General features: G+C 52.3%; 7 protein-coding genes across 16 annotated transcripts; 5 read left to right on the top strand and 2 right to left on the bottom strand.

The window, feature by feature from the left end:
- The first annotated feature begins 5,148 nt into the window (after positions 1–5,148).
- Positions 5,149–15,202, top strand: ABCG4 (ATP binding cassette subfamily G member 4). The gene is made up of 15 exons (XM_074561064.1): positions 5,149–5,392; positions 7,008–7,245; positions 9,710–9,827; positions 9,912–10,044; positions 10,288–10,338; positions 10,531–10,676; positions 10,966–11,089; positions 11,337–11,451; positions 11,752–11,891; positions 12,216–12,314; positions 12,512–12,680; positions 13,254–13,354; positions 13,535–13,693; positions 13,864–13,982; positions 14,094–15,202. The coding sequence occupies exons 2-15, from the start codon at positions 7,017–7,019 to the stop codon at positions 14,317–14,319; spliced, it is 1,929 nt and encodes a 642-aa protein (XP_074417165.1). The 5' UTR covers positions 5,149–5,392; positions 7,008–7,016; the 3' UTR covers positions 14,320–15,202.
- Positions 15,203–20,810: 5,608 nt separating this feature from the next.
- NLRX1 (NLR family member X1) lies at positions 20,811–27,224 on the top strand. The gene is made up of 9 exons (XM_074561063.1): positions 20,811–20,939; positions 21,443–21,570; positions 21,788–21,848; positions 22,271–22,368; positions 22,579–23,195; positions 23,658–25,072; positions 25,923–26,009; positions 26,120–26,371; positions 26,526–27,224. The coding sequence occupies exons 2-9, from the start codon at positions 21,450–21,452 to the stop codon at positions 26,842–26,844; spliced, it is 2,970 nt and encodes a 989-aa protein (XP_074417164.1). The 5' UTR covers positions 20,811–20,939; positions 21,443–21,449; the 3' UTR covers positions 26,845–27,224.
- Positions 27,225–28,284: 1,060 nt separating this feature from the next.
- NHERF4 (NHERF family PDZ scaffold protein 4) lies at positions 28,285–31,530 on the top strand. 2 transcript variants are annotated; one of them, XM_074561067.1, is made up of 8 exons: positions 28,285–28,627; positions 28,825–29,036; positions 29,192–29,378; positions 29,466–29,602; positions 29,678–29,882; positions 30,057–30,253; positions 30,432–30,602; positions 30,829–31,530. In XM_074561067.1, exons 1-8 carry the CDS (start codon positions 28,285–28,287, stop codon positions 30,871–30,873), a joined length of 1,497 nt encoding a protein of 498 aa, XP_074417168.1. In that variant the 3' UTR covers positions 30,874–31,530. The 2 variants fall into 2 exon arrangements, with proteins under 2 accessions (XP_074417168.1, XP_074417167.1); XM_074561066.1 differs by having other exon boundaries at positions 30,346–30,602.
- Positions 31,531–31,721: 191 nt separating this feature from the next.
- DRC12 (dynein regulatory complex subunit 12 homolog) lies at positions 31,722–35,909 on the bottom strand. Its single transcript, XM_074561518.1, is given in 7 exon segments — positions 31,722–31,854; positions 31,930–32,056; positions 32,437–32,453; positions 34,677–34,758; positions 35,406–35,454; positions 35,456–35,549; positions 35,851–35,909. Coding segments are annotated over 7 exon segments (561 nt in total).
- A 3,308-nt stretch (positions 35,910–39,217) lies between these two features.
- Positions 39,218–80,029, top strand: CBL (Cbl proto-oncogene). Its single transcript, XM_074561163.1, has 16 exons — positions 39,218–39,574; positions 47,317–47,564; positions 63,813–63,959; positions 65,191–65,347; positions 66,897–67,018; positions 68,037–68,174; positions 68,991–69,078; positions 69,622–69,753; positions 70,132–70,335; positions 71,847–71,978; positions 73,072–73,449; positions 74,330–74,424; positions 74,948–75,103; positions 75,596–75,699; positions 76,161–76,343; positions 78,982–80,029. The coding sequence occupies exons 1-16, from the start codon at positions 39,428–39,430 to the stop codon at positions 79,260–79,262; spliced, it is 2,712 nt and encodes a 903-aa protein (XP_074417264.1). The 5' UTR covers positions 39,218–39,427; the 3' UTR covers positions 79,263–80,029.
- An 8,622-nt stretch (positions 80,030–88,651) lies between these two features.
- Positions 88,652–100,239, bottom strand: MCAM (melanoma cell adhesion molecule). 9 transcript variants are annotated; one of them, XM_074561208.1, is made up of 16 exons: positions 100,105–100,239; positions 95,208–95,335; positions 94,884–95,097; positions 94,651–94,721; positions 94,475–94,562; positions 94,090–94,269; positions 93,875–94,002; positions 93,554–93,716; positions 93,344–93,465; positions 92,892–93,030; positions 92,659–92,780; positions 92,422–92,557; positions 92,270–92,287; positions 91,547–91,688; positions 90,980–91,097; positions 88,652–90,096 (listed from the first exon to the last, which is right to left on the bottom strand). In XM_074561208.1, the coding sequence occupies exons 1-16, from the start codon at positions 100,169–100,171 to the stop codon at positions 90,067–90,069; spliced, it is 1,866 nt and encodes a 621-aa protein (XP_074417309.1). In that variant the 5' UTR covers positions 100,172–100,239; the 3' UTR covers positions 88,652–90,066. The 9 variants fall into 9 exon arrangements, 7 of the variants coding, with proteins under 7 accessions (XP_074417309.1, XP_074417310.1, XP_074417313.1 ...); XM_074561209.1 differs by having other exon boundaries at positions 95,208–95,329; positions 100,105–100,207; XR_012584079.1 differs by lacking the exon at positions 92,270–92,287 and having other exon boundaries at positions 92,411–92,557.
- Positions 100,240–109,175: 8,936 nt separating this feature from the next.
- On the top strand, positions 109,176–113,425 carry RNF26 (ring finger protein 26). The gene has a single exon (XM_074561357.1). It carries the CDS (start codon positions 109,469–109,471, stop codon positions 110,894–110,896), a length of 1,428 nt encoding a protein of 475 aa, XP_074417458.1. The 5' UTR covers positions 109,176–109,468; the 3' UTR covers positions 110,897–113,425.
- Positions 113,426–118,335: the final 4,910 nt, after the last annotated feature.

Raw genomic sequence — 118,335 nt, 5'->3', positions numbered from 1 at the left:
TGCCTTCTTCAGGGCGTGAATGTCAGCTGACTGCAATGTTATTTTTTGAATATAAGCAGTAGCCTGAGCTTGTGAGCAGAGCCAGCTTGGCCTTTGTCGAGTGATTTGGATGAGGATAGCGTGAGGCTGGTGTCCCTGGAACGACACTCAGGCCCTCACCGCCCTGTGTGTGGAGATGATGGGCCCAGATGGAGGCAAGGAGGCTGCTGATCTCCTAGGCTGGACAAGGACTTTTTCCCCTCGCTTCCTTTCTCAAGCAGTTCAGCAAGAGCTGTTGGAATTCCAGGTTAATGAAGGAAATCACTTTATGCTAAATCCTTAGCCATCTGCTCGCTTTCTAATTACAAACACTGTGGGTGTGATTCGTGGCTGTGCCCTTGGGTTGGGGTGATGAGAGCAACCCCTATGCCCTGGGTGAGGGGCTGGAATGAAGGGTGCAGAGCTGCCTGCTGCAGGCTGTGTGGGAAGGTTTCCTGGGGCTTGATCCATGTGTGAAGGCCAATGTGCACCCCTGCCCTCCAAAACTGCTTTCACCAAGGGCATGCATGCAGAGTGCCTCCCATGGGCCAGTGAAACGCATTTAGGGCCATGCACTGGGCGCATTGTTGTTGGGCTGAGGCAGGGTGGGAGGCAGCTGGCTGTCCTAGCAGTCCTGCAAGCATCTGCAGGAGGATGCTTGTGGCCCTGGGGAGGGTATCCCTGGGCTGCCAGCATACAATGTGGCCAGGCCTTGCCCAGCCTTCCCTGCCCATGCCTGGCCCTCGCTCCCTGGTACTTGGCAGAGCTGGGCTGAGGATACCTTCGAGAGAAGGGCCTCCTGCCAGGTTTGCATTCGCAGCACTTCCAGCTTGGCCCTCTTTCCAACAGGCGGGCCTTGGGGGTCTGCTGCCGGAGCCACGGCTGCACCTGCATAATCTCACACTACAGCACTCCTGCACTACAGGAGTGCTAGGTGCTGGGAGCAGAGGTGAGGCTGTGGTGTCTGGGAGGAGTTGTCCCTTTAAACACTGGGTCTAGGGAGGGTAATCTGCCAGAGATTATCTGCTAGGGAGAGGATTGGCATTAAAGGGAACGTCTCCTCCCTTCCCCCATGTCCTACAGCATCCCCTGTCCTGTGTGTATGGAAACCAAGTTCACTTTCTCCTGGGCAAGCAGAGAGGGGGCCTTTGATTTGAGGGGCAAAGGGAGGAGGGCAGTGAGCGCTATGGGAGTGGGCCTCCTCTTCCTCGCCGTGCTGGCCACGCTGGTCTCCTGTGAGAACCTAGAAGGTAACAGAGTGCTTGGGGGAAGAGGGGCTTACAGGATCCCTCAGAACTGCTGGCACCTGGCTGGACCGGTCTTCCCCAGTACCTTTGTCATGTCCCTGTGCCGAGGCTTGGCACAAGGGAAGTGGGAGCTGGTTTGCAGAAGAGCTTGGGGCCACAAGTGGATGTGCTCCTCATGACAGCAGGGGTTGGGGGGTGGGCTGAGACGAGCCTTCGCTGGGGCTTGTACCACCTCTATGTGGGTGTCTGAGGGCTGGGGAGGTGGTGGGAAGGGTGATCCTTGGCCCCCTGCCCCAGCCCTGCTCTGTCTTGCTCCCTGCAACACCAGGAGACCTGGATACTTACTGGTCTGGCACAGCGCCCATCTGCTTGGGGGGCTGCAAGGGGAAGCACAAGGAGCTGAAGAGGAGCCAGTGTGGGAATGGCAGCTGCTGCTGGCTGGGCTACAAGTCCTTCTGCCGAGGTACAGCCGGAGGGGGAAGTTTGCGGAGGGGTGCCCTGGGGATGGCTGCAGGGCTTGGTGCTGCCAGTCTGGGGAGGGCAGGTTTTGTGCCATGCACAAGAGCATGGAGTCTCTCCAGCAGCCTGGTCCTTGGGCCACAAGGGGAAGCAGCCTGGGGTACCCACAGAGCCTGCCCAGCACCCTGGTCCTTGCCCAGGACCCACAACTTGTCTGAGTGCCTCCCTTTGGGCTGCCGTTCTGTCGAGCAGGCTGCACAGAGCAGAGCACTAGCCCCATGTAAACCTCCCTGTCCCCAGTGAACTGCGGGCGACCCGAAGCAGACTTCAACTCGGTGGTGCATGGCAACGACTGGTGGGTTGGCTCAGTGGTGCGGTACAGCTGTCGGCCTGGATTCCTGCTGCTGGGGGACCCGGCCAGTGCCTGCCAGTCCGACGGCCGCTGGACGCCCAAGCCCACCTGCCTCCGTGAGTACTGCTGGGTGTCACGCTGAGCTCGAGGGGACACCCTGCCTGCATGGGGAGCAGGTGGGAGGGCTACAGGCATGCCTCCAATCCCTCTTTGCCCCCAGCCTGCCGCAGGAGGGCTCTAGGGCTGGTGGGCACCCTGTTAAGTGCTCTGGTCCTGCTCTTGCAGGGATCTGCCTGCGAGGTCGGATTGAAATCAGCCAGCGGGATATTACCGGGAGGTGTTCCTCATCTTGCAGCACCCAGGCCCACCTGGGAGCCTTCCTCAACCATGGCTGCATCAAGATCTCAGCCTGTGTCACCAAGCGCTCGGGCTGGGCCCGCTGGTTCCTGCGCTGCGACATCTGCGAGTGCGACTGCCATGTCCCATGTGGTGAGTCCCAGTGGTGGCTGCCCACCTTTTGTGAAGGCCTGCCTCGCTGGTGGGAGGGGCTGGCGCAGAGAGCTGGGGGTTGCCAAAAAGCTTAAAATCTGCTGCTCTTGCTTTCCTTATAGCTTCCTCTGCGTAGAGCTGGGCTGTCCAGGATTGTGGCCGCTGGCCCCAGACCAAGGGAGGCTTCCACCCTGGATGTCTGCTTCCCTTTGCCACATGTTTCCATCACTGTGCTCCTTCCATAAGCTCTGTCCATCCTAAGGCTGTCATCGAAGAGGAGAGGAGATGTTCTGGACTCACTCTCTCACAGGGCTGCCTTCCTGCCTGGCTCCATCCTGTGACTCTCCAGGGGCAGGGGATGCTCTGTGGGCAGTAGGCACTGGGGAGCTGCGTGTGTTTCCTGCAGCTGGGCTTGGGGATGTTGGTGTCTTGGCCTCAGTTTGCCCGGCTGTTTCCTAGAGGAGGCTCGTATCCCCTTTTAGTGGGGGAGGTAGCATTTGTGCCTGCGCCCGTTACAGAAGTATTATCCCATCTGTGCTGCAGGTTGTGATTCCTCCCTGCCAGGTATTTCCTGCAAACAGGCCAGGCTCTGGCCTGAGAGGTAGATCTGCCCTATGTGCTTGCTGCAGCTGTCAGGCAGAGCTGGAGCAATCTTCAGTGGGGTGCGTTCATGCTGATGCTGGTACCCGGCTTCAGCCGGGAAGAGCCTTGCGCTTCCTGAGGACAGCCCTGGCTCCCTCTGAAGCAGCAATGGAAAAAGACAGTGTTTTTATTCCCCCAGGGAAGCAGAAGGTGATCTGAGCACGTGTGATGGGATTGCCAGGGGAGCTGGAGGACCAGCAGTACTGCTGTGGGTAATTAAAAATATGTTTACAGGAAATCACACAGGTTTTCCAGTTATGCAAAGAGATTCTGCTGCCTGCTCTGTCCCCAGAGCCCTGGACATACGTGACAGAGCCAAGATGGGTTCCTTCTGCCACTGATACTGTCCTGGACACATGAGCCACCATAGGAACACTGTTATGGTCAAGGCCACTGTAGGAAGGTCCTAGCTGGGGACCAAATGGATGCCGAATGTGCCCATGGCACTGGCCACTAAGCCTTTCTGGGCACTGGACTCCCATCCCTGCTGGCCTTCCACCTTGAAACAACTCCACAGCAGGGTGCTGCAGCAGCTGCTGATTGCTGTATGGCCACCAACTTGGTCTCGGGAGCTCCCAACCCAGCCTCGAGCAGTTGAGAAGGGAGGGGCTTTAGCATCAAGGTGTTTGACTCCCAGACCCTGCTTGTGCCCACCTGCAGGGAAGCAGGACTAGGCTGAGACCTGCTAACGGTGAGTACCCTGGGGACGGGAGTCAGCATGCTGAACACAGAGCAAACTGGATGGGTCCAGCATGCCTTTTGCTCCACGAGGAGATGGCTTAAGACCTCCATATGGACTTTGTCTCCACAACTACCTCCTTGTGCCCTTCCCCTGCCCAGCCTGTGGGCTGCCCTGCCCCACAGTCTCTCCTGTGGCTGTATCGCACTCTGCCAAGGAACTTCATCACTGCCCTAAGCTCTGTCCCAGCCCAAGGCTGGCTGTGGGAGGGGAAGGCTTTCCTTGGCTCAACAGATGGTTTTTTAATTAATACTCTTGTTAGTGCCACTCATTTCCATATGTCTTTCATGTTTAAGTGCTGTGGTGGGTGAGAGGTGTGAATAACAGCGAGGATGGAGCCAGGCGCGGTGCTGCGGAGGGCGGAGGTGCAGGGGGATGGCAGGTCTCCCACGATGAGCTGCACAGGGGAGTGTGTGCTGGGGGCAAAGCCCTAGGGAGGGAGGGGGCACCCTCCTATCAAGGCCCTTTGTGGTCAGCTTTTACCGCACCAGCCCTAGCTCTTGATGCCTCGTGTGGGCTTCCCAGGCAGTCTGCTGCATTGCAGCCCGAGTTTCACCCAGCTTGTGCCCCCATTGGGGTGTCTGCGTGGTGGGTGGCACCTGTCCCAGGTCAGTGCAGGGCTGAGCGGGAAGCAGGACCCTGGGATGTGCGGCCACTGGGTTGCAGGAGTCCTGGGATGCCCAGGACTCAGGGGCAACCAGATGAGGGAACCCCGGGATGCGGGGGCATTGGGATACAGGAGCCCTGGGATGCGCAGGGGTGCGGCCAGAAGCTTCCCGGTCAGGAGCGGACTTCAGGAGTGTTGTGCCCACAGGGTTTTGGGCTAAGATGGCAACAGAGGGAGCTGCAGCAGGCTCTGCCCCACACGGAACAGCAGCGGGGCGGGGTGCTGGGGGGCTGCGGCAACAGGGCTAGCAAACCCCAGGCTTCTGCGCTGAGGACGCTCAGGGCCTTCTGGCTTGCTGGGCGAGGAAATCGGGCCGGTCCCTTTAAGAGGATTTTTCGCTGCCTGGCACTGCTGCCTGCCTGGGCAGCCCATCCTGCCGCCCCGACAGGCAGAAGCAGCAGCAGGGACAAAGCTGGCGGAGAGGGGCACAGCCGGGCCCGGGGGGCTGCTAGCCACTGCTGGGCTAGGGGTTTAGAGCAACCCTCCCGCCCTGCCCTGCCCAGCCCAGCCCAGCCTAGCCCAGCCCAGCCCTGCGGAGCGATGGGGAGGAGACCCCGGCTGGGGACCCGCGGGGGCAGCGCCCAGCCTGGGTCCCGGCGCTGAGGACCGTCCGGCTGCCGCCGAGCCGCTCCCTGCCCGGCCCGGCCCGGCGCCGGCCCCCGGCCCCCGCCGCGGGCATCGCCCCTTTGTCTGCGGAGGAGGGAGAGGCGGAGGGCGCTGCGGCGGAGGCACGGCCGCAGCCGGCGGGGAGAGGAGCTGCCGCGCCCGCAGCCTGCCAGGTGAGCCTGCGGGAGCCCCTTCCCCGGAGGAGCCCCCTCCCCTGCCCGGGGTGGGGGGGCGCCGGGGGCGGCCGGGGATGGAGGGGGCCGGCGGGGAGCCGGGATGAAGGAAGAACATCCTCGGCAAAGCTGCCTTCCCCGCTCCTCGCCGCGGGGACGGGCTAAGCCGCGGAGAGCGGCTTGTGGGATTTAGCGCTCCTTGTAACGCCCAGCCGAAGGAGTCAAGGTGAGCCCGAGGGCGCTTTGTGCCCGGTGCCCCCCCCCGTTCCCGTGGCCCCGCACCCTGGGGCTGGGTGCCACGGTGTGTCCCAGAGCTCGCGGCTGCTGAGAGGGGGATCTGAGTGCCGGGATCCCGCAGCCCTCCTTCCCACCTCTTCTTCCCCAGGGCTGGGGCTGGCTGCCCTCCAGCCCTGAAAGGGATCTGTCTGCAACGGGGAGAGGGGCTGGGAAGATCTCGGCGCAGCTCCTCGCGAAGCCGGCTTCCCGTTTCAGGGGACTGTGTGTGCATTGCAGCTGTAGCGAGGAGCTGCCTGCAGCCTGCACCTCAGCAAAATGTAGGTTAGCGAAGCATTAGGACCCTAGCCTTGGAGGTGAGATGGCTGCTGGGCCCAGCCTGCTCATGCACAGCTCAGGCTCCTTTTGCTGGTGCTGTGGGGATCCCCAACCTTCTGCCAGTCTGTGGTGCCGCAGGGCGATCTGGGGTTAGGATGCTCCGCACCCTGCTTGGCTCAACATCCCCCCAGCACCGCAGAGTCTTCAAGCCAAGTTGGGGATGCGGGGAGCTTGGCCGTGCTGCAGCAGGCTGTGGGGAGGACTGCAGGCAGAAGACACTGCCTAGCAGGAGAGCATTTGGGTAGATGTCTGTATTAGCATCGTGCAATGGCCCCAGTTAAGTTCTGGCCTGGTCTCTGAGGCTGTGCTGGTAAGAGCCAGGAAGGTGAAACGAGCCAAGGGAGGCAGAGAAGGACTGGCACTAGCGGGGCCCCATCCCTGCTCTATTAAGTCATAGAATCATAGAATCATTTAGGTTGGAAAAGACCCTTGGGATCATCAAGTCCAACCATCAAAGTCTTTCCCAGCGAGCCCATGGGGACTCAGCAGAGGGTCCAATCTAGCCAGGACTGCTCTGCCCCTGGAGCCTGGGTGAAGCACAGCATGCTTTGTCCAAGGAACTGTCTGGGAAGAGTCTGCTTACTTGGCACCCCATACCTGTGTCCCCCGAGCCCTGGCCAGGCCAGGCGGGGGTAATTCCTGGTGAGCCCTTAAGGACATCCAGGTGCAGCTGAGTGTCCCCCACCCCATGAGGGCAAAACATCAGCTCTCTCACCTCTCATCCTGTGCCCACTATGGTGGACAGGAGCAGGGCAGGGAGCCCAGCAGCAGTGGGACTATGGGAGCTGAACAGCCTGACAGCTCTGCTGCCAGAGCTAGACCCAGCCGCAGGAGGTGCATGAATTATTGACTGTGGAGCTGATCAGCTCCTCCTTGCTGTGAGCCCCTTGGTACCGGCTGAGCTGCCCTGGCCAGGTCTATCCTTCCATCCCGGCTGTGGGTGCCAGACCCTGGGCTTGAGAGAGGGGCCCACTGTGAGTCAATCCCCGTGTGTTTCCTACAGAGCAGCAGGATGGCAGAGAAGGGTATGGATCCTGCATGTGTCTCCATTGCCCTGGAGGACACAGTGTGCCACGCCAGCCCCCCAGATGCCCCGCTCCTCACCACCCATTTGAAGAAGGTGGAGAACCACATCACAGAGGCCCAGAGGTTTTCCCACCTCCCGAAGCGCTCGGCTGTCAACATTGAGTTCATCGACCTGTCCTACTCTGTGCGGGAAGGCTCCTGGTGGAGGAAGAGAGGTAGGAGCTGCCAGCTGAGGAAGGGCAGGGGAGGGGACCTGGCAGGGCTACCGCACCCCTCTCCTGTTCCGCATGCCTTGATCTCACCCAGGTCTTCAATGTCTCATTCTGTGCTGGATTCATCACTTCTCTGCCAATTCCTGCTCCAGGCATTCCCAGCCTCTGCAAGCACAGAGTGCCTCAGCTCCCTGCCTGCCGGCAGGAGCTTGCCTCAGTGTGTGGCAGCGGGGCTGCACACCGGGAGCCACAGCAGGAGATGCTGGAGCTGCTTACCCTGCTGTCCCCTGTGGCAGTGGGGGCTGTCTGGGTGGTCGAGCTGTCCAGCTCCGTGGTCTGTCTGAGCGGCAGATCCTGTTTGCAGCCATGCTATGGCTGCCTGCCCTTGCTGGGTGCCCATGGGTGGAGGGCAGGCTTGTGTCCCGCAGAAGCTGCTGCATGCCTCTGCTGTGCAATGCCAGAAGAAAGTAGACCGCATCCCAGGGAAGCCTCTGTCCAGGAACGCACAGGGGAAATGGGGCAGATTTCCTGGTTCGGGGCAGCCAGGAGGGATTAGTTTCCCCAGCACTGTTGATTGGGGTATGATGCCTGTGTGTGACGTGCCAGCAGCAGGAGACCCCAAGGGGTGCCCCAGTTCAGAGCTTGGCAAGGAGAATATGTGTGATTTGCAGGGGATTTCCTCTCTAGCAGCTCCCTGTGCAGCTGAGGCCACAGTTCCCTTTCCTGTCTGTGACTCTGGCCGAGAGCTCAGGGAGGGGAGAGGGGAGGCAGATGGTGGCTGGTGGGTGGTAGTCTGCTTTAATTAGCTCTCTTAGTTAATGGGATACCAATCAGGCAGCCCCATGAGATGGAGGGGGAGCTGATCTGCAGAAGCTGAAGGCAGGCAGGGATAAGCAGGGGCCTGGGGTGAGCAGAGCGAGGGCATGGGGCTGCTCAGTGGGGTGCCCTGCCAGTCAGGAGCACTGTCCCCAGGCAGGCTCTGCAGCTAGGGAAACTGAAGGACTGAAAGACAGTGGGACCAGCCCCTACATCCCCCTGGATGAGGTCTGCCTGTTTGTCTGGGATGCTGAGGAAGCATCCCAGGAGGAGCCATGGTGCAACCATGGGTTCCCCAGGGCAGAGTGTGCTGGACCGGCTGCTTGCTAGGGGGGCAGTGCCCTGTGGGGAGGAAGGGGGAAAGGCTCGGACAGCTGGACCGGAGAGGAGCAAGCCGAGGGGTGCTGGGATCCTGGGGGGGCAATGGGAGGGACTCTCCTCTCCCCCAGGCCAGGTGCAGGTGGAGGAGCAGGTGGGGAGCTCCCGGTGCCTTTGACCGCAGCCCCCAGGATCCGCCGCGCTCTGCTGAAGCAGGAGGTTACTGGCAGTCAATGAACGCAAGTAACCGCTGCGCAAGCTGCAGTGGCGCCGACGTGAGCAGCATGCGCGGTGCCGGAGCTGTGTGCGTGGTGCCAGGATGCGCTGGGGGGGCTGCTGGGCATGCTGGCTCTGCTGATGTCATGCACAGCCCCCTGTCCTCCTCCCCTCCCTGCCCTTGCTGCCCCTCTGCCAGCGGGGCCCACTCCTGGGTGCAGGGTGCCTGGCTCTGAGGGATGCAGAGGAGGAACAGGGAGCTTGCTGTGCCGGACCCCCTGTCCTGGGGATGGACAAAGCCAGAGGGGTCCCTTGTACCCCTAGAGTGGTATGAGGACCATGAACTGGTCTGGCTCTGGGACTCGCCCCAGCCTGTGGGCAGGGGATGGACATGTTGTCCTTGCCCAACACCACCTGCCACCACAGGGCACACGGGGGGCATGTTTCCAGCAGGGACACGCTCAGACGTGGTCCATGGTTCAGCATGGTCTTAGCACCCTGTATACCATTGCTCTCCTGACAGGGCTGTGTTTTGGGGGCAGCTCCTGAGAGCCTGAGGCTGTGCCTGTTCCCTACTCTGAACACATCATGTTCCTTCTGCCAGAAAATGCTAATCAGCTGCATTTAAAGCAGAGATAATTCCAGGTCTGATTAGCAGTGGCTGCTGATGGGTATCACAGCATGAATGCCAATGAAGGCAACAGCCGGGCATCCAGCAGGCTTGGGGACTTTGCCTGCCCTATGCTATCCTGTTTCTTGCTGTCCCTCTCCACTGGCCCTTGGGACTGGGATCTGACAACATGCTCAGGACCAATGTCACAGCCTGGTAATCTGCCTCAGCAGCTACGTGCCCTGACCCAGGGATTTCCATGGTCTTTGCCGTGATCCAGGGCATGTGCCTCTTCTGTGCTGGAAATCAGTGGGGCCAGCCAAGGACTGGGGTCAGGTATCATTCTGGAAATGACAGTTGCTGTGGCTATAGCCCTGGTGATGCTGATGGAGACAGTCTCCAGACACATGCAGGCCCTGGCAGAATGCATGGAGGTCCTGAGGTCCCCCAGGTGCCCCAGTAGCACTGCTGCTCTTGAAAGCTGAACCTGTGCTGCTCTCTCTCCAGGGTACAAGACTCTCCTCAAATGCCTGTCAGGGAAGTTCTGCCAGCGGGAGCTCATTGGGATCATGGGGCCCTCAGGTGCTGGGAAGTCCACACTCATGAACATCCTGGCTGGCTACAGGTGAGGCTGGGGGGGAAGCCAGCAGGTCTGGGGGTGCAGTACTAGGGGTCCTGTGCTACACCCGCACACGCCTCTTTCTTGCAGGGAGACTGGCATGAAGGGGCAGATCCTGGTGAATGGCCGGCCACGGGATCTGCGTACCTTCCGCAAGATGTCCTGCTACATCATGCAGGATGACATGCTCCTGCCGCACCTCACTGTGCTGGAGGCTATGATGGTGAGCGATCCGGGAGCCAGGCAGCATGCTGGGCTCTGTGGGGCATCCTGTGGACTGTGTCCTTGGGCACTGAGCCCACGCTGACATCAGGCATTTCCAAGGGCTCTGGGACACGGGAACAAAATCCTGCTGTTCTTGCTCCCTTCATCCTGAGCCACCACTCCCAGCCCTCACGTGGGCAGGGACGGTGCCATGGTGCAGCTGATTGTGTTCCCTACATCTGACAGTTGTCTCTCCCTGCAGGTCTCCGCTAACCTGAAGCTGAGTGAGAAGCAGGAGGTGAAGAAGGAGCTGGTGAGTGCAGAGGAAGGTGGGCCCAGGCCCCCTTATCTCTCCCCAAGAGAGATACTAGGGGACACTAGGGAAGGGAGTGCCCTGAGGGGACCAGATGATGCCAGGGGCTCCCAGTGGTGGAGGTCTGAAGGGAGGTGGCAGGGATGGGGTGAGGGTCTGTGGGAACCTGTGGTGAATGAGGCTGTCTCACAGGTGAACGAGATCCTGACGGCTCTGGGGCTGCTGGAGTGCTCCTACACCCGCACCATCTCGCTGTCAGGGGGGCAGCGCAAGCGCCTGGCTATTGCCCTGGAGCTGGTGAACAACCCTCCGGTCATGTTCTTCGATGAGCCCACGAGGTGAGGCTGCACGGGCTGGGGGACACCAGGGTGACCAGCACCCTCTGGAGCACAGCTGGGCTGCGAGACCTGAGGGTGGGATGTGACTGTGCCCAGCAGGGGTTCAAGAGGGCTGGGGCGTGGCAGAGCTGGGGCTGCAAAGGGATGCTTTCCTCCATTGACCTGGGAAGAGGGTGCTCACAAGGGGAGACAACTGGGGGCATCTTTAGGATATACTTCTCCCGCTCTCAACTCTCCCCTTCTCTCTCTGCTATCTCTTTCTCCTCCACCCCATCCTGTGTGGCCACAGCGGTCTGGACAGTGCCTCCTGCTTCCAAGTGGTTTCCCTGATGCGGTCCCTGGCACAGGGTGGGCGCACCATCATTTGCACCATCCATCAGCCCAGCGCCAAGCTTTTTGAGATGTTCGACAAGGTTTGAACTGGGCTAGGACACAGGACTCTTTGGGGGCACAGGGTCCCTCTGGCCCCAAGACCCAGGCGAGAGTCTGGGAGGGATGGGCTGCAGGCATTTGACCTGGGGCTTGTGTGGCACACAGCCCTGATGGCCGGGGTCTGGTAAGGGTGCCCTGTGTGTCACCCTAGGACAGGGAGGTGGGTAGGAGCAGGCAACAGTGCTCTTGGCTGCTCTGCACCTGACGTATCCTGGCCTTTTCTTGCAGCTGTACATCCTGAGCCAGGGCCAGTGCATCTTCAAAGGCGTCGTGACCAACCTCATCCCCTACCTGAAGGGTCTCGGCCTCCACTGCCCCACGTACCACAACCCTGCTGATTTCAGTGAGTGCCCCTACCCCAGCTGGGGCTCTGGTGAGGAGCAGAGGGTGACAAGGTCCAAACCCACTGCCAAGCCCTAGGGGCTGCCCAGCATTCCCCTGGGTTGCCCAGGGAGAAGGGCTGCCTGTGCCCTTCCTGTTAAGTGCTGTCTGGGCAGTGCTGCTGTGTGGTGTAGCATTGTGGGTTGGAGGTTGTGCTGGGCTGCCATCTCCCTGCCCCATGGGGTCATGGTCTGGGCAGGCCAAGCAAAGTAATGGCAAGGGCTGGCTCAGCACCTCTCAGGGGTCCTGTCCTCCTCCACAGTTATCGAGGTGGCCTCAGGAGAGTATGGGGACCTCAACCCCGTCCTGTTCCGTGCTGTCCAGAATGGCATGTGCACCATGGCCGAGAAGAAGAGCAGCCCCAACAAGGCAGATCCATCATGCCCGGCACACTGTGTGACGGTGAGTGGGGATGAGAGGAGCCTCCTATGGTGACAGGGAGTGGCAGGTAATGGGGTGCCCACCCAGCGACACCTCTGTTCCCCCTGCCCTACAGTGCACAGATATCCTGTGATGCCTAGAGCCCCTTGGACATGGTGGGGAGCATGGAGGTGTTCAGCCAGCCTCTGCTTGTCTTGAGCAACAGCTCTGTGCTTGCAGCTGTCAGTGCCTCTTTTCACCATGGGTGCTCACAAGGGGCACCCCGGGAGCATTTGGGTGCTATCCTAGTAGGGAGCCCATGTTGTGAACTTGACCCATGTCCCTGACTTGTCTGTGATCTTGCAGGACGTGGACCACATCGAGAGCCACACGTTTGCCACCAGCACTTCAACCCAGTTCTGCATCCTCTTCAAGAGAACCTTTATCTGCATCCTAAGGGACACGGTGAGAGCAGGGAAGGCTGGGCCAGGGCTGAGGGGATGGGGGCCTGTTGGTTGCTAGGGACAGGCGGAGACTGGAATCGAACGGGGAATGGAGTGGGGCTCACCCTTGAGGAACAGGCAGGCTGTCCTCTGCTCCCCTGGGATGCTCATGGGATGCAGCTCTGCCTCTCTGAGTCCCTATACCCTCTCTATCTGCAGGTGCTGACCCACCTGCGGTTCATGTCCCACATCTGCATTGGGGTGCTGATTGGGCTGCTCTATCTGCACATTGGCAACGATGCGGGCAAAGTCTTCAACAACACCGGCTTTCTCTTCTTCTCCATGCTCTTCCTCATGTTTGCTGCGCTGATGCCCACCATCCTCACCTGTAAGGAGCTCCTTCCCCCAACACCCATTCGCTTCTCCCAACCCCTGGGGCAGAGGGAGGTGCCCCAGCTGTGTGGGAGTGTGTCTGCTGGGTGGTGTATGGTGGAGCCAGATGAATTGGGCAAAAGGGGTGAAATAAGAGAGGAGAGGAAAAACATTCAAACAAAAAGGAGGGGGGGAAGTTCTCTTTGGGTATATTGCAGTTTTGCCCTTTATTTAATGCTTGGCTATAATGTACTCACTGGCTTAAAGCAGAATGCTGGCAATATTTTTTTGCTGAGAAAATGTCTGTAAAACTGCATTTTCAACTGCTTCACCTCTCTTTCACTTCCTCAGAAAGTTTGCATAAAAACCCCCAGCCAAGCTGACTTTTCCATGCAGAAAATTCCCACATCGAGCACTGATTTTTTCCCTGGTGAAGATTTGAGCACCTGCTCATGGCACAGGCAGGAGACTGCCTGGTGCTCTGTGCCAGGGCAGCATCACATCTGCCTGCACCAGGGCAGGTGGGAATGGGGGCTGGAGCAGCCCAGGCCAGGGCACTGCTGGCTGCTAACTCCTTGTTTCCATGCAGTCCCCCAGGAGATGTCTGTATTCCTGCGGGAGCACTTGAACTACTGGTACAGCCTGAAAGCCTATTATCTGGCAAAGACCATGGCGGATGTGCCCTTCCAGGTGAGCTTTTGACTGGACTAAAGTGTGGCCCTGATGCTGATGTGCCTTCCTTGGCACAGCCCGGCTACCCCAATGCCATGGCTGGCCTTTGGGGGGTCCCTGTGGCTCTCCATCCCCCAGGGAGGGTCTGTGGGGTGAGGATGGCCATGCGGAGCAGTCTCTTTGCTTGCCTTTCTTCAGGTGATCTGCCCCATTGCGTACTGCAGCATTGTGTACTGGATGACGGGCCAGCCACCCGAAGCCACGCGCTTCCTCCTCTTCTCTGCCCTGGCCACTGCCACAGCCCTGGTGGCCCAGTCCCTCGGGCTTCTCATCGGAGCTGCATCTACTTCCCTACAGGTCAGACAGGACCCTGGCTTTGCCTGTTATGTGGAGACAGGGGGAGAGTTGCAGGGGGTCCCACGACAAGGAGGCGTGGCGGGAAGTGTTGCCCATAGGTGTGCATGTGAGTGCCATAGGTAGTGCGTGCAGGGACAGGGACGTGACACCCAGTGGCCTCTGCTCCCCAGGTGGCCACCTTTGTGGGACCCGTCACTGCTATCCCTGTCCTGCTCTTCTCGGGCTTCTTCGTCAGCTTCAAGACCATCCCCACCTACCTGCAGTGGAGCTCCTACGTCTCCTATGTCAGGTGGGACCCTGTGCTCTGGCTAGAAGCTCCCTGTCCTGAGCTCCCATGGGCTGGGGAGAGAATGGGGCTGCCTGGGGCATGTGGTGACTCTCGTGGTGTGCTCTGCCCTAGGTATGGCTTTGAGGGAGTCATTCTCACCATCTATGCTATGGAGCGTGAGGACCTGGAGTGCCTCGAGGACTTCTGCCCTTTCCAAAAACCCATCAAGATCCTGCAGGAGCTGGATGTGGAGGAGGCTAAACTGTACCTGGACTTCCTCATCCTGGGCATCTTCTTCATCATCCTGCGGCTCCTGGCTTACCTGGTCCTCAGGTACAAAGTCAAGTCAGAGAGATAAAGGGGATGCGGTGCCATTCCTGGGCCTGGCCTGCTGTGAGAGACAGTTCTGCAGATGGACAGAGAGCAGGTCATGGACTGTGCCGGAGGTGTCAGTAGGTGCCAGCCAGGCCTGGCTCAGTCAAGAAGGGTTTGAGACATCTCGGAACTGTTTTAACCTTTCCACACACTCTTCATTGCAAAAGTTTTTTACAGCCCTGGCATGTGCCACCCTCTCCCCCAGGACTGCCAAACCCCACAGAGCCTGGACTCCCTCTTGTCACCCCTGCCCGGCACTGCCCTTCTCCGCCAAACACATTGGGACACCAAGGACAGTCCCGTGGAGGCAGCTGTCTGCTGATCAAGGCCGACAGGAGCCCGCTCTGGGCAGGAGGCCAGCAGCGCCATGGAGCTGATCCTAGGGCTGAAGGTGGGAGGAGACGCCTGCAGAGCATGGATCAGTAGCACAGCACACATAGCCCCATTGCTCGCTCTGGCCAGCAGCGTGTGTGTCAGTGCGAAGAAGAGCCCAGAGATGCAATAGGTCAAGTTGCACAAGGCTTTAGTGTTTCCTGTTCCTATAGCCACAGAAATTGCTGCATCCCCTTTTTCTTTCTGCGTAAATCCCCTCTCTTTCTTTTTTTTTCTTTCTTTTTTTTTTTATAAACCCCACTGCTTCCCAGTCTGCATAGAGGGGAAAGGGAGCCAGCAGGCAGAGAAGGACTTGGGGCTCTGTCTCAGCTTTCTGCTCAGATGCCATGCTCAGAGATGAGATCCTCAAAGCTGGGGATGTGGAAGGGTCTGTGGGAATGGGACAGTATTCTCAGACCTTAGGGAGTTTCACGTTCAGTCCCTGTTGTCTTTGGGGTTTGAGCCAAGAGGATAAAATCAACCCATGTGGAGAGAAGTGACTGGTCCCTTCAAGTGCCACATGGAATGGGGAGGATTTAACGTTCCCACACCCTGCCAGCACCAGGCAGCTGAAAAACAGGGCTGTGCTCAGCTGTGCCACTGCTAGAGCCTCTACTGCAGGAGAAGAGCTGGCCCTGAGCCCTCCCCTTGCACCGTCTTGCTTCTCACTCCTCTTCCTCCGGCAGAGCTGTGGCTGTCTCAGCAGAACAGGGAGGACGAGCCTCGCTCAGCACTGGCTGTGCAAGGCGGGGAATGCCAGCACCAGGGACGCCCGGCCTCAACACAGTGCAAACCTCCCACGGTAACACTGTGCAGAAGGGGGTCCCAGCAGTGCCAGAAATGGAAAGCAGGTGAGATCTCGGAGCGGTTTGTTTGCATTGCGTGACCCTGACACTGGGAAGGGCTTTGCACTTTGTGACTGGTATCAGGAAAAGGTCTCTTTTGACAAGTGTCTCTGGTGGCTCCTCCAAAGTCACCTGCCTCTCCACACACCTTGCAGAGGGAAGGCGTTTTGACACCTTGCTGGCTTTCTAAAGGAACAGAGCTGACACCAGAGCTCGCAGGGCATCTGCACACGCTGTATGTTGTTCCCGGCACAGCATGCTGCTTAGCCACATAGCACAGGCCTGTCTCTGTGGGTGTGCTGGCACTGGTGTCACCAGGCTGCACTGGTCACCCACCCATGTGGGAACCCATTGCTTTTTAGTGAGCATGGACATGGGGAAGGCAGCTCTACCCCATCCTGGCATGCTGGGACCTGGTTCAAGAGCAGTCTGTGAGATGCTGCTGCCGGCACTCTGAGCAGCAGGGGATTGCAATGCAAATGCCAGATTTCAGCACAATCCTTGAGACTGTTCTTTGCTTTTACTGGCTCATGTTGGGACTGCTCCACACAGCAGGATCTGGCTGGCCTGCAGATGGATGGCAGACGTGTGGCAGCACTGATGCTGGGTGCTCAGCAAGGTCAGGTTTCCCCTGCTTGGACAGCATTGCTGAGAGGAACTTGTAGCCATGGGGCTCTCCTGCACAGAGGGTTTGGAAAGAGGGCACGCCCTGATGCCCTTTCCATGTTGAGCACTGGGGTTTTCCCAGGGGCTCTTGTCTGACTTACCGCTGTCCCTCACAAAAATCCCCTCCTCTCCTGGATCTTTGTTCACTGACAGCCCTGTGCCATGCCCTGCGATGGACTCATGCTGGCTTGGGGGGCTGCAGTCTCCTGGGCGTGACACTGCCAACTGCAGAGTGGGGAGTGGTCCCCATGTCTGCTCCGTCACCAGGTGTATGGAGGGGCAGGGAGCCAGGGGAGTGGTGGAGCTGCAGCCTCTCACCCTTCTCCATCTCACTCTCTGTGGGGCTGATGGGACCGGTGCCCCACTTCTCTCCTGCTCTTGGGCTGTGGCTAGTTAAGCCTTGTCCAGCGCAGGGTGCGCACTGCTGGGCTGACAGTTTTCCCCTGGATGGATACCAAGTCAGCAGGAGATGCCAGTGGTGCAGCTTTGCACAGTTCCTGCCTCCCACCTGATGATACCTAGCAGCGGGGGCTCTCGTGGTGGGTCCTGCCTCCTGCACGCTGGAGGCACTGCTGTCCCCAGCACTGTGTCCTGCTGCTGTCTGCACCCAGCACATCGTGCCTCCTGGGACACCCCTGTGCCATCCTAGCCGGCGCCACCACCACTCCCAGAAGGACCAGGATGAGAAGAATTAGCGATGGCCCATGTGTGGAGCAGAGGGGGGTACCAGCAGGTGCCTGTGACTGCCACTGCCCATGTCCCCTACGCAACAGAAGCCTTCACTGGCCAGTCTCTGCTGATTGTGGAGAAACCCCATGGGACAGGCTGCCTGAGTTCAGTGTGGCCAGAAGGAGACTGCCGGGGCAGGCAGCTCCACAGGTGGCTGCTCAGACCAGCCTGCCCAGGATGGGGCAGTTGGCAGCACCCCCAGGATCTCCAGGACAATTCAGCACAGTCCAGGCCTCCTGTGCTGGTGAGTGCACTGGTTGCAGAGTCACAGCTGACCAGATATGTGGCCACTGCAGGGCAGAGGGCCAGGACGAACTCTGGAGATGGGCAAGGGTGCTGGGGAGTGTGGGTCATGGGGGAGGCACCCCTCATCCCTAGGGCTGCTAGGGCAGCAGGAGGCCTGAGGTGCCCTGCAGAAGGGCACTGGCATTCCCAGCAGAGCTGGCAAGTAAACATGTTGGTACAAAGGGGCTGTGATGAGCAAGGGATTTGGGCACCCCATGGCGCAGAGGCAAATGGTGCCCAAGGAGTGAACTGAGCTGAGGCGCCAGAGGGGGCCATCCATTGCCCCTTCCCTCCCAGTGAGGACAATCCCAGAGGCGGTGGAATGCCCAGAGAAATGCAAAGGGACCGAGCTTGTTTGCACTGAGCCCCGCAGGCTGGCATGGCTGGGCCAAGCACTCTGGATTTATTGCCCCTCTGCTGCCTGGGTGGCTGCCTGTCCTGCAGGACAAAGGGGTTGTCTCTGCTCTGGCATGGCAGAGGGATGGGGTGCAGCTGCCCTGCTCTGGGGGGGCCTTAGTGGAGGAACGCTGGACCGCTCCAGCCCACTGTCTAGCAAGCATCTCTCCGGGATGGTCTTTTCAGGGCAAGATAGGCACCGAGCCGGGCTATGGCTGGACCCCTTGGCAATAACACTGGTCGTTTTGTGGTGTGGGGCTGGGCGTGCACAGGCTGGGTCTTGCCTTGTCCTGAGTAGGTGGGAAGCACCGACGTGCTGGGCTGGCATGCAGCAGCGAGGATGCACTTTATCAAAGCAGGGGAGCGGGGCTGTGGGTGCTTCTGTCTGCCAGAATCCCACCAGGGAACGTGTCTGGATAATCATGAGGAGTGTGATGGAGGAGAGCAGGCTTCTTCCCCCACACCTCCTCTCCCCTCCGGCACGCTGCCTTCCCTTCCAATGCACTTTGAATGGATGACGACGTAGTTCAGGCCATGGCTCCAGCTCCCTGGGAGCACCGGTTGAACCTTAACCCATCTAAAACTGCTTCAGCCCCTTAGCCTGTCTCCTTCAGCCCACAGGCATGGCTGTATCAGGTACTGCCTCTCCCACATGTGTGCTGTGAATGCAGGCAGGCAAGCAGGGTTATGGGCTCTCACCTCCACGCATGTCCAGGCCACCCTTTGTCACATGCACAAGAAGAGCCAAATGCATCATCACCCGGCTGGTGCTAGGGTTTGCTGGAGGGGAGACTGGGCGAGTGCACGGAGTGGATGGGGCTTCTCCCAGGATTTCACCTCTCTCAAATTGGGCAATAAAACAGTGTTTCATCCACACCAATTGTCCTGTCCCTCTGCCACGGGAGCTCCTGGTGCCATAGGCAGCTTTGCGTGTGTCCCTGCCACGCTGGACCCGGTGGTTTTTCAGCCTTTGCCTTGTCTGCATGTGCAGAAGAGGTTGTACAGTGGGCTGCACGTGTGATACAGCGTGGGGGTGGACCATGCAGAGAGTTGCATGTGTTGAAACCTGTGCTCCCACACAACCAGAGGTGAGCTGCTTTTTTCCTGGGACCATTTGCCAAAATAAGATGCAGATAGCAGCTCAAAGGGAGTCTGCTCTCGCAGCCGTAGCTCTGCTGTGGTAGCCATGTGTGGGTGGCATTTGCCTGGGTCCTTCTGCCTTGCTGGGGGAAGGATGCAAGTGGGGCCAGGGCACCACTGCCTGCAGCTGCAGCCTGGCAGGAACCAGGCAGGGTAGAGGTGAGCCCCTGGGTTCTGGGGGGAGCACGGGGCTGCTGGCAGGGCCCTGCTGTCTCTACAGGCTGTGCCACACATGCAGGTAAGTGGCTCACAGGGACAGGGTGTCCAGGTCCCTGCTTGCTGCTGGTGCTCCGGAGGGCCTCAGGAGCTGTTGAGCAGGTGAAGATGTTGCGGCTTATTTCAGTCTTTCTGAGATGCCAGCTGTACTTGTTGGATTTCACACATCAATAAAACTTATATTTATAGTGTACTGCCTGCATGCCTCCCCTCCCTGAGCGGCCAGAGGGCATGCACGCGAGGGGAGATGTGCGTGCCTGGGTACACCAACGGGCATCCCTGCATCGGGGTGTGGAGGGTGGGTGCCGGGTGGCAGCACGCAGACAGGTGGCTGCACACATTGCTGGGGACAGGCACCAAGTGTGTGCAAAGGTGTGCAGGGACATGCGTGTTCGTGTGAGCGTGGCCTCCGGGGTTAGCTAGGTGTGAACCCTTGGCCCCAGCACCCCTGGCTCAGCACTGCCTGTGGCTGGCTGGGGTGGGCTGGCGCTTGCCGGGACAGCACCCAGGGACTGAGCAGGGTGCGCACAGCCCTGCAGACACACTGCTGGGCTCTGGTTTCAGCACCACCTTACTGGGTTTCCCGAGCAGATCTGCAAGCGGGGAGAGGGTAGGTATGTATGTCTGTGTGTGTGTGCATGTCCATGAACGTGTGTTACACAGCCAGGGAACACCAGGCAGTGCTGGGCTGTCCGGCCAGCACAGCTTACTCTGGGCTCTTTTCCCTGTTGGGCTGCTGTTGTCCTGCTCCCTGCACCACGCTCTGTGAGGTGGCGGCAGCTGGGCACAGGGGGATTTCACTCCAGAGCAGGGCTTGTCCTTGCGGGATCCTGTTGTACAGCCGGGCACCAGCTGGGCATGCAGAGCCACCAGATGTGTCCGGAGGAAACCCCCCCTTGCAGCACTGCTGGGAAGACCCCAAGACCACCCCCACACCGTGTGTGTCCCTGTGTTTGGGGGTACAGGTGTTGTTCCCTGCCATTGTGCCTGCTGGCCTCTCTGCCACGTCCCTGAAGCGGGGCTGTGGCTGCGCTCCTCACCACGCTCGGCGGAGCTGGCAGCCGCTGTGCGCGGGGCAGGACGGGACAGGACAGCGTTGCAGGAAGTTACGGCTGCAAAACAGCCACCTCCGGAGAGGAGCCTCTTCCCGGGACAGGGATGGAAGGAGGTGGCTGAGCAGCACCGGGCTCTTCTCCGCCGGCCCCACAGGCTCAGCGCCTGGCAGCACGACCACAGGGAGCTGTGGGCTCAGCCTCCCTGGCAAGGACTCCTGCTGGAGGTAACCTGCCACTTATGGCGTGGCCATCACCCTCTCCTTGCTTAGTGCCTGCCTCACCATTGCCCTGGGCTCCAAGTCCCTGCACCGCCAGTGCCTCCGCCACTCTGTCCCTCCGGATACAGAAGCAGGGAGGCGGGAGGCCGCAGTAATGAGAGAGTGAGGACGTGCGTGCCAGGCATGCGGCAGGGCTCCCTGAAGGGGGACTGCAGCAGGCGGGCGGCATGGGGGCCTCCACTCGGCAGCATGCCCTGAGCGGCAGAGGGGGCTGGGAAGGGACCGGGAGCTGGGCATGGGGTGCATCGGGGTTCACTTGCTGCAAAGGCATCAAGATCAGGACACCAAGGTTCAAGGTCAACTCCACTGCCCCCACCCTTGTGCCTCAGTTTCTCCGTTGGGATAATATGATGAGGGACTGCAAAAAGCCCAGGCTCTGGGAGCTGTGGGCAAGCTGTCACTCTGCTCGTCCTCCCCTAGCTAAACGCAGAGAGATTTGCACACTGCTCCTTCCTATCTGTGGGGTTTGCTGACACCCTCCCCCTGTGCCTCAGTTTCTTAGGATGTTGGGAACCATGAACACAATCCGTGCTCCTGAAGGATCACCCTGCTGAGCTGGGGTGGGAACTTGAGTCAGTGCCGGCATAGCCGGTTCTGCCGGACCGGACCATATCAGGGCAGGTAAGGCTGGGCAGGGTGCTGTTGTGCCACATCCCTGGGGAGCAGAGCTGCTCACCTCATCCTGCTCTGCCCCACAGAGCCAAGCCTATGCAGGACAGCTTCTTGGGCACCCCAGACCTGCTAAGCCCCTCATCTACTGCTGTAGATGGGTGCTTTGCCTTGGAAAAATCACACAGTGCAGCCCGGAGGGACCAGCCCCCACAGCCCCCTGACCGCTTGTGTCCTGGCTACCGCTGGCTGCAGCCTTCCTGGCTGCTTAAAATGGGAGGCAGCTGTGCTCAGCATCTCTCCGTGTTGCAGGACGTGGCAAAAGGGCTCAGTGGCTGCTAAGGACATGGCAAGGGCTGCCCGCTGGGGGACAGTGCTGCTCAGCAGGGCAGGCCACCACAGGGCAACCCTGGGGCACACCTGGGGCTTATGTGGGTGTAGGTACAGCCTCAGGCTGCAAAGCTGGGCTGGTACAGGCACCCAGCTTGCCTCGTGGGCTGTCCCCTCTCTTTCAGACAGAGGATGTCACGGGCCATGCAATGCCAGAGCTGCCTGCCCTGGGGCAGCTGGACGCAGCTGCGTCGATCCCTGCCTGGGAGCAGTGGGACCCGGAGTGTGTATCTGTGTGCTGCTTCAGTGCCAGGTGAGCTGGGCTCTGTGCTTGGGGGTCTGTGACCCTGAATCTGTCCTGCGCCCAGGGAAGCCCTGTCCCTAGTGGACATCCCTCCCCAGCTGCACAGTGGAGCCTGTGCAGCCTGTGAATCACCCCAGCAAGATGTCAAGCCAATGAGCTTGGTGGTGTTAGCTTTGCTGGGCTGGAGAAGGCCATCTCTGACCATGTGCATTCTTCTTCCCGCCAGGCACTGCAGGCAGCACCTTCCTCAGGAAGATCCTTCATGCTAGCAGCATCTCCCTCCCCAGGTACAGTGCCACACAGCTGGGGCCTGGTCCATTCTGCCCTGTGGCTGTTCTCCATGGCACCTGGGTGGCTGAGCTGGCTGCCTTGGGACCATCGGGACTCTGCGGGCAGAGACACTGCTTTGCCTCCACCTAGAAAACAACCCAGACCCAACTCCCTGCCCGCTCTGAATTCTACCCAACTTCTCTGCCTTGCCACGGGTTTGCTGGGGATGCACAGCACATGGCTTGCTGACCTATCTTCATTTCCTAGCCGTGTCCTTGCCCTAGCCCTGTGCCCTCCCTTGGTGCAGAGGACAGAAGGGGTGAGCTGGCTCTACTCAGCACTTCCCACAGCACTCACTTGTGATCTGCTTACCCTGCCCAGGCAGGGCTTGGAGCTGCTGGCCCCTGCCCTCCTCCTGACACTCTCCCATCTCTTGCAGGGGCTCTGTTCGCTACCAGGGAGGGTCCCATGAGCGCTCCATCCAGCCCAGATCCTCTGGCCACGGCCTGTCCCAGCTGAGGAATGTGGCCTCTTCTGGTAAGCTTGCAGCCCTGTGCTGAAGAGGATGGACAGTTTTACACAGCAGACTGGGGGCAACTGCAGTCCCGGGCAGTGTGAGGGTCAGCAAGATCTGGGTTCTGTCCTCCTCTCTGCAGCCACCTTGCTGCAGTGGCTTGGGGCAGGCAGCTTTCCCAGTCCCCTGATAATGAGAAGCCCTTGCTTTGTCAAACACCTCTCTCTTCCTAGATGCCATCAAGAAACACCAGAAGAGCCTGTCTGCATGGTTCAGCCACCAGCCCAATGAGGAAAGGCAGTTCGGCCCTTCCTTCTCGCTGGACGCAGTCCATGTGGACCCAGTGATCCGGGAGAGCTCCCTGGAGGAGATTCTGAAGCCCTCGCCTGACCTAACCATCCAGAACCAGCTCCAGCAGCCCTGCAGTCAGGTTATCAGCCTCCAGAACCTTTTTGATGTGGATGCCTGTGGGCGGCAGGTGAAGAACGTGGTGCTGTACGGCACTGTGGGCACAGGAAAGAGCACCCTCATCAAGAAGATGGTGGTGGACTGGTGCCATGGTCTCCTACCCCGCTTCGAACTGGTCATCCCCTTCTCCTGCGAGGACCTGTCCCATAGTCATGCCCCCATCTCCCTGCGACGCCTCATAACCAAGAAGTATCAGCACCTCCGGGATGTGATGCCAATGCTGGGCACTTCCAACCTCAAGGTGCTTTTCATCCTCAATGGCCTGGAGCGCCTCAACTTGGACTTCCGTCTGGCTGGCACAGAGCTGTGCTGTGACCCTAATGAGCCTGTGCCTCCCTCTGCCATTGTGGTCAACTTGCTGCGAAAATACCTCCTGCCAGAGGTCAGTGTTTCTCTCCAGCTCCTTCACGCTGGAGAAAGGCTGGGGGTGAGCCCTGGGGCTTTGCAGGCATGGCCATTGTGCTAATTGTTTGTAGTCCAGCTTGGCAGTGAGCAGACAGGCAGCCTCCCTTCCTGGAGGGACTCACCAAGGTCACCTCATGTCACTGTTACTGATTTGTCTCTGTGAGAGACAAGTCCTGGTAAGGCAAAGAAGGAAGTCTGCTGGTCTGTGGTCTTCCAGACATGATATATGTCTAGCAGGGGATGGGGAAAGCTCTTCTGTACCCTCTGACTGGGCCAGATTTGAACCAACACCCTTTGCATAGCAGCTTCTTGAACCCCAGCCCCTGGGTGGTGTGATCCTTGCGTACGTGTATGTGGGTTACACTCCTGGGACCCTGCTGAGCTTAGATGAGTGCCACAGAGGGAGCAACTCCAAACTCACCTAGCCCTCTGCTTCCAGGCCAGCATCATTGTCACCACGCGCCCATCGGCAGTGCGCCGGATCCCCGGCAAGTATGTGGGCCGCTACGCCGAGATCTGTGGCTTCTCCGACACCAACCTGCAGAAGATGTACTTCCAGATGCGTCTCAGCCAGCCTGGCTGCAGTGGAGAGAACAGTGTTAGTAGCAGCTCAGGTGAGCAGGAAAACTTGGTGGAGATGTTGTCGAGGAACTTGGAGCGCCACAACCAAATAGCTGCTGCCTGCTTCTTGCCTTCTTACTGCTGGCTGGTGTGCACCACGCTGCACTTCCTCTACTTCACCAGGACAGTGCCTCCCAGCCAGACCCTGACTGGCATCTACACCAGCTTCCTGAGGCTCAATTTCAGTGGGGAGGTGCTGGACAGCACTGACCCCACCAACATCTCCATGATGAAGTACGTGGCCAAGATGGTGGGTAAGCTGGCCTACGAAGGGGTGATGTCCCGCAAGACCTGCTTCTCAGAGGATGACCTGCAGCAGTGCTTTGAGGTGGAGATGAAGACTGAAAGTGAGCTCAACCTCCTGGAGGTCTTCCGTAGCGATGTCTTCCGCTTCTTCCTCACTCCATGTGTGCAGCCAGGCAAAGAGCACACCTTTGTCTTTACCATACCTGCTATGCAGGAGTACCTGGCAGCCCTGTATGTGGTACTGGGTGAGAAGAAGACCCTGGCACAGAGGGTGGGGAAGGAGCTGTCAGAGGTCATTGGGAAGGTGAGTGAAGATGTTGCCGTTGTCATGAGTATCATCTCCAAGGTACTGCCCTTGCGCTTTCTGCCAGTGCTCTTCAACCTGCTCAAAATCTTCCCTCGCTACTTCTCCCGGCTGAGCAGTAAGGACCGGGATGCTATTGCCCACACCATGGCAGAGGAGCTGTTCAAAGAGGAGGACTACTACAACGATGATGTCTTGGACCAGATCAATTCCAGCATCCTGGGCATGGAGGGCCCCATGCACCACCCTGATGAGGCTCATGATGACGAGGTCTTTGAGCTCTTCCCCATTTTCATGGGTGGGATACTGTCCCGCCGTAATCGCGCCATCCTGGAGCAGCTGGGCTGCTCCATCAAGAACTTGGCAGCCTTTGAAATCGCCAAGGCCATGAAGAAGACAGTCATCAGGAACAGCCGCAAGGGGCTTCCCCCCTCCGAGCTGATGGACTACCTCTTCTTCCTGCATGAGTTCCAGAATGAGCGTTTCACAGCTGAGGCCATCCGCTCCCTCCGGACAGTCAACCTCTCATCCGTCAGGATGACCCCTCTCAAGTGCTCTGTCCTGGCGTCTGTCATGGGCACCACGTGCCATGAGGTGGAGGAGCTGAACCTGACCTCTTGCAACCTTGACACAAGCAGCTTGAGGATCCTCTTCCCTGTCCTTCTGCGATGCAAAGCTCTCCAGTGAGTACCACCTTCTTCTGCCCTTGGGCAGTGCTCAAAAATTGGGCTCTCCCTCACCTCTGCCCATCACAGGAACACACTAGGAGCCCAAGCATGGCAAAGGCAGGGAAGGGCATGCGTGCCCCTGTTTATCCTCAGTGCAGACATAGGGGACTACAGCTTCCAACATGCAACACTCCTTGAGCAACCCAGCACTGCATGCTGGGATTTGCAGTCCCAACACACCCTCCCGTAGGACTCTGTGGCAGCTCTCTGCATCTGGTACCACAAGCTGGACTGCCAGCTCCCCTGGCTGACCCAGGTCCCTCCCATTGCTTGCCCCACCGGAGCCACCCAGTATTCCCCTGTAGCTAGCTCTGCTGCTGCTAGCTCTGGGCAGGAGATACGCAGCGCAAGGGTGGGAGTCTGGGCTGCGCAAAGGGGTGGGCTGTGTTCCAGTCCATTTGTGGAACTGCAGTCTTCCTGGCGCCCAGGGGGTGGCGAGCCGTGCTCAGCACAGATGGACTCGGCTGTGCAGCGGGGCTGTGCAGCATTTCCTTCCTCCAGATGCTCAGGAGGGCTTGGTGGGGTCCTGATCCCCCCTCAGACCTTCACCCATCCCCTGCAGACCCTGCACCCCCTTCCCCTGCCTTGCTCCTGCTGGCACTGGCTCTGCTGGCTGATGCTACCCAAGCTCTGGTGCAGTTTCAGTATGCATTCTTTTGGAGAGGAAGCCTTGTGTGGCCTTGTCTGGGGAGCCCGGGTAGGATGGTGATAGGGAGGCCCAGGGGAAATGGAGAGAGCAGGGTTGGCAGCCCCACAGGTAACAGCCATTTCGGTCCTGCCACCTCCATGTCTTGCTCTGCATCAGTTTGCAGCTCAACAGCCTGGGCTCTGACGCCTGCAAGGAAATCCGTGACCTGCTCCTGCATGACAAGTGTGTGGTGAGCAAACTGCGGTGAGTACTGCCTCTGTCTTTGCATGCAACTGTTTCTGCTGCTCACCATGTGCCCTGGCCCTGGGCCCCCTGCCTGGCCTCGGCATTGCTGTGAGCTCCTGTGTCCACAGGCTGGCAAATAACCCCGTGGGTGAGCAGGGGGCACAATACCTGGCCGAGGCACTGGCAGGCAACCACTCACTGACCCATTTGTCCCTGCTGCATACCACGCTTGGGGATCGGGGCGCCGAGGTCATTGCTCAGCACCTGGCTGAGAACCAACACCTCCAGGAGCTCAACCTGGGCTACAACTCCCTGACGGACGCAGCTGCTCTGCACGTGGTGGAGGTGGCCAAAAAGCACGCGACGCTGGACAAAGTGCAGTGAGTTCACTGTGCCCCATCTCTTCCATTTTACAGGCAATGCCTCTGAGCCAGCGTCCCTCCCTGTGGCAGTGCACAGGGAGCCCCTGTCTGCCTCTGTGTCTTGCCTCCCAGCCCTCACAGTGTTTCCTACTCCTTTTCTCTCAACCCACAGTCTGTATTTCAATGACATCAGTGAAGACGGCAAGCAGGCTCTCCACAGCCTGCGCATGGACCGGGATGGCGTCAGGGCACTGGTCTTCCTTACAGCAGGCACTGATGTCTCCGACTACTGGTCCCATATCCTGAACGTGGTGCAGAGGAACCTGCCTTTCTGGGACCGCGAGCGGGTTCGGCAGCACCTTGCCCTCATCCTGCAGGACCTGGAGAGCAGCCGGAGACAGACTGCCAACCCCTGGAGGAAAGCGAAGTTCCTACGAGTCGAGAGTGAAGTCAAGAAGATGCTGGGGAAACTGCAGCATGGGACCCTCTGACCTGCTGAGCATCCACCCGGCCAGGGAGGGAGCAGTGCTGCTGGGGAGGAAATATCAGAGTGTGCCCCGGCAGCACACCCCCTGTGCCCTTATCCGCATGGAGATGCCTAGCGGTCGGGTGCTACCAAGGCTGTCAAAGGTGCTGGGTATGTGGGGCTCAGCCCTCACCTGCAGGCAAAGCTGAAGTGTGGGAGAACTGTACAGAGACCAGGCCAGGAGCAAATGTGACTTCTTGTTCTGGGCTTGCAGAGACCCAGCTCCTGCACTCTGGCCACTGCTGGCCTGGCCATGAGCCACAGCAGTGGCAGAGGGGCAGGACTCAGGCTTGCTTGTGAAACCTTTGGTAGCATTAAAGTGCACTTCTTTGTTCCCACTAAAGCACACTAGTGCCAAGACTCAATCTCCTCTGCGGGCCCTTCCTGGGGGCGGAGAGCGGAGGTGCTGCTGCAGCCATCCCTGCAGCAGTTGGAGTGGAGGGCTCTGGCCCTTCCCCATCTCACAGGGCTAGGATGGGGCCCTTGGTGGCAGCTGGAAACTGGGATGCCAGGATCTGTTCCCAAGCTGGGTGTCCCAGGGTGCTGATCCCTGCTCCCAGCTCTGCTGGGCAAGGGCTGGCAGTGCCCCAGGGCTGGGAGGGCAGGGGAGACGTCTGGGCTGTTTAACCATTAAACCTGGGGCGTCTTGGAAGAGGCGGGGACACTTCCCTGCCACTTCATCCTGTACCTTGCTCCCTCCCGCATACCCTGCAGCCATGAAGCAAACAAAAGGTATGTGCCGGGGCAGCGGGGCTTGCAGAGACCCTTCGCCACACGCATGTCTCCAGGCCCTGTTTCCGCAAGGAGCAAGGCAATGTCAGAGCCCAGGCAGGCTATGGAAAGGAGCTAGAGGCATCCAGGAAAATGGGGGTGCTTGGCAGGAATCTCCTCTCCTTGGGCTTGGGGGTCCTTGTGCTGGAAGAGGTGGGGAGGAGTTTTATGGGGAGGTGCACAGGGGAAGGACTCTGTCTCCATCTCCTTGCTCCAGCCAGCTCTCTGGGACCCTGGTGACCCTTCTTATCCCTCACTCAGAAGCTCTGTAAACCCCTAGGACTAAACTCCATCTGCATACTGCTGCCTGGGCCTACTTTGCCCCCAGTGCTGCAGGACCCCGCTGGGCTGAGTGGGTGCCCATTGGACCCCAGCAGCAGGTGTCCTACTGCTTTGAAATGCAATGCAGGCAGAGGGGCTGGTGGGGCTGCGTGGACTTGGCAAACCCACCTCACCTGGTGTGGCATACTCAGCCTGCAAACGGACAAGCCCTGAGTGATCAAGAGCGTGGGGTCTGCTCCTGGCCCACCACCTCCAGCACTGACCTCTCCTCTCCCTCTGCAGGGCTCGAGGGTGACAAGAAGTCCATCATGTAAGTGCTGAGCTCCCTCTGGCCAGGGGCTTCCTGGGGCTCATGGCCACACAACCGGGCTATGCTGGGGTGCATCCTCAGCTGAGGTGGTGTGGGTCACGGCTGCCAATCCCAGCTGCCTGTCCCAAGAAGGTCTTCTCTGAGTTGTTAACTCAGGAGAGATGTGGGGACAGTCCAAGAGGGATATCCCCTCCTGGCTTTCCGCAAGGAAGAGGAGGGACTGGAGCTGTGGCCTCAGCTGGCCCTTTCTGGGAGGAACGGGGCTCCCCACAGCCATGCTACTGCACTAATGCAGCCTCTCCCACCCTTTATCATTGCAGAAAATTTGAATTTAACCCCAAAGATGGGATCGACAACCCTGCCTTGTCGCTGGCTGAGGACACGGGTAAATACCCTCGTCTCTGTCAGCATGGGTTCTGGCAGCTGGGCATCACTGGGGTCCTGGGCTCTCTAACACCACGGAGCTGTGGGGAGGTTAACGTGTAAGACAGCAGAGAAGCGGGGATCCCAGCCTGGGGTGGGGTAGAGAACCTGTGTTAGGATCCTTGCAGGGCCCAGCTCATGGACTGTGCCCTGATGCAGATGGTGAAGGCGTGGGGGAGCCCCGCTTCTACCTCCTGAGCAAGGACAGCACGGAGACCTTTGGCTTCTGCCTCCATGAGGAGCTGGGCTGCCAGGGCCACGTCATCCGGCAGGTTGAGCTGGGGGGGCTGGCCCAGCGCAGGGGACTGCAGGATGGTGACCGGCTCCTCCAGGTCAACGGCCACTTTGTAGACCACATGGACCACCGCACGGTAAGCTGGGAGCACGCGGGGTTGTGGGAACGCCCAGGTCCTCTCTGGCTAGTGTCACAGAGGGTGCGGGACCCTGCTGCCCTCCAGGGCCCTGATCCCATAGGCTGTGGCTGGAGGGGTGCCCTGCCCAGAGTTCACAGCCTGGGTCCTTCCAGGTGGTGCAGAAGATCAAGGCCAGCGGGAACCAGGTCCTACTGGCGGTGCTGGATGGTGGCTCCTATGAAGCAGCCAAAGTCCTGGGCAGGGACCTGTCCCAGATGCTGCCGGCTGACATCCGCCCGCGCCTCTGCCACATCACGCGGGACAGAAGCGGTTTTGGCTTCAGTGTGTCAGGTCCAGAAGGTAAAGCAGGCAGCAGGATGCTGGTGCCGTGAGCCTCCCTGATGCAGCACCCTGGTCACCCCAGACCGCCTCTTCTCCTTCCTGCAGGCGTGAAGGGCACCTTCCAGCTGTCGGTGCGGCAGGATGGGCCAGCGGAGAGGGCAGGGGTGCCACCAGGCTCCTGGCTCCTGGAGCTGAACGGAGCCAGCGTGAGGAGCTACTCACACGCACAGCTCGCCAGAAAGGTATGTGGTCCTGGTGCGGGTGGGTGGGGGAGTGGGGCCAGCAATGTCACTGAGCACCCTGCGTTTCCCATCCAGCTTAAGCAGAGTGGCAACAAGGTGACACTGCTGGTGGCATCCAGTGCCGTGGAGGAGTTTTACCGCCTGCGGGGTCTGCAGATCACAGCTGCCTTGGCGGACACCTCCTGGCTCCCCTTCAAGGTCCGGGAGCTGCACATGGTGAAGGGTCCAGCTGGCTACGGGTTTCTGCTCAAGGAAGATGATTGCATCTCAGGGGCCATAGGTGAGGGGGTTGAGGGGTCTGTACCTGAGCAAGACATGTCAGAGGGTCGGGAATAGCTGCAAGCCTTCTGCCCATGGCAGGACCCTGTCCCCACCTGCACAGGGGGTCTGCAGTAGCAGTTCCCCTCTGGCTGAATGCCTCTGTGAGCATCTCTCCACCCTCCCTCTGTGGCAGGCCAGTTCCTGTGGGATGTGGATGCGGGGCTGCCAGCTGAGCAGGCAGGGATGAAGGAGGGGGACCGTCTCCTGGCTGTGAATGGTGAGAGCATTGAGGGGTTGGACCACCAGCAGACAGTGCTCAGGATCCGTGCCCGTGATGACCAGGTGACGCTGCTGGTCATCGACCCTGCTGGTGATGAGTTCTACCAGTCGGTAGGTTTTGGGGACCCAGCGTGGTCCCACCCTGGTTGGGGACCCATGGGATGCTGCAAAGCTGGATGGTGGGATGCATATCTTGTCCCCAGGCCTGCGCAGTGAGGTCCTCTCTGGGGGATCTGGCTTGCCCTGAAGCACCAGGAGCTGTATGGCAATCACTCTTCTGCTCTTCCAGATTGGGCTGTCCCCTCTGCTGTTCTTTGTGGATGGTGACCCTGCCTCAGGCTCCCGCAGGCCCTCCCTGCCCTCTCCCAGTGTGTCCCCTGGACTCTGTCATGTTGAGGTGGGACAAAAGGGACCTGGGTCCTGGCTGGTGGCTGCTGCCAACAGTATAGAGATCACACAGGTAACCTCTCTTGCCAGTGCTGTTCACAGCCTGGCACTGCTCTGAGTCCTGGCACACTCCTGCCCTGCCTGTCCTAGGATTTCCCTGGCAGGGAGGGGGCTGTGTGGTCCCCTGGCCACAGGGGAAAGGCAGAAAGATCCCTCCAACCTGCCCATGGGGCAAGGGTGGAGTGGGGTGGGGTGGGTGGATGTGTGCTGCCCACAATACTCCCGCTGTGTCTCCACAGAGCCTGCGCCAGGAGGAGCACAGGAGGCTGCACGAGGCATTCTAGCGGCTCAGGACCACCCTGCCTCCGGACAGGCTCTCCCATACAGTGCCTCGACTCAGGCCACATCCAGCCCCATGGTGCCTCCTGCCCGGCTCCCCAGAAAGCACGGTGCTGCTCAGCATGGCTGTTGCTTGCATAGCTGCTGTGTCTCCATGCCCATGATGGGGCTTACAGCTCCCAGAGATTCATCTCCACTGACCAAGGCTGGCTCCAAGCTTTTATTAACCATGGCGATGGCTTCTTGTAACCTGAAGACAGATATGTGTGTCTTTGCCTGCCCAGCTACCTCCAGGGGTATCTAGGGACATTGCACCGAAGCCCTTGCCCATCTCTAGGCTCTGGGAGCTACCAGGAGAGCTGAGGCACTGCCCTCCATGCCATGACCCAGCGGACTGGGTAGCATGAGGCTTGGCTCAGCCCAGGGCTGGCCTTCAGGCCATTGTGTGAAGGGGAAAGGGAGCAGCAGAGGCTGATGGGGCGCTGGAGTAACCCCCCACCTCTCAGCCTGTTGGCTCAGGTCTGCCCCTGCATGAACATCTCTCATGTGTTCCTCCTCTCATTCTCCCTGTGAACCTATGGGCAGTGAGTGCCCACCACCCATCACAGCACTGTTCCTGCATTACCCATTTGGGGTGTGATTAAAGGACAAGTCCACACTGCTGTTCATGTGCTGATGTTATGGAGAGAAATGTGACTTAGCAGTACATCCTAGGGCCAGACAGGACCCATCTTCTCCTACCTAGCCTGGGGACAGCTGGGGAGTTGGGCAGTGGATGTGGGAACCTGACAGGGGGTGTGCTGATGGGGAGGTAGGGGCTGCGAGCCTGTCCTGTCCTGGAAGCCCCAGGGTGCTACATCTCCAGGGGGCTGAGACTGAACTCCTGTAAGCATTCCTTGTGCTCTACAGTGATGGTTGTTCCTACCTCTTCCCAGTCCTGGCTGGCCTCTTCCGTCTTGGCCAGCACAAGGTCCAGGCTACCATGGGAGAAAGTGGATAGTGAGGAGGGGGGACTGTGCTGCCAGGGGGAGTGACCCACAGCCATGTCCCCACTCACATGGAGGATCTTCTCATACTCCCTCTCCATGGCATAGAGCTTGCCCTGCAGCTGGGCGATGGTCCTGTCCCTCTCTGCTAGTGCCTGGCTGGCAGTCTCCTGGGCCTTCTGGCTCACCTGGAGCCTGGTGGCTGTGTGGCACAGGGACAGAAGCAGGGGACACTGAGCATGTCGGCACAGGAGCCTGGCACTGCTGACCAGTGCACAGAGGGTGCGGGCAGTGTGCGGCACAGCCCCTGCCCAATCCCCCTCATCCCCAGGGTGGCAGAAGGCTCCTGGACAGAGGTGGGATCACAGCATCCCCTTTGCAGTCAGCATCTCCCAAGGTTAGGGATGCACTGGGAACAGGGTCAGGCTTTGCCTTCAGCTGCTGCGGTGCTGACAGCACAAGGTGAATGACTCCCATCTCCTCTTGCCCTCCCCCCGCCCCCGCTCCAAGTGCATTTTGCTGCGCTGGAACAAACACCATCCACACCCACCAGTGAGGGGTGGGCATGTCAGGGGACCATACTGAGCTGCTCCTGCAGGCTCTTTACAGAATCACAGAATCTTCATGGTTGGAAGGACCCTTAAGATCATTGAGTCCAACCAAACAACCTACAATCTCTGCCACTAGAGCATGCCCTGAAGCACCACATCTAGCCGTTTCTTAAACACCTCTAGGGATGGTGACTCAGCCACCTCCCTGGGCAGGCTGTTCCAGTGCCTGGCCACTCTTTCAGTAAAGTAATGCTTCCTAATATCTAACCTAAACCTCCGCTGCCGCAACTTCAGACCATTTCCTCTGGTCCTGTCATTATTCACCTGGGAGAAGAGGCCAACCCCCACCTCTCTGCACCCTCCTTTCAGGGAGTTGTAGAGGGCAATGAGGTCTCCCCTCAGCCTCCTCTTCTCCAAGCTGAACATGCCCAGCTCCCGCAGCCTCTCCTCACATGCCCTGGTCTCCAGACCCCTCACCAGCCTGGTAGCTCTCCTCTGGACACGCTCCAGCACTTCCATGTCCCTCTTGTACAGAGGGGCCCAGAACTGAACACAGCGCTCGAGGTCAGGCCTCACCAGTGCCGAGTACAGAGGCACCATCCCTTCCCTGCTCCTGCTGGCCACGCTATTCCTGATACAAGCCAGAATGCTGTTGGCCTTCTTGGCCACCTGGGCACACTGCTGGCTCATGTTAAGCTGGCTGTCCACTGGCACCCCCAGGTCCTTTTCTGCCAGGCAGCTTTCCAGCCACTCTCCCCCAAGCCTGTAGCGTTGCTTGGGGTGGTTATGATCGAAATGCAGGACCCGGCACTTGGCCTTATTAAACCTCACACCATTGGCCTTGGCCCATCGATCCAGCCTGTCCCGGTCCCTCTGTAGAGCCTTCCTACCCTCAAGCAGATCACCTGTCCCACCTAGTTTGGTGTTGTCTGCAAACTTACTGAGGGTGCACTCAATCCCCTCATCCACATCATTGATAAAGATATTAAACAAAACTGGCCCCAAGACTGAGCCCTGAGGGACACCACTGGTGACCGGCTGCCAAGAGGATCTCACCCCATTAATCACAACTCTCTGGGCATGGCCATCCAGCCAGTTTTTAACCCAGCGAAGAGTACACTTGTCTATGTCATGATTCGCCAGCTTCTCCAGGAGAATGCTGTGGGGGATGGTGTCAAAGGCCTTACCAAAGTCCACATAGACAATGTCCACCACCTTCCCTGCATCCAGAAGGCGGGTCACGTGGTCACAGAAAGAGATCAGGTTGGTTAAGCAGGACCTCCCTTTCCTAAACCCATGCTGGCTGGCCCTGATCCCTTGGCTGCCCTGCACTTGCCGTGAGAGCTCACTCAAGATGATCCTCTCCATGATCTTTCCTGGTACCGAGGTCAGGCTGATGGGCCTGTAGTTCGCTGGATTCTCCTTCTGACCCTTCTTGTAGATGGGCGTCACATTAGCCACCCTCCAGTCATCTGGCACCTGCCCTGTTGACGAGGATAGTTGATAAATGATGGAGAGAGGCTTGGTGAGCTCTCCTGCCAGCTCCCTGAGTACTCTTGGGTGAATCCCACACGGCCCCATAGGCTTATGTACGTCTTGGCGCAGAAGCAGATCATTGACTACTTCCTCCTGGATTATGGGTGGGTTGTTCTGCTCTCCATCCTTATCTTCCAGCTCAGGAGGCTGAGCACCCTGGGGATAGCTGGTCTGTCTATTGAAGACTGAAGCAAAGTAGGCATTAAGTATCTCAGCCTTCTCCTCGTCATTGGTTGCAACTTTACCCCCCGCATCCAGTAAGGGATGGAGATTCTCCCTGGCTTTCTTTTTGTTGATGTATTTATAAAAACTTTTTTTGTTGTCCTTAATGTTAGTGGCCAAGTTGAGCTCCAGCTGGGCTTTTGCCTTCCTAATTTTCTCTCTGTATAACCTAACGAGATCTCTGTACTCCCCCTGAGTTGCCTGTCCCTTGTTCCAAAGGTGATAAACACTCCTTTTATTCCTAAGTCCCATGCAAAGTTCCTTATTCATCCAGACTGGCCATTTTCCCCGCCTTTTAGACTTGCAACACTTGGGGACAGCCTGCACTTGGGCCTTTAAGATTTCCTTCTTGAAGAGCGTCCAGCCTTCCTGGACCCCTTTGCCCTTCAGGACTGTCTCCCAAGGGACTCTCTCAACCAGTGTCCTGAACAAGCCAAAGTCTGCCCTCTGGAAGTCCAAGGTGGAGGTTTTGCTAACCCCCCTCCTTACATCGCTACAAATTGAAAACTTGACCATTTCATGATCACCTTCGCCTCCAAGCAGTGGCTGTGGGCTGCTGTCTGCTTCTGCAGCTCCTGGTATTGCCGGGTCATTTCTGGGAGCCAGGGACGGGAGAAGGGAACAAATATGGTGACTATAGGAGGGACAAACAGGTGATGCCTGTGCTTGGATCCCAGCACCTGTGACCAGGCAAGGGCTCCAGGAAGGCCTGACCTGAGGGTTCCCCTTGCAGAGTGATGCATCAGAAGCAGCCGTGTGTGCACCCTCTCCCTGCCAGGCAGGGCTGTGACAGTGCCGGGGTGGGGGGGGCAGGAGGGAGCCCTGGAGGGAAAGTTTTACGTCTCTGTTGAGCGTGGGAGAGTGAAAATGAGCACAGAGTTTGGCATGTGGCAAAGACCGCAAACCTCTGGCTGAGGTTTTACCTCTGCTAAAATCAGCCCCTTCTTGAGCACTAACGGAAATGGCAAGGCAATGGCTGTTGCAGGCTGGGAAGTCTCTGCCTCTGTGGTCTCCTCTGCCTGTGCTGAGTACAGGCATCCGGGGTGCAACAAGTCTATGTCCAGATCCTTTGCATGCTGACAGCACAGGAGGGAACAGGGCTAGCCAACAGCAGGGTGCTGTGGGGCTGAGCAGTCAAGGCCAAAGGGAGAGGTGGGGTAAGCTTGGATGGCTTTCCCCAGCAGCACCAAGGTGCGGCGTCCCTGCATCTGTCCCACTGCCCCCTCCCATCTCTGCCCTCACCTTCACGAAAGTCTCGCTTTTCTTTCCGTGCCTGCTCCAGTGCCTTCTCTCCAGGCCCACAGCCTCCGCTGGAGCACTTCATTGTCAGCTTTTGCCTGCCAGGTCACGTACCTCCAGGAAACTGCAAGCTGGAGACGCACAGGACTGCAATGGGAACAACGTGCTTCCTGGCAGGTGACCCACAACATGAGTACCAGCAAAGGGCACCATCCAAACCATTCTGGGTGGCTATTCCCTGCCCAGTATCTCCTTGGTACATTGACTCAGCAGTGACTTATCCCTAGCCTTTCTCTGCTCCCAAAGCCAGGGGGATGTGGACATTTCCTCAAGCCCATGCCTGGCCCCAAGCCCTGCCTGAACCATAGTGAACGTCATAGCAAGAAACCTCCCCTTCGTTTCCGCCCGGCACTGTGCTAGGGAAGCATTTCCAGGGGGGGTGCCTCACCGCAGCATCCCTACCACCTCCCATCTGCTTTCATCATTATTCCTCTCTTTCTCTGCCATCTTTGCAGGATTGCTGGCTTCTGTAAGCAGCTGCTGCACTGCACACCAGGGACTTTTGTGACAGCTCTGGCTCTCCCCTCCAGCACACCACTCCCCTCAGTGCTGTGAGTCTTGCCCTGGGGACTGTGGCTGGATTTGGATCTTCTTTATAAAATAGGAGAGGAAGGAAGGGAGAGGATTTTAAACTGCTTTTTCTGCTCAGGATGCTATTAACCCCAAATACCTGTGAGTGAGCAGGTGATTCCTGGGTGCCCTGCAGTTCTTCAGCAGCACACAGACCTCATTGTGTGGGCAGGGCAGCGGGAGCAGGGAGCAGGTGTGTGGGGAGGCTGCAGGGCCATCCACTGCCAGGGCAACCCAGGGAGGCCTGGCAGGGACACATGGTCCTGCCGGCGGAGCTGGCAGGGCAGCAGGCTGGGTGTGGAAAGCCAGGCGAGGTGGGCCTGGGCCAGGGACAATGGTGGGAGCCATTCCCCTGTGCAGACATAGAAGCTGGCATGCACCTTGTGCACACCAATGCACAGGCATCTGAAATCTGCAGCCCAGCCATGCAGAGCTGAGCAATCAGGGAGGCATCAGTGTGTGTGTGGGCCTGGCAGCTGGCTGGCAGGCAGTGTGGGGCACACAGAAGGGAAGGGCAACACACACTTATGCCCAGCTATGGCTGGAGCAACCAGCAAGGTACCTAGATGCTGCTCTCACCCACAACCACACATGAGATGCACACAGGCACCTCTCAGCTGCCAGCTGCCAGGCTGGAGGGAAGCGATTTCAAAAGAACCAGCATGATGTGGCTTTCTGGCGCAGCAGTGGTGAGTGGCCACTGTGCTGAGCACGTCCCTGAACCTGGCAGGGTCCTGACGGAGAGAAACACATGGGAGCCCTGCAGAGGGGTGCCGGACTCCTCGTTCCTGCAGGGAGGGAACAGTCCCAAGCAAAAGGTACCTTTGCTTGAAGTCTCACATGTAAATACAGCCACGACTTGGAGTGAATCATGCCCAGAGAAGCAGATAGTTAGGAATGCAATTGCTCAAGCATGTTCCCTGATCTCTTTGGACTGGGGCCATGGTGATTTTTATATTTGGCTCTACAAAGCTGGTGTAACCCTCCCCAGCCCTCTCCCCAGGTACTTGTGGTATCCCAGAGCTGGCCAGGGCACCCTCCAGTGGTCAATCCGGCTTGACTATTAGCCAGAATCCATTAGCATCTAATGGGAAAAGCCTCAGGAACACAGCCTCAATAAATGTTGACATATTTGAGGTCAATATAATCCTTAGGAAAATTTGCCCAGGTAATTAAAGCCAGACAAGGAGCTGCCTGTCCCAGAAATATTTACCAAGCTTTACCAAAGGCAGTAAAATCAAGACAGAGAGTTTTATAACAAATCTATGCAGGGCTCCCTTGCTATATCCAGTGCAGCATGCTGCTTCCTGCTGTCCTGCTCATCTGACACCTCAGCAAGCCATGTACTATGTAGGTACTCATCATGAGCCCTGGTCCCAAGCAGAGACTCGTGGAAGAAAGCAGCGCTGGAGCCAGGGTGGTGTAGAGCAGCACTGTGCTTTGCTGTGGCACAAGCAGGTTGATGTACGATGTCCGTGCGCAGCCAGGGCAGGGATGGGAGGAGAGGGACGGCATGCACAGCCTCGTTGTTGGCAGGACCGCAGCCTGAGCAGAGAGCCCTGCGGCCATGCCCCGGGCTGGCAGGGGCTGAGCAGCAGCAGCAGTGTGGCACATACCTCCTGTGGCAGATCATGTACCAAGGCAGGGGCTTTTCCGCGCTGCTGTGGCTTTGCACACCTGGCACCCCAGGGATCCCAGCTCCCATGCAAGAGTGCCGCACCTGTTGGGTGCTGCAGGGGAAGCAAAGAGGTGAGCTCTCTCATGGGGTTCATCTCCAGTGTGGACGCCAGCTCCCCAGAGGCTGAGGCTGTGCTGTCCAATTTCCAGGTCTGAGCTCTGGGCGATCACGCTCCCCAAAGTGAGACTGGACAAACTGCGGCATTTGCTGGTGGTTTTGTCTTTCCTCCTTGAAGCCTGTGTTGTGAAACTGACTGACCTGTGTACCGGCCTCAGCTGCCTTTTGTGAAAAGGAAGTATTCTGCCTGGGAAAAGAGGCTGAAAAGAGGATCTGAAGGCAGTGAAGAAACAGAACTTACTTTTGAGCCCATGTTGGGCTTCTGAGGGTTTGGTGTTGTCAGCTCTGCCAAAAGACTGACCTGCTCCCTGATCTCCTTTTCTCTCCCTGTTCTTCTGTCTGCTCTCACCCTGTCTGTGTGACCCCCGGGGATCTGTTGGAGCCGGGCTACAAGTAACGCAGACAGCAGCTCCAGTGGGCTTTTCCTTCCCCTGCCTTTGCAGAGGGAGATGCCTCTCCCTCTGCAGCCAGGTGCCTTCCAAATGCACCACAGTGCTACTAGCTGTTCCCATTTTCATCCCTCCGAAGGAGATGTTGGTTCAGCTCCCTGCGGCTGGCTTTGCTCCTGCCTGGCATCTGCCACTGAGCACAGTCCCAGCAGCAGGACCAGTGCCCGGGATGTTCCTGCATCCTCCATCCTGCATCCTGCACCCTTCACCCTGCACCCTGCGTCGCGGGAGTGTGGTCCCGGTGGCTGCGGAGTGGGGTCGGTTTCTCCGCCGCGGGGGCTGGCAGCGCTGCTGCCGGGGGCTCACGTTTGGGGTGCTGTCCCCGCTCCGGGCCGGGCTCAGCCCCCGTCCTGCCGCGGCCCGAGCGGGCGGAGGGCCCGCTTCTGGCTTCCCACGGCCGGGGCGAGGAGGTTTCGCCAGGCCGGTGGGGAGGGCGGAGGAGCCCGCCGGCGGCAGCAGCCGCGGGGGACGGGGCGGAGGCAGAGTCGGCCCGGCAGCCGCGCAGAGCCGTTCCCGGGCCCGCTTCCCCGTTTTCGGGCCGAAAGAAGAAAAGGGAACCCGGCTGCTAGAAAGGGGAAACGATCCTGTTTCGCAACCTGCGAGACCGTGGCCGCGGGGAAGGGCACGGCGAGCGAACCGCCGCCGGGGCCCGGCTCCATCCCTGGAGGGGAGCGGCGGGAGCCGGGCAGCGCGGCCCGGGCACCGCCCTCGCCGTTCCCATGGTGACCCCGCCCCGCCCGCCCGCACCAAACATGGCCGCCGCGCCGCCCTCGCCACCTCCCTGCGCCTGTCCCACGGCGACGGGGCGGGGCCTCCCGGCAGGGCCGCCGCTCGCCCTTCTCCCTCCCCCGCCGACCAATCGGCGCCGGCTCCTCCCCGGCGGAGGGGGCGGTCTCGGGCGTCGCCAGCCAATCGGCGCGCGGCGTGGCCGGGGCGGAAGGCGGAGCGGCGATAGAACCGGGCTCCCCCGCCGCCGCCACCGCCCGCGGCTCCCGCTGCCGCCGCCAGCCCGGCCCTGCCCTGCCCTGCCCGCGGGAGCGCCCCCGCGCCCGGTTGCCCTGCAGGGCTGCGGCCCGGTGCCGGACGGGGGCGACGGGTCGGGCGCGGGTGTGGGCGCGCTCGCGGCTGCCCCCCGCCCCCGCGCCGCCCTCATGTCGGCGCCGCTGAAGAAGGGCCCTGGGGGGCTGATCGGGCTCATGAAGGACGCCTTCCAGCCGCACCATCACCACCTCGGCCCGCACCAGCCCGGCGCCGTGGACAAGAAGATGGTGGAGAAGTGCTGGAAGCTGATGGACAAGGTGGGCCGGCCTGGGCGGGCGGGGAGGGCTGTGGGGCGGCTCCGGGGGGTCGGGCTGGGACGAGAGCAGGCCCTGTGGGTTGGGGTAGGGCCTTAGGCCGGGTAGGGGGCTGGGAGGGGCCGGGGGTTAGGGTAGGGCAGTGAGGGCTAGGGCAGGCAGGGCTGTGCAGGGCTGGGGTAAGGCTGGGCTGAGGAGTTTGGGGCGGTGGGGTGGCTCTGGGGGCAGAGGGGGCTCTGGGGTGGGGTAAGCTTGGAGCTGCAGGGCTTTACAGTGTTGGCTGGCGGGGGAGAGAGCTGTGTGGCTTGGGGTGAAATGTTTGGGTGGGGGCGAGAACTGCGCGGGCGCAGGATAGGGTGGCACAGTTTTTGCGGGGGGAGGACGTGGGAGTCGGTGGAGAGGTGTGCGGTGGAGGAGAGGCCAGAGGCGGGGTAGGATGTGAAGCCTGGAAGGTGTGAGGGGAGAGCAGCAGCTCTGCAAGGGATGAGCTGCGTGCAGGGCTGTGGGGCAAACAGGTTGGAGAAAGAGGGGAAGACTTGGGGCAGAAGGTGCAGACCTGCTCAAGAGGATCCGGAATTTGTACGGTTGTATTCTTGTAGAGGCTGGGGTGGGCAGTGGTGGTGCTGGTGGGGGGAGAGAGGCTGGGTACGGGTAGGGCCTGGTTGGGAGCTGCAGGTGCATCCTGGTGGTGTCAGCAATAAGTCCTACCTGTGTATAACTGCATGAGGGAAGAATTTGGGATTTGTTTGTCTGAAGGTGAGCCTCAGCCTGTGATAGAGACTGGTGTGTGGGTACTGGACGGTGAGCCTGAGCATTTCTATTGTGGCAGTTCAGGTTATTCTTTTCTGAATTAATAGGGACATGTTACCGAGGTCAGCACAAAACCTTTTCCTTAAAACTGGGAGCTAGATAAAGACTGTAAAAGTCTGAATAAAGCCTTCTGCAATAAATGCATGTAGTTACACAAAGATAAGGCATGTGAAATCTAATGTTAAACAATGAAAACCTGTGATGCTGGAGTTGGAAAGGCTATCTTCCAGTCCCACGCCTTTATGCGGGGCACTGCACTCTGGGGTCATTAAGACTCTCTCCCCTCCTCCACCTTCTAAAATGCCAGGAAATAGCTGTTGCCGGGGGCAGACACCAGAAACTTTGGCCTGATGGTGTGTTGGGGTACGGCAGTTGATTTAGTAGCCTGGCTAGGTGTGTTGGTAAATCCATTGTTTTAAGAAATCCTGGTGAGTTGTTAGTGGATGCTAGCATTATTTATAGAATGACCTAGTAAGTGAGCGTAGGCATTCAGAAGTGGGCATAAAATAAAAATCTTCTAACACTTTTCATGGTATTTTGATTGATCCTCTGATGTTATTACTGTTCACCCCTGAGAACTGAGGCTAGGCTTGACGTGTTGGGAGTCTAAAACGTGCAGTGCATTTTATAATGCTGGGTTCAGGGCCCTGAAAGTAGTGCAGAGTAAGAGCATTGCCAAAGTTGCCTGCAGTCCTTGGGGAGTGTCACCTCTTCCCCTCTGGGAGCAGAAGCAGGGCTGATGGGCATACCTCATCCAATTGCCCTGTAGGCTTATGCATTTCAACTTTTCTTTCTCTTTTCCCTGCGTTGTTTATGCATGCAGTGTCTGAGTCTCCTGCAGTAAGTGCTAAAGCAGGCAGAGTAGATGACTTTTTTAAAGACATATTAAATTATGTTCATGCCAAGAAATCACTTTGTGTTGGCTGGCTCGACAAAAGGCATGCTTTATAGTTGTGCCTTGCTGTGCTTGTGATGAGCTTTGATCACTTTCTACAGAGAGAGATTGGGATAAAGAAAAAAGTCTTTTGAGAAGTGCCAATGGCTCTCTTATAAACATTGAGGGCAAGCCTAAGTGCTAATGTGGGAAAAGTAGTTTGAGCATGGAAATGCGATCCTCTTAGAAATAAGTTTAACTTGCAGATACAGCTTGTGAGAATGCACATCTTCATTCATATACATGTGATATAGTTGTGAATGTCAACCTGTGTTTGACCTCATAGCCTGGTCTGTTCAAAGGAAAAGGTTAGCCTGATTACCTTAGCTTTTTGAATTGCAGTGGGATGGGTTTGGGGGGGGGGGTGGGGGGGCATATTTTTGGTTTCAGATCTACATAGCCAGTCTTTGGCGGTATACCCTCTCCACCATAATACCACTTACAGAAAAAACAAGGCTGCTGTTGTATTTGTCACAAGTTAAAGTAACCTCTTTTAAATGTGCACTGACTTCATAGTTTTGCTTGTAGGCAGCATCCAAAAAGCTCATAGGTGTAGGCTTAATTTTTAAAGTCTTAAAGAATTAGTTGGTCAGTCTGAGTTGTACAGGAGGAGAAGCTTGGCTGCGAAAAGCCTTTCAGATTTCGGTTAGACTTTAGTTGTACTTATGCACACTTATGAAAGCATATCTGAATTAAAAAATCTTTTTAGTTGTGTAGCAAATTGCCAGTGCTCGTGAAACTAGTGGTGAGACGGGTTAAGTGGATGGGAGGTATTGAAAATGGGTTAGTCTTCTGGGCCAAGTAAATGAAATTGCAGGTGCAGATAAAAAAAACACCAAAACACTTGTGTGCATGTTTAATAGATTATGTGTTTGCCTTTTAGAAATGTGTGCTCTATCTGTGCATACAGTACATTCACAACCTGATTTGTTACTCTGCTTTGACAACACCAGCTAATTATTTATTCGTGCATCTCTGTTTTCAGATGTGACTGATGAATTTCCTATGCAAGTTGATTCTTGTCCAAATATTTTCCCCATAATGTTCTCCATAAGCTGCCTGATGTATTTCTGTTTTTCAGATTCTTTTGCTTAAAGTTCTGATTTTTCTGTCAGTACTAACTGTTCCTCCTGCAGTTGCATGTGGTCACATATAGTAGGGATGTAAAACAGCCCTTTTCATCAATGTGCAGCAGGATGTTCACCTTCAGCTGAATTAGGTGACGTTTATGCATTTATCTATGGAATAGAAGTTGAATGTGTGTTTGGAAGCTGAATGTGTTGTCAGGCGTCTGGTGAGCCTGCAAGCTTGCAGTGACAAATAGCACAGTAGGCAACATAGCAATTACCTTGCAGTGTCTTGAACCCAGTAAAGTGCATAGATTGGTTCAAGAGGGGGGAACTGCTCTTAATTTGTTTTTATTATGCTTGCTCATCTTATCACTGTCTAGCAAATAAGGCATTGCTTAGTATAAGAAAATGTATGATGTATTGACTGGTGAAAACAGTTTGTACTTCTTCACGCAAAAGGATAAGATTAGGATTCAGTTCTTGCAAATGCGATCTGGGCAGCAGATAATGCAGACCACTTGAGTTCATTGCTGTGGATGGTATAAGTGGTATAGTCACGAACTGCTTGGGATGAGGTATAAGGGATGTAGCAGAAGAATGGTACAGTACATGTAGTAAGACATGAAGGAGGAAGACGAACTTTGAGATAAAGCTTATCTCTAAACAGCAAACTGACGTCATTCAGTTCCCAAAGATCATATAGAGAAATGCCACTGTAGGTCACCTTCGTTGTAAGTAGAAGAGAGGCCAAATCCAAATTCAGTGGGAGGTAAGATGCATTTGAGTAGATTTTCTTTTGTTGCTGTCTCAAGATGAAATGAAATGTGATTTCAATAAGAAGTTAGCTATTAAGCTCTTAAAGGAAGGAAGGAACTATGGCTTTTCAGAACTGAGCTGAAAGGAAAAACTGTTATCTGGCAGAGAAGCACCTTGGGGGCTTGTCAGGCCTGGAATGCTGTGACACTGTCCCTTGTCTTAGGCAAGCAGGTGGGTGCTGTCTGTGCTGGGGACCTTCTGCCAGAACAAGAAATGGGGTGTCGTATCAATGGCTGCAGCAAACAGGCTGGCACTAGCTTTTTTGTGGGTAGGACTGGGGATGAGCAAAATGGGGAAAATAATGAACCAAGAGGATGGGTTGAGAAGCTGAGGGAGGGCGATTCAGGGAGGAAACAGCCTGCTAGTGTTGCAGCTGGTGAGTCTCCCTTGAGGGGCCACAATTTGTGTAGGTTTGTGCCCTCTGTTAAGAGCACACTCCACCCTTCCTAACAAATACTGTGTATTGTTAAATGAGTGCATTTGCTTAGGTATCTCATTTTTCCTGAATGCTTATTCCTTGCTTCTACTAACATGTACCTAATCCAACTATGTAACCTGACTGCAGTATTTAAAAAAGCTCATGGTTCTTGCTCTATTTCTCAGGTTATCCATACATTGTGCCTGTGACAGTGCTCTGTATATAGTGTTGCTGTTTTCCTATGATAGTTACCCAGTTCCTTTATTTGTGCAAGTCTAATGAAGCAGTGCTGAGGAAGAGATATTTGAAAACCAGAGATCAGTCAAGGCAAGCTGCAGAATCTTGAGGGGAAAGACTTAATTCCAGGCCTAGAAAATCTAGATGAGATTTCTTTTTTCCTTGAACAAATAGATAACAGATTCTTTCGTCAAAAGTGAGAGGGGAAACTATTTTTTATTATTTTTCTTCTCTTGAGTTTGGAAAATGAAAATCAGTGAACTCAATTTTAGGGCCCTTCACAGGCCTCTTAGAATCTTTGTGCTAAGCTTAAAATGCTTTACTGGTATTTCTAAAAACCCCAGAATGTCTCTGGAAAAGGCTTGTTCCTGAGAGAACAAAGCATAAGCCAGGGAAACTTGGATGAGTTTGGGTGATAGTTTAAAAACACGGACTGGTTATGTTTGTTGCCATCACACCTAATTGAAAATATTTGCTGCGTTTTGCTCAATTTCCTTCCATGTTGCTGATCCTTGTGGTAGGCAGGGTAGCTTGCTGAGGGGTGGCTGTTCCCAGGGCTGGGAACATTCCTTTTGACGTCGTCACGATGCTGCAAGTGCACACGTAGAGAAACAAGCAAAATGCAACTGGTTTTGTTGCTGCTGTGTTATAAAACGACCAGATTTGCTCAAGAGGCAGCAGTTCCTACTTACGTAGCTTTGTTTGAATGCTTATCTTAGCTAATTTTGGTCTACTTGGTAAATAAAGAAACTCATTTGATAATAAAATTACAGCAGTTTGGGCCTTTCTGTTAACTATTTGAGATATCCTTGCAAGTCACTTCTTGGGAAATGTTCTTATAGAGACAATGAGAATGAGTGGTTTGCAGAGCTTGCTTCTGCTCTGGGGAAATCTTTCTAATTTATATTGAAGTTTGTTACATTACTGAAACACAGTGGGTCTGCTGCTTCTATAGCTGGATATTTTCAAGGGGTAACAGCCAAACTTTTCTGTTACAGATGACTGAGAAAAGTGCATACTCTGACTTGTATGCGTGCTTAATGTTGCTTCCTCATAAGAGCTGACTGTGGTTTTATTAAGGTTTTAAACTCACTGTGTACTAAACGATTTCTGTTGAAGAAAAGATTTTGCTCTCCATAGCACGGTTCAGCTGTGTCTGAGGAGCACATTTAGAACCTATGCATGCTGCGTAGTGAAACTAGTCTTATTCAGGGGATAAATGTGTTGACTCAATTCATTGATATGGTTCATTGTACAATGTTCACAGGCTCCACGGAAGCAGCAGTTGAGGCATCAGAATCAATTGGATAAGTCAGTCGTCTGGCCATCCATCTCATTATCTAGACCTCCTAATCCTTGGCAGCCTCTTCAAAATGGAGGGAAAATTTTGCTAGGTTTTTTCAGTGTATTCTTGCAGAGGCTTTTTCAATGGCAGTCAGGTTTTTCTGTTTAAGTATTGATACACTGGGTGCTTTTTGCTGAAATTGAGTCTTTCTCAGTCAGCTCTTATTAGAGGCACTACTGCAAGTCGGATAAAATCAGAGATGTCAGTTAACTCAACAAGGTTGCTTTTTGCATGTACCCTGAATGGCAAACTTAAATGCTGAAGCACTGTTTCAGAACAAATTACTTTGTTTAAGGGAAGTAGGTATTTAACTATGCATTGTAGGGAACTAGTCAATTCCCCTTGAAGGTTTCACAAGATTTTATGGAAGTGATGTACTGCAAAAGTTTGTTAGATTGTTCTTTTACCTTTTCCTACCCATTACCCTTAAGCTTTGCATTCTGCAGTGCTACATTGCTTGATACCTGTAATACCCCTACACCTGGCAGTGTGATTAGTTTGGACCTTATTCATGTGCTTGGTATTAAGCAGTCAGATAACATTCATTTTGGTGAAGAACTTCAGGAAACTGTATCTACATTTTGTACCAGCCTTCCTCTCAAGTTTGATGTAAATCACAGAAGCTAGAAGCTGTTAGCCAGCAGGACAGCAGTAAGACTATACCAGCTGCTGGTTCTTAGCTTGTAAACTTCATCTGATACTGACCATGCAACTCTAGAGTTTCAGCCCTCTTTATAACTGAAAGTGCACCACTAATTTTTCAAATTGCTGCTTTGCCATTACCTCTCTCTATCATTCCCTGTCTAGATAATGGAAAATTTTGGCTAGCACATAAACTTATCCTGAGCTTTTGGCATGTAAGCTCTATGTTCCTGTAGGTTAAAGACCTATATTAAGCTCAGTTTGCATCCCGAGTTGTTTGTGTACAGATACAACTGTTGTCTTGCCTGTGAGTTCTGAACAGGAATATTCTACTTGTAGTTAAGGCACAAGTAACATAATGGAAAAGTAAGCACCTAAAATTATTTTATTGATGATCCAATAAATTCACTGTAGATAGCAAAAATTTGGGTTGATAGATTCAAGCTCTTAGCTTTGAGAATATGTGATTTTGCTGCTAAAAAAAAAAATAGAGAACATATGGCTTGGAAGGAAGAAAAATGAGTTTTTTAGTTGTATACCAAGCAGAAGACAGGTTGAGGTAATCTAATAACTCTTTAATCTAATTACTAGTATCACTGTGGATGTGTTTTTATTAAAAAAAGGCAAAAAAAAAACCAAACAAAAAAGAAACCCACAGCAATTATTGTGAAGAATCTAGTTTTGCTATGAGATTCATCTAACAGAATTTAGAAGCAAAATTGATGCATAAGTCAGGACACAAGTTCTTGGGAGCTAAACTTTTACCCAGACTCCTCATACCATATCTATTATGCTACAGCTTATTTCTCATTCTTGCACAGAAAAATTCCTCTGCATTCATTCTTTCTTGGTGGTTGTCATTATTCATAAAAGCTGTTGTTCCTCTTAGTCCTTGTATGTATTCAAGGAGGAAGAAAAGGAGATTCTTCTAGCACTGTTGCCTTCCAAAGACTTTCACTTTGGGAACACTTACTGGCATCAGTGATATCTGTAGCAGTGGAGCTTCCTCTGTGGGTACATTTGTCCCGAAAATATGAATCGGTGTGAAAAGTCGCTTTTGCAGCCAAAATCAGGGCAGATAGACAGGTAAAGTTCTGCCTATGGGCATGTTCAGAGTCTGAAATGTGGCAGGAAGTACTAGACACATGTATGGTAAGTTACATCCTTGCTGTTTACAAACTCCAAATGAATTTTCTTGAATTTCATTTTTGAAAATGCACTTGGCAGTGAAATGCAACCTAATGAAATATAATCACATGTATGTTGGGAGTTTTGTCAGTCCATGTGCACTTTGTCCATAAACTCAATTCTTTTATGGTAGCTGGGCTCCCTATCTGGACTTGAGTAAAAGGTGTGGCTTGTTGAGAGGGAGTGTTTCAGTGTACTGTCTTTGTAAGTAATGCTGAATTGTGTAACTAATCATGACTTGCTATTTTTAAGTTTTCAAAATGGTATTTTCTTCATTAACCGTAGGTGGTGCGTTTGTGTCAGAACCCAAAATTGGCTTTGAAGAATAGCCCGCCCTATATCCTAGATCTGCTGCCTGATACCTACCAGCATCTACGAACCATCCTCTCACGCTACGAGGGGAAGATGGAGACCCTAGGAGAAAATGAGTATTTCCGCGTGTTCATGGAGAACTTGATGAAGAAAACCAAGCAGACCATCAGCCTCTTCAAGGAAGGGAAGGAGAGGATGTATGAAGAGAACTCTCAGCCTAGGTAATGTGTAGGAATGTTTTCAAATCTTTGATATAAATTTGCTTTAGTGAATAAGAGCTTGAACAAATGTCTGCTGGTTGGTACATTATCTGTACATGAAAACAGACTTTGAAGAGATATAAGTCTAAGTGTAGAGTTTTAAGTAAACTGTACTTGGGTATATTGAAATCTGAGAGTGGAGTAAGTGTTCAGAGCCTATATAGCCTTAGTTGTTGTGTAGTTCAGGTGTGCTAGGTTAATATAAACAGTGAAGTCTTCTATGAAAAGGTTTTGCAGTCCTAGGCAAAGAGCATAGAGTCCTGGCAAAGAGCAAGTCCAAGGCATAGAGAATGCCTTGTGAGAGATGATGATAAGGTTCATGATGATCTTTCTGGCAATTTTAGGAGACAGTAGAATATTTTGTTACATAGGGAAAGAGTCATCCAGACTAAAACTTGCTGTAATTAGTGTTTAGGTTTTACAGAACTTCTCATTTTTCTGGAAGCTCTGGTATTTCCAGAGGTGGGTGGGGAAGTAACCTTGCTTTGTGGGAATAAAACATCTTACTAAAACCCCATAACTTTCATACATTGGAAGCTTCATATTTAAGGTAGATCAGGGTGCCACACTTGTGAACTCCTCTTTCATTTTGTTCAGAAGGCATAGCTGAGATCAAGGGACATCTTCAAGGTGAACAGCACTTACTAGGGATAGGTGGAGGTAGAAACTGCAATTGTATCTGAATATAAGGCTCTCTTGAACAAAAGAGCATGAATTTGATGAGCACTGTAATGTACTTGAAAAGGTGTTGCTTTCTTTCATCCAGCTTTAAGGAAAGGAGAGCCAAGTTGATTTAAGAGTAGAATAAAGCTCTGGAAAAGGTTAATCTTTCATATTTGTCTAACTGTTGGCAGCAGGCCTAATGGACAGAGATGTACAAAGCATACAGTTGTAACTTTAAACTTATTTCAGGATTTTGGAGTAGGTGCTGAATTAAAAAAAAATGTGGAAAAAAATGAAAGCCACCCAATGGCTGAATATATTGCTCTAGGGAGAATATTGGAGGGGTGGAGTGGAGAAGTGCTGGCACATGTTTCTGGTATAGTGAACTCCATGTAGCATATTCTATAATACTGAACTCCAACAGAAGACTGATAATGGCTCCAGAAAGCATTGTTAATACAGTTTTATTTTTCATTGACGGTGTTGACGAATTAAGAAATGGAAGTTTTTCTGTATTGTTTAGCATCATGTCTTTGAGATTATAAGAGAAACTTAGAGGAACTCTCAGAGTTTGTTTGAGACAGGGTTTGGGGAGTGTAAATATGTCATCTTCACGTGGTATACTTCCTTATTTTAAAAGTTTAATTATCTGTATGAGGCCTTCAGGAATTGGGTTCAATGTAATGTGCGAACTCAAAAGTTAGATGTTACGTGATCTGCTTGCCCTGCTTCTCCTGGCTTTGGGAGACTGTGGTTAGTAGGCTTGTTGCAGGTGAGAAATGGGTTTTGGAAGATGGTGCTAGCTGGAATTTTCAAAAAGCGTTATCGAAGATAATGGATACAGCAAATACAGGGAGAAAAGAGTTCATTAGCCTGGCACGTTTTGTGGATGAGATGATATTTAATGGAAAATTGCATTTTATTTTTAGTCTTCACTCAGATCAAAATGAGCCACAGTATATAAAGCATTTTTTACTGTGAATAAATTGATTAGACTGATTAAAATTAATCTCTGGGTCTTCAGCTAGAACTGGTCATCTTCTTGTATCTTCCTTTGAGATATTAACAACACAGATTATCATTCAAGACTGTAAGTGATTTTTTTTTTTTCCACAGTGCAGTGGGTAGCATTTGTCTTGAAAATGGTTTTGTTTATTGGTCCCATGTCATATAGTTGATGTTATTTTCTAGAACTTGCTTTTTGCCTCCAGAAGTAGGCTAAAAGGGTATATGAAACTATTTAGAATTCATTTGTGATATTTGTTCTGATCAACTGTGTGTGTATTGTGATCTCTCCATCATTAAGTATGGAACATCTGATGAGTAAATGATAGATAGCTACGTCAATAATAAGTCCAACATCTCGCCTCCAGTCCCTTGTTTTTCAGAGAGAAGCAAAGAGAAATAATTCCAGAGAGTTAATCATCCTAGTCAGTTTGTAGTCAAACTAATTGACAAAAAGGGGCGGAGGAAAACACAAATCAATAGATCTGAACTTCAGAAACAGGATTCCGGTAGAGGCTTGCTTTCTCACAGAGGCGATGGGAGTCTTTGGGGAATTGCTAATTGTACCATTTATGAATAAACAGCTTAGCAGGGAAGCAACTGTGGTGAGATTTGTAAACAAGTGTAAAAGCAGAATCACATCCTGGCTAATCTCATTACATCTTCCTTAGCTTTTCACTCAGACCAGGAAGAAGCGTTACTGTTTTGCCATAAAGGGGAAATACCAGGCACCCTTTTCCTGAAGGTGCTGGTAGTGAGCATGGTAACTTTCTTAATTCTCAAATTTGTTTAGAGTAGTCAGTGCATATAATTTGTATATCTGCAAGAGATATCTGCACAAAGAATGGCACTTTTGGTTCAGCGACGGATTCTCTTAAATGCTGCGCATCCAGTGTCAGACTTCGTGATTGTGTGAGCTTTTGGAACCTGAACACCTAAAGAGCTATTTATTTCATCTGAAATTTAGGTAAATGAATTTTTGCTATAAGTTCACCTTTAGATTTAAAATGTATATAATAATTTAAGGTGAATAAACTTAAAAGATTTTTCTCACCTTATTAGGAGTTGAAGAAAAATATTAATTTATTTTATTTTGTAAGAATTAATGAATTCAGGTATTCAAAGTGGGAGGGAAGCTTTCTGGAAGATTGTCAGCAGCCTGTGAAGCAAACTAATATGACCTGAATCTGGTATTCACTGGAAATGTACTTGTGGCAATGTGTGTGTATATAAAAAATTCTGGTTTGCTTTTGATCTCATGCAAGTTTACAGCTAATGCCTTTAAAAATCTAATCTGCTTTACTGAATAATCGTTTTGTCTGACTTTTTCTGACTTTTTTCGTCTTGTCCTTGAAGCTTCTTTCTTCCTGTCTTCCAGATTTAGCATTAATTTTGTTTCCTGTTACGTATGCTTTTATTTTCCTCCCCCAAATATCTCTTGATTTAGAGCAAATGCACTATTTTTCCGTTTGCATAACGAGTGTGAAAGCTGTGCAGGTGTTTGCTATTAGCAAACAGACCAGTCATTAGAAATGACTGAAATCTCTTAGATCGTAGGATCAAAATTATCTTGATCGCTTGAACCTTCTGTTTTTATTATTTCTAAATTGCTCTTTGTGTATTTCCTCTCAAGCTTTTTAGAGACTCGCCAGTGTGATGCTCCAAGGTGGATTGAGGCAGAATTGGAGCACAGCTGCGGAGAGCACCATGTCTTGTAGCTGCTTGTGCTGCTTTGAGAGCTCGTAATAGCTGCAAGATGTGTGTCATGTAGTGTTGAGTGGTTTGGTACACTGTGTTGTGTATGTGTTTAGAGTAGACTGTGTGGGAGTATAATATGGATGCTATTTGCCACTTGCTGTAAGGCAGGCAGTTTAAAATCCAGTAGTAGAAAATAAGATTGCAATTGCATATTGAATGTTTAAAGGTGTGTATGTAAAGAGAACACAAGCCTTGGTGTATTCTCTGCCTTTCAAACTACAGTGGAGGAGCGGAGCTGCTGAGAACAGGGTTAGAAAAGACTTGTGTTAACACTCACTGTGCTTACGGATGTGGGTGAGTGTTTGTTCCTTCAGTTTTAAACTGGTTGCACTCATAGAGTTGTTAAAAGGGAATGCAGCTCTCCTATGTCATACCTTAACCATCAGCGTGCTGAAAGCATCCTCCTGTTGTGGCTAACACCACAGTTAGCCTCACGTCCAATGCTATGAATGCTCAATGGCTTCCATTCTTTTCTTAGGACTGTAATGGTTTTTTTGTCTCTAACTCTGTGGTTTTGATGTATAGTCATTCAGCTGAAATTGTTACTCTTGCATAAACTCATACTGCGATTTTTGTGAAGAGAACTCATTTTATTAGAAGAGCTTTAAAGATGCTATTTAAATTCTGCTTTAGCTTGTTTCCATATCTGTTTAAAAATTAATGCTCTTGAGAGTGCTTTTAAAGCTATGCATGCACTTACTAACTAATAAGTACGTGCATTAACTTCTAGTTACTGTTTAAAGACTGAGTCTTAGCAACTAGATCGCATTCTACTTCGTGACTTTTGAGTAGGTGTGCGTGTTTTAGTGGGTTTTTTAGTGGAGATACTATATTGCTCCTCCGAGTTTTGACAGCTTAGGAGCTTATTTGTCTCTTAAAACAAACTATGTATTTGGGGATCTGGTAAAATAAAATTGTAACCTCTGCAGGCTTTGATATTGGAATCAAATAGTATTTCAAGAGTTAATCATTCTGGGTATTTTGTTATATGCTTGCAGTAAGCTAAAGGTAAGTCATTTGATAATTGGTTGGCTGTGCTACAGTAATTAGCAGGTATTCTTAAGGCTATACACATTTCCAAAGCTGTTGGTTCCTATTCTTTATAGGTCCACTGTACTTTCTAATGCAAAAGGTTTTTTAAGACTTGTCACTTGAAGTTTTAAAAACAAAACAAAAAACCCACTCAAAGGTGAAGTTTGTAGCCTATATAGCTGAAACAGTGCAATAGAAGAAATTATGTAGAGGGTAATTAGCAGATCTATATGCAAAGGAGAAACATACACCTGTTTTGCACAGAGTAGCTTGCCATGCTGCCTACAGCGGTAAACATGTGACTTCTCTGACCCTGTAAACATTGTGCATTTCTTAAGTTTACTTTTTAACTAGTGGTTACAAAAACTGGTTAAACATACATACTATTTTTCCTGCAACTTGATGGTTCCATTGATTGATAGTGCTGTTAATGCTAATGCCACAACTACTCTGAACATGCTGAAGTTAGCTAAGCTCTTGATTACAGTTTAATTTAGAGACCCAGTGGTTATATTGGAGTATTTTTTGTTTCTGTTGCAGAAAGCTTTTACTTCTCCAGACCCCTTACTTGCACAGAGGAGCTGTCAGTTGTCAGTTTTCCTCACTGCATAAATTACTCATTGCAGCAGCTTTTTTGCAGTTGTGTAAATAAATTATACTTCACATGGCAGAACAGAAAAATAGCTTGCTGATCAGCAAGCTAGGGATAGGAATTGTCTGTTACTTGGGAAAGGATGAATTAGTCTGAAGAGTCCATTTTTCATGAATGAGTCAAATTTACTGCTTCTGTTAAAACAGTCTTTTATGAGAGAAAATTCAGAAAATTTGTTTTCTAAATAAAATCAGACAGCTGCAAATGTTTCCATGTGAGAATGAAGTTATGCAAGCTGGAGTTAGGTGAAAGGCTGAGGAGAAGTAATCAATTATTTGGGATGTAGACTGGATGTTCAGGAAATAGCACAAGTTATTTTACTAGTTCAGCTTGCATACTTTGGAAACAAACTGTTAACAAACACAGTTAACAAAACTAACATATCTGTAGAGGAGAAAATGGGGCTAGGCAGGGAATATCATAAACCTTTCCATATTACACGGAGTTGCAAAAAAGGTTTGGGAAGCTAATCCATGTTTAACTGTTGTCTTTCTGACAATAGCCTTATGGGATGCTGGCTCAGCAGGATTTCACATTCTTTTCCAGCTCCAAGGTAAAGACTTTCTAATTTACACAGGAAAAAGCTACCAGTATTTAATGTTTAATGGAAATGGCCATGCATATCTCTAAAGGGGAAGGAAATGCATGAAGAATGACTTGGGGGAAAAAAAAATTAGATTTTAAAGAGGAAAAAGTTGGAAAACACTTGTGCTAAGCCATGAACCAGAAAAGCCCTCTTGGGGGAAGGGGGGTTAGTGCTCTAATCTCATATTTTAGAGTGGTTGCACACACTCCTGTCCAGTGAAAAAGACATCGTATAGAATGTGGAACTCAAATGGTGCATGGTTTGTGTGAGTCTTCCTTCTGTCACTTCCTTCTAATACAGCTAACACTCTTTTTTTTTTTTTTTTTTTGACAAAACCCACTAGTGTGAAGTCTACATCTGCATTTAAATTAGAACATCTTAAAGAAAAGAACAGGCTCCAAAGCTCCTCACAAGAAAGGTTTCTTTGCCAGGCTCCAGCATATGAACACTAACTAACTGCTTATTACCCAAGAAGAAATTCATTATCATTTAAATGTTGTTGGAGAGAGGAATGTGAATTATTTCTCTTTAATTTGGCTTTAAATTGTTAGTTTAGGTGATAGCTGTGGAACTTAAATAACACTTCGCATAATTGGCATAAGCTTGCACTTATTTTAGTTTTCTTTCTGTCAAAAATTGGATCACTGTCTTGAAAATAAGCTTATGGGCAAATTTAAGCTTTCAGATTATTACATAGTAAGGAAGTAAGATTTTTATTCTTCTTTGCTCTCAATCTATAAAATTGTAGAGTTTTATGGAAGATTAAGTCTGTGGACTTGGTATTGTAGATGGAAGTGCAAGTGTGTTATTTGTAGTAATTATCTTTTGAAACGTGGATAGATTTCTCAACACTGTCAAAAATGTGTTACTACTACGTGGCAACTGTATCGTGTTTCTTGGGTGCTTGGCTTGTGTATTAAGGGCCAAGATGCCATGTTTTGGATTTCTGTTGATTTGAAGAAGTCTGAAGTCATGGCCCTTTCAGCCAGAAAACAAATTGTGTTTTGGTGCGTGAAAGATTTTCTGAACTATAAGATAGTGTTGGGAAAAAAAACTCAGCTTGCTAGAAGGTACTGAGGAAAACTAGGCCAACTGCTTCCCAACGGTTTGAAGCAGTACCTTCTGTGGTGTTAGTTTGTGAACTTGCTGGCTTTGCCCTGTTTCCATCTCTGGAAGGTGGATCAGATGGCACTCAGTTATGTGCCAGCCACAGCTGGCTCAGGTAGTGTGACTTGCTGACTGCTAACCATCCTGTGGAAAGGACTGTAAAATTACTGTAGAGGATAAGTAGGTCACGGTAAATGAGGGGGGGGATCTGTTTATAAATATCTCAGCAGGACAGCTACAGGCTGTGCAAGTACTGCCTTTAGCTGCAATCCTAGAGTCTGAAGCTTGGAAAGTAAATGTATGATGGAGTTGTATGTTGTACTGGAGTGTGTATGTTGCAAACTATCTTGGGTTTAGTGTTTTGGCAGGATGGGAGTTGGGAGTGAAGCGATAGAGCTTACAGGTACTTCTGCCAAGGAAAGCCCAGTGGTGTTATGGTACTGTTTTGAGGCAGCTGAAAATCAGGTGTCAAATATTGAGTCTTCCTTGATTTGGAAACAGGGATTTTGTGCTTTGTTTTTCTCTTTAACTGAAGCAAATAGCCCCTGAAATATAAACTTTGACTGCAGTGCAGAGAGCTCAAATATAAGTATAATGAGTAGTGGAGTTCTGAGCAGTAAGTTTTGTTGTATTGACCCTTGAATCTGGTAAAAGAATTAATCTGTTACACAGGTGAGAGGTTGTCCTGTATCTTGTTAATTCTCTGAGGCCATGTTGAGCTCTTTAAAGTCCATTAATCATATCAAATGAATTATTCTCTTTAAAGTGCTTTCTGTAATATTTAAATCCAGAAAAAGAAATGGATTTTCACCCTCTTAACATTGAAAGAAGTCTAGCTTGTTAAAAATATAACGCAAGGATTTGTGCCTAGAATAATAAGTCCAGATCCTTCAAAGGCCAGTAGGCTGGTGCTTCTGGTCAGGACACTGGACTGTGTTGTCCTTTCTGCTTCAGATCAGTCGCATCCATTTGCATAACGATATAAACATGACAAAGTTTTCTGGTCACTTGTGGCCTACAGTATATTTTGTGTGACATCTTAATTGTCATGCTCTACTCGCACAACTCAAGGTGTTTAAATATATATTATGTGAAAAGTGACAGGATTCAGAAGACTGTAAGGAAATTGAGTAATATTTCTGTCCTGTAATATCTAAAGTGCTGATAAAGGAGTTAGCCTATAGAATTTCTTGCTTCTTTAAAGCAACAATTGTTGCTATTTAAAAAAAAAAAAAGTAGAATGGTAAGAAATACTGCATGCGGAGAATGCCTTTTGCTAGTTAAGTGTTACATTTTGGGCCTAGACATAATTAATTGGTAAAAAGGGGGGAGAGAGAGAGTAGAGGGAAGCTTCACAGCAGTCGTAGCTGTTGTACACAGATTTGTTGCAGATCTTAAACAAAATAAGAGTCTAATGCAGTGGTTGCAGTCATTTCTGATTTGGCTTTGGGAGGGCTAGCTCAGGTGCAGTATCTTATGAATGTGGCAGTTTAGCTTCCAGATGCAGCTAGGTGTGTGTTCTGTGCATGAGCTGGCATGCTTAGCCAGGCACGCTTGTGCCCGTGGCATCCACTGCTGCAGAGTAGGCAATAGGGCTACTCTGCGTTCAGGTTATTCAAGCCTGCTGTTGAGAGCGTGTGATGGAACTAGGATTAGATCTAGAATGGACAGAAATATCTGGTCCTGTGGTTTGTGTTCCCCTTCCCATTTTGCTGTTTTAGTAAGTGAAGTCTCGAAGTTGCAGAATTAACCATCTCTACAAAGAACGAAACAGTAAAGCCTGTAGTTCTTTAAATGAAAAAGTATGTTTGGAGCTGAACCTCCTATTAACCAGAGGTGATAAACATGTTCTGTGTTTCTCTTTTTCCAAAGGGTGCTGGGATGAGCTAGTCTACAAAATCAATGCAGCATTAGCTGATGCTGTAAAATTCTATAGTACAAGCAATTAATTTGCTGATTCCAAAATGTCTGCTTTGTTGCTAGTCTGCTATATTAGTTTTCCTGTGGAAGTACTGTGAATGTTACAGAGCAGTGGCCCAGCATAACTTTGTAAGGTGACTTCTGTTGAGCCAGTAATAGTTAAATGGAATTTCATTCACTTCCTGTGTTGCAAGTTTTGTTGAAAGTAGTTCCGCTGTTTCTATTTTTAAAGCTGATTACTGTGTGTAGAAGACTATGAAGCTGTCTCAGAGTTATAAAAAAGATATCTTGGGATCAACTCAGGCGTTTCCACTTACTGCTTATATGCATAGGCTAGAGTTCTACGTTAACATAAAGAGCATGCAGAAAAATTCTTGCTGGTATGGTAGTAGGATATAAGGTACAGTTGTTCTTTCTGGAACCAGGCACAGCCACCTATCTGCTGAAATTGGGTCTGACTGCTCATGTCTGGTGCATCGTTCGTAACATCTGAAAAGCATGCCTTATATGATAACCTTGCAGCTTTGTGGTTTCTGAAAGGTGCATTTTACTTGTTGGAGACTCATTAAAAGAGCTGATTTTTTTTAAGTTTTTTGATTTTTTTTTTTTTAGCTCTTAAATCTTCAAAATACAAAATTGTTAGACGTAAAGTAGTTACAGGAAAAAATGTTTGGTTCCTTGCAGGACCCAAGAACTGTGGTTTTGGGGTGTGGCTTTTTTTTCCTTAAGTACTGGATCTTGCGTTTACCTCTAGTGGATTCTAACCCTGTCACCTAAACATCATCTGGTGCCAAGTGTCTTAATTCCAAAGTAACCCTGGAAGTGAGAGGGTAGGAAACTTGTATTTCGTTAGTTACTATTTCTTGCAGTAGTACTTAGTAGGTGGATAGTATTCTGCAATAATGAGCATGTGATAAGGAATTAGAAATTCCCTAGCTGTAATTCTACCTTCCAGCACTTTCTCTTCTTCAGCTGCCTCACCTGTAAAATGAGGTAAAAAACATAGTGAGGTTTTTTGAAATTCTTCTGAATATGAGATATTAAATTTTCTGAGGCACAAAGTCCTGAAGGAAGTCTTATCCATCAGTAGGCTTTTGAGTTCTGATTTACAGAAAAGCAAGCATTAATTGCTCAACTAGTGAAATAATTAGGGTGTACTTGCAACTCTGCATGTCATAAACTTACATGGAGAGTTACTAGAGACATAAGACCGCGGTACTACAGAAGCCAATTGGACTTGTGAGTTGTTTAAAAAAAAATAAATACAAGTTTTCAGCAGCAGCAATGAATAAATAATAGTACAGTGATTACAGTGTGTTTTTGCTCAGTTTAACTGAGCAATCATCTCATTTCCAAGCCACAAGTTTATAATTCTTTCAGCAAGTAAACAGAGAATTTCTGAAGAAAGTAGGCGGTGCATCTGAGTTGTCTTGGGTGAACATGTTAATTCTGCAATTCTGTGAGGACAGAAGCAATTAGAAACTGTCATCTGTTGTAGGAGCCTTCAGTCAATAAGTTTAGTGCTAAGGTGTCAGACACTCCCACATCTTGTGTAATGTTTTTCCCTTAATATTCCATTAGAATAAATAAATACTTCTTAGAAAATGTTCTGTAGACATTACTCCAATGTACTGAGTGCATTTCTTGTGAGCTGCATTTTTGGGTCATGCCCTTTGAAACAGCCAAGCTGACATGTAGGCAGAGCCTTCTCTTGAGTTTTGAATAGGATGATTTTATAGTAACTTAGGTCCTCTGATTTGTATTCTTTTTACCCTCTTGAATCTTCATTCATTCATTGTTGCTGTGTAATTTTACACAGTTTGACACTGATTTTATGAAATAAAGCATTTTCTTGAAAGTGTGTTGAAATGAAGTCAGTTGAGTCATGTTCAGTTTAATTTTGTTTTGGGGATAAGGTGGAGGTGTGGCTCTGCTTGTCTTAGCTTCCCGTGAAGAATCTTTGTTAAGCACAGCCTATTCTTAGAGCGGCTGAACATTATTTGTGAAAACTCAGTGTTCACATGTGTAACTGAAGTCAGTGGGATTGCAAATACAAAAATCCCTATGAAAATTCAGTCCTATATAAGAAATGTGCACTTTCGTAGTTGGCTGTTTTGTGTTACACTCTTAATTCCTCTGTACAGTCATGTTTGTAGCATGCTTTCAACTGAATGAGCTTTACAGACGTGACAGTATGTACATGTCAAATTATAGCATGTGAGAACAATATTGTGACTAAATCATCCAGTGGGGCAGTCTCCTTGCTATGTGTGAGGAACAAAATTATACTGTGTCAGTTGGTTAGCTATGAAGTAGTTGAGAGATATTGGAAGAAAATGAAAAAAATCTAGCTGGCAGTGGCAGAAATGGTAGTACTATGTTAACATTGCCTTGAGGTGAGAAAAGTGTTTTAGTCATTTGTAACTTGAATGAATTTAACTAATCGTGTCAACATAGCTGAAAGAGGCAATGCTCCGATTAAAAGTGTCCTCTGCTGTTAATGGTTTTGCAAGACTGAGCCTATATGGTGGAAAAACACTTTTGTCCAGCAAACAGGAAACTGGAAAAGAAAAATCTGCTACAGGTCTGGGGGAGGCAAGAGCACCAGAAACCCCAGCTGGGGCCCGGCCCGTGGAGGGGCTTCAGCGGGAGCTATGGTGCAAATGGAAGTGCCTGCTCGACCTTCTGACTTCCGCTAAGATGTGTGGAGCAAAAACAGTCATGAAGCAGGAAGGAAGTAGCACAACCACAGCGGAGGGGGCACGGAGGAGGGAGGACGAAGAAACATGCCTGTTCAGCCTGCAGAGCTGCCGGCAGGCCCAGCCCAGCCTTAGGGGACACTGGGTAACTGAAGAAACAGTCTTGCTTCATGCCGGCCTTTGTTCCCCAAAATGGTTGCTCAAGACCTGCATCTTTAGAGCCCTGTCAGTGACAAGGTAGTGCAATTTTACAGGAGAGTATGTACAGAATTACAGAGAGTATGTACTTCTTCAGTACAGAAGCTGAACAGGCTCTGGTGATGTTTCTGGGTTGTTAAAGAAACAGTTCTCTGTTAACATTGTGTGTGCAGAAGGAATAATGCCTCCATGCTAGAGCTGCAGATATTTCTTAGTAAAATATTTGGTTACTCTATAGGGTGGAAGAATATTTGGCTTTCTAAGCTTTCACTTTTTATGTATGTGTTTGATTCACTATCTAACAATAATAAACTGAATAGTCTCTATGTTTGTGTGAAAACATTTGCAGGAACATGAAATTCTACATAAACTGTAGCTGTTGCTCTGTCTCTCAACAGAAACATGCTGTAGTTCTTCGTTTGAAGCTGGTACAGGTGTTGCCTTCAGCTCAGTTGCAAATGGTGAGGAGAGCCAACTGATGTGGCCTGCGGTCCCTGGGTGACACTTTCAAAAGTGCTTATATGACAGACGTTTACATGCCACTGACTGTCAGTGGGCTTTAGGTGTTTAAGTCAGTGATTCCCAAACTGCGGTTGGCGTACCTCTGGTGTTTAGCTAAAAGTTTGAAAGAGGGCCATCGTGGTCTAAAAGAAACATGGAAGATTGATGGAGGTCTGTGACCAAAAATGTTTGGGAATCTCTGGTCTAAGTCATTTAAGTCTTCTTTGAAAATATTACCTTTTTTTCTGGAAGAACTCTTGCTTCTGTTTAGTTGAAACAATGGAGCTGAGGACAGTTGCTGATGTTACTAAAAATAAAATACAGTCTTAATCACTGAACTTTGATAGTCCAATAAAAAATGTTCACTGTAATTGCAAGCATTTATTTGATCTGTATTAATTTACAGATGTGTAACTTGGCTTGTTAAAATAAAGGAGTGCACTCTTGAAAAAAAAATGTTTGTCCTTTTAGCACAGGATGGGTAACTAGTTGCTGTATGTAAAAGCTAGTTACTAACATAAAATGTTCTGTAATTTGCTCTTTATGTTTACTTCCTGTGTTTTTCCTGTTATTTATCTAAGATACATCTGAATATTTGTAAAATATGATGACCTTAAGAATGGAAAATGTTCAGGTATTAGGAACTTCTTTGTAAAGAGTCCCTCAGTGTGTGTGTAAAGAAGGAAAAAAAAAATCATTTGTTTATCCATCCTTATGCCTGTGGAAGTTCTTACTTCTCTTGCTGAAATGATGCGCTCAGCTGCGTGCAAGCACTTCCTGTAACGCAGCTAAGGGAGAGGGCTCTTAGGCAGAAGTGGTACGCAACTGGACGCAGAAATACATCTTGACTTCTTGCAGTGTTAACTGTTGCTGTGTTTAAACTCTGTGCTTGATCACTTAGCTTCTTGTTTGAGGGTCAGATTGCACACGAATTCTGCATACTAACCCTTTAAGGAAAGGATTCAGAATTTAATTCTTACCAATTACTTCCGTGTTAGTGTAACAAAGTAATTAGCAGGTTTTGCTCCAGCCTCCATTTTTATGAACTCAGTAAAAACAAATAGCACCTCTTTTTTGCTTGAGTTGCAGATGGATTAAATGATTCACAATAGTGTGGTGTTTGCTTATTTTCCTTGCACTGCCATAAACTCTCATCTTTTCTGTGATTTTATGGACAGAAGACAGCTTTGGGAACAAGCTCTGCAGCTAGAACCTCTGATTTGCATTTTTTCTAGTGTTTGTCAGCCAAAGGCATTGCAGGGACATGGTGGGAACCTGCCCTCAGGAGTGAGGGAGCTGGGGTGTGAGTTTACAGTTAAATCATCTCTGTGGCTGTGCCTCAGAATCTGAGCCTCCTCCTGGTAAACTCAACGTTGCTTATCTGCTACTGGAAAAGGGGAATACACAACTTTGAATTACTTATACATTACACCAGGGTAGGGAGATGCACAAACAGATACTACTGGTAAGGTAACAGCCTGGTTTTGTACTGCTGCAGCTTCTTTGTGTATCCATACAGCTAGGTCCTGAGCCACTGATCTTCATAAATGTGATTGTGATCACATAGGAAGCCATTACTTTGCTGTTCTGCTACAGCCTAGTTTTTCCTACGTGCAGGATCCTGTACAGTTTTGTGGTTTTTTTTTTAAGACATTCTTCCTAAAAGCAGAAGGTGAGAAATTGCAGTAGCGCTTCAAAGGTTTAACAGAAGTGCAAAAGCAAGGTGACTGGAAATTGTGATACAGTAGTAAGGCAAGCGGACTTTCTGACAGCCTCCCTCTGTGGAGGTCAGTTAACTGACAGAGAGTAGTGAACAATAAAGCTTTTCAGTTTGTGTCCATAGAATCAACCAACCACATTGTATAGCTGCTTTAAAATACAAACAGTTTGGATGTGTAACACATCCAGCACCTGGGTGGTTTTACTTACATTAATCTTGAGCACCTGTTGTTATTAGATGTGTATGAAATTGCAAAAAGCAGCATCTCTTGCTGTAAAGCTGGCACGTTCTATAAACACTCTGAGCAGCTTTCGTTGCTAATTAAAATGTAGTTGAACAAATAAGAGAGGAGAACTACTGTCAAAGAAGACTTATAGTTTTGAGTCCTGTTATCTTCTGGTCTGCCTCGACTGTATCATATAAGCATGGAGAAAGGGTTCACTGAGTAAATGGTAGGATGTATGTCAAGCAAAGTAGGTCACGTCCAATTGAGTTTAGACTCTCTGAAAGTATGATATGGAGCTAGAAGACCTAAGCCCAAATGCCCAGGGAATTTTTTTCAGAAATGTTGGAGGCAGTTACCTATCTCCTTTAGCTGGAGGTCAGTTCTGCAATCAGGCAGGTTACCAGGATAAGTACTTCAACTAGGAATAGCATGTCTGAAGCAAGTGGTATCTGAAAAATGACCAAGATAAAGTAAATTGGAACCAATCCAACCAGAATACTAGAAATTGGTGAAAGGCTGAAACCTGGGGGGAGCATAGTTTGCTGCCAAGCACAACTGTCTTCAGGGAGATGGCACGCTACAGTAGTAGTATACTTATTGAGAGAGCTTGGGAAACAAGGCATTAAGAAAATACTGTGTGACTGGGGATGCTTCTAGCCCCTCTCTAAATGATTCAGTATTTTGCAGTCTGCAAAATAACTTGTTGCTCAGTGTCTGAGCAGTGCCTTGGTGGTTGATGCAGTCTCCTGACCAGCTCCGGTCTCTTGGACATATCTTAGAAGTTATCCTTTCCCATGTGATACTAGTTCCTTCTTTTATCTTCAAGCATGTGACGTAGGGGTGAAAAAAAGCCTCTGGCCTAGAAATACCCCTGTCTGTGTTCAGGAACTCCATTTTCCTAGCATCTGGAGAATGTAATGGAGCCGAGGAGAAGAGTGTCATCCTTTATTTGGATAAAGGAATGAGAGAAAGAGGTGCCATTGGTGAATAGGTATTTTTTTTCCATCTACAAGTAGGAAGATGACCTCTCTAGTGTGTAATAGTGCTATTGTTTGACTCCTAAGTAGGAAGACTGTTATTTTGGTATTCCTGTACTGCTACAGGCAGTAATGCTTTAAGGTACCCAAGCTAGCTCTATTTCTGCATAGCACAGTTACAACATAGAGCTTACTTCCTTAATGTAGTCTCTAAGACTACAAGGAGGGAAGAAGCAGTCCTGGGCTGCAGTTTGTTGCCAGTGTGGTGCCAATCCAATGCTAGTTTCTTGCGAAGCATGTAACCCAAAATGCTTCCAGTGATGCTGTATCCTCTCTGCTAGGCGGTAGTCCTCCTGACATCTATTTCTGGAAATGCTTTGCACATCGACTAAATACAAAGCAGAGAATATCTCTTCTCATCTTCTCCCACTTTCCCTCTTCAGTTTAGGAAAGGGTGTACCCTGATGGACTAGAACACTGATGACACATGAATGTCATCAGGCAGAGAACAGACTTGGGGTACCAATTGGTAATTCAAATTGGATAATTACTCAACACAATATGGTTGAGCGCCCTGACCCTATGTAATTTATTAACGTTTTAGAAAAACTCTGCAGGTGTTTTGACCTTACCTTGTGATCTGGGCCTGTGATTATTGGTTGGATGTTCTCTGAGCAAATATACTGTGTTGGGACCCTCTGGAAACTTGGAAAGACATTCAGCTTACATGATCCAAGGCAGTAGTAGTTTAATGCGCTCTCATAAGGAATTTTCAGATGCAAGAGCAAAGGAGTCTGATGATGTTGTGGCCCCGATTATGCTGTTACTTCATAAGTAAGGTCTGAATATTGGGTTTGGATATTTTCTGTAAATGTGTTTCCTTGGGGCAGTTTGCCTTGGAAGTAACCTGCCCACCTCAAAGAGGTTATGCAAAGTTAGTCATTGTGGAAAATGTCTTGACAGACACAGGCCTTGCTGATAAGTACCATGTGATGGATGTGGTCTGAATGCCGGGTAAAGACTTGAAAGGTGGTCCCAAATAAGAGGAGTTTTCTAGGCTGGGATACTTCTTGAATTGCAGTAGATACTGTTTCTGTTTTGTTCAGAGTGCTAAGCCACATCTGTCTTTTTTAAAATAAATGTTTGTTTTTGTGGTCCTTTGTAGGCGTAACCTGACAAAGTTATCCTTGATATTCAGCCATATGCTGGCAGAGCTCAAAGGTATTTTCCCAAGCGGCCTTTTCCAGGGAGACACATTCCGGATCACCAAGGCAGATGCTGCAGAATTTTGGAGAAAGGCTTTTGGTGAAAAGTAAGTTTCAAACTGCTTAAAAATAGAGATGTAGGAAAACATTGCACACAGCACTGTGTATTTTTAAAAATTCTTTTTGCAGTTCAGAAAGGTCTTTGTCAGGTTAAAATGAATGATGAGAGAGACCTACTAGTCATTTGGTCCACTGTCGGGTGTGAGATACAGGATTATTCCTACATTATATTTCCCAGTTCTTTGTTCTGTCTTGTTTTAAATGTGTCAAGTGATGGGTCTTTCCCCATTTTTCCTAGGAGACTCTTGTACTGTCACAGAGTTTCCCTCGATTATTCAGCTTAAATTTTCCTCTCCTTAATTTAATTCCTTAACTTGTAATAAGCTCCATGAACTATGCAAAGTAATCTGCTTTCTTCTTACAAAGGTTACTATGCCCCTAATATTAGTTGTCCTTTAGCTAAGCCATTATATTAAGTTCTTTTCATCTTCCCTTCAATTAGTCTTTCCAATCACTTAGTCACCTTTCTTCTGGCATCTCTGAACTTTTGTCGGTTTGCATAATGGCTTTGTTAAGATAGAATGAAGGAGAAAGCAAAGTGCAATGTATGTTTGCGTGCAGACTGTTGAAAAGTCATTTTAACTTTTGTATGTAATAAAACACTAACTAAATGAACTATAGAGCAATGTTTGATGATTAAAGTTAATGGAATTGGGTACTGCTTTCTAACTAAGGAAACTAAGATACTTCATGTAAAGAATGTAATTAGTAGCTGTCAGAACAAAAAGTAATAATATATTTACTCATGAATGACACAGTTGTCTAAAGCTAGACTTGTTCTTTCTGTATTATTTTTTTAAACTATCTAGACCTCTACTAAAAGATTTACTGTTAACTCCTCCTCTGCCAGCTGCAACATTACGAAATTCTTATCAAATGATGGTGTTGTATACAGCCCAGAGTACATACAAGCATTGACATGATCGGACTGCAGAAAAAGAGAAAGGAGACAGCCGAACTGGACTTCAGATGCCAAAATTTTGCATATGCAGAGAAGATTGTCTGAAGTTCATTTGGCTGCTAATTTCCTGCAGCACCAAGAAATCCTGTGCTTGCATAGTATTGTAGTATATATATAATAGTATTAGCCTGTGGCTAAGTTTGATTTTCTTCTCTTCCCGTATCATGAAATGCATACTCACAAAAAAATGTGTAAGGCATGTATGCGGTGGTGGTCTTGAGACATATCACATTTACAGATGGCTTGGTTTTCCCCAGGACTATTGTTCCTTGGAAAAGCTTCCGTCAGGCCTTGCATGAAGTGCATCCCATCAGTTCAGGGCTGGAGGCCATGGCCCTGAAGTCAACGATTGACTTGACGTGCAATGACTACATTTCAGTATTTGAATTTGATATCTTCACACGACTTTTTCAGGTAAGAATTGAAGAATGTGAATCAACTGAAATGTGTCTCTGTGCTTCAGGTTAGACACTTTTCCCAGGACAAACTATATTTTACGCACTAGAATGGCATTATTTATGCTGTAAGGGATTTGATCATCTTGCCCTTCATCCCCTAAACAGTTCTAGTAATACTTAGGACCCTATATTGTAGTGAAAGTGTGTGATACTTCTGGTCGTAGAAGAAAAAACTGTCTAAATATATACTGCAACTGTAAGGCACATTCAGTATCCTCCCATGAATCAATTTTTTCCTTTCAAAGGTCACTTTTAGACTGAAGTTCTGACACAACTTCTGGAAGGCAGGAAATGTGAAGCTTAGTTTATCAGTCTGTCTTTCCTTGTGCTTTACTTTCTTGTCAGATTTATTTTCCAGGGGGTGGGTGTTAAGGATGGAACACAAGCATGGAAATTTGGGCTTCCTAGCTAATGTGGCTGGGAACATCCTGAACATCCTGACACAGCCAGGATGTTGTGGACATGTCTGTGTTCTGTGCACAAGAAATATCTATATTACTGAAGTGATATTAACAGTAGGTAAAATTCTAACCCACAGTCCTTAATAGTGCTAAACTCAAAAACACAGCTTCTGATGGTGCAATTGGGTATTTACAAGAACAAACACTTACTTCTTTGGCTCTGACTTGCCTTTTCCCATGTGATAGGGTGGGTTGTAATTAAGATATGTCTAGATGAAAAATTCCCATGTTCGGTGTTGCAATGTAGCTGATCTCATTCAGTACTTTTTCCAACCATAGTACATAAAGGGCAAGTTAAGAGTTGCTGCGATTTCCAAGAGATGCAAAGTTCTTAGGGAGAGCTAATATCTTCTATTAGACAAGCTGAGAAATTTGGAAAAATTGGCTGCGATTTAGACACTCAAGACCTTTTCAGGATTGAGAGCCTTCAAATGGTTGTTATGACTTTTTATGCATCATTTTCGGGAATATTTAGCATGTATGTGCTGGTTTATTTATTCAAATATTAGACTAGCCAGTAATCTTTGCCACACCCAAGTGAGGTTAGGTGGTTAAGGAATAGTCACAAGCATCTTACATACAGTGAAACTGAGACAGAGAGGGGAGGTCGCTTTCCTGAGGCTATATAGGAAGTCAGCGTTAGAGATCAGACTAGTTGTGGTTTCTGGTCCTGTGCGTAATCTTTTTAATCTCCTGTCTTTATCCCTGTTTTAGGAATGAGTCATTTTCTCTGCAGAAGCAGCACAAATTGGTAGCTATTCTTGAGCTGTCTTTTTGTGACCTTAGTGACTTCTCCCTTGGTATTTATTAAAGGAGTTTTGATTAAGGTCTGTCTTAGGTGATGTTTTTATCATCGACAAGAGAGAAACTCAAATGCTAAGGCTCCTGCATGAGAATGTGGGTTTTAGTTCCTCTACTGGATTTGTGGTGGGATAAGAGACCTGTGTCTTTACTCAGGAACTGATCCCTTTGATTAAGGAATATTTGTATGTGTGATATCTCGTAGAAGTGCTTGGTTAATATATTTCTTTGTTGTTTCTCTAGCCATGGTCCTCTTTGCTCAGGAACTGGAATAGCCTAGCGGTGACTCATCCTGGTTATATGGCATTCCTAACGTATGATGAGGTGAAAGCCCGGCTTCAGAAATTCATTCACAAACCTGGCAGGTTAGTGCTTGGCAGCAGTGGCTTTTTTGATCATTCTTGCTAACGTTGCTGATTACTGCACTGCACTGACTGAGGAGATTTGGTTTATTTTATCTTTGTCCTCCTTCCTCAGAAGTTTAAACTGTGCAAAAAGTCTAGCTTGCCCTGTATTTGGAAATTATCCTCCATGTGGTGGCTTACCTCCTGCCCACCCCCACAATTGTCACAACAGCTCCCTCAGGCATGAGCAGAACACGGAGGCAGACACTGCCAGAGTGAGCCTAAACAGTGGACTGTTTAGGACCATGAATAAGGGAATGTATCTATAGGTCCCTTAACTTTCTGGTGTACATGCATAAAACCAGCAGAGCTGAGGGGATTGCAGCCCCCAGAAGCAGTGTGTATGTTTGAAGTAAACTTCAGACAGACAAGGCAGCTGGCCAGCATTTGTGCTGGCAGAAAGCAGCACGGTAGGCAGAGTAGGCTGCAAGGTAATGTTGCAGACTGGGTGGACTTCAGAGGGTGTTGAGGGCGACACATGCTTCTGCAGGGGTTGTGGACCTGAGCAGTTTTGGGTTACCTAATGTCCTGGGTAGAATTTGGCCCAATACAACATGGCTAATGGGTTTCTCTTTATGCAGGAAGGACCAAGTGTCAATTTCTGGAGGTTGCTATTGTACTGTTAGTTCTGTGCTGATTTTAAAAATGGAAACCTTGTGTAGTCTGTTTGTTGGTTTTGTTGATTTTTTTAAGGTTAATTTGAAACAAATGATTTTAACTTTTCTTGCTCCGGATTCTGGGTTTAATTTCACCTGGATGCCAGTGCTTGGATGCTTTTCTCACTTTGTATCAGATTGTAAATTCTCCTTTGATCTGCCTGGGGGTAAATTGAAGAAAGCCAGTATAAATCATCAAGTTATTCCTACTAGTTTTTGTTTGCTGTGTTAAGATAGCCAGACAAAGACTGCCTACTTGACGTTTAATCTTTTCTGTCTGTTACAGTCCAAACTGAAGTTTCTTTTCCTTTGTGTGTTTTTAGTTATATTTTCCGATTGAGTTGTACACGACTCGGTCAGTGGGCCATCGGCTATGTCACTGCAGATGGGAACATTCTTCAGACAATCCCCCACAACAAACCTCTTTTTCAAGCACTGATTGATGGCTTCAGGGAAGGCTTGTAAGTAACTTTATCAAAATTAAGTTTTTTTGCCCTTTTGCCCTCTTTCACTGTGAGTTTGTTTTAGAAATCTTAATCCTGAGGTGAGGTCTCAAAGTCAGTTGAATGGTAAAACGTACCCTCTGAGATCATCACACATTATCTGCTTCCCAGGAGAGCCAGCATGTTGTAGAGTTCAAAGAATCACTATTGACATCACTGAGCCCCTTTTGGACATGTCTCAGCTCTTCCTTTTTATTTAGACCTTGATTCAGCAAAACCATTCAATTATGTGAATAGTGCCATTGATGTCAGTGGAAAAATTCATATACTGAACTGTTTTGGACCTCGAGAATACTCAGACAGCTATCTTTTGCACTGGAGAGCCGTACTGTCCTTTGCAATAGCAGACGATAAGTGTGCGTCAGTGTTTCCCTTGTCATAGATTCTTTTCCAGTCGAGTCCTTAATTTGAGCCACTGCAAGTGATATTATGGCATCAGTTTTCTTACTCTGGATATTACAGTTTCACTATAGGATGCTTTAAGAGTAGTAATCCAGGACCACATATGACATCCTGTTTAAAATAAAAATTGCCGCCAGGAAGGAAGACAAGCTTCTTTTTATTTTTAAGAATGACATGTTTAGGTTTTGTCCAATAGGAAGATTCTTCCAAAACTTCTTTTGAATTTAAATACCTTGAATTCCCACCCTTCTTCAGCCTCATTCTTTCTTTCCTCCACCATCCCCCAAAGAACCTTGTGTGTGTGTTTGTGTACATCTGTATATGAATAGATATAAACAGATATCTTTTTTTTTTCCCCGCGACTGCTTACAGTTATTTATTTCCTGATGGCCGGAATCAGAATCCTGACTTGACTGGCCTGTGTGAGCCCACACCTCAGGACCACATTAAAGTTACCCAGGTGAGCAAAGCATTCTATCTCATCAAACTTGCTTGCTTTCTTCCTAATTTCTAGCCTCCTTAGCTGTTCATACAATTCTGTCATACTTGGTATCCCCAAGGCTTGTTTTTAAGGCTGATGTATTGTATTTTACAGGAGTTACAGAAATCTTTGAATGGTAGGAATGGGTAGAGGGAATTGCAAAGGTTAGGTAAAGCTTTACCTGAGCTGACAGATTTCAAGATTTTTTTTCAAAATGTTCTGCCAGATACTCATTCTTTTGTGCCATCCAGCATATCTTGAGCCCTGCTTTCCTAGACTGTTCTTGGGACACCTAAATAAAAATCTAGGATAACTTGAAGCCCACTTTTTTTCAGAGCTTGACAGATGTATCTAATACATAAATTATAGTGAAGTCTTTGCAGACTTCTTTTCTCCTTTGCAATGTGTTCTTATGTTTGGAAATTTTTTGTCCTGTGAATCTTGTGTTGGGTTTCTTGTAGCTATGACTTTTCATGATTGTTATTTTACAGTATCAACCATGTCTGTCTGTCTTTCCCCAAGGAACAATATGAATTGTATTGCGAAATGGGCTCCACATTTCAGCTGTGTAAAATATGTGCTGAAAACGACAAGGATGTGAAGATTGAACCATGCGGCCACCTGATGTGCACGTCCTGTCTCACTGCATGGCAGGTGAAACATTACCTCTTGTTCATCTCTCTGAGTGAAGCTAGTTGCTTTTTTACAGAAGCGGTACATTCTCTTCTCAAAACTGTTCAGTTTCCTTCAGGTATGGAGATGATATAGCATAACTGAGGACATAAGCTCATAGTTCAGTAATATCAGTGCCAGCTTCACCAGCTCAGGGAGAAACTGGTTAGATGCCTAATCTCTTAATCTAGGAATAGGCAAGAAGTGTGAGGACTTGCTAAAAGGCTGGTTTTGTACTTCAGAGGGAAAATACTCCCCATAATTGTAGCACGGTTTGCCTTTGTGTCTTTGTATATTACCTGTGTGTTTCATTTCTGTATCATAGTGGCTGTTGTAACGTATCTCTTCTCTTCCCTGAAGGAATCAGAAGGCCAGGGTTGTCCTTTTTGCCGCTGTGAAATCAAAGGCACGGAGCCAATTGTAGTAGACCCATTTGACCCCAGAGGAGGAGGAGGATTATCACGGCAAGGGGCAGAAGGAACTCCATCACCCAATTATGACGATGATGATGATGACAGAGCTGATGATTCCCTCTTCATGATGAAAGAGCTCGCTGGTACCAAAGTAAGGTCACCAGAGCGTGTGCTAGTAGATGTGGCAGTATGTACAAAGACTGCATGTTCTCCATCCGTTTTCTGTGGTCTTGGTGATTTGTGTGTGTGAGAGTTGTCAGGCCTTATAACAGGAAAGAATCACTCACTATGGAAAACAGGGATTTACGTTCACTTTTGCCTGTTCAGTTTACACTGTCAGTTCTATTAAGCAATGGTGATCACACTTCGAAATCTTTGATCTTTTGTGGGTTGTCTTGAGAGAGTCCTTGGAGGGTGAAAAGTCTGGCTTGACCTATTGGAACGTAAGGTCTAAGTTTATAACATTTCTCTGTGTGCTTAGCAACGCTGCTTTTGATTTATTAGCCATAGTTCACTCATATCAGCAAAAATTCATCCATCTTCCCCAGTGATGTATACAGTCTTCCAAAGGTCCTGATGACTAACTGGGTAGAGGGCAGGCTATTATGCTGAGGAAGTCAGTTCGACTGTCATCTTCTTATACGGTGTCTGATAAATTTGTATAATAAAGGTGTGATAACTCTCTGCCATTAGTGGTATTTCCTGCCAGGAGATGTTTACAAGACAGGCATTCTTTATAGCTCCTTGCCTGTTTTTTTCTAAAAGCTCATTGCTGCTCTTGCACATCTGCACTTAGCATTGTCTTACTGCATAGGGAAGTGGATTTGGATTTGGCTAATTTTTAATAGTTGAATTTACTAAAATAAGCTGCCTTTTCTGATCAGGAAGAATCCTCTACACTGGTTTACCTATGGTCATATTTCTCTTTGGTTTCCCCTCTGTGAAGTAGCGTACTAAATAGTAAACCGTTTTCCTGGAGGTAGTTTTCGTACACATAGCTTGGAGAAGCAAAGCAGTTTCCTCTGTGTGACATCCTGGGGAGGTTTGCAGTAGGCTAGTACTCTTTGGCATTAGTGAGTTCAAACCTGTGTAAAGCTTTTCAAAGTTAGAAAGCACTAGCCTTGCTTGTAAAATAAACTTTATGAAAAAGAGAAGAACAGGCACTGGTCTGATTTGTTAGGTGGACAAACAACTTTCCAGGGACAAAAATGGAGGGTTTGGTGCGCACTAGTGATTGCTGCAACAGCCATGATACTGTAGTCAAGGTAGTTTGCGCAGTGGTGCCTGCAGTGATCAGTCGGTTTTGCAGCAGATATGCCCTCTTGTGTCGAAAAGAAAAGAAGCTTGCTCCTGCCCAGTAAGGCAGGTTTGTTGCTCTAGCAAAACAGCTTGTCTTTTATTGTGCCATTGCTAAGTGTGCATTTTTAGTTGTATGCCACAGCTAACCCCATTGGTGATCTTCAAGGCTTGATGCAAGTCAAATGCTGTTGTGCTGTGAAAGTGCCCTCATTTACTGGTGTATGGTTGTTACTAACGTAGTAATTTGTTACCAATAGCGATATTGAAGCTAGTAGAACTCACAGTGCTTGAAAGCTTCTCTAGAGAAAAGGACTTCTGCTGGGTTTTGTCATTTGTTGATTTTCCCATTCTTTTCTTTTTCAGGTTGAGCGTCCTCCTTCTCCATTCTCAGTAGCTCCACAGGCCACCCTTCCTCCCGTGCCACCGCGACTGGATCTTTTGCAGCAGCGAGTGTCCAATCCACCTGGGGCTTCCAGTCCTGGGACCACTTCAAAGGTCAAACGCACTGTTTCAACTATGATTTTGGTGGGGCAAGTGGAAAGACGAGCATTCTGGTGAACGCTAATGTTCTCTATGACGTCCCTAAGCACTTTCACACGAGATGACTTCTTCCTTTTCTGTAGTCCTGTTAAGCCACTTTCCTTCCATTCCCCATGAGAGCCTAGTCTGTCCTGAAAGTAAATGCATCCTTCTGGAATCCATGGTACACAGTCCCTTTTTGCTGTTTAAAAGCCCTGTCTTTTCTTCACAGTCGTCCATGCAGTTGCTAGAAAGAAGCTGGTCTTAAGCTGAAGTGCTTGCTCACTTAGGGTGGCGGGTGGCCTCCTGTTAACTACCAAGTTATTGTTATTACCAGTATCTTCATTGATTTTCAGTCTCAGCCACTGTTGCCTATGCCCTTTGGAGACGCATTTGTGGGCTTGTGTTTTGTTCTAGCTAGCAAGCTAGGTGTGGGAAGGTGTCATATTCCTGTCCCAACTTTTCTTCACAAATTTTTCCATTGAGCATTTTTTGAGATTGAAAACTAAGGAAGGAATGAAATGTGTGTGACTGAGAGAGAGTAACTGGTTTTCCGATTGACTAGCTGAAGGCAGCAGTGTGATCTTGGTGGCATTTGGTCATTGACTGTTGAGATATGGCAGCTCTTAAGTATGAAATTATGCTTGAAAGGTCAGGCAGAAGGAAATATCCAATTTGGTGAATATTCATTGCTGACTGATGAATGTTAACTTATATAAATAACCCACAATTGAATCTTTCTTTTAAATTATGGGTATCCTTTGTTGGGAATCCAATCTAATGCTGCTGTAACCTTTTTTCTTCCTTCAAGAAAAATAATCAGGGATGTTTTGGGCCTAGCTGTAGCTGCACGTAGTTACTGTGTTAACTCTTCAAGCCTGTAGAGAAGGTGTCTCTGGAGGGTTAACTTGTGGAGACGTGGAGAGTTATCTCCACATCCTTTGAGATAATTTCTTGTAAAAATAGATAAAAGCCAAAACTCACCTTTCTGCCACCTGCCTCCCTCCTTTTTATGTTTTGTGGCTAGACTAGTTTGTTTAACAATATTTTGCATTCTTCTGCTTTCCAGGCTGCACCTGGTACTCTTCACAAAGATAAACCTTTGCCAATCCCACCCACGCTCAGAGATCTCCCACCTCCACCACCTCCCGATAGGCCACATTCCATTGGGACTGAAGGTCGACCTCAGAGACGTCCCCTGCCCTGCACGCCAGGAGACTGTCCTTCGAGAGACAAACCACCCCCTGTGCCCTCCAACCGTCAGGCGGATCTGTGGCCATCCAGGCCGATTCCAAAAGCCCCATCTGTAGCTCTCAGCCCTGGTGACCCTTGGGCTGGGAGAGAACTGTCAAACAGGCACTCGCTTCCCTTTTCCTTGCCCTCTCAGATGGACTCCAGGGCTGACAGCCATCGGCTTGGGAGCACGCTCAGTCTGGACAACCCAGTGGTGAGTGGTCTTATTGGAGGTGAAGGTAATCTGTGAGGAATTAAGTCTTCCAAGGTGCCCTCTTCTCATAGTGTCCACCTGAACGGGGCAATTTTGTGCCAAGGGAGAGATTGAAAGGAACTGATGAATGCCCAGCAAGGGAGAATAATGGGAGGACTTCTTTGGGAAGTGCTTTTGTGCCTCTTGGGGGCAAGGCTGAAATCCCTGTTTGAGCAGTCACGAGCCGCAATTTCATGATCACTGTTGACCTTTCAATTTTGAAAAACTGAAAATGTTTTGTATTGGAGCTGGTATACTGAAAAAGTGTAATTTACTCTTCTCAGTTTTCAGTCCCGTAAAACCTGCACACAGTAGCTATGATTAGTTTGAAACAGTAAAATCTGTGTTAAATTTGGATCTGTTACTATTACCAATGTCATGGTGTGTCACTTTGTAGTCCAACATATTGTTCTCTTAAAGAAATCCCGGGCAGTTCTGCTTTCTTTGATTCCATTCCCCTAATTTTTCCTTTTAAAACCTCTAGCTTTCTAAAACTGAAAGCAAGTACATTTTTAGCCAGATTGTCTAAGAAAATGATGCTTGCACAGTTGTCATTCTGGCTCTGTATGTGTGTGCTTGTCTGCATCCCTTTCCTCTTGTCCTCGATTTTGGCCTTTTGGCCTCTTTCAGCTGAATTTGCCAAAGCCATTGGAATCTCAAAAGTATGAAGTTCCTCCAGTTTTTGTGTAAACAAGCAGTTGGCTACAGGAGAAAAACCCTGCTTGTGCCCTCACTGAGGGAAAACTGTCACAGAACTACTGGATTTCTAAGGTGCTGTAGAATGACAGCTTTGCAACTACACTGGTGTTTCTGATTCCTGGTTTGGAATTTTTTCTTTCAGAGCTTGAACAGTGGTCCAACAACAACCTCAGAGTCTGAACACCCCAAAATTAAACCCTCCTCATCTGCCAATGCGATCTACTCCTTAGCTGCCAGGTCTGTTGTTTTCTAGCAAAGGTGCTATTTTATAACTTACAGAATGATAATTGTAGGGCTGTTTTTATGTTGGTGCCAAGGACAGAATTTGACACAACTCTGTCAGCCTTAGTTTCAATCTCTGACAGATTCAAAATACACAGTCTGGTGAAAGTAGATGAAATCAGCATCCTGAAGATCTGTGGATAGTGCTGGTAGTTATCCTTGGCTGTGGCAATAGGAAACAGCCTACTGTTGTCATTAGCTCTTTTATGAATTCACTTCTGAGTCAGTCTTTATGTGAAGTAGGTGATGTATAATGTATATGATATTGTCAACTTCCTTTTGCATAATGACCTTGTGCCAGTGTGACCTTGCAGCTAGTCTGCTGAGAATCCTGAAAGCCAGGTTATTTCTTTAGAGAGAATCACTATAAGATGACTGCTTGTTACTTCTGCTGTGGATTTTAAAGGCCACTCTAATATTAATTAGATTTGGCATAAATGTTTTTTTGATGTTTACATCTTATTTCTTCTGCCTCCAGACCGCTGCCTGTACCAAAACTGCCTCCTGGGGAACAGTCTGAAAGTGATGAAGACACAGAATACATGTCACCATCCTCTCTGCCTGTGGTGCCTCCAGGTCCTGCTGTACAAAAAACGGAGATGAAAATGCCTTTGGAAATGACTCAGAGTTTACGGTGAGATTCTGTTTGTATGTGCTGTGCTTCCTCCTCACAGCTCCGGGAAAGCATATTTGTTCACTAGGGTGGAGATTTTGCATGCTCAGTTTACTGAATTTCCCCAAGTGATATTCACCAGACCAAGACTAACATAACTAACTGTAAATGAAATACGACCTCTGCTCTTTCGCAGAATCTTTATACAGTATTAAAGGAGTCAGATAACAATTCCGCGCTCTTTTCTGCCATTAACCTTTTGAGAGCAGCAGCAACTGAAATTCAAAAGTCTATTAAAAGGTTGTGTTCTGGTGGTATCAATCAAACTCTTTTAAGCTGATATGCTGTATTGCAATAGACATTACTAGAGTATTTTCTGGAACAAATATTCTTTCACAGAACATCAGTGATTTCACTTTGAAGCAGGGATCTGTACAGAATCTCACAGAGACTAAGTGTTGGTGGTTGACCACTGTCACTTGTCTGAAGTGACATATGTCTTCTCTCCCTCAGAGTTTTAGACTGCGACCAGCAGACGGATGGCTGTATGTATGAAGCAATGTACAACATTCACTCCCAAGCAGCAGCATCTGCTTTCGAGGCTGTCAACACTTCTGGTGAGTGGGTGTACTAAAAAAAAAACAACCGAGAAACTGAGGTACAATGAATTGGTCCCAGTCCCAGTTGGAACAGCATTTAGGCTAAATTAAATGTTACTTGCATTTGCTGTTAAAATAGCTAGGATGTATGTAGAAACATCTGGGTCTGTGTACTGCAGACTGCATGTGGGGATGTTTTTGAGAAGCCTAGTTGGAATGCACTGTAAAAATACTCAACAGTTGTTAAAAAAATTGCTGTCTTTAAGGTTTTTTTTTTCTGGGCATCAGTTGTCGGCCCACATCTATCATTTATATTTTTAATCCAACACTACCTTCTGGAAAGAGCATCCATTGAATGTGGGGTTTTGGCAGCAAAACCTTAGTTCTGTGTCCTGTCAGTGTTTGTGGACTACAGGGTCTGCCTTGGGAGACAGAGGCCATGGTCAGTCCCAGAGCTCAGCATGTGTCTCTTATTCTAGATGAAGGGGATCTGGCAGCAGCTGCTGCCAGCAATGGCCCCGAAGAGTCAGAAAATGAAGAAGATGGCTATGATATCCCCAAACCACCGCTACCAGTTGCTATTGCTCGTCGCACACTGTCTGATATCTCCAATGCCACACCTGCCTTCAGCCGAATGTCTTTGGAAAATGACCCTGTAACAGGTTAGACAACACCTGTACTCTTCATGTTGAAGTGGGTACTGATGGCTTGCTATGCATGTTTGAAATTTCTGTCACTAACTTGAGATTTTTTATGTAAGCTGTGAAGTCATGTTTACAAGGTAGAATTCCACTGGTTTTTAGGTGTTCAGTTTGATTCACAACTTGAATGCGCTGCATTGGTCATTTAATCACTGAGCTAGCAAATCACATTTAAATCACGGTTAGGAAAACCTTTCCTCAGCTTAAAGGATATTCCTTAAGCCAGTGTTTCCTACAGGGCATGGCATACCTTTTGTACTAGCGTGTACAAGAGCCTGAAGCCGAACTTCAGAACATTACTGCTTTTCACTGTTCCAAGTAAAAGATGACATGGCTGACCTTGCACAGCTCATCTGGCTCGGGTTTCGGGTGCGGTTGTTGCCAGCAGATGGCACGAGTGTACTGTTTGATGCTGTCAGTTCCTTTGAGCAGGGACCTAGTCACTCAGCAAGGTCAGCTTTTTGTCCCTGGGGAGTAGAGGACATCTTGTCCTTCTGGCTGCAAGGCACATTCTCTGAGGGAAAAATCAGAGCTTTGACTCTCCAAGAACCTTTCTGAATAATGCTATCCCTGCAACTCCCAGCGTCCTCTCTAAAGGAAATGGTGAAGCTCCTCTTGTTGGAGGATTTCAGTGTGTCTGAACACCCTGGCAATTTGCCAAGTAAGAGGAGTGAGTTTTTTGTTTCTTCTGGAGGTGGATGGGAGGTAGAGCCTCCTGTAGCCAGGACCACTTAGCCCAGTGAGTCTTCTGTTCACCTGCTTCAACACTTCCTCTTCCCTGAGCTTGCCCTTGTACAGCACACAGAAGAGTTTACTAGTGAAGAGAAGTTTATTAGCTTTTGCCACTCCTCCCTGCTCCCTGCCTCACTTCTTAAGTCTGTCATTGCATCTGTAGAATGTGGCTGACAGGGATAAGAAAGGGTTCACATCCTCCTCCTCTATGAAGTACTGAGCTTAATCATTGACGATTCTTTGTTTCTACAGCCCTGAAACAAGAGTGCTGTTGTCCTGCTTTGTAGTGTTAGGAGATCTGCTAATGAAAAACGCTGTGGAAATGCTGATTGTTACTGCTCTGGGAAGCACATGTGGTTATCTGAAACACTGGGTACTGGCTACTGCTGAAGCCTGGTGTTAAGCAAGCCTGACTAGCCTTTTTGCAGATTTATGTTCTCATGTGTTGTGCCCTTCAGTTTAGCTTCTTAATCATTTACCAAAAAAGCTGTGCTAATAGTTGCCCTTTCAAATTGACCCCATGGACTCTGAGATTTGATCCAGTTCAAGCTGAAACAGCTATTTCAAAAGACAATTTGGGGGAGAGAAGTGGCTAGTCCTTTTGCTCAAATGTACAAAAAGCTTTTTGTGTGTAAGAAGCTTGTACTTTGAAGATTAGGGAGTTGAACTGCATTGTGGTTGGTGAGGAAGCTTCAATGAATTTGGTTCCTGAAGAGCCTTCTCTATCTTAGTGCTTTTGGTATGAGTTTTTCAAACAGACTCCGCAGTGACTGCTTCTTTTCTGATGAGGACTGCAATGCCCACTCTTAAAAAGGGATTGTTTGGACATTCTTAGTCTTATGGATTTGTCTGTTATACACCAGTTCTACTGCTTGAAAACTCTTCTCTTGAGTTCCTTGAGGAGTTTCTCCAAAGACAAATAAAATTTTCTTTAAGGTGATGTCAAATATTCTTGCAGAAAAGTTTCTTGTTGTTTTCAAAGTAGGAAAAAATGCTTTCTGCAATGATACAGGAGGTTAGAACTCAAAAATGATCAGATGTTGGATTAAGACATTAAGCAATGTGTTGGAATGTTTGGTGTCGTGTTTGGTCTATTGGCTATTCTTTTTTTCTCCCCAGGAATAGTGCATGATGTGGCTACTGCCGAGTAACACATACGAATGACTAAGAGGAGAGGCAGAACAGGCTGAGCTTACTGATTTGCCATAGCTGCCAGCCGTTAGGTAGGGTGAGCGTCAGCAGGAGCTCTTGGCGTGTGGCTCTGGCCTGCTGATGGGCTGGCAGAGGAAGAGGAGCAGACCCTTCAGAGAACGTAATTCAGTTGCTGGAACGATTGTGGTGGATGAATTGTAACTGATGAATCTGGTTATGTGCATACACTCCCTCAGCACGCTGCAATGCAGACCACAGTTCTGTGAGGAGAGCTCAGCATCTGGACAGTTAAACTGGGGGTTGCTGTCTGATTCTAGAAGGAAATGGGATGTTTGGTAAAGTTGCATATTCTCTGTGTCATTTTTTCCCAGTAGGTCTCTGCTTCTTATACTAAGGCTGATACCTGAGCTCTGCTCACACACACACATCCATCCCTGCTTTTTTTTTTTTTTTATTTACATGGTCTTATCTTAATAAATGAGCTTTATGTGGCCTTCTAATTAAAAAAAATCTCCAGAGCAATTTTTGCACATGAGAGGGGAAGCTGAGCTAATCTGTACTGTTGTGTGGGAGGATAGGCTGGTTGGAGAAAGTGGCATAGCTTTCAGTGGCGTGTTTTTGAAGTGCCATTTATCAGTCTAATGTCATTCCCACTTTGTTCCAAGCAAGAATCACATGTCCTTTTTTGATGTGATGCATTTGTTTCTCCTTCCAGGTTTTTCAGATGGCTCTCAAGTTCCAGAAAGGCCGCCGAAGCCGCTACCACGGAGAATAAATTCTGAGCGGAAAGCAGGGAGCTGCCAAGCAGGTGGAGCCAGCAGTGGGACCAGTGCGTCACTGCAACTCTCCAGTGAGATCGAGAATCTAATGAGCCAAGGCTACTCATATCAGGACATTCAGAAAGCACTGGTCATTGCGCATAACAATATTGAAATGGCCAAGAATATTCTCCGTGAGTTTGTTTCCATTTCCTCCCCTGCGCATGTGGCCACATAGCACATTACCTCCACGCCTACAACTTCTGTGGACCAACTGCCTGGGCAGCCGTAGCCCAGCTACGCACCAAAGGGGAAGGGGGTTCCTTTAGAGACTTCGTGCTGAGTTCAGTCTTGCCTCTTAAGAGAATCAGTTATCAGGTTTTTGTGGTTCCAGATTTCAAAGCAGTGGAATGAAATGGAGCAGAATGGTGTTTTATAGTGTATGTCTTGGAGTCCTTTACCCCTACCTCTTGTTTGAGAGAACAGATTTATTTCCAGGGTGTTGGTAGAGAAGGGTATCGCAACAAGGGATCCCCGAGCTGATACCCTGGAGGCTGGGGGGAGTGTTTTGTGCTGTGAATTCTAAGTGAACGCTCTGAGAAACGAAGTCTCGAGGTCGGTGTGGTGTGTCCTGTGGTTCATGGTACTAGGTTTGGATCTGTTCGCTGCTGTGTGTCTGGCTCACGCTTTTTAGAGCAGCTGGGAGGTCACTTTCTGCTGGGAATAAATAGGAGACCTTGGAAGAATCTTTCGATTGCTTCCTGTTTGCCATGGCATTTCCCTTTTGCCTGTAATAATAGCATTTATTACTTATGATTCAAGTCCTCCCTTTTTGCCTGGAGGTAGCGTGACTAGTTTCTGTCAGGCATTTTATCTTGGCAGTGCTGGGAGTTTGAATTCTCTCATATGTGTCCTCTTGCCGGCAGCACTGGCAGCACCGGATTCCAGGCAGCTAGATTTGCTGAAAGTTTTGCGTGTTTTTGAGGGGTGGAAGAGGGTGGGAAGAATTTGACTGAGAGCAAAGAACTGGCTGCTGCTTCTCCTTTTTATAGCCTTGAGCATTTTGTGCTTCAGTGCTCAAACTTGGTTGTAGCCTTGCTGGGCTTGAGCAGCCGTCACTGGACACTCCTATGTGCTCTTTCTCTAGGAATGTTGCACCTGGTAAATATGATGTTTTATTTATCTTAATTGCATGGTGGCTGTTGCAGACTAGTGGCCTTCACACACATTCCATCATCTCCTTCAGAGAGCTTTTGCAGGAGCCAACTGTCTTTGTGCCAGGCTGTTTTGTGGAACTGGTAGATGCAGCTGATGTATTTGTTGGTATCTTACCTGCTTTGCAGTAAAAGAAATGCAGCAGTTCTCTGCATGGCTATCCAAACAACATGGGGGCTCTTCTTTCCATTTCCATTACTCTAAGGTATTGCCAGAGTTTGTGTTAAAACAGATCTGGGGAACTTCTGTATTTGTAAAACGATCACATGGCTTTAAAAGTCAGTACTGAGCTGTTACTTTGAAAAAACCTGACTTGCATACTCAGCTACTTAACTCTGTTCATATATACTTAATGTGAGAGAAGTGTGTGGTTCCTTTTGAGAGGATTTAAATCAAGTTAGGGATACACAGATCAAAGCCTGACAAACAAGTGCTCTGTGTGCACTGAGAGGCTATTAGCCTTTTGAAGCATGTCTAGCCCTATTTGCATCTCTCTAAGGGCAGCAGTAGTCACTAGGCAAAGGGTTGCAACTTGAAATTTGGTTGGAGCGATTATGGCAGTTGGATGCATTTTAGCCTTTTAAAGGATATCTAGTAGCTGGGCCCAGATCTCAAAGAAACGGCTTACAGTTGGCGGAGAGGACTTAACAAGTATTAGCAAAGGGAACTAAGCATAAAATGATTGGTTTATGTAGGGTATAAATTTCTCTCTAGACCTACAGCTTTATAAATTGATGCAGTGGGTTCCAGACAGTTTAAAAGCATAAACTGTCTCTCTTTACTCCCCATCTTTCTATCGTAAAGAAAACGTTCCCTGAAACCGTAAGGAGATCTCCTGCAACACTTACAGGCCATCACCACTGTTGCTATTTTGAGGCCAGGGTTGAAAATTGGAAATGCATCACAGTGATGAGATTTATGTCAGTGGGTTCGGTGCTCTGCAGTGGTGCAGAGAGAGGTCGGGCACAGCAAGGCCAGGAGTCTGGCCTTGCAGAAGGTGCTGAGCTGCAGAGAAGGTGATGTCAGCGTATACCGCACTTGGGGAAGAGCTGTTCTTGTTCCTCTGCCCTCACGTGCAACAGTAAGCGGTGTCATGAATCCTTGCTATGTGAAGTGCTCTGCCAAATATGCATGGCAGCCTTGGTCAGTGTGTCTGTGGGAGCTTCTAGAGAAGCAAGCCCAGCACTGGTGCTGCTGAGACAGGGACAGGGGACAGCTCTGGTTGTTCTCTCAGTGGATCTCCATTACACTTGTGAGCCTGAGCAACCAGTCCTGGCGTATGAGAGTAGTTTCCTGGCTTTGTCCTGGAGAACCAGGTAAGCCCTTTGGTAAGGTAGCAGTACGGTTTTATTTCCCTCTTTTTCATATTCTCTCCAGTGCTGCCGCTAACTGTGTTGAGTATGGAGCTACTTCATTTCTGACTTGCTGTATAAACTCAGTGCAAGTGTGTCCAAGTGTGGCGTGTGACTGGTTCACACAGAGGGAGGTGCTGCTGCCAAGGCTGCGTAAGAGCCAAGTCCAGCCAACTAGAAAGCCTTAACTCTTGTCTTGCGCAGTGTGCGTGATCAGAGTAGTGATGCCCTGTCCCATACAAGCCCTTTATTACAGGCTTGTTGTAATGTTAAATTAAATCATGCCTTGCAGAGCTATTAGTGGCCTGTCTTTGGGTCCTATGGGTATTGTTCCAGGTATTAGAGATTAGAGAGAGCAATCTTTGTGGCACGTATCACTAATTTTTCTGCATGTGTCCTTTCTGTGCACTGTTTATGTCTCAAACTGATTTAAGAAATTTAAGTCTTGGCTTTTTTCCTTAGAAATGTAAGCGTTTGCTAGTACCACTGAAGTGCAGCAGAGTCCTGACCATGGCTCGTGGCTGTGCTCTGTGAAGTCAATCCAGGCACTGTACACTGTATTTTTCTTCTTGTCCTTTCAGAAAGGTAAGCCTAAGATTGATTTCTCTTTTTTTCCATCACCTCCTTGATCTTTATTCTGAAGAAGTTAACTTAATGACGCTACTTTAAAAAAAAAAACAAAAAAACCCTAAAGGTCTAGTGCCTTTCTTAAGGGAATGCTGCATCGCTAGGCTGGATCTGAGTATCCGTCCCTCTGTGGAAATGAAGAGCCCAAATTAGACAAGCTGTAAATTTGCCTTTGAGCATGAGACTGCTTTGAAAGGGGTGAAAAGAAGGGGCAAGAAAGATGGGCAATTGTCACTTCTACTATGACACTGTTTTGTAGCATTTCAACTGTGGAGGTTTCCCACTTTACCTGTTACTAACAGTGACTTGTCTGGACTGGTGCTATACTAAGCATGGTGTGGAGACAGTAGAATTGTAGGACAGGATTGGTTTTGCTCATAACAAAATATGAGTTCTGCTCTTAAAAAATGCTTGTTTTCTCCCTGCCTCTCAACCTCGGACACAAAGCAAGCAGAAAACACTTTGTACAGTAAGAGCTGAGCACAAACTGTGTGGGTCCAGTATATGTCTCTGCACGGCAAGCAGCAGGTAGCTGTGGAAAGCAGGCAAGTATCATCTGTTCTGAAGGGGGTTTCCGCCTAACTTAGTGTGTCCAATGCCACTGTAGCTGCGTGGGAATCTGCAATGAGACATATCCTGCCAGGGGTGTGGTAAATCTTGTCTGCTGCCTTGTCTGTCTCCGCAAGTGCTGCAGCTTGAGGCATGCAGTGTCTCTGCTGGGAACCAGTGGACTTGCTGTCACTACAAACAGCTTTTCTGCCTGTCCTTCACTGAGCCCTTATCCTGGGGGAGCCGGACAGGCTCGGAGTACAGCGTGTTGCTTCCTGCACTAGACTGATTACATTACTGTAGCTAATCCTGAGGCCAGGGTCATTACTGTAAACGTTTTTTCAGTTGAGCAAGAAAGAATGCAACTCCCAGGGCACTTTCTTAAAGGTGCCACTTTAAATATCAGTGAGGAATAAGGACACTTATTTTTAAAGTTCCTAGTAGAAATCTTTTTTGAAATTCCCAGTGGGGGAGGAACAGTTGTTCTTTCTCTTGAATGACAAATACCAATTTGTATAATATCAGTGTTAAAAATGTTGAGATTTTCACAAAATATTTTAAAAAGTATAATAGTGTCATTAATATAAAAATATAATAGCAGTATTTAATCCTTTCAGATCTGTAAAGAATAAGGAAAAACAGAAGGTAAATATTCCTACAGAGAGTAGCTGAGCTTTAAGGTTCACTTGGTTTAAAGTCCTCATTTTGTTTGCAGATGCATTGTTAATGTTTAGAGGTTATACTAATGTTATTTATTAATTGTTTCCATTCTTATATGCTGCCCACTAAGAGCTTCTTTGTTTGGGATTTCATTCACCTGTGTCAGTAAAAAGAAAACAAAACAAAGTTTTATTTTTAAATAAAATTTCCTTTGTTGTAGCATACCGTCTATGTTGTGTTGGTTCTGTGAGTCCTGGATAAAGAATATCCTGCTCAAGCCTGTCTCGGTCATTTTGGTCAGGGCGCCCGAGTCGGAGATGGTCAGTAACTCACCTGTGACTCTTCCAGACTGCCACTGCCTTGAGCTATTGCACTACTACCACAATTAGCTGCTCAATTCCAGTTCATGTAACGGACACTAACAGAGGGCAGGAAAGAGTTATATACAGTTTATACTAAGAAGTCTAATGATAAGAGTGAACATATTCTAATAGAATCGAGTAATTAGATTACTTGATTATTATTCAGTTGGGGGTCAAATAAGGACATAGAAGTCACCTGAGGCCAAGTGAACGCTCAAAGACATCACACTGGGGGTCAAATGAGGACACGAGGGGTCACTTGAGGTCAAATGAACCCACAAAACATCCATGTGGGGGTCAAATGAGGACACAGGGGTCACTTGAGGTCAAGTGAACCCCCCAAAACATCCATGTGAGGTCAAACGAGGTGAATTGGGGTCAAATGAGGACACAGAGGTCAAATGAGGACACGAGGGGTCACTTGAGGTCAAACGAACCCTCAAAATATCACCATGGGGTCAAATGCGGTGAATTGGGGTCAAATGAGGACACGAGGGGTCACTTGAGGTCAAATGCACCCTTAAAACATCACTGTGGGGTCAAATGAGGACACAGGGGTCAAATCAGGACACGAGGGGTCACTTGAGGTCAAGTGAACCCCTTAAAACATCACAGTGGGGTCAAATGAGGACACGGGGTCAAATGAGGACACGAGGGGTCAGTTGAGGTCAAATGAGGACACGGGGTCAAATGAGGACACGAGGGGTCAGTTGAGGTCAAACGACCCCTCAAAAAATCACTGTGGGGTCAAACGAGGTGAATTGGGGTCAAATGAGGACACAGGGGTCAAATGAGGACACGAGGGGTCACTTGAGGTCAAGTGAACCCCTTAAAACATCACCGTGGGGGTCAAATGAGGACACGAGGGGTCAGTTGAGGTCAAGTGAACCCCTTAAAACATCACCGTGGGGGTCAAATGAGGACACGAGGGGTCAGTTGAGGTCAAACGACCCCTCAAAAAATCACTGTGGGGTCAAACGAGGTGAATTGGGGTGAAACGAGGACACAGGGGTCAAATGAGGACACGAGGGGTCACTTGAGGTCAAGTGAACCCCTTAAAACATCACCGTGGGGTCAAATGAGGACACAGGGGTCAAATGAGGACACGAGGGGTCAGTTGAGGTCAAGTGAACCCCTTAAAACATCACCGTGGGGGTCAAATGAGGACACAGGGGTCAAATGAGGACACGAGGGGTTACTTGAGGTCATGCGAACCCCTTAAAACATCACTGTGGGGTCAAATGAGGACACAGGGGTCAAATGAGGACACGAGGGGTCACTTGAGGTCAAGCGAACCCCTTAAAACATCACCGTGGGTCAAACGAGGACACAGGGGTCAAATGAGGACACGAGGGGTCACTTGAGGTCAAGTGAACCCCTTAAAACATCACAGTGGGGTCAAATGAGGACACGAGGGGTCACTTGAGGTCAAATGACACCCTTAAAACATCACTGTGGGGTCAAATGAGGACACAGGGGTCAAATGAGGACACGAGGGGTCACTTGAGGTCAAGTGAACTCCGTAAAACATCACCGTGGGGTCAAACGAGGACACAGGGGTCAAATGAGGACACGAGGGGTCACTTGAGGTCAAGTGAACCCCTTAAAACATCACCGTGGGTCAAACGAGTACACAGGGGTCAAATGAGGACACAGGGGTCAAATGAGGACACGAGGGGTCACTTGAGGTCAAGTGAACCCCTTAAAACATCTCAGTGGGGTCAAATGAGGACACAAGGGGTCAGTTGAGGTCAAACGACCCCTCAAAAAAATCACTGTGGGGTCAAACGAGGTGAATTGGGGTCAAATGAGGACACAGGGGTCAAATGAGGACACGAGGGGTCACTTGAGGTCAAGTGAACCCCTTAAAACATCACAGTGGGGTCAAATGAGGACACAGGGGTCAAATGAGGACACGAGGGGTCAGTTGAGGTCAAACGACCCCTCAAAAAATCACTGTGGGGTCAAACGAGGTGAATTGGGGTCAAACGAGGACACAGGGGTCAAATGAGGACACGAGGGGTCACTTGAGGTCAAGTGAACCCCTTAAAACATCACCGTGGGGTCAAATGAGGACACAGGGGTCAAATGAGGACACGAGGGGTCAGTTGAGGTCAAGTGAACCCCTTAAAACATCACCGTGGGGTCAAACGAGGACACAGGGGTCAAACGAGGACACAGGGGTCAAATGAGGACACGAGGGGTCACTTGAGGTCAAACAAACCCTCAACACATCACTGTGGGGTCAAATGAGGACACGAGGGGTCAAGTGAACCCTCAAAGATATCAATATGGAGGTTACCTGGGGACATAGGGGGTTAACTTGGGTCGAGTGCCCCTTCAAAGAAGTCACTGTATAGTCGAATGTGGTTAATTGTGTCAAATGAGGCCATGAGGGGTTAAATAACATGAACTGGTCTCAAATGAGGGGGCACGTGGGGTTCAGTTGTATCAAGCACCTCCAATCTAATTAAAAGCCAAAGGAGCCTGCTGGGTGCACAGGGTCCCGTGGTGCTGTCCAGAACGTGCACTACGTCTTAGACTGAGAATCTAAGTCGGGCCTGTGGCTATTCCAGGTGTTAGTACAGTTAGCTAGTGCAGGCTGCTGCCTTCCAAAAGCCAACGTAGTGACAGCGTTGTCTCTTAGTGTTAGCATCTACCTAGCTGCTAGCAGAGCTGGGTTATAGAATCAGGCACAGTGCAACAACAGAATTGCTAATGGATTTATTTAGTAGTGGTTATTAGTGTCTATCATAGCTAGTGAAACGATTCTCTCGTAGAACTTGATAGATTCTAATACTGCAATTATCGATGAGTAACTATTGGTATCCACAGAAGCTACTGCTGGAGTTATTTGTTAGGGTTATTGGTATTCATCAGAATTCACTAACAGAGTTGGTTTTAGCATTATTAGCATTTACAGCAGCTGTTGCTAACAGAGAATTCTGTTTATTGGTTATATTAGATTAGAATATTAAGGTTATCAGATAACAGCTTCTGTAGACACTAAGTTACTAATAGTAATTCAATTGTTAGAGTTGATTCTACTAAAACAAGTCTATTAGTAATTATTAGCATCAACAGCAGCAAGTAGTGAAGTTTTCTTATAGATTCTAATAATCGAACTAGGTATTAGTATCTATAGTAGGGAGTAATGCAAATCGCTACTTGTACCCGTACAGTTATCTGTTAGAACACAACAATAGTTATCTAAGAATAGTAGTTACATTAGCTGGTCCTAAAATTATCTATCAGAATTTATCAGACTGTATTTGTAGATTTATTAGTATTTACAATAGCCTGTAATAAGATTTGCTTGTATAATCTACCAATATCTAATAACAATAATTCATTAAGTAGTTATCATTATCTATATTAGCTAGAAATACAATAGTCTAGTAGAATCTATAATAGAATCTACTTATAGAATTATTGATGGTAGCTATAAATGCAATTATCTATTAGAATCATTAGAATTCATGAATGGAATGCCTTACTAGTATGCTTAGTAGCTAGCCATACAATTTTGTCCCATCATCTATGAGAATCTTTAACAGAATTATCTATTCATAACTGTATTAGCATTATTGCAATTATCTATTAAAAATTATTACTATTTACTATAATATACAATATTTATATTATAAATAATTATATAAAAATATAAATTAAATTATAAACAAAATAATGTTACTATTTCTATAAAAACTATTCTTATTTGGGGGTTGGAACTAGGTGATCTTTAAGGTCCCTTCCAACCCGAACCATTCTATGGTTCTATGATTACTATTAGCATCTAAGAAATTAACTACCTATTTGTATTTAGTATCTATAGTAGCTATGAATACAATTATCAATTCAAATCTATTAGAATGTATCAGTAAAAATTATCTATTAGGATCTAGAGTAGCTAGTATATGAATAACAGTTAGAATCTATTCAAATTCTGTAAGGGAAAAAGCCATTATTTTTCCGTTACCTATTAAATAGATATCCATTCATATCTATTAATGGCTATAGTAGCTATCAATACAATTATCTACTATAAGTGTCTCGATATCTATTAGAATTCAGTGATAGACTTATCTGTAAGTAGTTATTACTATCTATATTAGCTACCCACACAACTACCCAACAGATTCTACTGTTGGGATCTATCAAATTCTATTGACAGTATTATCTTTTAGTATCTACCACCACTGGTAATATAATTATATCTTACAATCTAATATAATGATTATCTATTAGAATACCTTAGCAGACTTACTAGTATTGGTAGTTATTAGTGTCTATATTAACTATTAATGCAATTACCTATTACAATCTACAGAATAATCTGCTGCCAGCTACAGAGGGTATAGATGTGTCATGTCAGAACCTCAACAGGATTATGGACTAGTAGCTACCAGTACTCGTTAGCCATTACCTCCTAGTATTCGGTTTCGGACTTGTGCACCACCCGTTACCAGCATCAGCTCATACGGACAAACGCAGCACATCTTCCTGCCCTGGCGGCGGTGCAAAGGCAGGCTGAGCCAACCCTCTTCTGCTGCCTTCGTCCAGGAAGCAAAGGCCCGTTTCTGGCAAAAGTCACACTGGGGCAGCGTGTGCTGAGAGCAGCCAGGCTGAGACCCTGGGGCAGCGTCCGCCAGCCCAACGCTCATCTGATGAAGCCCGTGTCCGAGGTGAAGGTCCTGCCGTTGTGGAAGCAAACCTGTGGGTGGGGGTGCCAGGGTGCCACCTGGCCTTGGCAACCTGCTCCTGGGGAAGGGAGCCTTGACATCAAGCGGGGACGGGGGAGACACACTGCCCTTACCCTCCCCATGGGGCTGCTGCCAGCGGGAACAAACTCAGAACCCAGCTTTGAACTTAGTACTTTATTTTCACATATATAAAAAAAACCTTGCAAGTTTCAGACAAAACTTCTGGAAATTTACACACAATCCAACAAAAATATATATAAACCAAAGCTTCTGCTTCGACAACACTTGTAGCTCACGAGTATAGCTCACCGCTTGTTAGGGCGCTGGTTGCAGGGCTGCTGTGTGGCTCCCTGCTCCCGGCAGAGGATGCTGGGGGTGCGCAAGGGGACATCTCTCCTGTCGCCCCGCGTTAGCCCCTTCCCGAAGGGCCAGGGGAGCTAGGCTTGCAGAGAGCATAGCACTGAGAGTACATGACTTGGAGGAAGGAGAGGCTGCAGGGGCTGATCCCTCTAGGAGGCAGAGCCATGTTTGCAGGCAGAGGGCTGGGACAGGCCGCTGCAGCGGAAGCTAAAGGCAGGCTGCTTGCCCATCTCCCCCTCCACCACTCAGCTGCTGTAGCACCGGCACAGCTGTGGGGCCAGAGGTGCCACGGAAGCACAGAAACAAACCAGTTTTACGCGGGGCTGGTAACTGTTCAGCACAAAAAGAACCCTGAGACATTGCCGACTGGCCCTGGCCTAATACTCTTTAAATTTGGGGTGTGTGTGTGTGTGTGTCTGGGACCCGCTGTTGCCAGCAGCTGCGCAGCCGCCCTAGAAGCAATCCAATTCCCTGGGAAGTGGGGAGAGGGAAGCCTCCCCACCTCACGTCAGCAAGGCCACGCTACAAACCAGAGAACCTAAGGGCTTGGTCTGGCATGTGCCCGAGAGATGGGTGCCCCTGTCCTTGCTCTGCCAGGTACTTTCCTCCTGTAGGATCACAGCTACCCGTCGTGGAGCTCCCTGCCTGCACAGCATCGCCAGGACACGCTGGGCTAAACCAATGAGACAAGAACAGCTGAAAGGAAAAGCAAAGCACTAACACCTCCCCAGCAGCTGGCAAATGCTGCTCTAACACACCACTTCCATTCTTCACTCGTATAACCTGCACACCGCTACATCTAAGGTGCCTGGGACATCCCAGAAGTAAAAGTAAAATTTCACCAGCTTCTCTGAGCAAGTTTGGGGTAAAACGCATCAAAACCTTCCCACACACATACAGGACAGATTTCCTGAAAAAGCCTCAAATCCTTCCACCAGGTAGCTTAATGGGGTATTTCTTTCTAATATTGCTGTTGGCTTCTCTGTAGTAGTAAGCAAGTCCAGCTTTGCTGCTGCTAAGTTGACAACCTGCAAGCCCACGGTTGAGGTAACGGATGGGTGGGTCAGGGGGGTGTCCCCTGCGCACTGGGTCTCAGCACTGCAATGCAGTAATCGTCTCTGGCTGTGCTCCCCAGGTACTGGAGCAGGGGTGGGACACGGCAATCCAAGAGCAGGAAAGGTTTGAAGGAAGAAAGCACTTAGTAGATTCCCTCTCTAGTTTCTCAGATCGATGTATTTCTCGCTCTTCAGTCCGCCAAAACAGAAAGAGGGGAAAAAACCAGCAGTTAGGGTTGAACATAAAACCAGGTCCTCTACTGCCGGTGTCTGAGTGACAGACAGCAAAGTGATGTGGGAGAGCTGCCAGCCCAGGGCACCCCATGGTGGCTGAGCGTCTGTCCCAGGGCAAGAGGCAGTGAGAGCGAGCTGCTGGGCAGCGGGACCTGGGGGGGGCAGTGTTATCTCTTGGCCTAAGGCAAATAAAATTGCAGCGGGCTCAGGTGCCGCACCCTGTGACTCCACAGGACACACAAGTGTGGCAAGCCCTGCCTTAGCATGGTGACAGTCCGGCACCGATACTGCCGATAGTTGCTCGAGCCCCTGGTGGCTCTTGACCCCAGATGAGAGGTAAGCACGCAGCTCGGGAGACTCATCTCATCCTTCACTGCAAGCTTTGGCTCAGAGAAACCAGAGCAGGGCCCGTTCCTGCAGCCTGTGCTCTGACTCCCGGCCAGAGATGTTTATGTAGTTCCTTCTCCCAGAGCCCCCCTGGGGAGCCCGGCTCCTGCTCCAGGGAGGACGGAAGGAGGCAGTGCCGAGCAGGCTGGGCAGTGGTCAGTGTGCTCCCAGGAGGTGCCAGGGGCTGGCACGGAGCAGAGCTGCACATGCGCAGGGGAAGGCTGCTCCTACGTCCTTGGAGCAGAGAGCCGTGGCTTTGTCACCTCCCCTCCCTCCCACGGCCCTTCTCGAGCGTTGATGATGGATGATGGAGGCCCATGCAGGGTGGGGAGTGCCGGGAGAGGAGCAAAGCGTTTACCTCGATGCACCCCCCTACGCTCCTCACCTCCGCTCCCAGCCCCGGGAGCAGCCCTGGCCCTGGAGAAGGGCTGTGCACGACGCTCTGTCCTACCTGGTCTGCGGCAGATCTCTTCTCGCCGTTGGCACCCTGCAGGAGCCCCGCCTCTTCGGAAAGTTTATCTGACTTAACTTCAACTACAATCTTGTCTTTACGTGCCTCTGGCTTTGTGCTAGGGGAGGGAGGTGACAATTTTGAGACATGTTTGTGATACCAAAGAGGGCATGTGGCCGGTTGAGAGAGGCCAAGCCCTGGGGCTCCATCTCAGGGGATGCTCTGGAGTGGGGCCAAGGCAGAGGAAGGCCAGGGGTGAAAAAGGCTCCAGCTCAGACAAAGCTTTGGGCTGCCCAGTCCCTCCCTGGGGAGGGGTCCCTTGGCTGCTCTACCACTCTGCTGTCCTCCTCAGCGCCTCCCTGCGTGGACGGGGCAAGCAGTGTGGACCCCAGGCTGTGGGAAGCCGGAAGCACTGCCGAGACCCCAGCGTGGTGCCCCCCGAGGCTGCATTATTGCCTCCCTCTGCGTTGGGCAGGGAGAGGCTGGTGCAATGAGATGGGAAGCATGAGTGATGGCAAGCACCTCTGGCCCCAAGGGCTCCCTAGGAGGGCGGGCGGCAGTGCTTACATGTCCTGTTTCCCAGCGCGGCCACATGGGATCTTGCCTTTCTTGTGCAGGAAGTAGATGACAGACCCCAGCACGGCCACCACGAGGATGCAGACGATGATCGCCACAATGATCACCCCTTTGCTCTCTGGTGTCTTTTGATCTAAAGACAATGGGAGAGAAAGAAGTTAATGCCTGTCCCACCCTGATGCTCTCCAGCTTCTGCATTACTGCACCTCCCTGGGGGCAAGGAAAGGATCCCTTCCCCCAAGAAAGCACCACGAAGACTTCAGTTCCCAGTGCTTCTCCGGCTCCCTGCAGGACACAGATGTCAGTACAAAAATGCTCCACGAGGGCAGTTTCTGTATGAATGTACTGCTTTCTGCTCCCAGTTGCCATGCCCCTGCGTGCCGTTGGAAGATGACTTACAGGGTTTCCTGCAAGCCATCAGGCCATCCCTTTGCTTCCTTGCCCAGTGGCTCTGGACTGCAGGAAGCTGCATTTGATGGCCTCGCTGGGCTACAGGCTGAGGACAAGCAGGCAGCTTTGACACGGCCGCAAACAGGTGGAGCGTCTGTTCCCCTAGAGGTTTGGCAGGGAGAGGAGCAGCGACAGACGTAGTGCTAGAGCCAGCAGCCAAGGCTCCCTCCCCCGGCCAAAGGCCAGCACGGCTCCCGTCGGTGGCACGGTCCTGCCAGAGCCTGGGCTGACAGACAAACACACACAGTGCAGTGCAAGACTGACCTTTTCTGATGGACTCCACTGGTAGAGCAGGAAGGGAAGGAAAGAGACAGAGCTCAGCCACGCCACGGCAGCACGGCACACACAGGCGCCTGTGCGAGGGGCACTAATACATCTCTGGGTTCCCGGGGCAGAGGGCAGTGCCCAAGACTCACCCAGCAGCTGGATGTGCTTCTCGCTGACACCCAGCGCGTTAGAGACCCTGCACATGGCTCCTGCCTGCAGCAGGTCGTGGTTCACACGCACCGTCAGGTTGCTGGCGATGTGCTGATTTTCAACGTACTCATGAGCCTGCGAGGGGAGAAAGCAGCAAAGGATTCAGCGCCTGAAGCAATGCGTAGCCCTTCTTTGGGTGGCCACGGCCTGTACCCAGCACCCTCCAGAGCTCTCACCGTCCCATTGACATTCCAGTGGACAGAGGGCCTGGGGAAAGCGATGGCCTTGCAGGTCAGGTTCACCACCTCATCCTGCCGCACATACAGCGGGGAGCTGATGGCCACAATCCGCGGCTTCCCTGTGGGGATGGCACATCAACCACCTGCAGCTCTCGCGGGGGAACAAGGATGATACTGGGTGGGACGGGACTCTGGCAGGGCAACATGCCTGCACACATGCTGGTTCTTACCCTGAACAGCCACAGCCACCTGCTTGCTCCGCTCCAGCCCCGGCACACTTGGTGCAATCACCTTGCAGCTGAAGTTGCTGGAGGTTTCGAAGGTGAGGTTGCTCAGGAAGAGCTGGTTCCCTTCCGCGACCTTCCTGCCCTGTTGGGAAGTGATAACCCCCACCAATGAGCCCCAAGCACCAGGCCCTTCTGCGCTCAGCTCCCCGGGCTCTGCGGCTGTCCCAGGGGGGCTCAGCCCTCCCTCCTATGCACAGCGAGGAAGCCTGCAAGCACAGGACCACCCTGCAGTGCTGGCCGGGAGGTGAAGAGGCAGAGATGGACAACACAGGTCCGTACAAGAGGGACTCCTACCCCTGGCCTCCCTCAGGAGAGACGGAGCAAGCTCTGCCCGGCTTGCTGCAAAGCCCAGGCTTGCCAAGCCTGAGCGCGACAGTACCCGAATGCCTGCTCACCTTCTCATCCCTCCACTGGTAGTCCAGGGCCACAGGGCTGTGGGCATCACAGCTCAGCCTCACGCTATCACCTTCCTGAAGGGGTGAGGATGGCTCCATCTTCACACGGACCCCTTCAATGTCTAGGAGAGGGATGGAGACCAGGGAAGGGTGAGTAGGAGGAACGGGGCACCAACCACGAGGTGCGCAGGGTCCCGTCCCCCGCCTTACAGTTCACAACAAGTTCTACATCCTTCTCCATCTGTCTCATATCATCCAAGTCCAGGGTCTGGCATCTGTACAGGCCACTGCTGCTCTTATTCACACCATGCAGGTTCAGCACCCCGCTGTTGGTGTCTGCCAGTGATGTCAGGTCCTGCCAGCTGTTCTCCAGCTGCAAGCAGTGGGGAGAAGCAGAGCCCTTAGCCCCACACAGGCACCCTCTATCCCAGCTGCTGCATCCCACTCCCCAGAGGCCTCCAGGCAGGGGCTAAGGAGCACCATACAAGAGGTCTGCCAAGGGAGAGGTGCCCAGGTCCCCTCTGGCCTCACCTCCCTCTTATAGAAGCTGAAGACAGGCGCTGGGTTCCCGTCAGCCTCGCAGACCAGCTTTATGTCGTCCCCTTCCTTCACCAGCGCCGAGGACGGCATGACCTGCAGCTTCACGTGCTCTGCAGGGTCTGGGGGAGAAGAGAGCGGATAGGGTTGGTGTGCGGCCCTGCCATGCAGCACCAGGCAGCAGACAGGGCCCCCAGCCTCTGACTTACAGAAAACAGTGACGTTGACTCGCTGTGACTCCACGGTGCGGATCTGTCCCCGCAGCCAGTAGTGCACGGTGCAGTAGTACAGGGAGTTGCGGTCCTCCCGGGTGACGTGGGCGAAGAGGGTGCTGCTCACTGTGTACAGCCCACTTGACTCGCGAGTCAGAGTGGTTGGGATCTTCACCACTGCAGGGGACACAGACGCTGTTCCCAGCCCGCAGGGAGGCCACAAGAGCAGAGGAGGGCTCCCTTGGGAGCACAGGGCTCCTATGGGTGGCCACGGGCTGCCAGTCCCCAGCCAATAAGGCCCTGGATAGCACAAGTGCCCCAGCCCCTCTCCCAGCAGGCAGGTGCAGTTCCTCATGTCCACCCCCATCCACATCCAACTCACTCTTGTCCTCTGGCTGCAGCTTCTCCCCATTCTTGTGCCACGTGATGTTAGGGTGTGGGAAGCTGTTCCTGCTCACGCACTGGGCGATCTGTGGTGTCAGAGAGAGCCTTGGGCACTGGGTGCCCCCATGGCGAGAGGGGAGCGGGGAGCCTGGCACAGCTAGAGCCTCTCCTCACCTGTGGGATGTCACTGCTCTGCACGGAGATGCCTCCTGGGTTCGCTGTGATCTCAGGGGCCTCAGGGACCTCTGGAAAGAGAAGCCACCTCACGCGTATTAGATGGATGGGATGGGATGGGATGGGATGGGATGGGATGGGATGGGATGGGATGGGATGGGATGGGATGGGATGCCCCACCAGTCTCTCAGGGTAGATGCATGGCCATGCTACCCTCCTGCCCCATCACTCACTGTAGACATGGAGCTCAGTGCGGTTCTCGCCTTCACCGTGGCTGCCTGCCCCAACCTGGCACACGAAGGTCCTGGCATCCAGCACCGTCACCCTGCTGATGGACAGGGCTTTGTCCTCCCCCACCGACAGCCGCCCCTTGTAGTCCGCGTTCTCCTCCAGGATCTCGCTGCCTGTGATGTGGCACAGCCTCACACGGTTGTTGCGGTGGTCGATCTGCAAGGTGAGCGACCAAGGCCAGGCTGTTGGGGAGCCCTGGAGAAAGCCCCAAGGTAGCTGCCACCCCAGCCCACCACCCACCACTCCTCTCCCAGGTTGGCACTCACGTAGAACCAGTTGATGTAGGTGTAGGAATCATTTCCAGGAATGTAGAAGTTGCACTCAATCCTGGCTGTGCCCCCACTCTCCACTTCGACCACTGCCGGCATGGAGACCTCCAGCTTGCTGGCTGCAGCTGTGGGACAGAGCCCATCAGTCAGGGCAGGAAGGATGGGGAAGCCCTCGTGTCTGAGCCGACGAGGGAGCTGAGCCCTGGCCTGTCCCTATCTCCACCCCACAAAGGGCACGGGGCAGAGCCGTGTCCTGCGCCGGCATCCCCCAGGCACTGTGTCCCAGCCCAGAGGGAGTGCCAGCCAGGAACACGGTCCCACTCCTGCCACCACGCTGCCTTCTGCGTCCACAGAGAGCCCTCAGGATCAGGCCACCAACCCTGTTCCCAGAGGGAGGACGTGGCACGCTGTGCTTGCGCTGCCAGTTTTCCCAGGACACCTGGAGACAACCACCCACCTCACTGCTGCTGCAGTCCCTGCCAGACCTGCCCTTGCCATGGCATCCCAGCCTTGCTGAAATGGGCCTCTGAGTCTCCAAATTCCCACCACCACCACCACCAAGGCGGAGAGCCGCTGCAGCCTGCCTGGGGATGGGTATGGGAAGGGGCTGTATCCCACAGCCAGTGAGCAAGCAGACCGCCTTGCCGGCAGCCTCAATTGGAGCCCAGGGCAGCCCCTCACAACCCAGAGCATGCTTCTACTCCTCCCTGGCCCGAGCCAGCATCCCAGACCAGCACCCACCACGCCCTACTGGCCCCAAGGGCCAGGCAAGGAGGTGTCAGGAGGTTATCAGAGGGAGGAGAAGGGGCCGGGTGCTGGAGGCTGAAGTGGGCAGCACAATGGCTGCACCTTCCCGCGCCCCGGGACTGGAGTCCTGATGTCAGCCCATGCAGCCCCCGCAGTGGCCCTGGAGCTGGGGCGTGAATGAGGCGCTGTGTTCCTCTGCAGCAGGACAGGGCACAGGGAGCAGCAGCTCAGGAGGGGTGCCCCAGCCAGCTCTGGCTGCCTGCTGCTCCCTTTCCCCCTCCAAGGCAATAGGGCCCGTTGGGGAGGCAGCATGCCCCTGACCACCATGACTGTGGCACAGCCGGGACCCCTGGGTTCCTCCCCAAGCTCTGACCCTGCCATCCGGGTAGCAACGCAGAACCCAGCAGTCGGAGCACCCACCCCTGCAGCGTACCCAAGGCGAGCCCCTTGCTGCTCCTCTGCCACTTGCTCATAAAGCAAACCCAGTGCTGCTCGCCCATAGCACAGATGGCACCAGGGACCCGCACCCCTGGTGAGCAGACCCCGGCAGCACACCTTCCCCCCCAGCCCAGCCACCCGCTCACTTGCCCTCAGCGATAATGGAGCTCCTGGCCACGCTCCAGAGCACAGGGAAAGGTAATGGCTATCGATCCAGGACAGGGAACAAAGCAGCTTCCCGAGGGGCTGAGGGCAGAGCAGCCCCAGGCAGGCACAGCACAAACAAGGGCTGCATCACAGCAAGGCTGGGAGCACCATTGCCACCAGCCCTGCAGGTGTCAAAGCAAGGGGGGTCTGCACACCCTGGGCTGGCACACAGCCCTGCAGGAAGGGACAGAGGTCTGTCCCCTAGCAACAGGGCCAGCCCGCTCGGCACCCATGGCTCAGCCCAGGTATGGGAGCTGGGGATAAGAGGCTGGAGGAAGCCAGCTGTGTCAACAGCTCCCTTGATAGTGCTGCTCGGTAACAGCCACGGAGCCTCACAAGTGAGGCAACTTCAAAGGGCAATGCCGTGCCCACAAAATACTCTTTGTCTGGAGTGGGTATGTGGTGGCACAGTGCCAAAATGCAGCCAGGAGCCCTTCTGCCACAGCAAAAGACACAGCTCACAGGACTAGCCACCTCAGGACACCCCGACAGACAGCTTTTGGCCCTCACCCATACCATCAGCACAGTACAGTTGGCACTAAGCAAAGAAGGACGAGCAAAGCATTGCACAGGAAAGGAGGTGCTAGGAAAACAGGTGAAAGCCCCAGAGATAGGCACGTGCTGGGGTCAGGAAACTGCACCACCGAGCACACAAAGGAAAAGATAACTTTGCACCGGAGGCACCTGTCCACCTGTATGGCCACGACTTGCCTGGTGCGTCCGGGCACCCACAGACTTGGGCAAGCCTGGGGCAGGACTGCCCTCCAGCTGCCCCCCTGCACCCTCCCCCGAGCCCTGACACTTCTGGGCTGCAGGCAGCCAGGCCATGCATTACCCCCCCATCATTTTTAGACCTTCAGGATGGGCCCCAGGCACAGCCAGCCCCTGGGAGAGGGAGAGCTGTTGACCCACCCCACTGACCCGCTCGGCATGAGAGCCCTCATCCAGGCAGCGAAGCAGCTGAAACCATGAGCTCAGAGCTGGAGAATGGATGGCATCTGGGGCTGGCATAAGGCACACGTCCCTCCCACCCATCCACTGCCCTTGAGGAGGTGGACATGGACGCTGCAGCCCCCACCCTGCCTGGAACAAGGGCTCACCGCTCTCCAGCTCCTCTGGGGCAGGCTGGATACTAGCCCTCCCCCAGGCTGGAAGGGGCACTCAGTGACACTGCAAGTGTGGCTAGTTGGAGGACAGAAGGGCCCCCAGAGCCCTGGGGACACAAGGCTTCCTCCTGCAGCTCCAAGACCCCACAGCCTGCCAGGTGTGTGGGCAGGCTTGGAGCGGCACTGGGCACAGGCACCCTGGCACAGCAGGCTCTGGGGACATGGAGATCCTCCCTTGTGCTCAGCATGGCTGCATACACCGACTCCGTGGGGGAACCTAGGCAGGGCTGGAGACCCATCGGCCATGTGTGGAGCAGCCCAGCTGCAGAGCTGAGCTCCAGCCTGCACCACGCACCCCAAGTGCCTGGCACAGCTCCAGCAGGAGACCTAGAGATCTGGAGAGGACGTCTGCAGCAAGCAAGCAGGGAAGGGAGGAGAGCCCCCGTGCCTTTCCATCTGGCTGGCGGACAGCCGGCCGGCAGCCAGGGCTCCACAAGAACAAAGATTTGCTTTTAGAGCCGGGGAAGGGGGTGGGGAGTAGCACGGCCCCTCCGCCAGCCTCCTGTGGAGCCGAGGTGTGTGGGGAGCCAACGAGGAGTGTGGCTGCGTTGGCGGCGCAGAGCCCCCAGTACCGAGCCCCTGGCACGGAGCAGTGAGAGGAGGGGCACCAGAGGGGTCTGGAGCCGCACGTGGGATGCCTGAGGTTTCCGCGGATTTCTGTTCCCCTCTCGCAGAAACCAGCTGCGGCCAGATCCCTCCTGCTCCCAGCACATGCACACATGCTGCCTTCCTCTGCCCTGGCAAGGCCGCCTTTCCTGCACAGATCCCTGAGCCGGGGTACCCCAGCTCCGAGGGGTGGGATCACCTGCACCCCTTCTTCCTCATAGAGAGGAGAAACAGAGTGCAGAGCCCCGGCCCTGCAGCGAGCAGCACCACCGCCAGTGCACAACAGCCTCCGCCCCAGCACAGCCCTCGCCGTGCTGGGGATGGGGAGGGAGCTAAGGATGGGCAACTTGCACCCCCAAAGTAACTCCAGCACCCCATGAGGACCCAGCCATGTGCAGCAGGAGAGGAAAGGTTCACAACCCTGGCCAGGTGACAACATCCACAGAGACGTCTAACAGCTGGAGACTGCAGTGCAGAAGGAGCCAGGGTGGCACTGGCAGCCCCAGTGTGGGCTCAGTACCCCACCCTGGCAGCACAGTGAGTCCCCCGACCTGCCTGGAAATGGCTTGGCCATGGCCACTCATGCTTCTGGGAAGCATCAAGCCTTTCACAATGGCTGGGCTTGCAAGCACATCGATGCCACCAACCGATAATCGCCTCACTTGGCACATGGGCTGTGAGGAAGGGGATCCCAGCACGGGCCAGGGGTGGAAGCAGCCTGCCTTTGGCTCGGGCGTTCAGCTCTCCTACAGCGCCAACGCCTTCGCCAGAGCGGGCTTCCCCAGTGCCTGGGGCCACCTCCGCAGCACGGCTGGGCAGGGACAAGGCGAGAAGGCGGCAGGGAGCAGCCAGCGCACCCGGACTGCACCCTGGCCTCCGGCGCGGGGAGGGCATGCTGCGGGGAGCAGGGCAGGGCAGGAAACGCAGCCCCCCCCGAGGGTGAAAATGGACTGGAAAGAGGTTAAAAAAAGAAAGCACGAAAAAAGCCAAGAGAAACACAGTGCTCAGGGAAAAACTCCTTAGAAGGAAAGGGGTGGATGCTTCCTAATAACTCCACCAATTCACCCTGCTGTACACTGAACACACGTGGGGGCAGAAGGCGCCCTGCCCCTCCCACCCTTGCCCGTGCCCCACGGAACGCGGCTCCAGGAGCCTGCCTTCCGCCGGCCACCTTCCCTGGCCACCGTGCCAGCCTCCCCGGGGACGCAGAGGCCACCCCTCACGCTGCCCTGCCTTAGGGGGGGCTGCAGAGAGGTCCCGAGAGCGGAACGGGGAATGCGGCGCTCCCGGCTCCCCCCACCCCCGCGGCGCCCGGGGACGTGCAGGCGAGGCCGTCCCCTCGAGGGGGCTGCTCCCACCCCGCAGCACAATTTTAGCATTCCTGGCCCCAAGCCAGGCAGCGCCCCCAAGGGCGTCAGCTCTGCTGGCTGCCCGGGCTGGCCCCGGCGCGGCTCCGCGGGGAAGACCCCCGCCGGCTGCCGCCCCTCGGAGCGCGCAGCCCGGCGCTTGGGAAGGGGAGCCGGGCAGCGGCGAGAGCGGGGGCCGGCAGCCGGCACGGGGCGAAGGGGCACCCCTGCCCGCGGACGGCGGCGCCCCGCCACCCGCCCCGCAGGCGGCTGCACCCGCGGCTCCGCAGCGCCGTCCCCGCCCGCCCGCCCCGCAGGTGCGCCCGACGGCCGCCCCGCCACCGACCGTCCTGTCCCGGCAGCGTCGCGCCCGCGGCCACTCACCGCAGCAGAGCAGGAGGCAGCAGCCCCAGCCCAGGGCGAGCCCGGCCGCCCGCCGCCCCCCAGCCATGCCCGCCGCCGCCGCCGGCCTCCCGCGACTGAGCGGGGCCGCGGGCTGACGTCAGGCGGCGGCGGCGGAGGAGGAGGAGGAGGAGGAGGAGGAGGTCGGCGCGGTGCCTGCCCACCGCCCGCGGCCGCTTATCACCCCCCAGCGGCAGCCGGCCGGGCGTCACCGCGCCGAGACCTGCAGCGCGCTCCCGAGCGGAGCCCCGGCCCCCGCGGGCATCGCTCGGGCGGTCGTTCGGCGCCCCGGCTCTCCCAGACGGCCCCCCCCGAGCAAACCCACACCCCCAAGTCTCGGCACGGGCCGTTTTCAGGCATTTCTCGCTCTGCTGGAGGGGCTTGTTCCAGCTTTGCTTGCAGACCTGCAGTCTGCCAGGTCCTGCCGGCCCAGGCTTGCACAGGCCGATGGCAGCAGACTGCCGGGCGCTGGAGGTGGAAAACACTAAGCAGACCCGGCGGAGGGGGCAGAGGCGTGGGGCCGAGGCGGTTTTCACAGGGGCTTGGGGAATGCTAGAAAGGGGGCAGTCCCTGAGAGTCCCACTTGCAGGCGTCAGTGGATCCGGCTGGCAGTGCTTTGGGGCAGAACAGACCCGCTCCCCTGCTCAGCCCCGCTCCGCCCCAAAGCGCAGCCACAGCTTCTGCATTGTGGACCCAAAAATAGGGGGACCAAACCACTCTTCATCATTGCCTGGCCTCTGAGAGACACCTGGGGACAGAGGGGTCTTCAGGGAGCAGCTGGGACACGAGGGAGGTGCCATCCCAGGCAGGTCACTGAGGTCTGCAGGGTTTGCGCCCCAGACCCTGCTCCACCTCAGTCTCCCCGCATGCAGTGCCCCCGGCCCTGCAGGGAGGGTCCCTGCAAAGCCCCGGCCCTGTCCCCGAGGCAGGGCTCAGCTCCATGGCGCACAGCGAGCTGTGGCCCGAGCCCCCGCGCAGCTGTTGAATAGGGTGGCTGTGGAAAAGCCGTTAGTTGCGGTGGCTGGGGCAGCACGCCTGGCCCGGAGCCGGCCCGGGGGCGGGGGGGCTCTCAGGGCTGCACAAGGCTGCTATTATGCAGGGGTAATCACCCAGCCCAAACACAGCCCGGCCCCTCCTGCAGCCCCCAGACAGGCCCCCTGCATGGGCTGGGGGGAGCACAACAAACCTCCCCAGTTGCCCACGGCCAACCATGCAGGACACCCGGGCCAGTGCCCCAGCCCCATCGCAGCCTGGCTTTGCACCTCAGTTTCCCCCCAGGTCAATCAGAGCCAGAGGGACTGTGTTGGAGGACAAAGCACTTGGGCTTTTCTTCTCCTTCAAAGCTCTTCTGCCTCCCACACTCTTGCTCCCCATTCACATAGGACTCCTGAAGCTCACTGACCCATGTTCACCCCACCTGAGGACAAGCCCAGGGCTGCCACAGCATCTCCCGGGAGCAGCGAGAGCACTCTCCTCCAGCTGTGGGCCCAGGGGCTCTGAACCTTCTTATATCCTTTCCTCCACTTGATTTTCCCACGGAGTGAGCTGCGCTCCTGGCCCCAGGCAGCACGGGCTGCACCTCTCCGACCACCCTCAGCCACTCTGGGGCCACAGCATCTCTCCCAGGCAACCCCAAGCATCTCTCACACCATCCGCCCCTTAGCCCCTGCAACCCTGTGCTGGCCCCCAGCCCAAGCCCTGCTCCCATGCTGGTGCCATGCAGCAGCCCTTCCCATGCCCTCCTCACCCCTCCTCTCTATGCCTGGCCAGCCCCCCCACAACACTTTCTGAGCCAAATAGACTTGATGATTCATCGGAAATGATTAAATTTTTTCCCCGCGAGATTAGTTGCTTAAAATGGCAACGCTGGGCAGTCATAAGGCTCATAGCCCTCGTGTCGCTGTGCAGAGGGGAGGCCTCCTCCCAGGCAGCACGTTCGCTGGGAGGAACAAGTGCAAGGGAGCTGTGCCATCATGCGCAGGCTGCTTGTGAGATGCTCTCCACCACAGCTGCAGTGTGGGGATGCTCTTGCAGCCGATGGTGGCAGGAGCTCCCTGTCTGCAATGGGAACAGCCACACCTTGAGCAGGTGTCCCCTTGTCAGGGGACCCCCTGACAACGTGCTCACACTTTCCCCTCCCTCCGAGGGGCAGGATGCAGGACCAGACAAGCCCTAGGATCTTCTCCCCTTGGAAGAGGGAAGGGGTGTTCCATTTTGCACAAACTACCGTGATTTAAGCCCTGCAAATGCCACCCTGTGAGGGAAGAGGGCCCAAGGGGTCCCGCTTTCCCGCGGGAAAGCATCCACCAAGTGAAACAAACAAGTGGGAGAACCCAGATGACACACTGCTGGTGCATTTTGTTCCGGTGCTAACTTTTATTCCGTATTAAAAATGAAGTAAAATATTGCTAATAAAACTTCTGCAGAAAATTCCCAGCAGTTGGAAAGGGCAATGCCGCTCCCTGGAGAAAACAGGCTGGCCAACCGCTGTGGTAGGAAGTGTGCCACCCTGAAACAGCCTCCCGCTGTTACTGCAACGGCTGTGCCTCCAGTTGGCTGGGTTTCTGCTTTTCAAACTGTTTAACTTTGAAGAAAACTTTTTTTTTTCCCCCTACTGAACTAATGGTTCTGGGGAAAACAGGCAGGATTTGAAAGCAAGGCATGAAATCACCCCTCCACGCTGTGTGTGGCACCCAGTGTGCTTGGGGTCTCTGCGTGGGGAGCGCAGCAGGCTGGCCACCTTCATCTTCCCTCTCTGTCGCCTTATCTCACGCCTTCTTATTTATTTGCTTGCTTAATGGATTTGGCATCGGCAGCCATTCACTGCTGTGCAAACAAACAGTGTGGATTAGGCTCCTGTGTCACGGCCCCACGCGCGCAGCCAGGGTAGGAAGGTCAGGGTGCAGGGGTCTGTCCCCAGCCGAGGCACGGAGCGGCTCTTGCTCTCTGGCAGCTGAGGGAATAGGGGCGTTTGGGCGCCCACAGCTCACAGCGCTCTTCCCCTCCAGCCCTCCTGGGGTGAGAGGCTGTGCCCGGGCAGGTGGCTCTGCCCCTGGGGGCAGTGGGACTCGCAGCCCCTGGCAGAGCTACCGACAGCCAGGGAAAGCTGGGGACTGCAGGACAGCTCGCAGGCACAGCGCGCCCAGGGCATGGCTGATTACCCCGGTGTTATCTGAGCGCTGCAAGTTGCAGGCACTATTTGGAAGTGTGTAATTGCTTTTGCCTTTCTCCTCTGGCTCCCGCTGAGCCTGGCTCTGTGCAGCCTGAGGGGAGTGATAGCCAGCGTGATGGCCCCTTTCACCTTTCCCTGCCCTCCCAGTGAGACCCTTGGGGCTCAGTCCATGAGGGAGCCGGTTCCAGTGTGGGCTGTATGAGCAGGCAGCAGGCAGCATTCTTCTCTCCTGCTGTGCATGCCCTGACGTGCTGCTCGGCACGCCCCAGGTGGGGATGGGGGGCCCTGTGCCTTCCCCAGCCCCTTCAACTCCTGACCATGATGGGGCTTGGAGCAGCCCAGGGGGCCCAGGAGGGGTCTGTGGGGAGCCTGGAGTGCTGTGTGCTGTCTGACTCCCAGCGAGCCCCCCACCAGTGCCGGTGAGCAATGAGCTGTCAGCTGGCGCTCGTTCCTCTGCGGCTGCGGGGTGGATGAAAGGCAGACGTGCAGGGCGGAAGCCGGCTGCTGTGTCCGCCCAGGCCTGCACCTCTTCACACAACACCGTCAGGGCCGAGAGGGGCCCTGCTCCCCAGGGATGGGACGGGATGCGGGCCAGCTCCGTGCTTTCCCACACTGCCCAGGAATGGCCTATCGCTTCCCTGCTGCAGGGGCACGGCAGTGCTGAGGCTCACTACCATTGGGTAGAAACCCCCGGGACACCTTCCCACCAGCCCCTGGAGCTGTATTTTGGGATGCATTAAGGCTCATGCAATGTATTGCGGTCTGGGGTAAATACAGGGACCTGCCCGGGCTGTCTGACCTCTTGCTCCCCATGGAAGATCACAAGGGAGGGAGTATCAGATGTGCCATGAGGGCAAAGCTGCCTTTGGGTAACTCCCCCCATCTCTGTCCACCGCTGGGAGCCCTCTTTGACACCCCTGTCCTACAGCTCAGGAAAACGCCTTCTTACACCCCCCCTTCCTTGGCTGGGCTCCCAGCGGCTTCTTTGTGTCTCCCCTCTCCTTCCTCTCCTCTTCTGCAGGGCCTTTATGTGGGGATTATTAACCATGGCTACAGTGCCTTTGTTTAGGACGGGCCGGGAGGGAGCGGGAGCCGGGTGAGGGGCTGGGCAGGCGGAGGAAGGAAGGACGTGAGCGGAAGGGGGGAAGGAAGGTGACATCTGAAATTCTGTGCCAGAGGAGCGCAATCTCCTGGGGCAGCTGCGCGGAGACGGCTGGGGGCTCAGTGGATGCAGAGCGGTGTCAAAGCCCTAAAGAGGAGCCAAACTGGTGAGGATGACCCAGCCCCATGCCATCCAAAGCACAGTCCCCAGCATCAGCCCCGGTGATGGTGCTGCTGTCAGAGGACGGACCCAGGAGCCCCAGAGGTCCAGCTCCCCTGTGAGGGCTGGCTTGTGGCATGCAAGTGACATGGGCTTGGCCACAGTACACAGGGAGCAGCGCAGGGGTGGCAAGGAAGGCTGTGGAGCTGTGCAGCCCTCCCCTTGCACCCTGCTCCGGGGGCCCAACCCTCACTGTGTGCGGGGCGGATGGACAAGGACAGCTGGGGGAGTGAGCACTCCTGGCGAATCCTTAGCCAGCCGATGACCACCACCAAGGCACAGGGGGAAGGAGCCCTCCACCCAGGGCTGGCCTGTCACTTGGCATCCTGGGGGTACAGGCTCCCCACGACCCGGAGCAGGTGCAGCCCTGGGACAGCGTGCAAACAGACACGTACTGCCCTCTTGCTCGCGTGTGCGCAGGTGGGACGGGCTGGTCACGTATGTGCTCCAGGTCCTTTCCCAGCCCTGGTGCACTGCTGCTCTGGTGCCAGGGGCAGGCTTTGGGGATGGGTGGGATTGGGGCTAATGGAGCAGCAGGGGGAAGCTGGGAGCCCTGGGATGGCTATTTATAAACCGGCCTTTTCCTTCGGAAGACTTCCGAGTTCATCTCCCCCCAGCGCCGGCCGGAAAAAGGCCCCATTGTCTCGGCGCCAGATGGGCCGGGGCCGGGCACTCGCCCACACAATGGGGTGGATTATGTGCTGGGCCGGCGGGGGTCTGGCAGCGGGACGCCCGGGAAGAGCAGCTGCCGCCAGCACCCTTACGGCAACCCCACAGCATGGGCTGGGGTCCCGGCCACGCTCATTCGTCACCCCTGCTAACACCACAGCCCTTGCACCACGACTCCCCAGAGGAATGGAGAGGAGGAACACCCCTGCCCTGCGCTGCATGTCACCCAGCTTTTCTGGCTCACTGCAGTGTCACTGAGCGATGTGCTCCCCACTGCCGAGGGAGGGAGGAGAAGCCAGTGTTGGGGTCCGGCATCACCCCCTCTGCTTGCCTGTGGCCCCAGGCAGTGAAGTCTTTGTCCTGGCTTTGTCTGCAGGGCTTGGGGCTCCCCCAGGACAGCTCATTAGGAGTGACTGCAAGAAAGCATTACGAGAGATTAGCCCCAGGCAGGTGGCAAGGCCAGCCCCAGCTTTACGGGAATCGTCTCATACCCATGGGCTGTGGAGGATCCCTTTGGAGGGCTTTGGGGAAAGCTCCCCACTGCTGCGAGGGCACATAGAGTAGAGGTGAGGGCAGATGAGGGCTGCCTGGGAGAAGGCAGTCCCCAGGCCACCTCCCCGCGCCACTAGCTCTGCACCCTGCTCAGCCCCACAGCATCAGGGACATGCCGGAACACAGGGGCCCAGGGGAACTGTGGGGCTGGCTGCACCGAGCAGGGATTTCTCCTTGCAGGACTTTCCCATGGAAGAGGACTTGCCTTTCCCAGGGCTGTCTGGCTGGGGTCCAGGAAGAGAGAGATATCCCAGCTCCCTTCGTGGGGAGCCACAGAGCCCTCCAGAAACACAGCGGGCAGCCCTCATGCTCCCACTCTTCCACCAGTCTGCAGAGGGAAAAAAGGCAGGGAAGGTACCTGCTGCCAGGGGCACTGGGGGACACCGGCACCCTCCAGCTCCCAAGCCTTCCCGCAGGCTCGCCCCAGCAGCCCTGGCCATACAACACGCAGGGGCGGATGCCGGCTGTTGTTCCCTGCCAGCGGGGATGCGTGCGGTGGGAGATACCATCACCTGCACCTCCAAGGCTAGGCGAAGGCCAGAGGAAGAGTGAGCCACGCCATCCTGGAGCTGAGCCCAAGTGGGGATGGAGGACTTTCCTGGAGCGGATGCACGGGAATGAGCTATTGTTCCAGCCTGGCCTGCAAGCACCGGGCTGCAGGCGCCCACCACCTTGCTGAGGCATCTGCCCAGCCCTCGGCAAGGGCATCTTGAGGGGACCTGAGGTAAGGCTGCTGGCAGCTCCCAGGAGAACCATGCTGGCTGGCTTCTCCCAGGCGCTGGGGCTGCCGCATGGATGGGGGCCTGCAGGTAAGGGCACCCTGGGGATGGTCCCAGCTGCCCGTCCAGCTGCGAGTGTGCTGGGAGCGCTGGTGTGATGCCAGTGGGACTCACACCCCAGAAATACCCTTCCTGCCTCAGGCCAGTGCAGGGCAGGATGCACCAGCAAGGGCCTGGGGAAGCAGGGGAAGATGCTGGGGCTGGGGAAGCTGCATTTCCCCTGCGGAGGTAGGCCTGGAGGGAGCTGTGGTGGTCCCCAGCACCACGTCCCCACTCCACAGCTGCAGGCTGTGCTGCCAGCCCTTTGCCTCTTTTTTCCTATTCTTCTGCCACCCACAGCCTGTTCCCAGCCAGTTTGCTGGGACCTGCTCAGGGTGCAATGCCCCAGTGCTGCTAGCCTGGCCCCAGGCTCCACACAGCCTGGACCCCAGAGCACAGGCTCCTGACCCCTGCCCAAGCATGTTGGGCTCCAGAGAGCTCCTCAAGCACCGCAAAACCTGGCCCCAGAGTTGCTCCCTCCCTCTCTCTGCTTCCAGCTAAAAGCTGCAAGGACGCAGTGGCTCCAAGGGCCAAGGCAGCCCTATAGCTACCTTCCTCTGGCTGCTCTGTTTCCCTGAAATGTAGGGCGGCTGCCTGGCTACGGTGAGCTCAGCGCCGGGAAGACAGCTCAGAGGCATGATGCAGCAGCAGCAGCCCTGTGGCCGGGCTCAGTGCCAGCACAGCCAGTGGCACCACACAGACCCTGCCTGGCAGTGGGTCTCCAGGCACAGATACCCACATCTCGGGCTCCTGTGCCCTCAGAGTGGGCTGTGATGGCTCCGGTTAGCACCAGTGCAGGCCGGCAGAACCCCACCTACCCTGTGCCCAAGGAGCACTGAGAGGCTGACAAGAGGAGGGGGCTCACAAGCCAGGCCCATACTGTCCTGCTGCTGGCAGCTGCCACCGGCACAGCTGGGAGCGCGGTGGCACTGTGCCCGGACCTCCAGCAAGTGCAGGGACAGCTGGGGGGACCCTCCTAGCAAGGAGGGGTCCTGGCCACTGCACAGCTGCCAGGGAGGCATTTTCCTTCCCTGCACTCCAGCCTTGCAGCCTCTCCACCGGGAGCCCTGCTCCAGTCTGCTCCAGCCAAATTGGTGTTCCAGCCTGAAATGATCCCCTGGGTGATCCCAGCCCCTTGCATCCCTTTTCACCTTATGTCGGGGTGCCTGAGCACTGTGCTTCTCTCCAGCAGGTCTGGACACTGTGGAGCTGGACACCCTACAGTAGTGGAGAGCAGGCACAGGCTCCCTTCTGCCTTCTGGAGCACAGAGCAATGATGGAGAAGCCCTGTTACGGAGCTGCGAGCTCTAAACCATGCAGCCCCTGCCCTCTTTGTCCCTGCAGCGGAAAGCCCACCGGGTCACAGTGCCCTGGGTGTGGCACGGGCTTGGGCAGGCGCTGGGAGTGGGGAGGGGGAGGCAGGTGCGCGGCCGGAGGCAGGGAATGAGTGGAACACACCCAGCCCTTGGCTCAGTTCTTTTTTTACTTCTCCTGTTTGGTAAAGCAATGAGAAATCCAAACATTACCATAAATGCTGAAAGCATCCTGGCTCTGTCACGTGGGCATGGGCGCGCACGCCGTGGGAGGACCCAGGCACCCGCTGCGAGGGAGCCCACAGCTGAAACCAGCCAGGCAGGGACGGGACGGGGCTGGCGGAAAGCCAGCTAGCAGGATAGACCCCAGGTGGGGACAGGCAGACAGACACATGCAGATCTGCCATCCCAGCAGCCCAGCTAGTGCTGCAGCTGGAGAGCTGGATGGCACCCAGCAGCATCATCCAACACAGAGTGTGCCAGGACGTGCCCCCAGCCCTGGCTCCTGCCCCGGCTCAGGGTGTTACAGCGGGAACAGATATGGTGGAAGGGGCAGACGGCTGCGGGAAGGGGACCCCAGAATCCTGCTCCCTTCGGGCTCCTCCCTTGCTACCCAGGGTTGCAGTGCTTCCCTCCTTGGCCCCGCGCTGGCCGGTCCCTTCCGGAGCTACAGATATCTTTCCCATGGGTCATCTGCTCCACTTTTCTCCCCTTCCTTAAAAAGCCTTGGGCTCCAGGGCTGGATTTTCCTGAGCTTGTCATCACCGTCAGGGCGGTGGGGCTGGACCATCTCCTGAGGCACAGCGGAGCAAAGACCAGAGATGTTGGCCCCCCTGCACCCTGCCCAGGAGCCGGCAGGAACTGCTCTGGGGCCATAACCTTGGGCCAGGCCATGGCCGTGTGTTTATTCTGGGACCTCCTGCAGGAAACTGCTTGGTGGGGTGAGAGCAGCCCTGCCTCGGGCTGACCCTGACCTGAACACGCCCCAGGGACCCCACGAGCGAGCGCAAACCTTCCCCATGCCAGGGCTGAGGCTGTCACAAACTCATCATACGTGTTGCCCCGGGGACCCTGTGGCTGGCGGGTGCCCCCCGCGCTCTGGGAACCAGGGTGAGGGTGCCGCTGTCACGCCCCGAGCCCCGCCGCCTCGCTGGGAGCGGACCCGCGCAGCCCCGGTCCCCTCGGCGCCGCCACAGTTAAACGAGCGCCGCCGGCCCTTTAAACGCGCGCCAGTAGGCGGGGCCCGTCCCGGTGGCGACAGCCAGTCAGAGGCGCCCCGCCCAGCAGCGGCCCCGCCCCCAGCGGCCGCGCCCCCGCCGCGTCCTCCGAACGGCCCAATGGGCGGCGGGGAGGGGCGCGGCCCTCGCCGCCGATTGGCCCGGCGCCGCGCGGCAGCCCGAGCGAAGATGGCGGCGCCCAGCGCCGGGGGGCCCCGAGCGGGCCGCGGCTGACGGCGCCGTAAGGGCCCCGTCGGGGCGCCTGGCCGCAGCCCGGGCCCGCCATGGACCTGCTGTTCCTGCTGCTCCGCGGCCTGCGGATGGCCCTGGACCTGCTGGTCCTGGTGCTGGACGTGAACTTCTTCCTGGTGTCCTCGCTGGTGTCGGTGCTGCTCTGGCTGCTGGCCGCCGCCTGCAGCCTCCCCGCCGCCGCCGCCGCCGGCGCGTTGGCCTGCTGGGACGGGCTGCTCCTCACGCTGGCCTCCCTGGCCCGGGCGGCCTGCTGCCTGGCCATGGGCGCCCTGCAGGGGCTGGCCGGCCTGCTGCGCGGCTGCTGCTGCGGCCTGGAGGGGCTGAAGGTGGCGGGGCACCTCCTGTCGCACCTGGGGCTGCGGGGCAAGGAGCTGCTGCACCGCGGGCTCTGCAACCTGCTGGGCTGCGGCCAGGCCCTGGCCAGGCAGGTCGGCGAGGGCCTGGCAATCGGCACCAGCCTGCTGGCCTACCTCGTTAACAGCCTGGTCAACGTGTGCCTCATCGGCACGCAGAACCTCTTCACCCTGGTGGCGGCCCTGTGGGACTCTGTCGCCGGCCCCTTCCTCAGAGTCACGGACCTGCTGGCTGCGTTCCTGGCACACGTCTCCAGCGGTGCCATCGCCGTGTCCATCCTGCTGTGGTCGCCCTGCCAGCTGGCCTTTGAGCTCCTGGCCTCCTTTGCTGAGCTCTTCATCAGCATCTTCTTTGTGAATATTTATGGCCTGGGCTTGCTTCTCCTCATTATTGTTGCCAGCACCTTTGTCTTCAACCCTGGGCTGCTGTGGACACTGATAGACTATGTGCTGGGCTACTTTACCACACTACCTTCCTACCACCGCCTGCAGCGGGATGTGTGGCGGCTCTATCAGGTGGCAGTCCTGACGCTGGGTATGGTCATGACCTCCCAGGCCTGGCGTAGGTTGGTGGACTGGAGTCTGCAGGTGACCAACTGGAGCCGAGGAGGCAGAACAATGAACCGGGAAAGCAACCAGCGAGGGGCAGCTGTGCCCGCCCCAAGACCCACAGCCCCTGGCAGGCTGATGCTGGCAGGGTTCAACCAGCTGTCAGCTGAGCATGAGGACCAGCTGGATGCAGAGCAGGTACCACAAGCACGTCCTGCTCTGAGTCGAAGTGCCCTGGGAGGACAGCGTCGCCAGCCACCCAGGGAGGAACCGAGCACTTCCTGGGGGAGAGCTCTGAGGAGGCAGCAGCTGAACGCAGCAGCTGTGGATGGTGAGGGCACTCCAGATAATGACCCCTGGATGCTCTTGAAAGAACAAGAGGAACGTAAGAAATGTGTCATCTGTCAAGACCAAACCAAGACAGTCCTGCTTCTGCCCTGCAGGCACCTGTGCCTGTGTCAGGAATGCACAGAAGTCCTCCTGCAGCAGGCCATCTACCAGCGCAACTGCCCGCTGTGCCGCCAGATGATCCTCCAGACACTTAATGTGTACTTGTGAGCCCAGGGGGCGGGTGGCTTGGGTCATTTTCCCAGGAGGTCAAGAGCACCCCTGTCTGCCTCTTGATGGGAAGGAGAACTTCCCAGGGCTGCCTTGAGTAGCTTCCAAAGAACTAAGGATGGTGCTGAAAGGACAAAAGGCTGTTGGGGGTATCTGCTAGCCACACTTGCTAGGTAACTAGATTGTAGCTCTTGCTAGCAAGCACAATAACTGATCTCTGCAGCAGGCTAAAAGAGTTACCTTTTTTTTTGTTGACAACTTTTGCTGTTTCAGGGCCTGTTGCCTCAAGCCTGCAGTGGTCTGAGATCCAAAGCAGAGTGCAGAAAGATGCTCTGATCTCTCCTAGCCAAACCTGATGGAAAGGTTAAAGGCTGTGCCCTCCTGGGAATCCCAGGGGCTGGTGCAAGGGAAGAGAGGGGTTTTCCCAAGGTCTGACCAGAAAACTACTTGTCAGACTGCATTCAGACCTCCGTTTCCTCTTCCTACCATCTAATTGCGTGAGCTCTCTGGGAAGCGAGAAGCGTGCCTCTCTTGCAGGCCCTGGGAGAGCTGAGTACATTCAGGCTTTTTAGGCTTTGCTACCAGAGGGCTGAGCCTGGCTCTCAGCTGGAGAAGAGCAGTTTTTCTGGGATACTTCAGTATCCCAGCCACCGTGGCTTTGGTTTTTGAGCTTCCTATTCCCCTTGCCAGGACAATGAGGAGCCATGATGAACACAGGCTCCCTGCAGAGCTCAGTGTTGCTGCCGCTTCCACGCATCACCTATGCAAGACTAGCAAGCACACATCAGGTTACTCGCATGGGGAGGCCGGACGGTGTTACCCTTTCTGCAGGGGTGGGGGGTGCTGCTTGGGGAACCTGAGGGCTGGCTGGCCAGTGCTTACAATCCTGGCAGCAGCAGCACACGTCTGAGCCAATGCTGGAGAATCCTCTCTAAGTAACACATTTTTCTTCAGGCTCAAAGTGCCACAGAGCTGGGTGGTTCACACCAGTCCTTGCTTGCTGCTTCCCAGGCAGGGCTGGCTAGAGGAAGTAACTCTTTGGGAGGAGAGGGGACACTCCAAAGCTCTTGGGAACCCACTGAGACATTCCAGCTCCAGTCACAAGTTTTGCATATCTGTGCTGCGGATCTGCAGTTGTGTGCATGGAGCAGTACTAGGACCATGGCGATCTTTGATTAGGGCAGGGTTACACTGCTGTTGTCTTACTGTATGTCAGAAATGCAGCTAGTTTTATTTAAAAGTATCCCCCAAAGTCTAACAAGAGCATCCGATCCTGGCTCGGGAGGCCTGAGATGGCTTATCCCAGCTTGGTCCACCAGCACCATTCCAAGAAATTGCTAGGCTGAGAGAGAGCCTTGCACTAAAAGCTTTCCCTTTCCAGCTGCTTGTCTGAGATCAGCCACGCGCCACAGCCAATTTTGGCTGGGGCCAGACTGGAAAGAGTCTTGACTCCTGGACTGCAAGCTAAGAGCCTGAGGGCAGCTGGCATGGTCTTCCTTCTCTGTTCTCCTTCTTGATTAGTGATTTAAGCCAAAACAGAGGCAGCAGAGAGGCGAGGCAAGGCCGGAATATGCCTCTTAACTGTAAACCTGAGATGTGGCAAGATACTATCTTGTTGGAGAGTAGCTTTGTTCTGAGAGGTGCTTAAGGGCTGGTTGCCCCCACATTTTCTGTGGGCTGGAGGGACCCCGTGGGCCAAGCTGGGCTCCTGACCACTAAGTGGTGTTAGAAGGGCCTGGCCTCAGAGTGGTCAGCTGCTTCCACCTTGCTTTGCAGAGATGAAAAGCTGCCTGCCCAAGCCCGTTTGCACAGCCTCTTGTCGCTGTGCCTCCCCAGACTCACACCACCTGTGTTAATGTTTGCTCTCGCCAGCCACCTCTCCTGTGGCTGCAGCTAGTGACACATACAGTTGAGTAGCCAAGCCCTTGCCAGAGCAGCAAGTGCAGCCCCACGGCCTGTGTTCACCAGGGTCCAGCTTGTCCCAGGCACTTGCAGAGCTGCACCCTTCCCTGGGTATACCTCTGGAGATACCCAGGAGTGGGAGCATGGCCATGTTCCTGGCTGCAAGCAGTGGTGTTTGGTTGGGACCAGCTCGTGGATCTCAGGGTGCAATGCTTCCTACGTGAGTTACAGGGGGTAAAGGACACCTCCCCAGGACTGCAGTTTCTCCCCTCAAACCCTTTTTCTATTATAGCAGTCACGCTTATTGTTTTACGGCCTGTTTATCTGTTGCCTGTTTATATAAAAAAAAAAAAAAAAAAGAGAAAGCTTTGCCTTAAGTTTAACTCTTTGCACTATGGACTAGATACTGAGCAGATTAAAGTTTCCTTTACCAAAAGCTGCCTGCTGCCTCATTCTTGGGAAGTGTTTTCTTTGGGGGCGAAGGGGTCTCCTCTCTGCTCACCCCTGGGCTCTGGAGGAAGCCCATCACTCCTCCCCAAGGGTCAGAGCTGGAGGGCTGACAACACCAGCAAACTCAGGGGTACTTGTCTGGGGGTGCTTGCACCCAGAAAGGCAGTGCTGTGGGATACCCTGGAGCTAGGCTGCTGCACAGCAAAAGCCTGGCATGCAGGACATGAATCCACACCTGAAGACATGGTGGGTGGGCTTTCCAGGGCTGGCATCCCCCAGCCCCTGCTGGGGATGCTCTGCTAACCCACAGCGAGATGAGGTGGCTGTGGATATACCTGCGCAAGGGGGCAGAGAGTGCAACTTGCGAGGCACCAGTGCTAATGTCTGCATCTTGCCTGGAGATGCCTTTGGTGCTGCAGCCTCTTCTGTGCCCAGGAGCAGGCAGAGCAGCTGGGGTAGCTCTTGCTGGCAAGAGCCCAGGAAAGGCTGGCATCTTCTCTCCACTCCTAATTCAGGTCACTTTGAGCTGTTCAGCTACGAAAGAAGCAATGGCTGCTTTGTGGAGGGGCTTGTACACACAGCTTCATCTCTTTTCAGGAGCAGTCCATCTCTGTACTGCAGCAAAGGAATTCATGCTCAGGTTCTTCAGAGATGGATCTCCGCAGGGCCTGAGCAGCCCAAAGCAGAGGGGCTGGGGTTTCCCAGGATGGCACAAACATTCACAGGGATGTATAATCCCTGCTCCCACATGTCCTTGGTGCCTCAGTGTCCTGCTGCTTGTGATGGAAGGTGTCGGCAAGCCTGACTGTCCCAGGGATGGAGGCAGCACCCAAAACAGTAGGCGCTGTGGAGTAGCAGGCAGCACAGGGTCCTGACTCGCAGAAAGGCTGTGGCAGGCTCAGCCACACTGGGCTACTGGCGAGCAGATGCATTCCCTGCACAGTGAGTTACTCCTGGACCACGATCTGAGCTCTTGCCAAGTTGCTGTGTGCTTTTAAGCACCCTCTGCTTCTCCACCATCCTTGTAAATTGTTTGGAAAAATGTTTCAGGACCCTGATGGGCAGAGACCCCAGGAGTTCTGGCTCACCCTGCCCTGAACTCACCTGCCTTGGCAGGGCCACGACAGAAAACTAGCTAATTTTAACCAGGATCCTCTCGCGTCCTGGCTGAAAACCAGTGAGGAGAGGGGGGCTGCTGGGAGGCCAGAAAGAGACAGTCTGCTGCAGGAGCGCAGCTCTGCCAGTCACAGGAAGGAAGCCACACCATCAGCCCGCCCAAGCCCTGCAGGGGTCTGGCTGCAGATGGGTGACAACTAGGGAAACTGAGGCACTGCTCAGCCTTCCTCTCTTGCTCCCAGTGTGTGTGAGCCAAGGCAGGCTGGGCACCCAGGGTGGCTGCAGACCTGCCCCAGGGCAGGAGGACTGGGCCAGCAGGGGAATGTTTGCCATCCCCTGCACGGGCAGGGTGCTCCCAGCCCACCACCCTCTCAGACAGTCCCAGCAGGGGACAGAGAGGGTGTTCAGCTGCCTCAGACCACTGCGGCCAAGCCAGGACAGGATGTGAGGGACACAGCCTTCCCCTGGGAGCCATCCTGCACGCACTTGGCTCACTCACTGGCTGCGCAGCGAGCAATTATGGGAGGAAAATGGAACCACCTCCCAGCTGATGGGTAGCACATAGGGTCCCTGAGTCTGATGATTGGCCATACCAGACCTGCCTGCTCTGGCACTACGGCTTTTCGTGCAGAGCTGCACTGCCTCGGGAGGGTGTTCAACAGTAGCAATGCTCACAGGCCACTCCAGGGCATGATATCTGGAGTCCCCAGGGGTACTCCCTGCTCCAGAGCTTGCTTAGGAGCCTCATACACAAGCAGAGTGGGCTGGTCTCAGCCCACTACAATGCCAAGACCCTTCTCCCTTCCCCAAGGAAGGAGGAGCATGATGCTGCTAGGTTACCCCAGTTTAGGAGCATGGGGGTGGTGGGGGATGACAGCTTGCTGAAACCAGGCCCTGGGAAAATCCCCAGGATCCCTTTGTCAGCCCAGCTGCAACACCCCAGCCCTAATGAGCTGCTAGTCCCAGCCCAGGGACAACAGCCATCGTCTGCCTAACAGCAGGGAGCTGGCAGGACAGACGCTGCAGATGCGCAGCAGCATGAGCAGCTAATGATACCAGGCTGACAGGGAGGGAGCAGGTGATGATCAGCAGCCGAACCATGGGGGGCCTTTGGGCTGCTCCTGGGCAGCAGCTTCGCTCCCTCATTAGTGGCTCAGCATGGGGAGCCACACAGACAATCCCTGCGCCTCAGAGCCACAGTGCCGATGTCTCAGGGACACAGAGTGTCCAAGGCTGGCAGGGACTTTGAGATCATCCAGCCCAGCCCTCCACGCAAGCAGGGACAGCAACAGCAGGTTGCACAGGACTGTGGCCGGTCAGGTTCTGAATATCTCCATGGGTGGAGACTCTACTACCCCTCTGAGCAGTCTGTGCCAGAGTTTGATTACCCTCACAGTGGAAGATGGACTTTGCTGGACTCTCTCCAGTATGTCCATGTCTCGTACTGGGGAGCCCAGCACTGGACCTAGCCCTGCATCTGTGCCTGACCAGTGCTGAGCAGAGGGGAAGGATCAGCCGCCGCATCAGTCATCCCAAAGAGGCTTCAGACCAACAAGCGCTCACAGCCCACTAGTTCCTCCTGTCCACATGCCCACTTGCCAGCAAGGCCATAAGAGGTTGCCCACAATGCTGTCCTGTGGGCACTGCCCTATCTGTGCCCCTTTGCCAAAGTGACCCCACTTCTGTTTTGTTGGTAACAGAGTCCCTGCTGTTCACACCCCCTGAGCTCTTTGCTTGCCCACCCCATCCCCACCTGAGTGAGAATTGTCCCCTCCCCTGCCATTCCCAGTTTAAAGCTCTCCTTACCAGGTCAGCTGGCCTGCTGGCCGATGTCACCTGAAGATGACTGGAGAATGCTCCCTGCACCTTGTCAGTGATGAGGGTGTTGAACCTATGCCATAACCGCAAGCTTTTAGGTGGAGCAGGAGCCATCCTTTTGCTGCCAGGAGTCATCAGGACAACCTTCAACATCAAGGGCATTTCCACTTTCAAGCCTGGCAGGCACACACTCTGCCACTGTAGGTGAAGATTTGGGCTCTTGTAGCTGTAGGGTCTCAGAGATGATCCAGTTGATCTCCTTCAGGCCTTTCCTGATGCCACACAGCCTGATGACCTCCTCCAGCAGTTCCTTCCTTTGGCAGCACAGCTGCAAGACACGCAAAACCACATACCTCTTGCAGGCTGCCAGCAAGGTGCACCAGCCCCAGCAAGAGGCCCCAAGCACCCTCTACAGCCCAGGACTAGCCAGGCTGTGTCCTCCAGCATTGCAGAAAGAGTTGCTCCAATGGCTGCTGGGGACTGTGACCTTCGTGTGTCGAGGATGCGTGTGCTGCTCTGAGAAGAGGTGTTGGCACTTTAAAAAGAAAACACACACAACAAACCCACAGAAACCAAAAAAAGAAACCCCCAAACCAAAACAACTCACCTTTCTGCATAAACTGCTGCCTCTGTCAGCTGCACTGTAACACCTGTGTGCTGAGCCTGGCTCTTATATAGGCTTCTCCCTCGCACTGGCTAAGGGATGCTGGCCCCTCCTTAACCTGGGCTCAGCTGGAACAGGGGCTTCAAGCACACCTTTCTTAGGGGCAGCTGGTAGATCTCGTCAGAAGCAGCTGGAGCTTACTAGAAACTTGACAGAAGTCAAGGTCGCCTGCAGCTTTCCTTCCCTTTTCTTTTCCTTACCCTCATCTTTTCCTTATCCCCTTCCTCATCCCCCCCAGGCAGCAGCAGGCACCCCTGTGTTCCTCAGAGGGTTCCCAGAAGTCCCCTAATGATCCCAGACAAAGTGTCCAGAAGACCAAGAGCATCTCAAAGAAAGCAGAGCCCAGAAACTGCTGTGCCAAGTGCTATGTCTGTGGCTGCCTCTGTTAGCTGTGCTCTCCCACATCGTGATAGGGACTAGAGGATGTTCCCAGCCCCCCCACATCTCCCCTGGCCTCATCTCAAGAAAAGTAATTTTCCTCCTCCCAGAATAGACAGCACCGACCATCGACCTGCTCTGCGGCATTGTTTGCCCCTGGGCAGCTCTGCTTACAGAAAAGGCCATCATCAACCCAAACAGACGCTTCCGCTGTAACCCAATCCTGCAGCTGGGGCTGGGAAGAGGAGCCTGCGAGATGGCTAGCAGAGCCCCTCTGCACCCCAGCAGGGAGCGAGGCTTCACCCCTGCCCCCAGCACCTCCACAGGCCCCTATGGGTTGGGGGTGGCCCTGGGCACTGCTAGACCGTGCGTGCTCCCCAGTTCCAAAAGCCAGGCAGGTTGCAGTGACATGCCCTTAGCCCCAGATGCCTGCATGGTCCCCAGTCCCAGGGTGGGGAGCTCTGGGGCTGTGGGCAGCCCCCATTGGGGGTGGCACTGGCCTTCCGCAGGGGCACACAGGCTGGCCCCACGGCTGCTGCCAGCCTGCCCCAGCTCCTGCAGGGTTCATCCCGGGTGGGCATGGCCATCTTGGGGGCTCCATGCAGCACGGCCTGGGGGGGCAGCAAAAGAGCCAGGCCAGGGGAGAGGTGGCTGTCCGGCCGTGTAAGGGGGGTCCCGGGCGGGTGGGTGCCTGCAACGTGCTGCTGGCATGGCCAGGAGAAGAGCCCAGCCCAGCTGCCACCCCACGGCCGAGCAGAGCAGCCGCCCCCAGCCCGCTCCAGCAGCAGGGCCCATTAAGGAGTTCGGCCCCTGGCCAAAAGCCCCCTCCCTGGCTGGTCCCCGCAGGGACCTATTTTGGGCAGGAATGAGGAAGCTCTTCATTCCCCTGCTAAAAATAGAGACCTTTCGCAGAGGCGGGTCACCGCGTTCACACTGGAGAGCGGGGCTGCCAGAGGGGCAGGCAGGAAGGGGGGCCCGCAAGCCCCGTCCCAGGGCCGTCCCAGGGCCGGGCTAGCCCGCCCCCACCGGGGTGGCCCTCGCCGGAGCGGGACCTTCACGCCCAGCAGGGCAGCGGTCCCCGCCGCCGCGCCGCAGGGAGCCAGGACACCTT

The sequence above is a fragment of the Larus michahellis genome, chromosome 17 (assembly GCF_964199755.1).
Source record: "Larus michahellis chromosome 17, bLarMic1.1, whole genome shotgun sequence".
Lineage (NCBI taxonomy): Eukaryota > Metazoa > Chordata > Aves > Charadriiformes > Laridae > Larus > Larus michahellis.
The sequence above is the reverse complement of the archived record's forward strand: the minus strand, read 5'-3'. Positions and strand labels throughout refer to the sequence as shown.

Excerpts from the sequence above, each read along its gene's own strand:
- ABCG4 (XM_074561064.1), top strand. The coding sequence starts at position 7,017 with ATGGCAGAGAAGGGTATGGATCCTGCATGTGTCTCCATTGCCCTGGAG. Across the intron at positions 13,694-13,863 it reads CTGCATCTACTTCCCTACAG|GTGGCCACCTTTGTGGGACC; the intron begins GTCAGACAGGAC and ends TCTGCTCCCCAG. Across the intron at positions 13,983-14,093 it reads TCCTACGTCTCCTATGTCAG|GTATGGCTTTGAGGGAGTCA; the intron begins GTGGGACCCTGT and ends GCTCTGCCCTAG.
- NLRX1 (XM_074561063.1), top strand. The coding sequence starts at position 21,450 with ATGTCACGGGCCATGCAATGCCAGAGCTGCCTGCCCTGGGGCAGCTGG. Across the intron at positions 22,369-22,578 it reads GAGGAATGTGGCCTCTTCTG|ATGCCATCAAGAAACACCAG; the intron begins GTAAGCTTGCAG and ends CTCTCTTCCTAG. Across the intron at positions 25,073-25,922 it reads CTGCGATGCAAAGCTCTCCA|TTTGCAGCTCAACAGCCTGG; the intron begins GTGAGTACCACC and ends GCTCTGCATCAG.
- NHERF4 (XM_074561066.1), top strand. The coding sequence starts at position 28,285 with ATGGCCACACAACCGGGCTATGCTGGGGTGCATCCTCAGCTGAGGTGG. Across the intron at positions 29,603-29,677 it reads ACGCACAGCTCGCCAGAAAG|CTTAAGCAGAGTGGCAACAA; the intron begins GTATGTGGTCCT and ends TTTCCCATCCAG. Across the intron at positions 29,883-30,056 it reads TTGCATCTCAGGGGCCATAG|GCCAGTTCCTGTGGGATGTG; the intron begins GTGAGGGGGTTG and ends CCTCTGTGGCAG.
- CBL (XM_074561163.1), top strand. The coding sequence starts at position 39,428 with ATGTCGGCGCCGCTGAAGAAGGGCCCTGGGGGGCTGATCGGGCTCATG. Across the intron at positions 69,079-69,621 it reads ACCACATTAAAGTTACCCAG|GAACAATATGAATTGTATTG; the intron begins GTGAGCAAAGCA and ends TCTTTCCCCAAG. Across the intron at positions 74,425-74,947 it reads ATCTACTCCTTAGCTGCCAG|ACCGCTGCCTGTACCAAAAC; the intron begins GTCTGTTGTTTT and ends TTCTGCCTCCAG.
- MCAM (XM_074561208.1), bottom strand. The coding sequence starts at position 100,171 with ATGGCTGGGGGGCGGCGGGCGGCCGGGCTCGCCCTGGGCTGGGGCTGC. Across the intron at positions 94,722-94,883 it reads CACTGAGCTCCATGTCTACA|AGGTCCCTGAGGCCCCTGAG; the intron begins GTGAGTGATGGG and ends TTCTCTTTCCAG. Across the intron at positions 94,563-94,650 it reads AGAGCAGTGACATCCCACAG|ATCGCCCAGTGCGTGAGCAG; the intron begins GTGAGGAGAGGC and ends CTGACACCACAG.
- RNF26 (XM_074561357.1), top strand. The coding sequence starts at position 109,469 with ATGGACCTGCTGTTCCTGCTGCTCCGCGGCCTGCGGATGGCCCTGGAC.